The 125,187-nt window shown below is 55.4% G+C and overlaps 2 protein-coding genes, 2 long non-coding RNA genes and 2 other non-coding genes across 11 annotated transcripts; 4 read left to right on the top strand and 2 right to left on the bottom strand.

Moving 5' to 3' along the window:
* Nucleotides 1-20,200: 20,200 nt before the first annotated feature.
* On the bottom strand, nt 20,201-26,316 carry LOC144331604 (uncharacterized). The gene is made up of 2 exons (XR_013398899.1): nt 24,684-26,316; nt 20,201-24,020 (listed from the first exon to the last, which is right to left on the bottom strand). It is a non-coding gene; the product is annotated as an uncharacterized LOC144331604 (long non-coding RNA).
* On the top strand, nt 22,509-26,179 carry LOC114670340 (uncharacterized). The gene is made up of 2 exons (XR_003719828.2): nt 22,509-24,166; nt 24,585-26,179. It is a non-coding gene; the product is annotated as an uncharacterized LOC114670340 (long non-coding RNA).
* A 20,353-nt stretch (nt 26,317-46,669) lies between the features above and the next one.
* On the top strand, nt 46,670-123,641 carry LOC114670339 (uncharacterized). Of its 5 annotated transcripts, XM_077949327.1 has the most exons (6): nt 46,670-49,084; nt 51,010-55,567; nt 107,690-107,774; nt 108,255-108,318; nt 113,120-122,629; nt 122,698-123,641. In XM_077949327.1, exons 2-4 carry the CDS (start codon nt 54,640-54,642, stop codon nt 108,289-108,291), a joined length of 1,050 nt encoding a protein of 349 aa, XP_077805453.1. In that variant the 5' UTR covers nt 46,670-49,084; nt 51,010-54,639; the 3' UTR covers nt 108,292-108,318; nt 113,120-122,629; nt 122,698-123,641. The 5 variants fall into 5 exon arrangements, with proteins under 5 accessions (XP_077805453.1, XP_077805452.1, XP_077805450.1 ...); XM_077949326.1 differs by having other exon boundaries at nt 108,255-122,629; XM_077949324.1 differs by lacking the exons at nt 107,690-107,774; nt 108,255-108,318; nt 113,120-122,629; nt 122,698-123,641 and adding an exon at nt 67,565-78,211 and having other exon boundaries at nt 51,010-67,453.
* Nucleotides 60,901-65,049, bottom strand: LOC144331603 (uncharacterized). Of its 2 annotated transcripts, XR_013398898.1 has the most exons (4): nt 64,236-65,049; nt 62,318-62,381; nt 61,695-61,843; nt 60,901-61,453 (listed from the first exon to the last, which is right to left on the bottom strand). XR_013398898.1 is itself a non-coding variant. In XM_077949328.1 (3 exons), exons 1-3 carry the CDS (start codon nt 64,762-64,764, stop codon nt 61,786-61,788), a joined length of 651 nt encoding a protein of 216 aa, XP_077805454.1. In that variant the 5' UTR covers nt 64,765-65,049; the 3' UTR covers nt 60,901-61,785. The 2 variants fall into 2 exon arrangements, 1 of the variants encoding a protein (XP_077805454.1); XM_077949328.1 differs by having other exon boundaries at nt 60,901-61,843.
* Nucleotides 122,457-122,530, top strand: MIRLET7A-3 (microRNA let-7a-3). The gene has a single exon (NR_032354.1). It is a non-coding gene; the product is annotated as a microRNA let-7a-3 (primary transcript).
* MIRLET7B (microRNA let-7b) lies at nt 123,441-123,523 on the top strand. The gene has a single exon (NR_032355.1). It is a non-coding gene; the product is annotated as a microRNA let-7b (primary transcript).
* Nucleotides 123,642-125,187: the final 1,546 nt, after the last annotated feature.

Genomic DNA, 125,187 nt, shown 5'->3' with positions numbered 1-125,187 from the left:
CAGGACCATGAGTATGAACAGACGTCACACCCATGGTTTTGTTATGGTCCATGACAAAAGATGTAATGAAGGTTGCTGATCAGTTGCTGTGATGGTTAAGTGTCAACTTGATTGGATTGAAGGATGCAAAGTATTCTTTCTGGGTGTTGCCAGAGGAGATTAACATTTGAGTCAGTGGACAGAGGGGAGCACCCACCCTCAGGAAGACCCACCCACACTGTGGGTGGATACCATCCAATGGGCTGCCAATGCAGCTAGAAAAAGCAGACCCATGACCTGGGGTCCCTGGCTGGACCACACCATCTTCCTTCCCTGCAGGGGCCTAGGGAGGTTGGCACACAGACCTGGACTCCTTAGCCCCTCTCCACAGGGGTCCCCAGTTCAGCCTGAATGCACACAGGCCATCAGCAGGCAGTGGCCAGGGTGTGAGGGCGGGCTCCAACCCAGGCCCAGAAAATGGCTTCATAGCTGTAAGGCTATACAGCTGCGGAAGGCTTCGGGCAACCGCTCAGACTGAGTCCGATTCGAACCCCGGCCCTCTGTGTACACGCCGTGGGATTCGGGCAAGTCACTCCTCTCCAGGACACCTCAACCAAAGGTGTGAATGTCCACATCACCAGGAGGTTTAAGGAGGTAACACCATCTACCTAGCAGGGTGCTGGGGTCCTCCTCGGGAGCTGTGACAGCTGATCCTGGGTCCATGGTGAACAGAAAGTGGGTGTTGGGGGCAGAGTCTGGAGACGGGGACAGTGGGGCACCAGGCTCTGAAACCCCGAGCCTCAGCTTCCCCATCTGTGAAAGGGCACCCGGCACCTTGATCTTCGAGCACATGAAGCCCTAAGTGAGGGCCTGGCACACACTGAGTGTTCAGCTAAACCAGCGAGTCACACTAACTGTAGAGACCAGGGCATTGCCAGGGTTATTGGAGTTTGAACGCCGCATTTGCAGTGATCCCACCTGGGCTGGGGCTGATTGCTCTTCAGAGTTGCTGTGGCCAAAGGAGGGAGTAGATGGCACATAGGGGAGGCAGCCCAGCCGTCGCCCCCCTCAGGTGGGCACCCAGGGTCCCTGGGGGGGCGCTGGGTGGAGGGCATAGGTGAGACACCCTGTGGAAGTGGGCAGTAAGAAAGTCCAGGCCAAGGCCAGGGACAGGGCCTAGCCTCTGGGACAGTGGGGTCCTGCCCATGCACCCTATTTCCTGGCCCCCTGAGACCACAAAGAGCTGCAGCTCCCGAACCCTCCCCACTTTTCACGCACTCTGAGCTGCATTTCATATCACCCTGAGTGCGGCATCTTGGGCCACCCTTCAGCGCTCGAGGTGCCTTTGCCCTCCCTGCCTGGTGGGAAATGGGGACATGTAAGTCCCTGGCAAAAGCAGGGGTTGGGGCTTTTATAACACTTTTCAGGAACTGGAGCCAATATGGCAAAGATTTCGAGGGGTGGGAATCCTGACACAAATCAACATGCCTCAAACATACACATCAAACTAATTTCCTCGCCGGTTAACGTGGCTGAAATGTGGTCTTCTCATTGAGCCAGGCCAGGAGGAAATTGATCCGGATCTCAGGAGATTAAAACACGTGCAAGTCAAACTGAAAGCTCAGAGGGCGCTGGCTGGGCACTGAATTGAATGACGTTGCCTACAGCTGGTGCTGTAGTCGTAGGGCACCACGGACCACTGAGTTATTAAAACAGATATATTACTGCACAGAATCCATCCAGCAGGGCTGTTTCTGGTGATGGAAACTTTTTTTTGAGACTGAGTCTCACTCTGTCGTCTAGGCTGGAATGCAGTGGCGTGATCTCGGCTCATGGCAACTTCCGCCTCCCAGGTTCAACCAATTCTAGTGCCTCAGCCTCCTCACTAGCTGGGATTACAGGCACATGCCATCACACCCAGCTAATTTTTGTATTTTTAGTAGAGACGGGGTTTCACCATGTTGGCCAGCTGGTCTCAAACGCCTAACTTCAGGTGATCCACCTGCCTTGGCCTCCCAAAGTGCTGGGATTACAGGCATGAGCCACCACGCCCAGTCTTTCTCTGGGCTTTTAAAAGTTCCACCAGGTCCAGGAGCAGTGGCTCATGCCTGTACCCCCAGTACTTTAGGAGGCGGAGGCATGTGGATCACCTGAGGTCAGGAGTTTGAGACCAGCCTGGCCTATATGGTGAAACCCCATCTCTACTAAAAATACAAAAATTAGCCGGGCATGGTGGCGGGCACCTGTAATCCCAACTACTGCAGAGGCTGAGGCAGGAGAATTGCTTGAATCCGGGAGGCAGAGGTTGCCATGAGCCGAGATCATGCCACTGCACTCCAGCATGGGTGACACAGTGAGACTCTGTCTTTAAAAAACAAGATAAAATAAAAGCCCAGAGAAAGAGCTGCAGACTTAGGAGATGCTGAGATTTCCTCCACTCCCACCGGGACCTGCGGCACAGGCCAGGCAGGCATGGAAAAGGCCAGATGGGGGACACGCAAAGGGGCCTGCAGTTCCATCCCAGTGGGGAGAGCATGGGCAAGCTTCTAGCCTGTCGAGGCAGAATCCTCACTCATTTGGGCCAGGGGCTCATTCAACAGGACTGGTGGCAGCAGGAGAGGGAGGGGTGGCATCAACTATGTTCCCTGGGCAGGCCACGCTGGCCGGGCCCCAGGGACTTGGGGAGAAATCAGAGGTGGCTCTGCCTTCGAAGGAAGATGCCATAGACACTAACAAGAGCCCAGTGCCATGAGAGCCCCAAGGAAACATGCAGCAGACAGGGGTCTTCAGGGAGGGCTTCCTGGAGGAGGACAGCCATTACTGAGCCCTGAAGGGTGAGCCAGGCAGACAGTCCAAGAAACCGTCTTCCTGGCTGAGGGATAGCACTGAGGTGAGCGGAGCAAAGCCTGCGGAGCCACGCGTGGGGCCACACAGGCATCGGCTTCAAACCAGCGTTGGGTGAGTGGCCTTCTCCCAGAAGTTTCAGTCTTTTGCTCTAAAATGGCGTGACAGGGCCTGCCTTGCCCCCATAGGGCCCCTACAGGCACTTCTCTGGGGCTCCCAGGAGCACAGCCCCTACACCCACCCTCATCAAACCCACCCGCACTGAGCTCCAGCCCTGATTCCCACCACTCTTTGTCCCTAGTGACCCCTCATGCTCTCTTTAGGGCACAGTGCCTAGAGCACCCTCCTCCAACCTTCTCACCAGGAGACTCCTCTTCAGCCTACTGAGGTGGCTGACACCTCCTCCAAGGAGCCCTCCTGGTTGTTCAAGGTAACCTTAGATGCTCCCTTCCCTTGCCTCCACATGCTCTCTGCCTTCCCATCTCAGCCTGGACCCACTGCACGGTGCCTGTCTCTGTCTCTTCAGGCACAGCTTCCGGGAAGGTCTTGGGCCAGTGCTGTTGCACTCTACCTTCCCCCAACACCTCGAGTGCAGAGAGGTGCCTGAGGTACGTGTGGGAGACACACAAGCATGGCCACGGCTGCCATGGGCTACCCAGTGATGACCATTGAGAGGGCTTTTTTGGCAAATGTTGTTCTTGTTGCAATGATGATGGTGGTGGTGGTAGTGAAGGTGATGGTGGAGGTGATGGTAATGATGGTGATGATGGTAGTGGTGGTGGAGGTGGTGGTTATGATTGTGATGGAGGTGGTGCTGAAAGTAAGTGGGTTAATGGAGGAAGTGGTAGTGGTAGGTGTGGAGGTGATGGTAATGATGGTGGTGATGGTAATGATGGGGGTGATGGTGATGATGGTGGTGGTGGTGGAGGTGATGGTGATGGAGGTGATAGTGATAATGGTGGTGGTGATAATGGTAGTAAGTGGGTTAATGGTGGAGGAAGTGGTAGTGGTAGGGGTGGAGGTGATGGTAATGATGGTGGTGATGGTGATAATGGTAGTGGTGATGATGGTGGTGGCTGTGATGGTGATGATGATGGTGGTGGTGGTGGTGATGGTTATGATTGTAATGCAGGTGGTGATGGAGGTAAGGGGGTTGATGGTGGAGGAAGTGGTAATGGTGATGGTGATGGTGATGATGGTGATGGCGGTGGTGGTAGTGGAGGTGATGGTGGAGGTGATGGAGGTGATAATGATGATGGTGGAGATGGCATAAGTGGTGGTTATGATTGTGGTGGAAGTGGTGATGGAGGTAGGGGGCTTGATGGTGGAGAAAGTGGTAGTAGTGGTGGTGGAGGTGATGGTAGAGGTGATGTAATGATTATGATGACGGGGTGATGGTGGTGATGGTGGTGGTGGTTGTGATGGTTATGATTGTGATGGAGGTGGTCATGGAGGTAAGGGGGTTAATGGTGGAGAAACTGGTAGTGGTGGTGGTCATGGTGGTGGTGATGATGGTGGTGGAGGTGATGGCAGAGATGACGGTGATAATTGTGGTGATGGTGATGATGGTGGTGGTGGAGGTGACGGTGGAGGTGATGGTGATGATTGTGGTGATGGTGATGGTGGTGGAGGTGATAGTAATGATGGTGGTGGTGATGGTGATGACGGTGGTGATGGAGGTGATGGTGGAGGTGATAGTAATGATGGTGGTGGAGGTGATGGTGGTGGTGGTGGAGGTGGTGGTTATGATTGTGATGGAGGTGGTGATGGAGGTGGGGGGCTGATGGTGGAGAGAGTGATAGTAATGGTGGTGTTTTGTTGGTAGTGGTGCTGTTTTAGAGAATTAAAAAGAGGAAAATCTCTTCTCCACCCACTGGGTCCAGTTTGGAATCTGGACGTGCCCTCATCATGTTACAGTCTCTGGACATGAGCTGCCCTCTTGCCCATCAGTTTTCCATGGAAGTGATGGGGTGGGGGAGTGGGGTGCTAGGTGACCTCAGGGCACTCTTCTCAGTCCTGGAGTCCCAGGATCTCTTTTCTGTGGGGGGAGGGGAGAGGTCATTCTCTCCTTAGTGGGTAGAGTCAGGACCAGGGTTGCAGATCAACAGCTGGGCAGTAAAGGTGGGGGAGGTCAGCCTGTGCTCTCACGGCTGCCTGAGCCTGCAAGCCAGCAAGTGGCCTGTCCCGGGCTGGAGTCCACATGTCCCCTGCAAAGGATGGCCTGGCTCCCTGTAAGACGAGGACCCAGGGGCAGCTCTGAGGTGAGACTGGTGATATCCAGCGCCTCAGGGCACTGAAAGCTCCTTCCTGGGACCCCACCGACCCCATTTCCACCTCCTGACCAGACCCCGAACATCGAGCCTGAACGCGGGGCCTCCTGGTCCCAGGCTCCATCTGCACAATGGGGCAGTGACACCAGCGCTTCCTGAGAAAGCGGAGGTCTTTCCCCCAGGACCCCAGGATTCATGCAGCTCTTCATCCCCAGCCAGTCCCTGGCCTCTGACCCTTCGCCCTGTCCTTAACTTTGGTGTGGCCCTGGTTCCTCCGCCTCATTCCTGACAATGCCCAGCAGGCCCACCAGAGGGCACTCAAGGGCAGGGAAAGGACCTGGTCGGCGTCAGGCCTGGGCGCAGAAGCCGGGACTCCGCGGACAAGGGGAGTCTGTCCCACCCACCTGTGGGAGACACAGGGCCGGAGAGTGCGGGGTCTGGATTTCCAAAGATCCAGCTTCCAGGCCGCTGGGCCATATGATTCTGGCAAGTCCCTCCGTAGTACTGCCTGCCTGGGGGGCTTCAAGGAGGGCCCGGTAGGACCGGGGGACACTTGGCTGCACCCCTATCCCATGTTGGGAGACTGAGACCAGGTGGGGACATGACACCTGAGGCCCTTGCTGTCCCCATGAGAAGTCGGGTGAGTTTTTGAATCTGCAGTCCCCAGGGGGCTGAGGGGTCTGCAGGTCCCAGAAGCACCCCATTGGCCGCCCAGAACACACAGCACACCAAAGGGGCCAGGCCCAGCCCTGAGGTGGCAAGAGAGGAGGTGTGGACAGGCCCCGTTCTGTTCCTCCATCCCCCTGGGAGCACGCCGGGGCTGTTTCTCCTCAGCTTCCGTGAGTGGTGCGGCTGCGAACCTCAAGGTGCAAGTGTCTGGTGAGTCCCTGTGGCTGCTTCTCCCGACTTACACGCAGGAGGGAACCTGTTCATGCCACGGTGGCTCTGGCTTTCTCTCTGGTGTCCACAGTGGTTGCATCATTTCACCTTCCCACCCGCAAGCGTGTGCACAGGCTCCAATCTCTGCACGCCCTCCCCTGCTTCCTCCGGTTGGATGATTCTTCACTGCGGTTGCTGTCACAGCATCAGGGACAGTGAATCGGTACTGCACTGTGATCCGTTCCTTCTCATGGCTGATTCCCACCCTGTGCTCTTCCCCCACTGGGAGCTCATGCTCAGGAAGGAGAGGGCTCTGGAAGCCAGCCCTGCACTGTGAGTGGCCAGGGCGAGGGGGCGGTGGGTCGGCAGGCAGGGGCGAGCTCGGTGCATCAAGGAAGGTTCCAGAGCTCACTCATTCTGCAAGTGTCAACCAACAAGCAGCTCCCTGCGGGCCTTATGTGCCAGGCCTGTGCTGAGAGGCTCTGAAGATACCAAAATCAGCACCAAAGTGTAGCAGTTCCCCTCAGTCCATGAATTGCTAAATCAAGCTCAGAGTCTAGCAGGAGAGATAGACCAGTCGGCCAGACAGACAGACAGACCATCCTCCTCCGAGCTGGAAGGCGCCCGATGCAACAGGGAGCTCCAAAGACAGATCAGGGAGGGCTTTCCTGAAGCGGGGCCACTTGGCTGAGTCTGAGAGGTGAGGAGGGGATAGCTGGGCCCTGGGAACCACCTGCAGGCACAGGGTAAGTTCCATGTAAGGCCCCGGGGGTGACACTCGGGCCAAAAGGAGGTCAGCAGCAGGCAGGGCTGGGCCTGAGGCCTGGGACAGAGCTGAGTCCTGGCCTGTGGCAGTGGGGCCAGGGCAGGCACCAGGACCTCCAGGGTGCCCAGGCCCAGGGAGGGGCCTCCAGGCCATCCCAGTCCAGGGAGGGGAGCTCCAGGCCGCCCCCCTCCAAGGAGGGCTGCTTGACTCTGGACTCTGCTCCCTGCACTGACTCAGAGGGCCAGTTCCACTTTGTGGAGCTCAGTGGGGCCGCGCTCCTGGTCCACGGCCTGGTGGCTGACTGTGGTCTGTGCTGAGGAAGGGGAAGCCCGGGTCCCATGCTGCCTGCCCAGGACCTCTCTGCAGAGCCTTCCTCTTCTCTTGGCCCAGGTCTGGCATCAGGGGTGGGCTCCTGCAGTGGCCCCGCCCCTCCAGGGTGTTTCCAGGGCCAGGGAGACTGGCAAGCACACAGGCGCGTTGCGACGTGGTGTGCAGGCAATGGAGGGGCATGAGCCACGTGAGCAGACAGGGACTGGGGGAAAGCGTGCCTAGGGACCACAGGAGCTGAGCCCTGAGGGTTCAGGGGAGAGTGCCAGGAGCGGGAGTAGGCAGGAGAGGAGGAGCAGGAATGACTGAGGAGACCTCAGGACCCAGACAGGAGATCACAGCACAGTTCAGGGCCCATGTCTGGGGAGAGGGGACAGGAAAGGCTCTAAGGCGAGGATGGAGAGGCAGGCAGGACACGGGAGGCCCCTGGACTGAGACCCAGATGCAGCAGGCTTGAGGGACCTCAAGAGACGGAACTGCAGGCGGGGGCCCAGCCATGCAAAGGCCCTGCGGTGGGAGGGCTGAGGTGCCACCCACACAGCCCGAAGGCAAGAGCTGCAGGAGAGGGGAGAGATGAGGCAGAGATTTTCCCAGGGCCATCCCTCCCAACTCGACCCCTCTGCCACAGGGTCCCAGGGCCCTGCCGTTTTAAGGCTGAAAGAAACCAGTTTGACTCAAACTGGAGGCACCTCCTCTGGGAATCTGTGGCCTAAATCACAGCGCCTGGGCAGCGGGTTCACTCCAGGACACACTGGTCTTCTGAGTTCTGTCTTCCTGTGTAGCTAGGGGGATGGACGGCCCTGGCCCCGGGCCACTGCTCCCCGCCAGCGCATTGTCTGCCAGGCCAGCGGCGGAAGCAGCAGCTGCCGGGGCAGGCGGAGCCTGCTGGAGGAAGCCTGGGCCCCCCCAACCCCCGCCCTTCGCCCAGTCTCCACTTGCCCCACCCCCTCCACCGCTGGAACCTGGGGGGCAGAGGCTGGGCATGGAGACCCACCCTGCCTCCAGCACGGGTCCCCCAACCCCGGCCAGAACCCTCCCTGTCCTTCCACCCACCCAACTCAGCCCCGTCCCCTGCAGACTCTCAGGACCATCTGGTTATCCAGCTTGTGAGTGTGTGACCCACAGTTGCCCTGACTAGATGTCGGCCACCTCTCCGCCCAGAGGGAGGGGAGGAGAGAGAAGCCAAGGCCTAGTTTACAAGGGAAATGACTCCATGCCTGGCTGCCTACTCCTCCCCAAAGAAAAAGAATTCCACCACCAGCCCTGTGGGAATCTGGACCCCAGACCTCAGGTGCAGGGACTGGGGGGATGCAGAGGTCAGACCTGGGAACCCATAAGTGTCCCCTGGTCCCCACGGCAGCCTCCCTGGGCTGGGCCCTGAGCCTGACTCTACAGTCACCACCCTGTACCCCCTATCCCTCCCTAACCCCAACCCACGAGGCCAGGGTCACCAGACACTTCCCTCATCCTTTGAGGAAAGATGGTGAAACCTCAAGGTGGGAAACAGATTCCGTTGTCCACAGCTGAACGTGTATGATCCTGCTCAGGTGTGAAAACTGAGTCAGTTCAGTGCTCAGTGGCAACTGACGTTCACAGCATCCCTGTCGGGTGCCCACCTTAGACACCATCTGTCGAGGCAGGTGTCCTCTGGGGATTCTTGTTCCAGGCTGGCAGGCCTGCCAAGGCCCTTTAATGGGCCAAGCCCCTCTGGGTCACCCATGCCTGGGTCACTGCTTCTGCGGCCACTCCTGGACCTGCCACTTCTCGTCCCCACCCCTCACCAGGGCCCAGCTGTGTACCTGTACACGGCTCCCACGGGCTGAGTTCCCCCAGGTGGTGGGCACAGGCCAGCCCTGCCCAGCCCGCAGAGCCCACCCTGTCCTGTCCTGAGGGTCTGAGAGCCCTTTTAGCCTGGTCCCTTCCCTAAGGCCGGCAGCAGTACCCACCCAGGGGCCCTGGCTGTTTGTCTCCTCAGGGACACTGGAACGTAGACTCCTGTTGGCCAGGGATCTGGTTTCTAGAATCTTCTTTTGCTGTTTTCCTTCAAACATTAGCCACGCTTTTCTTTTTTTTTTTTTTTTGAGACGGAGTCTCACGCTGTTGCCCAGGCTGGAGTGCAGTGGCGCGATCTCGGCTCACTGCAAGCTCCGCCTCCCGGGTTCCCGCCATTCTCCTGCCTCAGCCTCCTGAGTAGCTGGGACTACAGGCGCCCACCACCGCACCCGGCTAATTTTTTTTTTGTATTTTTAGTAGAGACGGGGTTTCACTGTGGTCTCGATCTCCTGACCTTGTGATCCGCCCGCCTCGGCCTCCCAAAGTGCTGGGATTACAGGCTTGAGCCACCGCGCCCGGCCGCCACGCTTTTCAAAGTATACTTTAACCTCAGACCCTGGCCGGCATCTCCATCGTCCCTTGCTGGGTACTGCCCTCGACCATGCAGCTGCCTGGGGCTGGAGGAGGTACAACCTTGGGGAGAAAGTCACATCCCCCGCACCAGGCAAGGACAGCCAAGCCCATTGCCAGAAGAGTCACTGGATTCAAGTAAATAATCATGTTGGAATTGTGTGTTCAGTGTAAGCATCGGAAAGCCTGCTGTGCACCCTCCCCCCATAACCTTCTGTGGCTCCCCATCGCCTCCCTGCAGGCCTTGCTCTTCAGCACAGCACACTTGAGCCTCTGGGTCTTATTTCTCCCCTGTTCCCCTTCCTCAGGCACACATAGGAGTCCTTCCTCGTGCCTTTGCTCATGCGGTCCCCTCTGCCTGATCAGCACAGGCTCACAGGGACAGGTTCAAAGGACCTTCTAGACTCTTTGGCTTCAGAGGGGCTATCCACCCACCTGGCCAAACCGCTCCTCACAGCCACCTTTCCATCTGCTCTCCTCTGCCTTCCTTGCCTTGGCTAACCCGACTCAGCCTTCAGGTCTCACCGTCTCCCCCGGGCAGCCTCTCCCGACAGCCTCCACCAGCCCCCAGACTCCCACAGCCCCCAGGACAGAGGCCTGAGGTGCCATCTAGGGGCATTGTCCAATGAGAGGGGACAGCTCAGAGGCGGGGGATGTTCTGTATGCACTTCCAGCCTGCTGAGCTCAGAAGCCTGGGGGCCAGGCAGTCGGAGAAGCAGACAAGCAAATCATCAGCAGAAATAGAAACGACACGGACAGCTACCACCTGGCACCTGCCTTAGAAAATGCATTGAGCACAAAGGAAACAGACGTGCAGGCGGCCAGGCGACATTGACCCCGCGTGGAGTAGGGGGCAGGGATTCGAAGCCTAGGCTCGGGTGGGCGCGTCCCAGACACCTGCTGCCACGCTTCCTAGACAGTGAAATTCTCCATTGTGGGGTGGGGGCATCATCTTGTTGTAGAAACCAAGGAGCTCAAAGGAAGGAGCCAGGGGTCATCTTGTCTAGAAGGGATTTGGGGGTGCAACAAAGATGCCAGAGAACATGTATTTAAAAGTAGAAGTGAAAGATGAAGGGAAGGGAGAGAGAAGGTAGGTCTAAGTGGAGCCAGAGATGGGCCTACTGCTTTGGCTCCAAGTTTCCCAGCAACAGAGGCTGAAAGGGAAAGGGGCAGTTTACACAAATTACTATTCTAGGGGTACAATTAAAGGCACCACATCCTACTCCTGACGCTTCCCTTCCATGGTGGACTGGGGATGCCACAGGAAAAGAGCGTGTGGAATTCCTTCCCATCCTGTACACATTCAGAGCATCGCACTGTCCTGGGCTCTGGGGCTTCCAGGTCTAACAGCCCCTACTTGCCAGGCCCTCAGCCCGTACCTGTGACAGCCCCTGCTTCTTCCTCACAAGAGGCTGGGCACTTGAGGTCGGGGTCTCAGCTGTCACTCTTCTAACCCTATAAATAAGGAGGTGGAAGGAAAGAAGTCAGCCCTCCATGAGGATGTGGTGGTCCGTCTGCCCCTGTGATGCAGACGCTGGCTTTGTGCGGGGACCCCATTCCACAGCCCCACGTGTGTGCGCCTCTTTGACCAGACCTGTCCTCCCATCCAGGTGCCTCCTGGATGAGGGGCCTGTGCTGAGGGACTTGGTTTTGTGTCTGGTGGCTGCTTCTAGCACCCTCACCTCTGTCCTCACCCGACCACTGGCCAGCGGGGCTCCTGCCTCCCTGCAGGTCGGGCAGGTGCGGAGGGAGCACAGTCCTGAGCATCCAGTCGCTTCAGTCTGGTCAACCCCCAGCCCAGTGGCTCTGAAGGTGCCTGGAGAACCAATAGCTCAGGAACCCGCTGGGCAGACCAGGCCTCTCACATGGCTGTAAGAGAAAGTTCCTCCACCCCACCCCACCCCTCGACGTCCCCTGCCCCTTCCAACCTGGGCAGATGATGGCTCCATACAGGCCAAGCCTGGATGCAGGTGGATCAAGGCCGAAGACACAGGGTCCTCTGGAGTGAGCACAGATGGTGGCATTCGTTTGACCTACTATGGCCTCTAGAGCCCTGAGCCACATGGGCCAGAAGGTGCAAGAGTATCCAGAGAGACCAGAGAAGACTTGGCGCTTGCTCCAGTTACCCCAAAACATAGACGCTGACAACAGTCACTTTCTTATGCTCCATGTGTCATAGTGGGGTTTCTGTTCCCCCCAGTGGGGGCCTCGGCTGGAGGAAGCCCCAGGGCTGGGCTAGCATCAAGATTTCCTCACTTGGTATCAGCTGGGCTCCACCAGCCAGCACCCCTGGAGAGCCAGGCAGAAGCAGGGGCTTTCCCAGCCCAGTCCAGGGCTCACATGGCACCTCCACCACCCACTCACAGGGTGGTCCCAGGCCCAGCCGACCCAGGGGAGAAGCATTAGCACCGCCCTGGATGGGGCATGGTGAGACTCTAGGAGACGCGTCGGATGGGAGAGCCAGCACTTCTGAAGCATCCTCCACTCCTTCTGTAACAAGAAATCTGCCCTTTGCCCTGGCCACTTTGCCTGTCCCTCGCTGGAACATGCTGCAGCCACCAGGCTTGCATCTTCGGAGCCGCGCTGCCGCTTTTCTCTATGCCTTCCCAGACCCTCACTGCACCTGCTCCAGCCGGCCCAGAGGCCGACCCTGTGGGCACGTTCGCCAGCTCCCTGTGCTGGGACTTGCCCATGGCCTCTGCCAGTTCGAGGCGCTGGTAGGAAGCCTAAGGGTCCCTGCCACCAGCGGCTGCAGCTCCCTCCCCATTTGGCCACCAGCCCCAGAGAATGGCTCCTTCCCTCCTAGCTTTTCCTGAGCTGGGCCCACGCCTTTGTCCTGTTTTTAAACGCTCCTCAAGTGGCCCAAACTGAGGGGCCACACCGTCTGCTTCCCCGGGAGCCGAGAGGGCCACCAGCTGTCACTCGTGGGTCTCCGGCCAAGGGGCCGCGTAAGACTTCCACAGAGAAGAGCTGCTCTGAGATGGTCACTGCCCTTGCGCTGGCTCAGTGGGGACAGGGCTGCAGGCTCTAACTCCAGAAAGACTCGGCCCCAGCGGGGGAGCCGGCACCAACCAGACAGCTGAATCAACAGCCACCGCCATGGGTCCAGGCCCCCTGCAGCCTGGCTGTCCCACACGCCGGACTGGGGGCTGCTCAAGGCCAAGGGTGGGGCCGTACTCCTCAGTGGAGATGGCTGCAGCCCCCGACCCCGTTCCTCACCCTGGCTCCTGTGTCCCACAGTGCGGCCTCTCGGGTGCACAGCCTGGGCGAGGGATTGGCAGGTCCAGATGGCACATTCAGATCCTACATCCCCAGCCCAGCACAGCAAGGAATGTCAAAGGGGAAGGGGCAGTGGGGGGAGAAACGAGGGTTGGGGGTGCGCTTTGGGAGCCCTGAGAGTTGCCCTGAAGGCTTGAACCGCCCCCAGGGGCAGCAGGAGAGCCATTACCATGACCAGGCATGGTCCCCTTTTAGGAAAACTGCCCTGGTGGGTCGGGCGCAGTGGCTCATGCCTATGATCCCAGCACTTTGGGAGGCTGAGGCAGGCGGATCACAAGGTTAGGAGTTCGAGACCAGCCTGACCAGCATGGTGAAACCCTATCTATACTAAAAGTACAAAAAGTTAGTCAGGCATGGTGGCGTTCGCCTGTAGTCCCAGCTACTCGGGCGGCTGAGGCAGGAGAATTGCTTAAACACAGCAGGCGGAGGTAGCAGTGAGCCGAGATTGTGCCACCGCACTCCAGCCTGGGCAAGTGAGACTCCGTCTCACAAAAAAAAAGAAAAGAAAAGAAAAGAAAAAGAAAACTGCCGTGGTGGCCGCTGATGGAGAAATGGAGGGACAGAGGCCAGGGCCAGAGGCTCTCGCTGGGGCGTGGAGGGCTTCGGGACAACAGTGCAGCCCAAACAGAGTGGGCCTTGGCCAGAGGTGGACGGCGGTGGATGTTGAGGGTGGGGTGGGCACAGTGAGAGGCAGCCATACCAGCTGCTCCCGCAGGGCCAGGCCTGGTGGATGGTGTCATCCTCCCTCACATTCCTGGACCTCAGGGACACAACTTCCCCAGGCTCAAGCAGCTGAGTCATGGGTGTCCTCCCTTGAGGGGACCCGGCCATTGGCTTGGGTAGATTAGTTCTGATTTAACCCCAAAATAATGACTTAGTAGCTTTCCTAACTGCAGCCAGCTTTGTAGGGCCTGCGAGCTTTCAGGCCACCTCCCCTCCCAGATGCCCCCGAACTAGACCTGAGAAGACTGGCCCAGAGGAAGGCAAGGAAGACTCCACAGGGGTGACAGGGGCCCAGACACCCCCTATCTGCATCAGGACCCATGTAAGCAGAGCTCACCCTGTTGTTGCCCTGGGCACCATAGCCATCTGCCAAGGGACAGATACATGGTCCTTCCTAGTCCTCGGGCCTCAGGCCACCCACAGGGTAAACTCAGACCTTCTCCTGGGCCCCCATGGTGCCCCCACACCCCCACACCAAGCCGTCAGCGTGCTCGGAGCATGGCAGTGGGTTGTACCCCTCCAGCCCTTCTACCTGGGATGCCACGCACCTCTTCAGGGCCAGGGGAGTCCCCTCCTAGGGCTGCCGTCCCCAAGACCACCAGGGATGAGTCACTCTCACCCCAGGCCACCCAGGAAAGTTGACATCAGCCACATGTCTGCCCTCAGACTGGGAGGCCCCTGGAGCAGGGCCCCCATCCCATGTCTCTGTGAATCCCTCACCTTGGCCAATGGTGTGAACACCAACAGCCACAGCACTGAGACCTACCAGTGCTTTCCAGTTTCCTGGGCACCAGCTGTTCTTCGCAGCCTCTTCCATGCATGCTGGGAAGCAAGGTCTGTCATGACCCTAGGCACAGAAGGACAAGAAACAGAGAGGTTGAGTAAGCTGCCCGACGACACACAGCTGGAGTCAGCAGAGGCTGGAGGGGTGCTGGGTGGCCGGGCTCCCGGCACGAGGCATCCTACCCGAGGACACTAGATCGGCAGCTAACGGACCCTCGGCTGACCACGCAGGCCGGGCCTGGGCATGTCTGCAGCACAACCCCCTTGGGCCTTGTCACCTCTTCGCATCCCCTAGATCACAGGACAGCAAGGTGGTCACACCCAGATTGCCTGAGTGTGCATTCTTTCCTTCCATGGTCGGAATCCTGCCCACACAGGATGCACCTCCTGAGGTGCTCACTTACCAGGTTCTTGTTCATTCGAGTCATTCAGCAGAGGGGGCTGGGGAGAGGGGACACAAGATGGCATTGGGAGTGACAGCAAGACTGACTGCCTTGCCAGGCCCTCAGGCGCTGGCCTCCAAGGCCAAATCCCCCAGGAAAAGCCTAGACAGAGTGGAGCAGGAAACCGGGTCCCAGCCCAAGGCGCCCACTCCCTGCTGGCCAGGCCAAGCCTCCCACCTCCGGCCTCCCAGGTGCCACTCACTCATCCCTCAGACCAGTGTGCTGGGGTCATTCACTCCCCTTCCCAGGTTGGGGAGGCTCCATGAGATGTTGGTGGATGTGGGTTCAGTGGGCTGCGAGGCCTCCAGCCTCCCACCTGCCTGCCTTCATTGACTTCCAGGGATTCAGGACCTCAGATGCTAGGCCAGCGAGAGGCCACTGGGATTCCGCTCCCGGTCCAAAGGGTCTCTGGCCACCCTGGGCCTGGTCAAGTCCTCCCTCTATCTGGATCTGTTTCTCCATCACCAAAAGTTGACACTTGGGTTTAGTGGCTGACGGCCCTTCTGATTCTAACAGGAAGTGGCTCTGCGGGGTCCTGTCACGCACGCACTGCGCTGGGGGTCCAGGAAAGGGCTCCAGGAGTCGGACAGTGGGTGGGGGAGGATAGTCTGGCTGCAGAGCCCAAACATGCTTTGTGGAGGCCCAGCGGGCGGGTGAAGGGTGTCACAGCGATGGAGGTGCGAGGTGATAGATGAGAGAGGAAGTCCCAGCACGGGAACCCACGCAGGCAGCACTGGCATGGCATGGCTCTCCCACCCTCCATTCACAGGGTGGCCTCCCATCCTCCATTCTGATGGTGACATTGAAAATGAAATGCCAGGACCCCAGCACCTGTATGGTGCGGCCCTCCCATCCTCCATTCTTTTATCTTTTTATTTATTTATTTATTTATTTTGAGACAGAGTCTCACCCTGTTCCCCAGGTTGGAGTACAGTGGTATGATCTCGGCTCACTGCAACCTCTGCCTCCTGAGTTCAAGTGATTCTTCTACCTCATTCTCCCAAGTAGCTGGGATTACAGGCGCCCGCCACCATGCCCAGATAATTTTTGTGTTTTTAGGAGAGACGGGATTTCACCATATTGGCCAGGCTGGCCTCCAACTCCTGACCTCAGGTGATCCACCCACCTCAGCCTCCCAAAACGCTGGGATTATAGCCATGAGCCACCACGCCTGGCCCCCATCCTCCATTCTGATGGTGACATTGGAAATACCAGGACCCCAGGGGTTCAGGTGGCCAACCCAGCTTCCAGTCCACCCGTGTAGCCCCATGTGCTATGCCTTGGGTAGGTTGCCAGGGCTCTGAGCCTCTCCCTCCTTGTGTGAAAGCCCCTCTCCTAGATCCGGGCAGAGGGCATGCATGGCCTCTGGAAGTGGCCTGCCGGGCATAGGGGCTCAGTGAGCACAGGGCCTAGGCCTGCAGGCGAAGCCCAAGGAGGTGGTATGGCTCCACCTGGCTGCCCTGGGGACCCAAGGTGTGGGCGTGGGCACTGGCCCTCTGCCCCAGGAGAACGGCTGGGGGTCTGGCCATCTTGGCGCCTCCCCCCGCCCCCTCAGCCCTGTCCCCTGCACCTAGGGCCCTGCAGGGGCATCCCAAACTGGCACCTCATTCCCGTGAACTGGGCCCTTCTCTTCAGTTTCCCTCAGTTAGGAAGCCAGGTCCCAACTTTTTTTTTTTTTTTTTTTTTTTTTTGAGACAGAGTCTGGCTCTGTCAGCCAGGCTGGAGTGCAGTGGCACGATCTCAGCTCATTGCAACCTCCATCCCCTGAGCTCAAGCAATTCTCTTGCCTCAGCCTCCCAAGTAGCTGGGATTACATATGTGTGCCACCACGCCCAGATAATTTTTGTATATTTAGTAGAGACAGGGTTTGACCATGTTGGCCAGGCTGGTCTAGAACTCCTGACCTCAAGTAATCTGCCTGCCTCGGCCTCCCAAAGCGTGGGATTTCAGGCGTGAACCACCGTGCCCAGCTGCCAGGTCCCATTTTAGTGACCACCCCCCACACCCCAAAGAATAATACGCCTCGCCCTTCCCCACCCACTCCTCCCCTCCTACAGCCTGAAGCCCCAGGTGACTGTTGACTGGAGGGGAGGGGACACTGTCCACTGGAAGTCTGACTTCAAACCTCTCCAGCCCCTGCTTCCTTTAGACCCTGCCCCCTGAAACTGACAACCCAGCTATGAAGTGGCAGTCATGACCATCCCTCTCTTGTGTGTGGGAGGGGTGAAGATTCAATGAAATATCACAAGTGACACTCTCACCCAGGGCTCCCAGAAAGGGTGGCCCCAGCCCTACGACACCCATTGCCCCCGGGAGCTCACGGCTTTGAGGGTGGCCCTGGGGCTGCCTCGGCTCTGGACTGGGCCGCCATGTGTCAGTGCAGCCACTAGGGGGCAGCAGAGGGGAGCCGTTCCGCTCTCAGGAGCTGGAGCCTGTGCTTCCTGCAAGGAGGGGGGACAAGGAGGCCCACGGGGTCACTCGAGGCCAGCAGAGGAGTCCGGACTCTGATCCCAGCTCCACTGCTGCCTCCCGCATGCCTCGAGCCAGCCAGCCCGGCCCTCTGTGCACGCAGGGCGTGCTGCCCCGGACCAGCCATCTCCAACCCGGAGATTCAGCTGCAGCCCTGGAGTACATGAGGCCCTCCTGCGCGCCTCCTGTCTGCAGATGGGGAAATTGAGGCCCAGCCAGGGCAGGGGATTGGCCGACGTTTCGCAACAAATTCGAGTCAGAAATAGGCCCAGCTGGGCCTGCTGGCGCCGAGGCCCACTCAGGACACTGCTGGCCAACACAGGCCCCAGCACAGTCCCAGTCTCACCCACAGCGGGGTCCTGCCAGCCCCCTCCGCCCTCCCCTGGGGGAGGTGACCCTCCTCCACCTCCCAGAGCCCACGTAAGTCCGCAGGAGGCCCCCCTGGGCAGGGCGCCAGGTGCCGAGTGGCTGCCTCCGACTCAGAGGCTGCTGTGCAAGGATGTTTCCAGTTCTCCGGGTCCTTCCTTTCACCTGGGAGGTCCAGGGCTGCCGGGCCATGCTGGTTCCTGTGGCCCTAGGGCCCGCCCAGCACAGGGCCTGGCAGGGAGGGGGGAAACGTGGGTGAGGGAAGTGACTCACCCTTTGAGACACTTCCCTACTCAGTTCCTGCCTCTCAGCAGCTTCTACCAGGCAGGTCACACCTGCAGGGGGGGCCCGGCAGCGCTAGGAGAGACAAGGGGTGGGAGTGCCACCTTTTCATGGGGCCAAGAGAGGCACTGAGAGGGACACTGGGTGGACAGCCCCAGGGGCCTCCTTGCTCGGCCACCTGGCATCTCCCCCTGGTACCAGCATAGGAGGGCCGGTGGCCTGAGTGCTCTGCTCTGTGCCCGGAAAAGACTCATGTTCCAGGAAAAAGCTGCTTGGCAGGTCGGAGCAAGCTCATGGTGCTGTTCCCAGACCCGATGCGAGGCGTGTGGAGGGAGGCCTGCCCTTGCCCCCAGGGCCGCGGGCGAGAACAGACGTTGATTCCTGCTATGACCACGGGCACGGCCTCTGTTTCTCCGCGTGTGCATGGGGGCGGCGTGTTCTCAGGGCAGGGGCCTCTAAGGAACAGAGCGAGGCCGCAGGCCCAGGCTGAGGCCTGCACCCCCTCGGCCGGGAGATGAGTAAATGTCTGGGTCCCCCAGCCACGCCAGAGTGAGGCTGCCAAGCATCCGGCCTGAAGTCCGGCTCCCACTCTCAGCCTGCCCGGCCCCTGTGCGGTGGCGTCGGGCAGCAGGGCAGGGAGGCCGCGGCAGCCATCTTCCCAGGGAGCTGGGGCCTGGCCAGCAGCGCTTCCCAGTGGCCTCCTCCTGCGCTCCGAGCTGCATTACCTCATCGGGAAGCCATTCCAGAAAGGAGCTGCGGAGCCCCTGGGAGTGGGAGTGGGGAGAGCTGCGTCAGCGCCCTCCTGGCAGCCTCGGTGCCAGACGAGGGCAGGCATCACGCCTCCGGGTGTCTGCCTGCTGAGCGACTGCTGGGAGAGCAGCTGGCTTTTGTCAGCATTTCGGGGTGACCGGGCCGGGCTGCAGCAGGCAGGTGGCGTGGCACGGCCCGTGGCCGGCCAGCTACCAGGTGGGCAAAGGATCTGTTTCAAGAGCCAGAACCAAATAGCCAGGCATGAAGGGAGCCAGGTGCACACTCAGTGGCAGAGACTAAGCCCTGACCCCACAGTCCCAGGCCTCAGTTTCCCCTCAGGCCAGCCCTCTTCGCCCCAGCACCTGTCCTCTGCCTCCTATAGCCACAAAGAGCACCAGACACGAGTGAGCAGGTGACTACACTCCCTGCTGCCCACTGGTGTAAGCCAGAGGCCCTGCCACCTGCAGCCAGCCTCCAGAGGCCTTTCTGGATCACAGGGTCAGGGCTGAGAGGGGTGGAGGCGGCAGGGGCAGCTGAGGTGCTGGGGAGGGAGGACGAGCTTCCTGCCTGTGGAGGAGACAAGGGCTGCTCCCAACCCTGCTCTGCCCAGTTTGGATTCCAGAAACACCTCTTGGTGCCTCAGTTTTCTCATCTGCAGAGTGTGTGTGTGTGTGTGTGTGTGTGTGTGTGTGTGTGTGTGTGTGTGTGTGTTTTGTAGATAGGGTCTTTCTCTGTCACCCAGGCTGGAGTGCTGTGGTGAGATCATGGCTCACTGCAACCTCTACCTCCTGGGCTCAAGCAATCCTCCCCGCTCAGTCTCTCGAGTAGCTGGGCCCACAGGTGCACACCACCATGCCTGGCTAATTTTTGTTTGTTGGTTCGTTTTTGTAGAGACGGGATCTCCCCGTGTTGCCCAGACTGGTCTCAAATTCCTCAGCTCAAGCGATCCACCTGCCTCAGCCTCCCAAAGTGCTGGGATCACAGGCGTGAGCCACTGCGCCCAGCCCAGCTTTCTCATCTATAAAATGGGTTGATAATACCCACCCCAGATAATGCTTGAAAGGACTCATGAAACCACATAGGAGGCACAGGCAGACAGGCACTTGTGGGGGTCCATGAGTGAGCCTCAGTGCCAGCTCTCCCAGGTCATCCTCCAGTCTTCATACTGTCTGGGCCAGAGGAGTCTTCCTAAAACAGAGGACTGTGTGGAACACTTCTCCACTGAGAAGCCCCTTGCCGCAAGTCAGTGACACTGTCCTCCAGCCCCACCCGACTGTACATGTGCCCAAGCTCATCATACCCTTTCCCAAACCCTGTCCATCAGGAAAACTCCTACTCACCCCGCAAAACTCCATGTGAGATGCCCACTCTCCCATCTAAAATGCCTCACAGGATTGCTCTAAGAACCAAAGAAGAACATACATGTGTGAACGCATGGGCATGGTTGCCAAGTGTGGGGCATCACACTCATGACTGTCCCCATTACTTATTAGAGCAACCATTAACCAAGAATGCAGCAGTGGGCAGGAAGTATTACTGGGGATAGGAATTAGCAGGAAGTTTTTCTGGCTGGAACTTAAGCCCAACCTTGGCAGAAGGTAGAATTTTCAGAGAGGAAAGGAGGAAATTGGAGGCTAGTGTGGCAGTGTTAAATACGGCTGCAAAGTCCTTGGTCCTTCTCCCATTGAAGGGTGGGCGCTATGGCCTCTCCTCTTGAATCCAGGTGGGCTTGTGACTACTTCAACCAAGACAATGTGGCAGAAGTATTGCTGGGTAATTTCCAAGGCTCACTCATAAAAGGCCATATGGCTTATAACTTGGAGTCCTAAGTTGCCATCTAAGAAGGAAGTTCAAAAGCCTGAGACCTCCATGCTGTGAGGAAGCCCAAGCACCATGAGGAGTCACATGGGGGTGCGCTGGTTGACAGTTCCAGCCTTCTGGCCAGCCCAGCCCAGGCACCAGCCATGCGAATGCAGAAGCCATCTTGGAAGTGGATCTGCCAGCGGCAGGTGTCCCGGCCCCCAGCCAGTTGAGTTGTCTCAGGTGGGCCACTGAACCACACGGAGTAGAGTGGAGTTGTCCCTACTGTGCCCTTTCAGGTCAGAATTCCTAAGCCTAATAAAGTGGCTGTAGTTTTAGTTCCTGTTTTGGGTCTGTTAAGGATAAGGATAAGAAAGGAGATAATTATGCAGCACTAATTAACTAGAACAGGTGAGAAGATCAGAACTTCCTGGTACTTAAAGCCAGCCACACAACCCCTCGAAGTAAGATTGTCTTAACCTGGAAGTCAGTCCCAAGAACAGGTTCTCCCCAGTGTTCTCTGCATTCCCCAGCCCAACCTGGCCCATAAGCAGTGCTTGGGGCATGTGAGTTGCTGGAGCACTCCCGAGCCGCTCCCAGCACGTGGAAGGAGCCTCCCCTCCTCTCAGAGGCCTTTGCAGCTTGGATGACTGTGGACCCAGAAGCTCTGGGGAGTTATCCAGGTTATGTGTGGCATGAGGATCCCTCTGTGCCGCAGCTTCTCTACCCATGGAATACGGCACAAAACTCATAATCTCTCTGATCCCTCTCGGCTCCCACCCCACCTTCCTGAAGGCCTTGTTCATTCTCATGTGTGTCTCCCCCACATCCTCTTACCCACATGACTCTGCCTGCCATGAAAGCAGGAGTCATGACTACAGTCTCACGGTTGAATGTTCTAGGCTGGAGGATGGATGCCACACCACTGGTGTTTTCTGAATGAATCAATGAGTCAGTCAATAAATGGAGTGAATGAATGAACAAAAGAAAGAACTCTTTCTATACTTACTTGATCCATTAATGTCCCCCCATACAATAAGGATTCCCTTATAGCAGCCCTAGGAGTCTACCCTTGCATGCCTCACATGATGGGGAACTCACCACCTTTCAATATAGCCTATTTCCTGTTGGGGCAACTCTGGTCAGAGAGTATTTCCCTGAGCTGACCTCATCCCTGGCCCCTCCCCAGGAGAGTGGCTGGGGGAAGGAGTGAGGGGGTGGCAGAGGAAGGAGCCTTCAGTCCCCGGGGTTCGCAGAGCTTGTGTTTGGTGAGTGCTGAGAGCAGGTGGAGGGACTCCAGAGCTCCAGAAACCCCTTGGCTCTCTCTGTGCTGGGCCCAGCTGAAGTTCCAGGGCGGGCGGGGGCAAGGCAACGAGTCCTGCTCCGCCTAGGGCCCAGCTGGGGTAGGGCCAGCGCACCAGGAGGTCCACAGAGACAGAGAAAGCAACCGGGCGGGAGTGGAGCTGGGGCAGGACAGGTGGTCTGTGCTGTTTCCATGGTTCCGGTGCCTCTGCCTGCCTCACTGGCCTGGGAAAAACAAGCCGGGCACTGAGCAAACAGCGCCTGTGACCGCCCCGGACAAAGGCTGGGCTGTTTAGGCAACCGGGCGGCCAAATGGGCCTCCCTGGCGGAACATCGGTTTAGACTAGGCCCGTCAGGGCTGAGCTGCCAGGCCCCACAGCCTGTCCCTTGGGTCTTGGGGAACAAGCTGGGGCTGGTGGTGGGGACAGGGAGTTGAGGGGAGAGGCTGGGAGGGCCCGGGCAGGCACTACCCCAGTTCTGCCCTCTGGGCACGCAGTTCCCTTGCCCAGCCATTCAGGAGAATGAAGACAGCAGAATCTCAGTGGATAAAGGAATAGGGTTTCTCTGTCCGGCCACAGTGACTGGGGCTCAGCAGCATCATATCCCGTAGGCCTTCCACCCTCCCAAGGGGCACCCCCAAAGAGTGACCAGTCCTGGGCCCACGTGTGAAGGATATTTTTGCTGCTGCTGTGGGCAGATGCTGTCTTTGGCCCCAAGCCAGGCAAACCCAGAATGCCAGAGTGCAGTGCAGGAGGCGGCCCTCCCCGGGGGAGGAATGGGGCTGGGGACAAAAGCCCTCCACAGGGGCAACTCGGAGGCCTGCCCTCCCAGCTCAGGCTCCTGAGACAGAGCCCAGGGCCAGGCGGTGCTGGCTCCACTAGCAGAGTGCCCTGGACTGGGGCACTCACATGAATCTTTGCTTCAGGACCGGCTTCTGGGGAGACCCAGAGCAGGACAGGAGCTCACAGAGAGGCCTCTGTGGGTGCGTGGGTTACAATGGCGTCTGCGGTCCTGGAACTCAGAGGCAGAGGAGGCGGGACCCTGTCATCCCAATCATTGTGACTCAGCAGCGTGGGAAGCCGAGGGGCACTGAGGCTAGAAGGACCCAGAGCTGAGGGACACTGGGCAGGCCTGCTGGAGAGAGGCTCTGATTTTAAGGAGAAAGGAGATAAGGATGGGGCCCAGGGCAAGGGGTGCTGTCTACAGAGCAGCTCCCAGGCCTGCAGAAGCTCCCTTGTCTGTGTCCCTGTGGGCTCCCTGGCAGTGGCATTCCCAGCCCCTCTCCCCGTGCCACTTCCCCACTTGGGGCTGGACCACCCGACCACGCAGGGGAGCTCGTGGGGTCTCAGCCCCATAGCCCAGAGCCCAGGGGCAGGCAGCAGCATGCTCTGATGACCGGCAGCCACATGGGCCCCCGAAAGCTGCCTCCGAGGCAAGCTCGCACCAGCAGGAAGTCAGGGCCGCCCTGGAGTCAACACTGGGGACTGAGGGGAAGGACACGGGTGGGCAGGGGCAGCACTTGGACCCTGTGCGTGCCTGACCCTGTGCAAGCTCTGCAGCTGGAAGGGACCAGAGCTGGCCTGAGTTGGGCAGAATGGGCTGGACCTTACGCTAAGGATCGATGGGGCTGACCCAGGGAAGCCAGGACCTTCGGGCCAACCCTGAAGGGACCACAGCTGAGGACTGTGTGCCCTGGAGGGAGTTCCAAGACGGGGGTGTGTAGGGGCAGGGAACCCACAGGCAGGCACTGCATCAGGGTCTCCCTCCTGTCCCATGGCCCCCAGGTGTCCTGCGGCCCCACACAGCCTCCTTCTGGGGGTCTGGGTGGCTGCACCTTCCACGGCGCCAGCCAGGCCTTGTGCCCATCTCCACTCCCTTGCCCTCACCTGTCCTGACCCACCACACCTTGGCGGCCTCCTCTCGGGGCTTCCTGGACTCCGCCGCGCTGCACCCACCTCCGCCCTCATCACCCAGGAGGCCTTCCCCAGCCTGGCCCGACTCAGGCTCCATAGCCTTTCACCACCCTCCTGGCTGCTGGCAGTGAAATTCACAGGAGCTCCCTCCGGGGCAAGGGTGCCTCCGCCTCCTCCATGGCAGCATCCCCAGCCCTGCACGGGGCCCTCAGCGAACACATGGGCTGAATAAATGAGTGACTGTATGAGGGACGAATGAACACATGAATGAGAGAATGGCACTGGGGGTCCGTGAACAGCTTTGTTGCATTGAAGACGGTGAAGGATTTTCATCCCGGTCCAAGCTCGGAGGCCTCTCTAGAAACCGTCCCTTCCAGCTCCATGAGGGGTGAACTCTGAGCTCAGAGGCCATGGGGCGAAGTGCAGAAAATGGCTTTGAACTCTGGGAGGAGGAAGGAAGCCACCCTCCAGAAAGGAGTAAGAACCGCCCTGGAACATTCCCAAGAAAGGTCGCTGGGGGGCAGACCTGAGTGGCTACGCGGACCCGGCGGACCCGGCGGACCCAGATCCCCCGCAGGGCAGCCCCTGGTGAGTCAGGGCCTGAGTCAGCGCCCTCCGCGTTCCCAGAGGCCCCGCCAGGACCTGCAGCCCTGGGCGCCCCAGCAGCCCGGCCCTGCTCAGCGCAGCTCTGGGTTGGAACTTGCACTTTCCAGTAACTCGGACCTCCCCCCGGCTGCCTTCCCAGGCGCCACCGGGCCCAGCAGATCGTCACCGTCCAGGTGCAGGGTGGGGGTGTGTGAAAGTCAGGCCCGGGACCCGGGCAAGTCGCTGCCGTGCCCGCTGGCTTCCCGGGGGACATCCTTCACCTTTGTGAGCCCAAACCCTCTGTGCTGCGGTTCCAACCCCCCTCCACATTCCCGCCTGCTCCTCCGGGCCTGCCCGTTCCCTCTGCCTTCCTGGGAACCTCCCTCTATCTCCGCATCTTCCGCCGCTCCCTTCCCTGCAGCAGCCAGCGGGCTCCGACTCTCGCTCTTCAGCGAACACCGCCCTTGGCGCCACGCCCACCTCCACCCGCGGCCACCTTCCCTCCCTCCCACCGCCGGACCTTCAAGACAGGATCTACCCCGGGCGGCCCCCAGCACGGGTCTCAGCCCCCTCCAGACTGGGGTTCTCGCCACCCTGCACTGAAATGGCGGCAGCCAGCTCCCTCCTGCCGCAGCCGGTGGCAGCCAGCTCCGGGCCTGGCTGGCCCCGCCCACCCTGTGTCTCGCGTGGCACCCACTGCGCTGTTCCTGTCCCGCCTGTCTTATCGTGACCTCACCCGGCTCCAGACTCTCACATGTTTACGCCTTCAGCCCTGCCCAGCCCTGGACCCCAAGTCCCCTCCAGTATTTCTTTTTCCTTTCTTTTTTTTTTTTTTTCTTTTTTTTTTTTTGAGAGAGTTTCGCTCTTGTCGCCCAGGCTGGAGTGCAGTGGCGCGATCTCTGCTCACCGCAACCTCCGTCTCCCCAGTTCAAGCGATTCTCCTGCCTCAGCCTCCCAAGTAGCTGGGATTACAGGCCTGTGCTACCACGCTTGGCTAATTTTGTATTTTTTACGGGGTTTCAGCATGTTGGTCAGGCTGGTCTCGAACTCCTGACCTCAAGTGAACCATCCGCCTTAGCCTCCCAAAGTACTGGGATTACAGGCGTGAGCCACTGCGCCTGGCCATCCCCTCCAATATTTCTGAGGCCACCTGCCCAAAGGGGGGTTGGGTGGAGAGGACGGGGCCAGCAGCAGCAGGCCTGGGCCAGGAGACAGGCACACACCTCCGCGGTCTCTGGCTTGTCTATGTCCACACAGCGGAAAGACCTCCAACCCCCAGCCACCTGCAGCAGCCCCACATCTCCACTGGGTCACCCTGTTGAGATCAAGAATGCCTCCTCCAATGTCCCAACCCATGAGGGCTTCTTGGAGCTGAGCCAGGGCACCCGCCACTTCTGGATGGGGGTTCCTCATGACTTCTGACCTCTGTCTCGCTGGTTGGCAAGAGAAGACTGGACTCCTTCTGCAGGCCTCAGGGCAGAGGCAGATGTCAGCCCCCAGGGATGTCACTGCCAGAGCCCCAGATGCCCCAAGCCACCCGGACCCCCCCTCCCCCTTGCAGTATCTCTGCTACAATAAAATGTACACAGATCTGAACCCTCTCACCTGGGCGACTGCCAATGTCCCCTACGGCCCTACACCCCGCCCCCAGGAGCCCAGGGGATCTTTCTTTTTAAAGATATTCAGACCTCACAGATAAGTCTGCCCTGGCCAGCCGCTCCCCAGTTCCCAGGCCCTATCCTGACAATGGCCACCACTTCAGAGCAGCTGAAACCTGCTGTGAGTGAAAAATGAGAAGCTGTTGTTTTAATTTTACTTTCTCTGATTACTAATGAGGTTATTTCTTCTCTGCATAAAAACTTCATTCGTGTTTAATTGGATTTTTGTCTTTTTGTTAATGTATAGGACCTCCTTTTGTTCTTACATATATTATGAATTCAAACTCTTGTAGATAAAGATTAATGTTTAGAGGCAAAATCATGGTTCTCATACAAAATAAAAATTGAACACACCTAAGATTTTATTTAACTCATTAATAAGGGAACCAGTAAGATGTTAAAACCAGTTCAAAGGAGAATCGGAAGGACAGCTGTGTAGGCAACGAGGAAAGCCGAAACAGATTTGCTTATTGGTGCAAAGTGCTTAATATCGTAGAGGGCAATAAAGTGTACTGTTTGGGATTATCTTTTCCATGCGACAGAATTCAATTCAATCTCTATGGAGCAAAATTCATTTGCATTCTATGGGCTGGATCATTGGCCTTATAATTGGTTTTCTATAAGTTAACTTCTCCCCTGACAGAGCTGTAAAATAGCTTAGTCCATAGCATAGCAGTTGAAGAAGGACCCCATGGAATCAGATCATTCCCAGCGGGGTCACTAGACAGATACCACTCAGCCACTCAGCACACCACTGAAAGGACACCCCCCGTAAACCCATTTCCAAGCCTATGACATTTTTTTCCTCTATGTCACTTACCTTTTCACTTCGCTATATTTTGTCATGAAGTGATGTTATCATTAACCAATGGTTTCATCTGTGATTTGTGTTTTCTGTACCTTGTTGAAGGCATCTTCGCAACCCATATAGAAACACACTCAATTTTTTGCAAGTTGACTTAAAGTATTGCTTTTTGCACGGGTGCGGTGGCTCATGCCTATAATCCCAGCACTTTGGGAGGCTAAGGCAGGCGGATCACCTGAAGTCGGGAGTTTGAGACCAGCCTGGCCAACAAGGTGAAACCCTGTCTCTACTAAAAATATAAAATTTAGCCAGGCATGGTGGTAGGCGCCTGTAATCCCAACTACTCAGGAGGCTGAGTTAGGAGAATTGCTGGAACCCGGGAGGCAGAGGTTGCAGTGAGCTGAGATTGCACCACTGCACTCCAGCCTGACGACACAGTGTGACTCCGTGTCAAAAAAAAAAAAAAAAAAAGGAAAAAAACAAAGAGAAAAAAGTATTGCTTTTCTTATGTTTTTGTTTTGTTTTGTTTTGTTTTGAAGTGGAGTCAACTAGGCTGGAGTGCAGTGGTATGGTCTCGGCTCACTGCAGCCTCTGCCTCCCAGGTTCCAGTGATTCTCCTGCCACAGCCTCCTGAGTAGCTGGGATTACAGATGCCTGCCACCACGCCTGGCCAATTTTTGTATTTTTAGTAGAGACAGAGTTTCACTGTGTTGGCAAGGCTGGTCTCAAACTCCAGACCTCAGGTGATCCGCCTCAGCCTCCTAAAGTGCTGGCATTACAGGCATGAGCCACTGCACCCGGCCTAATTCCTGTGTACATTTTATAATCTAGTAGGGCAAGTTCTCACCATCTAGTTCTTCTTCTGCTTTCCCCGGCTATTCTTGGACATTTCCATTCCCACATGAATTACAGAATCAGCTTGTCACAGAAATCCCATCTTTTTTTTTTTTTTTTTTTTTTTTTTTAACATATTCCTTGAGAGATTTCGTGTCAGGCTTCTTGTATGTTTTAGCATTACCATAAATGGGAGATTTAAGTTTTGTTACATCTTCTAACTTGCAATTGCTGGTAAACAGGAACACTGCTTATGACTGATGAGGATCTGATGTCAATCTGATGAATTTTCTCTAGAAGCAGTAGCTTTTATTTATTAGTAGATTTATGATTTTTTTTTTTTTTTACTAGTAGCTTTAGATTTCTTTTCTCTCTTTCCTAGATGTTCTGAAATTCCATTATGAGGTACCTTCTAGTGGAATGTTGAGATTTTAATTTTTGTTCTTTCATTTGTCCTACTTGGCATTCACTGATCTCTTCCAATCTGAGGGACTCACCTCTTCCTTCAGTTCTAGGGGATTCGTGTGTAATATATCACTAAATATTAATTATCTTTCCTTCTCACTAATGTCTACTCTTGGGCCTCTGATTAGATAAACGAGGCAGCCTCTGAATTTGCACTCCCTCTTTTTTAGGAAGCTACTTGCTGTTATGTCATAATTCCCCTTTATTGGACAAGTCATTTTTTTTTATCTTCCAAACCTTTCAAAATTTTTCCTTAGCCCTTGACTTTTAGAAATTTGACTGTGGGCCGGGCGCGGTGGCTCAAGCCTGTAATCCCAGCACTTTGGGAGGCCGAGACGGGTGGATCATGAGGTCAGGAGATCGAGACCATCCTGGCTAACACAGTGAAACCCCGTCTCTACTAAAAAATACAAAAAACTAGCCGGCCGAGGTGGCGGGCACCTGTAGTCCCAGCTACTCGGGAGGCTGAGGCAGGAGAATGGCGTGAACCCGGGAGGCGGAGCTTGCAGTGAGCCGAGATCTGGCCACTGCACTCCAGCCTGGGTGACAGAGCAAGACTCCGTCTCAAAAAAAAAAAAAAAAAAAAAAGAAATTTGACTGTGGGCCGGGCGCGGTGGCTCAAGCCTGTAATCCCAGCACTTTGGGAGGCCGAGACGGGTGGATCACGAGGTCAGGAGATCGAGACCATCCTGGCTAACACAGTGAAACCCCGTCTCTACTAAAAAAATACAAAAAAATAGCCGGGTGAGGTGGTGGGCGCCTGTAGTCCCAGCTACTCGGGAGGCTGAGGCAGGAGAATGGCGTGAACCCGGGAGGCGGAGCTTGCAGTGAGCTGAGATCCGGCCACTGCACTCCAGCCTGGGCGACAGAGCGAGACTCCGTCTCAAAAAAAAAAAAAAAAAAAAAGAAATTTGACTGTGATTGGCCTAGGAGTGATTTTACTTGTGTTTACTCTGCTTGGGGTTTGTTGAGCTTTTTGGATCTGCAAGTTAATGCTTTCCATTAATACTGAGAAGTTTTCAACCATTATTTCCTCAAATTTATTCTGCCCCTATGTCTCTCTCTTCTCCTTCTGGGACTCCAACTACATGTATTTGTGGTGCTTGGTACTGTCCAAGAGGACACTGACATTCTTTTCTTTTTTCTCCTTTTTTTTTTTTTTCGAGACAGAGTCTCACTGTCACCCAGACTGAAGTGCAGTAGCGTAATCTTGGCTCACTGCAACCTCCATCTCCTGAGTTCAAGCAATTCTCCTGCCTCAGCCTCCCAAGTAGCTGGGATTACAGGCACCTGCCACCACACTTGGCTAATTTATATATATATATATATTTTTTTTGTTTGTTTGTTTGTTTGTTTGTTTGTTTGTTTGAGACGGAGTCTCGCTCTGTCACCCAGGCTGGAGTGCAGTGGCGCGATCTCGGCTCACTGCAAGCTCCGCCTCCTGGGTTCACGCCATTCTCCTGCCTCAGCCTCCCGAGTAGCTGGGACTACAGGTGCCCGCCACCTCGCCGGGCTAATTTTTTTGTATTTTTTTTTAGTAAAGACGGGGTTTCACTGTGTTAGCCAGGATGGTCTCGATCTCCTGACCTCGTGATCCACCCGTCTCGGCCTCCCAAAGTGCTGGGATTACAGGCTTGAGCCACCGCACCCGGCCTAGTTTTTATATTTTTAGTAGAGATGGGGTTTCACCATATTGGCCAGGCTGGACTCGAACTCCTGACTTCAGGTGGCCCACCCGCCTTGGCCTCCCAAAGTGAGGCATGAGCCACCATGCCCAGCCTTTTTACTCCAATTCTATTTCCCTCTTTTCTTCGAGTTAAATATTTTCTGCTGATGTGTCTTCAAGTTTACTGGTCCTTTGTTTTTCTGCCATCTCCAGAACTGGAGCCCATCTAATGAATTTTTTAAATTTCGTTATTGTCCTTTTCAGCTCTAGAATTCTCACTGATGTGTCCATTTGTCTGTGCAAATTCTCTCTTCACTCATTGGTATCATATTTTCCTTTAATTCCTTGAACATATTTTCCTATGAACCTATTTTTCTTTAATTCTTCAAACATATTTATAACAGGTACTTTGAAGTCTGTAACTGCTAAATCTAAATTCTGGGCCCAGAGATTACAACTGTTAGCTTCTTTATGAAACACATTTTCCTGTTTCTTCATCTAGTAATTTTCCGTTGAAAACTGGGTATTGTAGCTAATATATCATAGCAGCTTTGGAATCAGGAGTGGAATCAGGGAAAACCAGCCAGGGCCAGAGCACTCCAGGAATGACAGGTATGGCAGGGTAGACAACTGAACCATCCCAGAGTTCATCAGAGCTTTCACCCTGCCACTTTCCCTGTCCAGACAGTTTCCCTCACTATTCTCCTCCCCAAATTTGTCTCATTGTGCTAGACTTGGCTTAAGAATCACCCCCTGGCCGGGCGCGGTGGCTCAAGCCTGTAATCCCAGCACTTTGGGAGGCCGAGATGGGCGGATCACGAGGTCAGGAGATCGAGACCATCCTGGCTAACACGGTGAAACCCCGTCTCTACTAAAAAATACAAAAAAAACTAGCCGGGCGAGGTGGCGGGCGCCTGTAGTCCCAGCTACTCGGGAGGCTGAGGCAGGAGAATGGCGTAAACCCGGGAGGCGGAGCTTGCAGTGAGCCGAGATCGCGCCACTGCACTCCAGCCTGGGTGACAGAGCCAGACTCCGTCTCAAAAAAAAAAAAAAGAATCACCCCCTTAGGGAAGTCTTTCCAATGACCCTGACCAGGTTAGGACCCCTTATCAAACACATTTATAAGTACTTTCTACAACTGCATCAATTATGAACTTGTTTGTATAGTTTCTTCTTTAATGTCTATCTCCTGCACTACACTGGAAAGGAAATGAGAGCTAGGACAGGCTGTATGTTGTTACCACATGCCTGAGGCACAGAGGAGCTCAATAAATATTTGTTTAATGAATTAATGTTGCCCACTTTGCCTTGAGGACATTTTCAGAATTTGCTGTCTCACCAGCAAATGTAAGAATGTTACATTTTCAGAATTTGCTGTCTCACCAGCAACACATAAGTATGTTCATTCCCTGAACACTTACTGGTACTTATAATTTTTTATAAGTATTTTTAATGATCTTTTTATAAGTTTTTCCAATCTAATAGCTGAAAATTTTATCTTAGTCTAATTTGGATCCTTTGAAATTGAACATTTTTCACAGTTATATTGGCAATTTGAAGTTTCTCTTCTGTAAATCTCCTTCCCATATCCTTTGCAAATATTTTGTCCTATTTACTTACAAAGAGACTTTCATATGTTACTGATAAGGTCTGGTGCTGTGTCCCCACCCAGATCTCATCTTGAATTGTAATCCGAAGTATAATCCCCATGTGGTGGGGGGAGGAATCTGGTGGGAGGTGATTGGATCATGGGGGTGGTTCCCCTGTGCTGTTCTCATGATACTGAGTGAGTTCTCACGAGATCTGATGGTTTTATAAAGGGCTCTTTTCCCTTCACTCTGCACTTCTCTCTCCCGCTGCATTATGAAGGAGGTCTCTGCTTCCGGTTTGTCTTCAGTTATGATTGTAAGTTTCCCGAGGCCTCCCCAGTCATGTGGAACTTGAGTCAATTAAACCTCTTTCCTTTATAAATTACCTAGTCTTGGGCGGTCTCAGTGGCTCACGCCTATAATCCCAGCACTTTGGGAGGCCGAGGCGGGTGGATCAGTTGAGTTCAAGAGTTTGAGACCAGCGTGGCCAACATGGCAAAACCCTGTCTCTACTTAAAAAATGCAAAAATTAGCTGGGCGTGGTGGCATGTGCCTGTAATCCCAGCTACTCGGGAGACTGAGGCAGGAGAATCACTTGAACCTGGGAGGCGGAGTTTGCAGTGAGCCGAGATCACACCACTGCACTCCCGCCTGGGCAAAAAGTGAGACTCCATCTCAAACAAATAAATAGATAAAGAATATATTACATAGCTTTGGGTATTTCTTTATAGCAGTGTGGAAACGGACGAATACAGTTATGTCAGAAGTATTTTGTCCAGCACATAGTTTTTCTCAGTTTGTTGTTTGCCTTTGCACTCTGCTTATACTGTTTCCTACCAACATGGAAACAAAACCGTATATATGTTCTCCATTCTTTTCTTTGTGGCCCTGATCTGAGTCTCCCTGCTTAGGAAGATATTGTTCAACCTCAAAATTAGGTAAATATGTATGTATACTTCATCCTAGTGTATTTATGGTTTCATTTTTTTAAACCTTAAGATTCTTTTTTTAAAATTTTTGTTATTACCTTAAGATTCTTAACCCATCTCAAATTTATTTTGGTACAAGAAGAGAGACATGGATCTAATTTCATTTCATCTTTCTCAATGGTTGCCTGTTGCTCCATCCATCCCTTATTTAAAAAAAAAAAATGTGTACCCAAACAAGCACTTATTATAAGTATAATAAGTGTTATGGAGAAATAATACAGGGTGATGTGGTGGGAGTGTAACTCTGGATCTGTGCCATCTAATATGGTAGCCACTAGCCACGTGTTACTATTTAAATATAAATGCAGGCTGTGAGTGAGGCGGTGGCTCACACCTGCAATCCCAACACTTTGGGAGGCCAAGGTAGGTGAATCATTTGAGGTCAGGAGTTCAAGACCAGCCTGGCCAACATGGTGAAACCTCATCTCTACTAAAAATACAAAAATTAGCTGAGCGGTAGTGGTGCACACCTGTAATCCCAGCCAGTTGGGAAGTTGAGGCAGGAGAATCACTTGAGCCTGGGAGGCAGAGGTTGCAGTGAGCCAAGATCATGCCATTGCACTCCAGTCTGGGCAACAGAGTGAGACCCTGTCTCAAAAATAAATAAATATAAATGCAAATTAATTAAAATTAAATGAAATTCCAAATTCAGCTCCTGGGTCACACGAGCCACCTTTCAAGTGTTCAACAGTCCCACGTGTCTGGCAGCTGCCTCACTGGAAAGTCCAGTTGCGGAACATTTCAAGCATCACAGAAAGGTCTGTTGGACAGTGCTGCTCTGATTTGGCCAATGCCCGCTGCCTTGTACTAGAATGTAAGCACAGAATAATAGAGTCGATATCTGTCTAATTTTACTTTCTGTCTCTAGAAAGTAGCATAGAGACCAGCACAGAAGCAGACAGTAATCAAGTTTACAGAAAGAAGGCAGGAAGGAAGAGAGAGAGGAAGAGAGAGACGGGAGAGATGGAGAAGGAGGAGAAGAAAGGAGGAAGGGAAGGAAGGAGGGAGAGGAAGGGAAGGGAAGGAAGGGAAAGAGGGAGGGAAGGAGGGAGGGAGGGAGGGAGGAAGGAAGGAAGGAAGGAAGGAAGGAAGGAAGGAAGGAAGGAAGGAAGGAAGGAAGGAAAGGAAGAAAAGGAGGAGGGAGGGAATAAGGGAGAAAGGAAGCTCCCAGCCCATCCACACGGAGCAGTTTGCAGTTTGGGACCTCAGGCCTGACAAACAGAAGTACAGAGTACAGGTCAAAACAGCCTGGGTGTAGAGGGAGGGAGAGTCCAGGATCCTTGTGTTTACTAAGCACTTACTATGTGCCCGGCACCATCCTAATTCCTAATTCCCTGCAGTTTCCACTTTACACCCTACGGTTGTTATCTGATTTCACAGAGAAGGAAACTGAGGCCGGAGAGGTGAATCAGCTTGTCTAGGCACACAGGACCAGGAGTAGCGAGCCAGGGTCAAGCCAGGCAGGCGGCTCCAGGGTTGGTTCCTTCCCCTCATACCACTGAGGTCAAAGGTGGGAGGATGCTGTGAAACAGGAGCCGAGTGTCCACACTCCCTTCCTTCTCTCCTGGGCCCAGAAACCTCTAAGACTTTTTCAATACCCTCCAGCCAGCCCCCACCAGCTCTGGCAGCTGCCCACTGAGCCAGCCCCTCTGCCCAAGGCCCCACCCTAGGGCGGTGGCAGCCAAGGGGGCAGGTCACACTGCTGCCAGCTGGAGCCCAGGCGGCCGATCCATGCAGGAGCCCTGTCCGTGATGTCAGTACCACCAAAGCATCCTCATTAACTGCCCCCTGGGTGACACAGCCCAGCTTTTCTGGGTGGGATGGGTGGGGGACTCACCGAGACCCAGGTGTTCGCAAGAAGCCAGGATGGAAAGTATGACTCGATCCTTCCCAAACGTGGGATGGCTTTTCCATTGCTAATATCCGAGGGATCCGGTGAAGTAATGGAAAGATCGAGAAGGCAGGAGACTGGTTCTCACTCTGGCCCATCCTGACTTTAGACCAGAACCCCAGAGCCTCAGTCTCCCCTTCTGTCCACCAGAAACCAGGGTCCTGTCCAGCTCCGACTCTCCAAGGTGCCCATGTGTCAGTGAGGTTGACAGCACCGCAGTCACCCTGGGACTGCAGCCTTTAAAGCTTTTGTTTGTTTTGCAAACATGTCTTTGAGAGTGAAGATCCATCCATCGTGACATAAATTTCATTTCAGAAGTTATATTTTACTAGTAGGAGTACAAAGGACTCAAGAATTCAGAACTGGATTTCCCTCCCCAGCCACCCTCAGGATGTCCCAGCCTTGCCCCTGGAGCAGCCAGACTTCCCGCAAAATGAGGACTTGGAAGCTGTGCCGTGGCCGCCAGAACTGACTGTATCAGGCTTGCTTCCTCTCCACCCACCCTGGGAGGTTGGTACTGTTTTTATTCCCATTTTACAGCGATTCTACCTCCCTGCCAGCATTAGACCAACCCTTCACCATTACTTCCTCTAGGAAGCCATCCCTTACTCCCAAGTCTGAGCCAAGCCCCTTCCCAGGTGTCCTCCAGACCCTGAAGTGCACTATCCAGCATGTCCTGCCACATCGAGGCTTCCTCTCCCCTCCTGGTTTTGTCTACTCTGAGAGCAGCAGCCCTGGCATGTAGGCCCAGCTGCCACTCAGTCAGCCCCTGATAGGTGCACCCCATATGCCTCCTGCCCTGATGTTAGGGGACCATGGCAAGGACCTGATGCCATGAAGCTCACAGGCCTCCAACTTTTGGGGCCAGAATCAAACTGCCCACTCCTTGTGCAACCAGCTGCTCCTTAAAGGTGATCAAATCTTGGGACTGAGAAATTTGTGGCCTCCCAACCTACAACTCTTCAAGAGTTCAAGGCAGGCTGTTTGTTTGTTTTTTGTTTGTTTGTTTTGTTTTTTGGTTTTTGTTTTCCCTCAACTCACCCACTTCCCACAATCTCATTTTTCCACCCTGACTTTTCCTTTAGCTGGACTGACTTCTTCTATATTTTATTTGAATGTTGGTGTTTCTAGTCCTGCTGGCTACCCACGAGGCAGAATGTCTATAAATGCAAAGAAATAGGACAGTTTGCCCGAGGAAGGGATTTCTTTAAAGTGAATTCTGAGTGTCTTTCCTCTTTCGGAATGTTCCTTCTCCCTAAGGGCTCCCTCCTCTGGAATGCTCCCTCTCCCTGGAGTGTTCCCTTTCTCTGGAGTGCTCCCTCTTCCTGGAGTGCTCCCTTTTCCTGCAGTGCTCCCTCTCTCTGCACTGCTCCCTCTCCCTGAGGGTGTCCTCTCCCTGCAGTGCACCCTGAACCCTCTCCCTGTAGTGTTCTCTCTCCCTGAGTACTCCCGCTCCCTGAGTGCACCCTCTCCCTGAGTGCTCCCTCTCCTTGCAGTGCACCCTGCACCCTCTTGCTCCCTCTCCCTGGAGTGTTCTCTCTCCCTGAGTACTCCGTCTCCCTGAGTGCACCCTCTCCCTGCAGTGCTCCCTCTCCCTTGGGTTCTCCCTCTCCTTTGGGTGCTCCCTCTCCCTTGAGTGCTCCCTCTCCCTTGAGTGCTCCCTCTCCCTGCAGTGCACCCTGCACCCTCTTGCTCCCTCTCCCTGGAGTGTTCTCTCTCTGAGTGCTCCTGCTCCCTGAGTGCATCTTCTCCCTGTAGTGCTCCCTCTGCCTGCAACTTTCTGCCCAAAGCGCTCTCCACATTCTTCTCCTGATGAGAAGCTGCTCATCTTCCTTGAGGCTCAACTCAGGCGGCCACCTCCCAGGAAGGCTTCCTGGACTCCTCCATTGCCTTCTCTGTTGTCCCACGCACCATGCCCACCCCCTCATGCTTCCGTTCTCACCGCATTCACCATCTGTGTCCTTATCTTCCCTCCCCACCTCTCCTGCCTCTAGCCAGGCTCTCAGCCCCCAAATGGCAGACCAGTGTCTCAAGCCTTTGGGGAGGCAGGGGTCTGTCCCAGTGCTTAGCCCAAAGGAGGCCTCCGTGAGTCAGCTGCTGAAAGCCAATAATCCCAGGCACCTTGGCTGGGAAGGATCCAGCCCTGTACGCCATCCCCATCCTTGAAAGACTGATCTTATTCATGCATATCTGGGGAACCCGGAAGCATGCTTAGAGGTCTCTACAACCTCCTCTTTTAGCTCTGGGGAAACCGAGGCCCAGACAGGGAGCATCTTGCCCAAGGTCACCTTCTCTGAACCTCTTCCTCCTGTCCTGAGCCCTTGCCATGGCAGAGCTGAGCTCCCCAGCACCTTAGCAGAAATGAACCTGTGTGCGTGCCCCCCCCACACTGGTGTGCGTGTGCACATGCGCAGGGACCCTCACAGCCACTGCCTCCGCAACATAGGCAGGCAGCGCTCACAGACCCCTAATCAGGTGAGGATACCGAATCTCTGGAGGACAAGTGACGGGTCGACAGTCAGCTGCGGGGCTGGGACATCAGACTCTGGGTTGTGGTTCTGTCGCCTATCACAAATGTGCCCAATCCAAATTTACAGAAGGTGCAGGAATCGCCTGGGCAAGCACAGGTGCATAAAAATCAGCTTCAGGTGCCTACCTGGCACATGTGCTTTTTCTGTCTTGTCTGTTTAGACCATGTCTAAGCAGTTGGGGACAGGTGCCACAGGACCCGCATGTGGGCCTGGCGCCTTTCAGGGCTCACTTAGGCACATTGTAGTTTAGCAGCTCTTGGTGAGGTCCCTGTCCTTTCTCTATGCACATCCACTTGCGGCCCCAGAAGACCCTGTAGACAAGCTGTTGTCCCTGTGACAGGGAACCCCAGTGGCAGGGACTGCGGCACAGCCCAGGAAAACAGGACCATGCAGTTTTTACAAGGGACATTGGTAAAAGGTTGATGACAGATGTTATTTTCCAGGAAAAAGTCAAGACGCTGAATTGAAAGTTCACCCTGGGCTGTGGGGAAGAATTTGCCCCAAGCGGAGAGAGGAGGCGAGAGAGCCCCTCTCCATGCAGCAGGGCTGTCCCTGGGTTTGGACGGTTATTGGGGGCGGCCTTTATTTCCTTACTGATCATTTATAGCATCTTTAAAAGTCAACCTAATAAAATAAAAATAAGACGGGCAGGAAGGAGGGAGAGGCAGTCACCTACAAGAGTCTAAAATCTTTTGGACCTGGTCACAAAGAGACGCTCTCCAGGAGGGTCGCCAGGGCCGCAGGGTCCGGGGCTAGGCCCGGGATCCAGCTAAGCCCTGGCCAACATGCGGACACATGTACACACCCGGACACACCCGCACACACCCGCACACGCACGCGCCCGTGGGCCGCGCCCCGCCGCGCCGGGGCCCGCATTGGCATTCCGCGCCGTTCCCAGCCCGCGGCGCCGCGCGGGGACAGTGGCGCATTGTTCCCCGGACACGCCGGGCGGCGCAGCGCCCTCGGGGCTTGGCGCGGCCCCGCCGCGATTTGCATGCGCTCCAGTCACAAAGGTTCAAGGTCAGGAGCGCCGGGCGGCCCAGCCCCGCCCGGCCCAGGAGCTATTCTTCGCCCTGGCGGCGGGAATTCCTTGCCGCCCGCGCCCGGGACGCCCCTGCGCGTGAATGGCCGAGCGCCGCCACCGTCTGAGGCGCTTTGTGTCTCGGCCCGGCCAGCTGGGCCCGCGAGGGACGTGCCAGCTCGGCCGGCGGCGCCCCCGCGCCAGCGCCCCTCGCCCATGCTAATCAGCCTGGCAGCGCGTCTGGGCGGGCGGCCCGGTCCGGCCTGGGAGCCCCTCACGTTCCCTGCCGGGAGTCCCCTCCTGCCAGGCCCCCTCCCCTAGCTTCCCCTACTGCCAGGAGACCCCACTTACTCTGCCAGGGGCTCCCCACGACCCTAGCTGTCAGGTGCCTCCACCCGATTCCACCTCCACGCCCCCCGCCAGAAGGCCCCCTCTCCAGCTGCCCTGAGTGCCCTCTGCCCGGCCAGAAGCGCGGGTGCACCTTGCAGGAATGGCTGATGGGGAGCCTGGGGCCTACGACCCTTCTGGGACTCTGACACGACTCTCTGTGGGGCCTGCGGTCATCTTCTCTCAGCCTCAATTTCCCCTGAACAATGAGGCAGGTTGCCCTTCATGATCTCCAGAGGCACGTCCAGAGCTGGGGTCTCCCAGCAGATGCAGGTAAGGTAGTGGTAAAGATGGCATTCCCCCAGCTCCCGCCTGCTCTGCCATTATCCAGTCTGCTGGCCTGTGGACAGTCACCCTGAGCCCTGAGTCTGGGTCACCGTCTCCAGAGACGTCTTGAGGACTAACAGAGCTGAGCGTTCCACGTTGGGACGGCCCTCAGAGCGTGCTGCCCTTATCATCTTCCCACAAGGTAGCCCTGCTCAGGCAATATTATGATTCACCCACTAGACTGGGAGCCTCGAGTGGGCAGGAACTTCTGTATTCCCACAGCACAGTGGCACCCGGGACGCACTGAATGACCTCACAGTTGGATAGGTGAATGCCCCCCAGTGTGGGTCACTCTGTGCAATGGTGGATGGGGACAGGCCACCGCATTTGGCATTTCCAGTACTTGGAAAGAGGCTCAGAGCCTTTCTTGGGAGGCGGGAGCAAGCTTCTCCTGGGAGATCCCCACTGGGTGTTTGGGCTCCATTGTCCAACAGGAACGTCCCCACCCGCAAGCCTCTGGGGAAGCAAGGAAGTTGTCCTTCTGCAGAAAGCTGTGTGCAGGCACACACAGTGCCTGGCCAGGATGCCCATCACGAGGTCCAGAAACTGGAGCTGCAGACCTGGGGCCTCCGGCATGAGGCTGCCAAGGACCCACAGCTTCATGTAGCATCTGTCCTCCTGGCACGTTTGAAGCCAGCGGCCCCACCAGATACCAGAGACAGCCCCCAGTGTTGGGGGCATCATGCTCGAGGATGCATTTCCCCAGAGCACAAGAACCTGGGCCCTGTAGACAAGCAGCCCCAGCCAAGTCTCAGGCCCAAGAAAGAGGGACAAGGTGAGGTGGTGAAATGGGCACCAGAGGAGGGAAGCCAACCTCAGACAGACCCTCAGACAGCAGAAAATCTAGCCTGGGGGTTCGAAGCCTTTCCCCAGCCCTCTCCCATTTCCCTCCAAACCTTAAATATGAAGTAGACATAATTACACGTACCTCGCTGCTCTAAGAATCACTCAGGGCCAGATGCAGTAGATCATGTCCGTAATCCCAGCACTTTGGGAGACTACGGGGGGCGGATCACTTGAGCTCAGGACTTCCAGACCAGCCTGGGCAACATTAGTGTGATACCTTGTCTCCACAAAATAATAATAATAATAAGGCCGGGTGCAGTGACTTATGCCTGTAATCCCAGAACTTTGGGAGGCCAAGGCGGGCAGATCACTTGAGGTCAGGATTTTGAGACCAGCCTGGCCAACATGGTGAAATCCCATCTCTACTAAAAACACAAAATTAGCCTGGTGTGGTGGCGCATGCCTATAGTCCCAGCTACTGAGGAGGCTGAGGACGGAGGATTGCTTGGGCCCAAGAGGTCAAGGCTGCCGTGAGCCATGATCACACCACTGCACTCAGCCTGAACAAGACCCTGTCTCAAAATAAAGAATCACTTAGAAGCCTGGATGTTACCCTCCCTAGCACTGTGTTGCTAGCATCAGTTTCATATGCGTCCCTAACCCCGTCCCTGCTTAGCTGGCTGGATACCACTCCCAGCTCTTTTCCAGCCACCCCAGCTTTGTCCTGCACATGGTACTCTCCTGCCCACGGAACGCCCTCTCAGCCTGCTGCTTGCCAATGAGCTCATCCTGCAAGGCTTGGTTCAGATACCACCTCCTCCAGGAAGCTGCCCCTGATCCTTTCCTCCTCCCTTTTCCCACCTGCCTAGGTTTTTGATGCCATGATAAGGAATTTGGCTGCAGATCCTAGGGCAGTAGGGAGCCACTGCAGGCTCTAAACAGGGAGCAGTGACCCAGCGACTCTCCGTGGTGGCCTCTGCAGGCAGCATGCAGACAGGGGTGCTCAGACATCCGGAATTCACAGGCTGGTCAAATTTCAAAGGAGTATTGCAGACCTACGGAAGATTGCCAACTTTCTATTTTTCCTATGTTGGGGCCTTTAGAAAAATAATTACAATTTCCCTTTTTGAGAGAATATCTTTAAACCAAAAAAAAAAAAAAAAGTAAGAAGACAATCTCAGGACAAAGGCCCTTCCTTTGTGCTGGATAAACAGAGCCTTTGGAAAACTTGACACATGGTCCTCACATTTGATGGTTGGAAAACAGCTAGCGGTGGTATCCGGCCTAACAGTTGGAACTGTGATCAGGGCTGGGCCTCCATATGGGTGGGGCCTCCTCTCGGCATCCCTTCCTGCCCCAGACCACAGGTTTCCTGAACCCCCCTAGACCAGGTGGGTTTCCTGGCTGGTCCCCTGGCTGCGCTCAGGCCCTCTAACCTGGCGGTTCTCAGAGGTCAACTCAGATGAGTATCGAGCTGGCCAGTGTGACGAGTGCCCACCACGGGGAGGCCCCTGGGGCAGTCTGCAGCTCCAGCACTCATGGATCACTGCAGCCTCAACCTCCTGGGCCCAAGCAACCCTGACTTCAAGACACGAGGATGCTTATGAGAATAGAGAGGAGGGGACAAGGCACAGATGCCCTCTGTCCCCACAGTGTGAGGCAAGGAGCAAACATGTGTGTGCGCAGGAGCCTGGGGCCACCCATGGTGGAGGGAATGCCTGATGCATGACCAGCCTGAGTGGAGAGTCCACACTGAGCCTTGTGGATTGTTCTAGAAGGAGATTCATCGTCCCTTCCAAGGGCAGGCTGTACTGTGGATGTTCTGCTGATGAGACAGTGGGTACCATCAGTAATTAGCATTGAAATCCTGTGCTCAGCCTCAGAGCTGGGAGGCCCAGGGTGACTACTGAGGACAGCCCAGCATTGAAGACAGGCCTGAAGATGATTAGGGGCAGGGTTACACTGCTAACACCTGCTCTATTAGGTGACGTTAATTTGTAATCTTGTTTCCAGCTTTCCTTTGCCTTTTAATCCTTCTTTGTCAAGAACAAATTTCAAGCTATCCTGTTTCCCAATGATCACATTCGAAACGGGAGGTCTGGATTAATCTCTGACCAGCATTGGCCCATGTATCAGTGCTCAGCCGCTTGCTTTAACCAGGCTGTGTTGTCCTAGGCTTGCTCCTACAAATATGATGTGACTCGGCCGGGCGTGGTGGCTCAAGCCTGTAATCCCAGCACTTTGGGAGGCCGAGACGGACGGATCATGAGGTCAGGAGATCGAGACCATCCTGGATAACCCAGTGAAACCCCGTCTCTACTAAAAAATACAAAAAAAAAAATTAGCCGGGCGAGGTGGCGGGCGCCTGTAGTCTCAGCTACGCGGGAGGCTGAGGCAGGAGAATGGCGTGAACCCGGGAGGCGGAGCTTGCAGTGAGCTGAGATCCGGCCACTGTACTCCAGCCTGGGCGACAGAGCCAGACTCCGTCTCAAAAAAAAAAAAAAAAAAAATATGATGTGACTCAGCACTCATGTCAGGCCCTGGGCTAGGCACCAAGGACGCTCAAGACACAGTCCTTAGCCGGGCACAGTGGCTCACGCCTGTAATCCCAGCACTTTGGGAGGCCAAGGGGGATGGATCACCTGAGGTCAGGAATTCGAGACCAGCCTGACCAACATGGAGAAATCCTGTCTCCACTAAAAATACAAAATTAGCCAGATGTGGTGGCGCATGCCTGTAATCCCAGCTTCTCCGGGAGGCTCAGGCAAAGAATCACTTGAATCCAGGAGGTAGAGATTGCAGTGAGCCGAGATTGCTCCGTTGCACTCCAACTTGGGCAACAAGAACGAAACTCTGTCTCAGACAAACAAACAAACAAACAAAAAACAGTCCTTGCTGTCTTGTAACCAGAGGCAGGAATAGCCTATGTCTCAGGAGTGGCTTGTCATGGCCAAGGGATCCATCCTGGAAAGCTTCCCGGAGGAGGCGGTAGCTGAGTGGAGCCTTGCACAGGGTAAGTGCTCACTAGTGTCAGCTACTGTTGTTATTCCCAGCAGGAGTAAGAGGGGAGAAGCTCTGATCACCATGCAAGTGGGAAGAGCATCTCCTTCAGAGGGAACAGCATTCGAGAAAAGGCAAGGAGTTCTCGCCCAGCCAAGTGGGGGTGGGGCGGGGAGTTGGTGGTCAGCGATGGGGAAGTGGGGGGAGGTGAAGAGGCTGGAAAGAGAAGCAGGGGGCCAACCCTGCTTTGGTTCTTAAAACAAAAGGGTTTTTTTTTTCTTTTTTTTTTTAGGTGGGGACAGGAGTTGTGCACATTTGGGAAACCGCTCTGGCAGCGGCCCAGCCCCGGGGGAGGAGGCTGCAGTTAGGGAGGCCACTATTTGGGCAAGGGGAAGTGTGGCCATGGGGAGGGGAGGAGCCCAGGCTGAATTACAGGGGAGGTTTTAGGAAGGACAGCCAGGACTTGTACATCTGCTGGCCCCAGGGCCCTGGCTCATGCTCAGAATGGACAGATGCGGAAGGGGTGCCCCAGGTCAGCCTTGGTGTGGGGCTGAGGCCCTGTGCAACTGGGCTTAGTGGGGTGGCCACTGGAATATCCTGCAAGACACCCCGATGCTGCTGTGACGGAGGGACCTGATGGTGGGAGGCTGCAGGGGGATCCTGGTAGTGGCTGCTTCATACGGGCGTCCTGTTTCCCAGCAAAGATGGATCAAGGACTATGGAGCCCGCAATTGTGGGGCTGCCCTCCACACCAGAGTGAAGAGCCAGAGGGGCCTGGTGGAAATGTGCAGGGCATGTCACACCCACACCTAAGGAAAGGGCCCAGTCCTACAGCACCAGCAACCAAGCAGTTAAAAGTATTCTGTGGCTCCCAGGGTCACAGAGTGGAGCCTTCCCCAGAGTCAGGAGCCTGGATTCAGGGTCATTGTCCCTGCAGAGCTCAGAGCCCAGATTCTCCCTGCCCCACCTCACTCTCTTTGGGATTGATTGCTCAGCAAAGACAAAAAGACGGCGGTCCTCCATGGACCAAAGCCCCTGAGCCAGGGCCCATCCCCCAACAGTGGTGTTCCTGCTATAACAGGTCCCTCCCGGGTAGGATGAGACACCTCTGTGTAAAAAAACACGTCCACACACACTCCCGCGATATTGATGCAAAAACAATCTGTTCGCTCTTCCTAGAGTACTGACCGGTAATACTATATTCAAAAGCCTTTAAAAAAGCAAATCCTCAGTGAAGTTACAATTATTCTCCTGGGAGTACACCAAGGGAATTATTAGAGATGTATGACAAAGATGTTCATAGCAGCAGGTTTGTAAATCACCTAGACAGCCAATCATCAAGAGTGAGGTAAAGAAGTTACATATGGGACATCTGAACAACGGATTCTTCTGCAGTCATTTAAGTGTGATCTAGAAATATTTAAAGAGGAGGTGAGTGGTTTGCTGCATATTAGTGAAAGTGCAGAGAGTAAAACGTGACATATGACCACGGTGATTTCAAATATGTATTACAAAAAGACAAGAAAGGCTGGACAAATATCCACCTGAATGTCAGCTGTGTTTCTCTGAGCTGGACTTCTATCTATTTGTTATGGTCTCAGAGATGCTTTCCCATGTTTGCAAATTTGCAGATGATGAACATATATCATCTATGTTTGCAAAAGGAATCAGTCGTGTGTGTGTGTATATGTGTGTGTGTGTGTATCTCAATGGCACAGAAATAAAAGGCCAAGTTAAAGATGCATAATGACTCACTGCTTCCCCAAAGCAAGTTTTCTCTCTCCCAGCTTGGAAATTATTACGGAAAATGCCAGATGTGTGAGGCCTGGCTTGGACCCTGTTTGTCCAGAGCTGGGCTCCCCAGAAGGGCCATCCCCAACCACCTAGGCACGGTCACCTAGGAGGAGCTGGTTACGTGTGCAGGCCTTGTTCCATGCAACCATTCTTGGGACCAGAATCTAAGAAATATCTTTTTTTTTTCCCCTCCAGAAATGTCTTTGTGTGTATGTAGCAAAACATACATAACAAAATTTACCATTTACCATTTCAGTAGCATTAAATAGATCCACATTGCTGGACAACCATCACCATGATCTGTCTCCACAACTTTTTCATCATCCCAGACTGAAACTCCATACCTATTAAATAATAACCCCTCGGTCTGGCCGGGCGCGGTGGCTCAAGCCTGTAATCCCAGCACTTTGGGAGGCCGAGGCGGGCGGATCACAAGGTCAGGAGATCGAGACCACAGTGAAACCCCGTCTCTACTAAAAATACAAAAAATTAGCCGGGCGCGGTGGCGGGCGCCTGTAGTCCCAGCTACTCAGGAGGCTGAGGCAGGAGAATGGCGGGAACCCGGGAGGCGGAGCTTGCAGTGAGCCGAGATCGCGCCACTGCACTCCAGCCTGGGCAACAGCGTGAGACTCCGTCTCAAAAAAAAAAAAAAAAAAAAAAAATAACCCCTCGGTCTCTACTCTCCCCAGTGCCCAATAAGAACTGCTTTACTTCTGACTCTGTGAATTTGACTACTCTCGGGACGTCGTACAGGTGGAATCGTACACTACGTGCCCTTTCGTGTCTGGCTTACTTCACTGCGCATCATGTTTTCAAGGTTTATCCACGTCATATCATGTGTCACAACTTCATTCCTTTTGAAAGCTGCGTAATATCCCATTATATATAATAATTATAAATATTATATATATAATATATCACCTTTTCTTTCTCCATTCATCTACCTGTGGACACTGGGGCTGTTTCTACCTTTTGTCTATTATGCATAATGCTGCTTCTTTTTTGTACCAAAAGTGTACAAATATGTGTTAGTGTTCCTGTCTTCAATTATGGGGGTATATACTTAGGAGTGGAATTGCTGGGTCCTGTAGTAGCTCTGTGTTTACGTTTTTGAGGAACTCTCATACTGTTTTCCACAGCAGGTGCACAATTTTACATTCACATTCCCACTAACAAAGCTAACATTTCCACCAACAGGGCTCATTTTTACATCTTTTGTAAAGACGAGTTCTCACTAAGTTGTCCAGGCTGATCTCCAGCTTGGTTTTTTTGTTTGTTTGTTTGTTTTTTTAGAGTTTCACTCTTATTGCCCAAGATGGAGTGTAATGGCACAATCTCGGCTCACTGCAACCTCTACCTCCCGAGTTTAAGCAATTCTTCTGCCTCAGCCTTCCGAGTAGCTGGGATTACAGGCGCCTGCCACCACGCCTGGCTAATTTTTGTATTTTTAGTAGAGACAGGGTTTCTCCATGTTGGCCTGGCTAGTCTCAAACTCCCGACCTCAGGTAGTCCGCCTGCCTCAGCCTTGGTCTTGAGCTCTTGAGCTCAAGCAATCCTCCTGCCTTGGCTTCTTAAAGTGTTGGAATTACAGGGGTGAACCACCACGCCCACCAGGAGTTCTTTATATATTCTGCCAATGAGAGATATTTTTTGTATATACAGTACTGGAGTTTAAACCAATTGTTAAAATACTAATTCATTACTTTTTAAATTTGGAAAACATAAAAAGGGAGGCACAAGAAGCATTCGTGTTTATATGCTTTGACTCAGCAGTTCCACATCTAGGGATTGGATATGCACAGATTTAGCTGCAAGAATGTTTATTGTAAAAGAAAGAAGTAAGGAAGAGATGAAACGGGAAACAACATCAATATCCAATAATCTCACATGGGTTAAATAGAATACAGCCCCGCTGTGTATGATCACAAACAATGCTGTGAATGAACACTAAATGATGTGTGACATTTAGAATATAGCCACGGTTACAAAGACAAAGTTGCAAAGCAATATTTAGAGCATGATCCATTTTTTTTGTCTCAACAAATGCATAATTGCGTAAAAAGAAAGAATGTCAAATGTTAACAATGGTGATCTCGTGTGAGGGAATCTCAGGGTACTTTTTTTCTTTGTATTTTTTTACCAGTTTTCCAAATTTCATGCAATAAGCCACAAGCGTATATACAATGTTATCCCGATTATGTAAATATCTACATATTTAGATAAAAAGATACTCCAGGCCAATATTTTGCTTGGTGACTAGGAAAGGTTTCTCCTTTTCTTTCTTTGTACTCGCCTAGGTTTTACAAATTCTCCACCGTCTGGTGGTTTTACCTCGTTTAGGGAGGGGAAAAATATAGGAAAAGTTGTTAAACTTTAAAGTGGAGATCCAATTTGCGCGAAAGCTCGGAATCAGCCCCGCGGCCAGCAGCCGCACGGAGGAACCGCCCAGACCCCGCCCCGGCCCAGCTAGGCCCCGCCCCACAGCTACGGCCAGCCTAGCCTTACGCTGAGCTTTCTGAGCGGGCCGCGCAGAGGCCCCGCCCAGGCCCCGCCCGCTCGACAGCCACGCAACATCCGCACAGCCCGCGGCCTGGGATCTAGGAGACGGTCACCCAGAGGCCCCGCCCTTGGCGCGTAGAGGCCCGGCCCCAGACTTGGCCCCGCCCCCTCAGCTGCGGCGCTACGTCAGCACGGCCCGCCGCACCCTCGCTTGGGCTTCCGGAACAGGCCGCGCCAAGGCCCCGCCCCGCGGCCGCACCAGGCCTCGCCCCTTTGGCTACGGCACTGCGTCCTCGCCGCACGTCGCGCCCTCGTCCTGGCTTCCGGGACGGGACGGAAGAGCGGGCGGGACCTTCCAGTACAAGGCGCCGCGGCTTCCGCCCGGGAGGGTCGCTGATCCCAAACGAGGTTGTGCGCGCTTCCTGCGATGGTGTTTTGCTGTCCCCGTTCAGCCCCAGGTGCGCGGGACGTAGAAGCCAGACAGCCGGGAGGCGGAGATGAAAGGGGCCGCGCGTGCCAGGCCCTGCTGCAGCCCCCGAGAGGTCGGAGGCGCGGAGCCAGGGCTGACCCTGTGCGCACTGGGTCGGGGGCCATCCCGCGTCTCAGCCTGCGCTGGACGCACCACCCGGGCAGAAAAGTGACATCAGAACCTTAGGCTCCGTTGTCAACCACGGTTACTGATGTCACCCGTTTGCACAGGGAGGAAGGTGTGACCTAGGGAGGCGTCCTCCTGTCCTAGTCAGGGTCTGCTCTGGGTGGGAGGGATTGTAGGACCCCCTCTCTACTGGCTGTCACAGCCTAAGCTGGTGAACTGTTTCTAGCTAGAGTGCCTCTTCGGTGAAGTCTAAAGCCACGAGATGACAACGGCAGCTGCCGTGTATTGAAAAGCACGTGCCAGGCCATCCTGGACTTACCGGTAAATGTGTTATCTCAGTAATCCTGGCAGCTGTATTAACGTGCATGCCAGCCCCTTTCACAGATGAGGGGCTGAGGTCAGAGAAGCAGCTTGCCAGAGTCCCTGGAGGGCAAAGGGGCACAGCCTAGATTTGGACCCAGATCTCTGATTCTGAATCTCAGCGGTTAGCCTGTGCGCGGACCCGGCATCCTGTGATAATAGTTTCCCTTCAATAGGTGTAGCTGCCTGTCAGCTCCGTTGGTTACCTTAGCTCACTGCTGCCTCCTCGAGTTGGAAGACCCGCTTACCCATAGCTAAGCCCCTCTCCCAACTCTGAAGGTGCTCAGCATCCCTGAGCTTGACCCAAGTTCCCTGGAAATTCCCACCCACCTGTTACCCCAGATCTCCCAATACTCTGCCTCCCTTTGCTTGAGGTGGGAAAGGATGCCCTCTGCCCAGGATCTGAATGGCCGGTGTGCAGCGCCAAGCCTGCTGGGCCTATGGTGGCAGGGCTGCAAGTGCACGACAGAACACACCCAGGGTGCTCACACAGTGCCAAGCCAGCCCCCAGGGTGCTGAGGCTGCCCTGCCTCTCCCCTCTGTACCCCGCCCTCCCTTGTAATGCAGAGGCCGAAAGTCTTGGCTTTCCGGGTAGGTAGATGCTGGACGTCAGCAGCAGACAGGGCACCCCAGCACAATGAGCCCGCAGCAGTCCAGACTTTCTAGCCTCCAAGTGTACCTCAGAGCGGAAGCTGCGCATTTGATTTTTTTTTTTGGCTCCATATTAAAGAACAAAGCATGGGAACTGGACAGGCCCCTCTGTAAACAGAAAACACATGTTTTCTGAGAGAATGGGCACTTCCTCTCCTGGTTTCATCTCCCATGGACAGAGGTCTCCTTAGGCCTGCTGACTTCAAGACCAGGGAGGCTGCAGACAGAAGGCTGAGAGGAGGTGATTCGTCTTTGCTCAACTCGCCTTCTTGAATGGGGGCAAAGACAAGTGCTAGAGGTCTGCTTGGCAGTGGGGTGTGGTCTGAGGAGGGAGGCCCCTCAGAGACCGGAACAGGAAGTGGGGGTCTGGACCATTTGTGTCCTCCAAGCACACTGCAATCATTTAGGGTTCTACCCGAACTAGCTCCAGGTGAACGTGTGTTCTTTGGAGCCTGCTAGCCACAAATGGGCAGAGACCTCTAACTCAGATGAGAAGCCTGTGTCTGCAAAGAACGGGCATTCTGGGACTGAGTACCCACTGCTGTGTGGCCTTGGGCAAGTTTCTTAACCTCTCTGGGCCTCACATTTCTCATCTGTAAAAGCAGGATAACAGTAGTTATTTAGGATTAAATAAGATCATGGAAAATGCCCCATTGGACACATAACTAGGAGCTAATTAATAAGTGAGCAAAATCAAATATTGTCTCTGTTTCAATGCTGAGCTATTGTAGAGTGGCCCAAGAATCCTCTACAGACTCCCGGGGTGCCCGTACTCCAAAGAGCACCTCCTCTTCCCCTGCCTTCTGTTGAGCACAGCCACTCCCAGGCGGCTGTGACACCTTTCTGGAAGCAGCCATCTTGCGGACAGATCATCCCTTTGAATCTCCCCGGCAGCCTGAACTTTGTCCTTGAGGGGAGATTTGATTTGGGGAAATCATCAGACATCCTTTAAGACAAGTCTGCTGAATGGATGCTCAGAAGCCAAGCCAGGGCCTCCTGTCCGGTTCAGTCTGGCCTCATGCGCTGAAGGCAGTATACAAAGGATCTGGACTGGATCATCGCCACTGGTTTTGGTGGGTGTGAGCAACGTGTCCGTGTGTGTGTGCGTGTGTGTGTATGAAAACAGAGATATTCACACACACTCCTAAGCTCAGTGGACGAACCAAACCAAAGCCTGCCTAATGAACATGAGGCTGCCTTTCATCTCTCAGCCCACAACTTGATTTTCATGGAAATTTCTCTGTGTGGGAAAATTACAAGCATTTCTGAATACAGGCAAGTGTGTGAGAGTGCGGCAGCATGTTGTCCTGGAATACTGGGATTTAGAGGTTGGGTTCCCCCAGTCTGTTCCTAACCAGCTGTGTGGCCTCTGGCTCCTTTCTTCACCCCCTAGCCCTTGGTTTCCGCATCTTAAGTGCTCCAGGAGGGAAACACACAGGCTGTGCCCACATGCGTGGGCATTCACAGCACGTGCTGGTGACATTGCTTATTAAAACATTGTAAACATTAATTGGCAGTCACAAAGTTCTAGTCACAATAGCAGACATTTTTAAAAATCAGAAACAGGCCAGGCACAGTGGCTCACGCCTGTAATCTCAGCACTTTGGGAGGCCGAGGTGGATCACTTGAGCCTGGGAGGCGGAGGTTGCAGTGAGCCAACCTTGCACCACTGCACTCCAGCCTGGGTGACAGTGAGACCCTGTCTGAAAAAACAAACAAAGAAACAACAGAAACAGTTCAATTGTCCATCGGTAGATGAGTGGGTAAACAAATATCAATAGGCGTATGATAAAATATCACAAAGCAGCAGTAAAAAGGAATGAGCCATTGATAGACGCAACAACATAGATATCAGGATCCCGAGCAAGAGTTCATACACCATGAGTTTTAAATTTTTTTTTTTTTTTTTTTTTTGAGACGGAGTCTCGCTCTGTCACCCGGGCTGGAGTGCAATGGCCGGATCTCAGCTCACTGCAAGCTCCGCCTCCCGGGTTCATGCCATTCTCCTGCCTCAGCCTCCCGAGTAGCTGGGACTACAGGCGCCCGCCACCTCGCCCAGCTAGCTTTTTGTATTTTTTAGTAGAGACGGGGTTTCACCGTGTTAGCCAGGATGGTCTCGATCTCCTGACCTTGTGATCCGCCCGTCTCAGCCTCCCAAAGTGCTGGGATTACAGGCTTGAGCCACCGCGCCTGGCTGAGTTTTAAATTTTTTTTAAAAATAAATTAAAAGTGATCTACAGTGGTTGGATTCAGATTGCTGGCTGCCAGGGAGTCAGAGACTGCCTGCAAGGGGCTCTAGGGAGCGTTTTGTGGGGATAGATATTTCTTTCTTGATCTCGGATATGTAACACGGTGCATACGTTTGTCAAAACTCATCAAACAGTAGAGGTGAAAGGGATTTTGCTGCATGGAACTTAGACTTCAATAAGGTGGATTTCAAAAATTAACTGGTATTTATATTTTATTTTTCAAATCTTGTAGAAAATAATAGACATAAAATGCTCACAACATATTCAACAAAGACTGTAAAATAACCTATAGTATGATCTAATGATTGTATATACATGAATATTTGTATTTATAACTTACGGTCCATTCATATAGATATGTGTACGCACACACACACATATGTATGCGTGCGCACATATGCACACATACAGTTTGGAAAATATAGCAGAAGGACTTTCAAACAAATGAACTCAGTAATTACCTCATGGGTAATTGTTTTCTTTTTAGTTTTCAATTCTAAATATTCTCTTAGTTTTTTCTTAATTCTAAATATCCTTTTAGGGGTGGTTTTTTTTTTTTTTTTTTTTACTTTTCTGTAATGAGCACTTTTTTTGTGGAAGAGGAGTCCTTTTTGCTTGCTATATTTTTCTTCTTTGTTAATTGACAATTGTATATATTCAGGGGTATGTTATGTATATGATAACACTTTTCTTTTTATAAACAAAGAAGAACACACATATCTCTTTTTTTTTTTTTTTCTTTTTTCCAGCTGCAGCAGGCCAGAGACATGAGACATGGGGCTGGGCCCCAGGACAGGGTGGTGAGGACATCCCGGTTCCCACGAAAAGCAACCGCCTGGCAAGGCTGGAGCAGACAAAGAGGGAGTGAGGGGGTGTGGCTCACTCCCCAAGTTTTTTGGCTCAGCTTCAGTGCTGGGTCATTCTTGGGGACTGCTATACCCACTGGGCACTGCAGAACTTCTGGTGCTTGTGGCAAAGGGGAGTCAGGAGGAGCCCTGTCCCTGGACCAGACCTTCCTGTTTGGGGTACTGGGACCCAGTGGCCCTGTGCACCTTTCCTGAAGCTTCTGGGCCCCCAGTGATCGAATGCAGTGGGCTGGGGAGTCACAGACTGTGCTTCCTGCCTTCATCCTCCGTTCCAGGTTCCTGTGCATTCGTGGGCCCATCCACCTGGCTGGGCTTGGCTAGGCTGTGACCTTCTCTGAGGACAGGGCTCTGCCTGCATTTGGAGCTGCTGGGACCTCAGTGTCACCCCCCACTCTCGCCAGCTGGCCTCACAAAGGTGCCCAGGAGGAGACCTGATTGCCGGCTCCTTTCCCCTCCCTGGCTGAGCAGATTCTACAACAGCCTGTGGAAATTAAAATAAGAGCCTAAAACTGTCAAAAAAAATTTTTTAACCAAGTCACAAATGGGAAAGCTGAGGCGGCAGCAGGTTAAGGACACGTTGTGATGTAGCGTTCTCTCCCGGTGCTTTCGTACTGTAAACATCACAGTCCACGGTCCCTGTGAACAGGCAGCCACAGAGACGGTTTAGAGTTGCCGGGGGAAGGCTGCATCCAAAGTGTGGCCAGCTCAGAACTATTCCACCACATGGGGGGTCATTAGTTCTGCTCAGTTCTGTGGGGCCTCACTAGTGTTTCCATTTAAAAATAAGTCAAGGTAAAAGAAAAAGTTTTAAAATCTAACAGTCATGTATCTATTTCTGTAATTGTAAAGAAATACACTGTCCTGTGACGGCTGGAGGCTCTGGAGCAGAGGACCTAGGAGACAATGTTTTCTTTTTCCTTTTTTTTTTTTCCTGAATTTTCCAAACCATCTATAACAGTGTGTATTGCTTTTATAATGGGAGGAGATAAAATAGACTTATATTAAAAATAAAGTGCACCTGAGCCTACATGTCACATGTGATAATCAAAGGCACTTTCTATTTATCAAATACCTGGTTCATGCCGCATCTCATGCTAGGCCCTCCCAGCATGCTGGCTCCTCAGAACCCCCTGCAGGTGGGAGCTGGCAGCCAGGTCCCTGAGGCAGCACTCGGCACCCACGTAGCAGAGCCAAGGCTGGACAGGGATGACTCCAACTCCCAGGATTGTATTATGCTTATAACGACTTCCTGCCTGTTTGTATTTAAGACAAGGTCTCTCACTGTAGCCTTGACCTCCCGGGCTTGAGCAGTCCTCCCACCTCAGCCTCTGGAGTAGCTGGGAGTTACAGGTGCACACCACCATGCTTGGCTAATTTTTGTATATTTTGCAGAGACAGGGTTTCACTGTGTTGCCCAGGCTGGTCTGGAATTCCTGGGCTCGTGTGATCCACCAGCCTCAGCCTCCCAAAGTGCCAGGATTATAGGCGTGAGCCACAACACCCAGCCCCTGTCTCTTAAAGGTGAACATTTTCCCTAAATACAATGATGTTCAGTTCAAGTATTTGTATCTCACTTACATAGAATATGGAATTATTTCTGTAAACAGAATTTAGTAAAAAATATAAAAATCAGCCAGGTGTGTTGGCTTACGCCTGTAATCCCAGCACTTTAGGAGGCCAAGGTGGGCAGATCACAAGGTCAGGAGATAGAGACCACCCTGGCCAACATGGTGAAACCCTGACTCTACTAAAAATATAAAAATTAACTGGGCATGGTGGTGTGCACCTGTAGTCCCAGCTACTTGGGACGCTGAGGCAGGAGAATCGCTTGAACCTGGGAGGCGGAGGTTGCAGTGAACCAAGATCGCGCCACTGCGTCACTGCACTCCATCCTGGTGACAGAGTGAGACTCTGTCTTAAAATATATATATATATAAAACTCATAGATTTTTACCTTATTTTACCTTATGACACTGTTGACCAACAGCCAAAGTCAGGATCGGTTATGTAACTCTCAGAGCCCAGAACAAAATGAAAATATGGGTTCCCTTGTTCAAGAATGACTGAGAATTTTAAGATCGGGGACAGCCAAACATTGAGTGTGGGGCCCTTCTGCACACGGACCCTCTACCACGGGGTAGGCCACAAGGCCCACAAAGTCAGCCCTGGACAAGTTATTGATGGTGTATGATAGAACTAAGGTGACAGTTCCCTTTGAGACACACTCTAATCATCAGTGACCACCAGTCAGAAAACAAATGGGCTTAAGCTGCAGGAAGACGAGCCGTTTCCAAGGCATTTTCCAATCTGAAAAATAGCGGTCGCAGCTCAGGAATGGAGTTCCCGGTGAGGACGCAGCGGGAGACACAGCCAGGCTTCCCTCCCCAGGAGAGGGCCAGGCCCTGCATAGGAGCTTTCGTGAAAAACCAGGGAGGCTGCAGATTCTCTGGAAATATCAACACACTGGTGCCACACCTCGATAGAGCTTCCGTCACTCTGCCGTGGAGCGCGCGAGGCGGACTGTCCCAGGCCTTGGGGAGAAATCATGACAGCTGATGCCAGTGCTTGTTACTAGGAAAACACAGTAAGAACCTTCATCCCTAAATGTTTATACCTACTATGTACTCACAAAAATTTTAAAAAAGGATTTACCATGAAAATGTAAAGTATCTCAATCTTTATCTTGATCATACGTTGAACTGATAATATTTTGGATATATTGGTTTAAATAAAATATATTAATTTAAAAAAAAAAGAAAAGGAAAACTTCATCCTGCTGCCTCTGGGAAAGGATCTTAGGTTCATTGGCAGGTAAACGTTCCCCCAAAGGAGGTCCGCTATGAATGCTGGAAACGAACCGTCAGCTGACAAGCATCTGCAGCTCTGAAAACAAGGGCTCCACGCATTGTCCCCGCCAGTGCCCCACCAGCCCACCCCCATCACCTCTATGTCCTCAGCCCCACATCAGGTTCTGGAAGTTTCCAGGGGAGTGGGCAGTACCCTCAGGGACTCTTGGGGTGAGGCCTCTTCCATGAATCACATGTGGAAGCCCGGGACCAACCTCAGAGAGGATCATGTCTGAGAAGTCGTCTGAGGGGAAAATATCCACTTAAGAGAGTGGTTCTCCAGGCCTTTGGGGACAAAGGACAAATATTCCTCCCACCCCAATCCCCAACAGGCTCCTTGTTCATTTTTCTTTAAAAAACAAGAAAACAAATCCCCATTCTCCCCAGCCTGAAACAGTGCTCTGGAGGAGCTGCCCTGGCCCCGAGTGTCTTCTCCATAAACACGTCCGGCGAGGAAGGACGGACAACGGCCTCAGGCCCAGCTGGCACCCAGAAGATCTATGCCTCCCAGCGCCTCCAGGGCCCTTGCAGTCTCGAGAGATGTGGCTTGGCCACTTTTGCAGATTCCCAGGCCTGGGGCCACTCAGTTGCCTCCCCCAGCCCAGGTGTCTCCACAGGACCCTGGCCTCGGAGAGTCTGAAGCCAGGCAGGGAGAAGAGGGTAGAAAATGGTGGTGCTGGGGAGCTGGGCTGTGGGAGTTGGGCTGTGGGAGCTGGGCCAGGCCAGCAAATCATTCCCGAAGGTGGAGAACTGCCGGCTGAGGGCACCGTGGGCCTGGGTCCAGGGCCCAGCGTGGAACCTCTTCTTCTGGAGCACCAGGGGTCACAACAGCATGGGCCTGGGTCCAGGGCCCAGCGTGGAACCCCTTCTCCTGGAGCACCAGGGGTCACAACAGTCCCTCTACTCCACGATCACGGGTGACCCACGGCCGGGTGCTTTCGGGACGAGACAAAGACAGCGTGTTCCTCCAAGCCCCTGCCTGCCGCTCCGTCACTGGGGCCATGGTCTGCGTGCCAACAACCTTTTAGGAAGCATCTTGTGCCCACCCTCACCACCCCGCAAAAAACCTGTGTCCAAAACACTTGGCAGTGGGCTTCAAACACTCAGGTGCCCCGAGGAGGCGCCGGGAGATGAGCCCAGAGCGCTGACTGGCGAAGGCCCCAGCAGGACTGGGCCGTGGGACTTGCTTGTTTACCTCTTAAGAGAAAAACACAACGAAAAAAGCTTCTGGGTAGAATTGGAAGTTCTGGGGCTCTCGGCGCCTCGGCCTCCGCGCCGTTCTCTTCCTCCCCTCCCCGGCCTGCTTTTCCTCCTTCTTTCCCTCTTTGTTGCCAACCTCAGAGCCGCGGCTGAAACCCAGCCCAGCGTCCGCGAAGCCCGGAAACTTCCAGCTCCGCGACTGTGCAGAAAGTTGGGGGGCGCGGCCGGGGTGACAGCAGCATCTCGGGAGCGGCCGCGGCGGCCACCCGGGACCTCGGCCTCCCGCGCCTCCCGCTGCCCCAGCCGCGCCCGGGGACCTCGGGCAGCCCGCGGGCCGGACGTGAACTTGACCGTCGCTGTGCCCGCCTGGACCGCGGCGCGCTCGGGACGATCTGGTAAGCGCTACCCCTCCCGCCCTCGCCCTGCGGCGCTGGGGTCCGGGTCGGGGTCCGTGGCTCGACCACGAGGGCGTGTCCGGGGCGGCGGGCGCCAGGGCTCCTCGGCCGCTGCACGGGAGCGCACGGCTGAGCCCGCGGCCCGGCCCGGTGAAGTCAGCCCCCAGCCTTCCAAACAAAGACTCGGAAAGTTGGGAAGGGAATCGTTCCCGACATTTTCCTTCCCCTCGGGCTCTGGGTTGCGGCCATCAGGGCTCCTAAAAGGGAAAGGAGAGCTCTCTGGTTTTCTCCTGGTGTTTTCTTCCCTGCGCTTTGCCCCCCACCTTTGGCTGGAGGGAAGGAGGAGGGGGCATGGACGCCCCTCGGGTCCTCAGGTGTTGACCCTCCAAGGTCAAGCTACCCAGGGACACCACAGGAGGTGAGGGCCTGTGGGATGAGGGACCCCCGACAGCACAAGGAGGCAAGCCCCTCATGGCTGCAATGCTTGGGTCCTGGGGCTCAGATGGAAGTTGCTCCTGATCTCCCCCACCGTCCGTACCATTCTGAGTGACTTCTCTTAGCCGTCCTGGGTGACCCTTCTGAGCAAGACACCCTGGTCACCAACTGTCCTGTTGGCTCTGCTTGAGGCAACCACAGTGCCAAGTGAGCCTGGCAGGTGCTGGGTCACAGGACAGCCATGGATAGGGCCTGGGGAGGAGAAGAAGCCGGGGCCCTGTAGGGTCTGTTCCTTGGGGAGCAGGTGGGGGAACTCTGCTGCCGCCCCAATTCCTGCCTGCGACAGGCCCAGCCCATACCTCCAGCTAGCTTCTCTGCATGCCCCTCTGTCTGCCTGAGACAAGGCCTCTGTCCCCGTGAGGGTTCTGATCCCTGGGGGGCACTCCTGGGGTAGAAACCTACCCCGCCAGTGGGCGGTGGCAAAGCCCTGGAAACTCACAGAGCTGTCCTGGGCCTGGGCCTCCACAAGCCTCCCATTTTGATCAGGTGCCCCCAACCACAGCAGGGACCACCTATCAAGTCTTGCTACCCGCGGTGGCCAGGTCCTCAGCCTTCCAGAGACCATTGCTAACTTGCCTCCATCCCCGGGTGCCTACGCTCCCAAAGTCCTCCTTAGGGGAGCACCCAAGCCAAGAGGGCTGGCCAACCAGAGCCTGAGCGGGTCACCACACCGTGTCCCTGGCCTCTCCGGCAGGGCTGTCGCAGGGCAGCCTGCAGGCGTCAGCTGGGGCACAGAAGGGGTTTGCAGTGATGGCAGGGGACGGAGTGCTCAGTCAGCTCCAGCCTGTTGCTACCATGAGGATAAGGGCTGGGGCTGTCGGAGTTTCTGACTTGGGAAGAAATCCAGATTTGTACATGAAATGTCCAAAATTCGAACACATTGCAGGACAGAGGAAACACTGTCGGGTTGAACCCATGCCCCCACCCCAAGTTTGCAACTCCTGTGTACGCCTGAACTGGTTAGTGTTCAAAGGAAGGCAGATTTCTTAGTGACCCTGGCCCCAGCCCGAGATTTGAGCAGGAGGCCCCGTGGATCTGGGGAGCAGGGAGGCAGGAGAGTTTGTATCTTACAGATCCAGCACCATGGGGAGGGTCGGCCTCCACAGGCATGAGCTGTCCAGGTAACTAACCCTTGCTTGAGCCCATTTAAAGTTAAAATCTCCCTGAAATGAGGAACCTGACCTGCTCCATCCCCAAACCCTTTGGGGGAGCTTTTATGTCCATTCAATCAGGGTATAATGAAGGAAAGACAGGATGCAGAGAGTGAACCTGAACTTGGACTTTCTTCATGTCCCAGGCAGTGGAGCCGCAGCATGTCGAAAAGCCTGGGCTTATAGGGCAGTTCTGCACTGAGGCAGACCTGCCTCCGCCTGCCAGTGCTACCTCATTCTAGCTGGGTAACCTCACCTCTCTAGGCCTCAGTTTCCTCATTCATAAAAGGAGCTTAATAAGAGCCGGCAGAACTCACACCTGTAACCCCAGCACTTTCGGAGGCCAAGGCAGACAGATCATGAGGTCAGGAGTTCGAGACCAGCCTGGCCAACATGGTGAAACCCCGTCTCTACTAAAACTACAACAATTAGCCAGGTGTGGTGGCACACACCTGTAGTCCCAGCTACTCTGAAGCCTGAGGCAGGAGAATCGCTTGAACCCGGGAGGCGGAGGTTGCAGTGAGCCGAGGTTGTGCCACTGCACTCCAGCCTGGGTGACAGAGCAAGACTCTGTCTAAAAAAAAAAAAAAAAAAAAAAAGAGTAAAAAAAGAGTTCTATCTCAGTTGCATTGTTGGGAGAATGGTGACAATCCCTGTGAACATGGAGCACTCCGCTAGCACACGGCAGGCACTCAGCATCAGTGGCTGCTGGCTTCTCTCACACATCACCTGCTTCTGGGCAGCTCAGGAATTTCTCTCCTGCATCTCATGTCAACTTTGCATCGCTTGCCTCACCACCTTCTGGTGCTTGTTTCCATACCCTAAAGGAAACAGTCACTGAATACCTCCCCCACACCTATACTCCTGTATGGAGTACTAGGCACAGAGAGGTAAGATGACAAGGTCCTGCCTTAGAAGCTGCCAGATGCCCTGTGCAGTGACACCCTCAGGTGAGCTTCTCTAGGCTAATGCCAGAGAAGGTGTTTCCTGTGCAGCCTTTGTTGAATGCCTCCAGAGACAGGCAGCTCACCACCTATCTGGCAGTGTGGCTGTAGAAGCTGTAGGACAGGGTCACCCAGGCATCCTTGAGCCTTAACTGGTAGAAAGAGATGCAGGGCAGGTCCACAGACAGTGCCCCTGAGTCAGAGGCACCTGGTTTTACTGGAGAAAACACCTACCTCATAAGAAATTTCTGAAAATTTGGTGAGGTGTACAGAAAGGTTTCAGTCTCCAGAAAAAGCACTGCAAATGCTCATGCATGTTTTTACAGAACAGAGCCCTGTTTCCTCTTTTTGCCGACAGCCCATTTAGCAATGCCAGGGCTGTGCTGGTGACCACACCCACTTCCTAACAAGGCAGCCACTGTCCCAGGGGACAGCCAATATATGCTTTGATTTTCCGAGGTTAGTGTCCTTGGGCCCCTGATTTTGGAAAGCCTGGACAAAATATAAGGAGTCACTGCATGGAAAATAAACCTACTCCAGAAGGCTGGCTGCTGTATTCAGGAAACTGGAGAGAAAGGTCAAGGTGTTCTGAGGCCCAGGGTTCCTCGCCAGGATCGGCTATAGAGTTTGCAGGACCCGGGTAAGGTGAGAATGTGGCGCCCTGGTTTGAAAATGCCTGAGAGTTACAAGATGGTGACGATGGTGCGCATTAAAATGAGCTTGGGGCCCTTCCGAGTGCAGGGCCTTCCTAAGCTCAGGGCCCCGTGCAGTGGTACGGGTCACAAACCCACAAAGCCAGCCCTGCCCCTCACACGTGTTCGTGCCACATGCTGAGGCCCAGGGAGGGACCAAAGGCAGCTTCAGTGAAGGAATACAACTCCTCGTCTTTGCCATTCTTTTTTTTTTTTTTTTTTTTTTTGCCATCATTGATGTTCCACGCTAATTTTAGAACACTTTGAGTCCTCACAAAAGAAAAACATTTTTCAATCACCTATGAAACCACACTCAGAGATAGCCACTGGAAAGGTCTCACCCAGCTTCTGCCAAAACTTTTTTTTTTTTTTTTTTTTTTTTTTTTTTGAGATGGAGTCTCGTTCTGTCGCCCAGACTGGAGTGCAGTGGTGCAATCTCGGCTCACTGCAACCTCTCCTTCCTGGGTTCAAGCGAGTCTCCTGACTCAGTCTCCCAGGTGGCTGGGACTACAGGCACCCACCACCACGCCTGGCTAATTTTGGTATTTTTAGTAGAGATGGGGTTTCACTATGTTGACCAGACTAGTCTCGAATTCCTGACCTCAGGTGATCCACCTGCCTCAGCTTTCCACAGTGCTGGGATTACAGATGTGAGCCACTGCACCTAGTCTGTCAAAACATATTTTAAGCAAAATTAGCATCTTATTAGGTGTATCATTTTATCTTCTGCTTGTTTCATTAATACTTTATCACAGTATTTTCCTAAGTCAGAAGATACAGTCCTGCAAATGAATTTTGATGACTATTTAGCATTCCACTGGACAGAAGTCCTTAACTAACCCCTTATTATCAGGCCGTTGGGTTCTTCTCAGTTATTTCCAGTTTTCCCCATTATAGGCAACACTTCTAGAACATTTGTCTGCACTTTTCTGATTACCTCCAGCTTTAGTGGTGGGACTCCCAGTTAAGTCATTAGGGGTGACATTTTGGCTCCAGAACCCTCTTGGGGTGGTCTCTGAAAAATCCCCTTGCCCAAGTACCTCAGCCCCCATGCCTCATGCAGTGATGATCCCACACCACAGCCCTGGCATCTTTCTTTCTTTTTTTTTTTTTTTTTGAGATAGAGTCTTACTGTCATCCAGGGCTGGAGTGCAGTGGCACTACCTCAGCTCACTGCAACCTCTGCCTCCTGGGTTCAAGTGATTCTCCTGCCTCAGCCTCCGAAGTAGCTGGGACTGCAGGCACGTGCCACCACGCCCGGCTAATTTTTTGTATTTTTAGTAGAGACACAGTTTTACCATGTTAGCCAGGATAGTCTCGATCTCCTGACCTTGTGATCTATCCACCTCTGCCTCCCAAAGTGCTGGGATTACAGGCATGAGCCACCGCACCCGGCCCTGACTTTCAAGAGAAAAACCTGACTTTTCCCACAACTGACTTGACTGGCAGCGTAGGCAAAGACTCGAAGTGAGTCTGGAGCGCTGACTGCCTGCCCTGCACTGGCTGTGTTGATCTCCATCTGTGAGGTGCTACCTTCATCCCCAGGTACAGACAAGGACCCCAGGCTCAATGGGCTGAGGCACTGGCCCAGGGAAACTCCCTGCCGCCCTTATTGTGAGGAGGACACATTTGTGACTCTGAAGCAGAAAAGACCCTTTGTCCTGCCAAACCATGGGCTGGATTCGGGGGTCCACATGTGGCTGCTCGGGTGGCCTGACCACTGAGCCTGTCAGGCCGGGGTTGGGAGGAGGACGCTAGCCTGGTGCCTGCTCACAGGGAGCACTCAACAAACAGCAGCAGGAGGAAGAGGAGAGGACGGGGCAGCAGCAGCAGGAGGGGAGGCTCTGCGGGCATCTCCCAGCTGGCGAAGGCCCCTGAGAGCAGGGATCAGGTTTGCGGCCCCAGGGCCAGCCCAGCAGGGGAGCAAGGTGTGTGAACACATCGACGAGGGCTGTGTCCTTCTTCCCCTTCACAGGCAGCTGGGCATGTCCGGGCCAGAGGGGAGGGCCTGTTAGTTTCCTGTGGCAGCCAGGTAACAACTTCTGGCTGACTTAGAGGCTTAAGCAACACACATTTATTACCTTACAGTCAAGGGGGTCAGATGTCTGAGGTGGGGCTCCCAGGGCTAAAATCCAGGTGTTGGCAGGGCTAGTTCCTCCTGGAACTCCACGGGAAAAATCCATACCTTGCCTTTTCTGGCCTCTGGCGGCACCTGCTCCTTGGCTCCTCCTCCCTTCTTCCATCTTTAAAGCCAGCAGCGTCCCCTCGTTCTGTCTCTGACCACAGCAGGGAAGGAGTCTCTGCTTTTAAGGTTTCGTGTGACTAGACTGGGTGCACGTGGCTAATCCAGGCTACCCTCCCACTGCAGATTTTTAACTCAATCACACACCTGCAAAGTCCCTTTGGTCTAGTGCGGTAACACTTTCCCAGGTTCCAGGGATTAGGGCTCGGACATCTTGGGGACATTATTCTGCCCAGCAAAGGTGGTATCAGGGAGTCTGAGCATCTGAACCTCCCCAGGGGACTGAAGGAATGCCTGCAGTGTCCTCTTCCTCGTCCTCAGCAGCTGTGAGTCCAGAACAGAGGCCATCTACAAGGTCACACCTGGAGAGATCCAGGGAAACTGAGGTCACAGAGGTCTTGCCCAGGACGCCAGGCCAAGTCCTGTGTTGTCTTCCACAGATGCCCTCCTTCCCCACCACCCTGTAGTGCACTGGCCAGGGGGTGGCAGCGTTTTGGCCTGGAGGGACACCAGCCTGAGGACTCTGGGCCTAGGGGGAAGGCGGGAGGGACTGTCATCTATTGGGTGACTTCCCCACACCAGGGTCCGCTTTACGGAGGTTACCTTTTCACCCCCCAAGTCCCATGGGAAGTGCAGATTTGTTTCCTCAGTGCAGATTTGTTTCCTCATCTCATAGGTAAGGAAGTTGAGGCCCTCAAAGGGGCAGTGGCTTGTCCGTGGAGAAGAGTCTGGTCCTCCCAAGGAGCCTGTGACTGGTGGAGAAGCGGGTGTGAATGGGCTGTCCTATGAGCAGGAGGGTGGGTGTGCGGTGATGTCGGCGTGGTCCCTGTGGAGCCCTGTGCACAGGCCTGTGCATCCGCTGACAGGCAGCCGAGAAGACCTGCAGTCACATCGCTGATGGTAAAGCTGTAGCAACAGGCTCAGAGAGGTGTGTTAGTTTTCCCAGAGACACACAGCTCTCTGGAAGAGTGCCATCCTCTGAGCTCCTTTGCCTGGTGTTTTGCATCCCTTGCCCCATGGGCACATGTAGGAGCAGAGTTCCTTGGGGTTCGATCTGTGGGGTGGTTTCTGAGGGGGACTGTGTCATCCATTGTGGAACAGATTTAGCTGCCTCTCTGTATAACATTTTTGCCTGACGTGAATTCTCTCCCTTGACTGGGGGCCAGCACAGTGCATAGTAGGGTAGTTAAGAGCCCTGGGTTTGGGCTGAGTACAGTAGCTCATACCTGTAATTCCAGCACACTGGGAGGCCGAGGCAGGAAGACATGAGCCCAGGAGTTTGAGACCAACCTGAGCAACAAAGGTTAAACAAAAAAGAAATTAGCTGGGCGTGGTGGCACATGCCTGTAGTCCCAGCTACTTGGGTGGCTGAGGCAGGAGGATAACTTGAGCCTGAGAGGTTGAGGCTGCAGTGAGCTATGATCATGCCACTGCACTCCAGCAGGGGCAACAGAGCAAGACCCCATCTCAAAAAAAAAGAAAAGAAAAGCCTTGGGACGGGAGCTGGGTTGCTCTTAAATCCCAGGGCCCCCACTTTGGTGTGATCTCAGGTATGCTCCTGACCGCTCTGTGCCCGAGTTCTCCCAGCTGTAAAGGGGGGTGATAATAATGCTGCCCAGACCCCAGAGGACACCGAGGAGGCTCTTGCTGGGCAACTGGTCCTGCCCCAGAGCCCTTCCACTCCACGCACCCCTGCGTACACTCAAGGGCAGATGGGCCTCCCACAACCAAGCCAGGCCTGGTGGCCCTAGGACACTCTTGGTCACAAGATTTCAGATTATTTTCTCAGCAAATTTCTGACCACTGTCCTGGGGCCTCAGCAGGGGCAGAGCTGCATGGTCCTGGGTCTATCTGGACTGGTTCTGGCTCCAACTTCAGCCCACCACAAGGACAAGGGTTCTGGGAACTCAGGCAGGCTCTCTGCCAACCAGGAGCCACTCTTGCTCGCCTGGACCCCACGGGGCAGGAATAGTGGGCATTCATATCATTCCCATTTTGCAGCCAGGCAGACCGAGACCCAGAGAGGCCAGATAACCTGCCTCAGGTCACACAGTTGGCAAAGGATAGGGCCAAACCTTGGTGATGGCCAGACTCTAAATCCAGGGCCACTTCTTGCCTTAGGAATATAGTCTTCCCTGGCACTCACTTAGCCAAGAATCTTTCTAGAAGGGGGGCAGGCCTTCCTGCCCCGTTCCCGGAACAGGCCGGCTGCTTTCAGGGCCAGAAGAGCCATGGAACAGCCCTTTGGAGGAGGAGGCTTGTGAGAATGTGTAGGGGTCGCAGAGCCTCCCCAGGCAGGGCAGCACTGCAGCTTGCATGTGGCAGGGGTGTGGGGTGAAGCTGTGCAGGGCAAAGGACAAGTCAGTCGCCACTGGAAGTGCCCCACTCGGTGGCCTCGGTGTGTCTCTTTCCCCAGCACTGGCATGGCACATTTTGACCTGAGCAATGGTGAGCTGCCCGGAATATGAACAGGAGGAAGAGAACCTTCCCCAGGCAGCATGTGAGGCTGGGGTGGCACTCGACACAGGATGGCAGCAAAGGGCATGCCGCCCTCCAGGCCGAGGGTCTCGGGAGCCTCCCTTCCCAGCCCCTGCTGTGGCCTCTCCCTCAGGCCTGGCATGGGAGGAGTTAAGCAGCCGCGGGCACCTTGGCACATTACGCTGCCCAGAGTGTCCGGCTCCCCACCCCCACTGCTTTTCTTCCTTTTTGCCTTTTTCCTTCTTAATTAATCATACGCTGCTGCCCAATTTAAATATGGAAATGCCCAGGCCGAGGCGATGCAATTATTCATGAGGGCCGGGCGGCTGTCCGGGGCTCTCAGGCTGTGGGGAGTACCGTGGCATCGCCTCGGTTCTGATGTGTGTGAAATTATGTGCACAAAAGGCGCCTCCTTATCTGGGTGTGTGAACTAAATAAATAAATAAGGGCTTTTGTTTGTTTGCCGGCTCCTGCACATGGCTGCTGGGACTCAAGCGCTCATGTTGTCTGCGCCTCTGTGGGACTCGGGAGACAGGAGGCAGGGGAGGCCCCCGCAGGCCGGCCTGGGGCTGGGGGCTGGGGACCGGGGGCCGGCCACCAGGCACCTGGGGCCCTCTCCCTCCCCTGGCACCACCCTCACCCCGCAGCTACCCCCCCAATACACACCCTCGCCGGAAAGTTCGCCCTGCCCGGGCTGGGCTCCCAGGCAGCCTGGCACGGTGCCAGGCTCGCCGCCGAGCTCGGGCAGCAGGGTGGGGCGAACGCAGAGCACGGAGGACGGGGCCGGGCGACCTGGGCACCAGCAGGACCTGAGGCCAGGAGCCGGGGGCCCAGAAGGTGAGGGCACACCAAGTGGGCGCAGGGTGGGAGCTCTGCGGGCAGCAGGCCCTGCGGCCGGGCCCAGGAGCAGGCCTCGTGGGGGTGGGGCGTTGGAGCGGAGGCTGACAGAGGAGGCAGGCACAAAGGAGGGCAGTGCCAGGCAGCTGCGGCCGACGCGGGCATCGCTGCCTGCCTGCCCCCAGCCGGCCTCCCTGCCGGCTGGGGCTGGCCTGGGCTCCGAGCAGAGGACGCGTGTGCAGGGGGCCAGGCAGGAGCGGCAGATACCGAGCCGAGCCGTGGCCACAGGGCCAGCCGCGCGCAGTCGGAGGAAGGGCCGGAGCGAGGCGGGGCCCGAGGCTGTCAAGGAGAAAAACATCCCAAGGCCTGCAAATTGCTGCTCTCAGCTTTTTTCCCCCCTCCTCCTGCTTCGGGGGTGGTGGGGGGGGGCGAAAAAAAAGCAGCGCTTCCTCTGGAGGCGGATGCAAAAAGGATGCAGAATTTTAACCATCTCCTGCACCGGCCCTCCTTCCTGAGCAGGGTTTGGGCCCTGGCCTGGCGCCGAGGCACCCTGGGAAGGGAAAGGCCAGAGCAGCCGATACCGGTTCTGGGGGACGCCGGAAAGCCCAGCCTCTTCTGCACCTCCATCCAGAACGGGGGGCCCCGCAGCACCTGCAGCAGGGGTGGAGGATGGGAGGCGGAAGGGGCCTGGTGCCTTCGGAGGCTGCACCTCACGGTACCAGTCACTACCCAGGGCAGCAGGCCTGTTTGCTGGCCTCCTCTTGGTGTTAAACTTGGTGTCCAAGTCCCTGATTGGAGACCCCAGCCCTGTGCTGGGTGGGGGTCTTGGGGCCCCCTGACTTGGGGGCCCACTGACTTGGGGCCTTCAACCACACTGGCATCCCAGGCCTTCCTCTTGACTAATTTCTGTTTTAAAAATAATGTGGAACGTTTTCTGGCATCTGGTGAGGACTTCACACACTGTACATTCAAGGCAGGACTTAAGGAATGAGTTCACAAGGTATCTGGTCACTGGACAAATGGCGGGCAAGCCCCCTGTGCTCCTCACTGGGTGAGACTCAGGGGCATGGGTTCAGGCAAGGGATCTCAGAGGGATGGTCTGGGCCCACATGCCCACAAGGCACAGAGCCTAAGGTCCATGAAATGTTTTCATTTTAATTTCTTTTAAAATCATAAGAAAAAAAAACGACTATAAAAATAATGAATATATGATAATGAATTCGACCTGGTTATATTAGTCTTTAATCTGATGCAGTCATAAAATAGAATTTTTAGTATTCCTGGAGGAAGGGAACCAGGAAGCCGAAAGTGCCCCGGCCCATGAAAGGCAGGTGTGGCCTGGGTTGGTCCTGTCTGTCCCAGGACAAAGGGTCGGATGTCTGGGTCCAGGGGTGGGGTTAGGATCATCTGGGTGCCCTGTGAATCTGGCCTCCATGAAGGCTAGCAGGGACAGGTTGCTCCAGCCTGCGGCGGACAGGAGCCAGGGCTGTGTGTGTCTGTACGTGTCCATGTATGTGCATGTGGGTGTGCAGGCATACTCGTGTGCATGCCAGTGTTTGACAAAGGATTCCCAGACACCTGCGTGTATAAGTCCCAATTCTCAAAACAGGGGAATGCAAGGCCAGGGTCAGGAGACAGTGTGGCTTTGAGGGCCTTGTATTCCTGACAATGATGGGTGGGGAGTGCCATTGTCTCCCTAGGAGAAGGCAGCCTTCAAGGTCCCAGTGCCCCCAAACCCATGAGCTCACACAAAACAACGCGAGCCACAAATGCAAGCCACATCTGTAATTTAACATCTTCTAATAGCCACATTTTTGGAAAGTGAAAATAAGCAGGTGAGATTCACTTTAGTACTAAAATTCATTTTAATCTAACATAAATTTCCAAAATCCTATTTCAATGTGTTGCTTGTATGAAACTGTGAATGGGATATTTTGCCATTTTTTCCATATTCGATTTGGCCTCTCCCCATTTCAATGGCTCAGTTGCTGCATGTGGAGAAGGGGCTGCCATGGCAGGCATGCAGGTTTAGTAGGTCCCTGTGCCCCCCACTTCCCCACCCAGAGTAGGGGAGACTGGTTTTCTGCTTCTTTTTTTGCCGGTGGCCCTTCCTGGCCAGGGAAAGGGATGCTTCCACTGGTTCATCGGCCCCCAGCAACCCTGAGAGCTAAAAGAATGGATGTTGGGGCCGCAGGTTCCAGAATGAGGGGGGCTGCTGGAAAGGGTTCTTCAGCTGTGCTCCCAGACGCCAGGGGACGACACAAAGGGCTGACTTCAGACTCACAATAGTGGGGCGGTTAGTCACAGTGCCAGGGCAGCGGGCAGGCAGACAGAGCCCCCTGTGTCTGCGCCTGGTCGGGCTGGGCCCTGCAGCCCCCATTTCCCCAGCTGGCTTCCCACCCCACCCCTGCCCGCTCCCCACATTAACCCCCTGCCGCCTGCTGCCTACCTGGCAGCCTGGCCGGAGCTCCCTTGGCCAGGCTCTGGTTTCCACCAGCCACCCTGGCCAGAGGCGTGCTCCTTCTAGAAGCCGGGCTCAAGCCTGCATGATTTCACGGGCCTGTCTCAGGAAGCAGGCGTTGGAACAGCTCCGTCACCGTGGCTGGGCAGCGTCCATGCAGCCTGAGAAAGGAGGTTTTCATATTAGTTAGAGGCTCCCCACTTAAAGATTTCATCAGCATTTGCAAGTATTCGCCATTCAAGGACTGTGCATTTCTGGAAACAATGAAAAGCCAAAACTGTGAAAAATTAAGGAGTGGCCCTGAAGCTGGTGTCTGTAACTGCACATTTTAAAGTGAACAGACTGATATAAATATTTCAATCCTGTGCCTAGATAGATGGATAAGATAAAATAAATTAGTCATGTTCTGGCCCAGTCTGGAGACTATCTGAAAGCAAGACAAATGTCAGCATTTGCTGTTTAGGGTTACAATTAAAATCTCTCCTAGATTGAGCTTCTAGAGCCTCAGGGATGGAATTCGCTGTTTTGCCGCGATTTGACATTAAATTATTGACCGATGGGGAGGAGGGTAACTTCCCCTGAAAAGGTATAAAATGAAGTTGTCAGTCTCTCTTTTTAATTAAAAAAAAATCTCTGCAAAGATTCTGCATTCTGGCTTTTCTTTGCTAAATTAAAGTGGCATGTGTTTTTATTTTAGAAGGCAGAGATGTTTTGCTGTGCCCGGTGTGAGGAAGCAAAGGAAAAGAAAGATCTTTTGAAAATGTGTGCATCTACTTGCAGCTTAGAAATTCCAAGTGCCAGACATTTTTCTTGGAGGAAATAAATGTCTCAATTTATTAATCTTACCTGTTGATTATGTTCTGGAATGATTTATTTCATAATTTAATCCTTGTCTAGAACTGAGGCCATCTTTGGAAAGTAAAAGATCTAGGTCTCGTTGGTCCAGGAGACATTGTGGCCTTCTATTAAAATCATTGACTGCCAGGATCAGGGCCCAGGCGGCTCTCGGACGGAACCGGTCTGTGCTAGGCAGCCCAGCCCACTCGGCCTTCAAAAAACAAGGGATGGGAGACATATGCTCTGCTCACATCATTTTGTTTTGATTTATTTTAAACTGCTTAAGATGATTTTAGCACAAAGAGTGGTGTATCTCACTTGCATTCTGAGAGCCACTGGATTTTCAAGCTAGAGTACAATTTTTTTTTTAATCCAAATTTAGAAATTGCCTTTTAGAGTAGACAACAGCATGCTAGTTTGCCTTTTAACTCACTTTTAAAGAAAGATACTTAAGATCAAGTACATTGAATTTGGAGATTGGTCCCCCTCCGTTATTAGGGGCTGGAAATGGCCCAGTTTTCAAAAATAAGGTCAGAAAAGGGGTGTTTCTGGCCTAAGAGTTCTTCCAGGCTGGGCTCGTACCACAGAGATTCTTCCACACACATGTCCTGAGTTCTCGTCCTATACATAATTTTTTCTTCCAAGGAGGAGTGTGACATTCAGTTCCAATGTCATCGTGTGGAAAAGAGTCCCTGCCTGGCTGAGAAACTGTCACAGGCAGCCGGGCCACCTCCCAGCATGACCCACAAGCCCGATGGTGCCCCTCGAGTGGTTTAGGGACCCGCACAAATACCATTCTTTTAAAGCAAGCCAACACATTCTTCATGAATTACAGTTCCACCCTGGCTGCTGGTACTACCTCTAATAGTGGAAAAAAATTTAAAAGATTGGGGACAACAGGAAACACATTGGATCCCCAAGGGAAACGGCCTGGAAGCTACAGTAGGGACATGGGTGACCCAAGGGCTCTGGTCAAGTCCTGGGGCTGTTCCCTTTATTCCTCCAAGCCTCAGCTCCCCGGATTTAAAGTGAGAACAGCACCCAGCCCAGCCCACTGTCAAGGGCTGTTGCAGGAATATGACAACAGCCACCAATATTTGCATAGCAGAGATGCCCAGTTTCATTTTCTATTTGAAAGTTTCTCTGAAGGGGGATGTGCTAGAGACACAAGAACAACTGCTACCATCTTAATAACTTTTCTGGCAATACACGACGATGGTTGTTTATATTAATCTCATAACTATTAACAATAATTCATTTCATTCTCATAATGAATTATATCTATTTGACTTATAATATATATAATCATATCAGTAATATAGTCCTTTTCTGATCATGAAAGCAACATATGCTCACTATAGAAAATTTGGAAAATACAGAAAAATGCACATAAGGGAAAAATTATTCATCCTTTCTCCCACGCAGAGACAAGCTCTGGTCACATTTTCCTGTGTTTCCTTCCAGGCTCTGCTCTCTGCCGAGCAGCTTTCATCAATTCTCCTAGCATCTATTTTCAGATAACTCCATGGGCTTTTGTGATTGGTCCCTCCTTGTCACCTTGGCCTTTCTGGTCCTCAGTGGCAGTTCTTTCTCTCTGACTGCCTTCTTCAGGAGGGCCTGGCTCAGGGTCTGGGTGTTCAGGGAGAAGACCTCGTGCTCCACGGCACCCAGCCTCCTTGTCCTGCCGTGCTGGGAGCCCTGTTGCGGCAGTCCAGACACACGGCCAGCACAGCCCCACGGCAAAGCCAGGCCTGCAGGTGGGCTCAGGGCGTCAGGGAGCCGGAGCGAGTGGTATGAAACCCATTATCTCGCAGGGCCCGAGCTGTGGAGGTGAGCACGCTAGGTCTTCCCGTGCAGGAGAGGGCTGGGAGGTGGGAAGATGCAGGCAGGCCGTCCCCGACAGAAAACCCAGGAACACTGCAGCATGGATTGCGGGGAGCAGGGGAGAGCGTATAAAAAGCAGCTTCGATGCTTGAATTCTCAGCAAAGAAAGATGCTCGGGCCAAATCAAACAAACCACTTCTTAGACATGCAAAGTTTCATCGGAACTGTTAGGATAACGTTTCCAAGGTGTTCAGCTTTATGGCCCTGACTTACACCCGCTGCGTGGTTGGGGGTTAGTGCCAAGTGGTTTGGTAGGCAGAAATCCACCAGAACTTCAGTGCAAGGGCACAGTCCCCCAATACCATGTCACAGTCATGCACGTGCCTTGGCCGACCCCACAAGTCCATCAGGAAAAAGTTCCACAGAACCAGGCCTCTGGAGGGGGAACCACACAGACCTCCCTATTGCCTTCTGAGTAACTGATCCAAAGGCATTTCTAGAATAGCCGGGTACATTCGTGATAGGAGAAATGAAGTCTATGGGGTCTACCTTAACCCCCTTAGAATAATGCAGTGGCCTCAACGTCTTAACAATAGATCATTCGAGATTTATTAATAACCCAAGTTGCAGACAAACTTCACAGGCGAGATCATAGGTTGCAGTGTTCATTACAGTATAGACATATTAGGGGGACATGACAGTAAATTATCCCATAGCGAAATAATGGAACATTGTGTCACCCTTAAAACGGTGTTGACATTTTGGGAGACCAAGGTGGGTGGATCACTTGAGGTCAGGAGTCCGAGACCAGTCTGACCAACATGGTGAAACCCTGTCTCTATTAGAAATACAAAAATTAGCTGGGTGTGGTGGCTTATGCCTGTAATCCCAGCTAGTCAGGAGGCTGAGGCAGGAAAATTGCTTGAACTTGGGAGGCGGAGGTTGCAGTGAGCCGAGATCACACCATTGCACTCCAGCCTGGGTGACAAGAGTGAAATTCCATCTCAATAAATAAATAAATAAATAATAAAATGGTGTTGACAAAAAGTTTGGAATGGCATGGGTGTGTATGGGATACATTACCTTCCTACAGTATATACATATGTAGGATATGTCTGTGTATGCATATGTGTGCTGAACAATAGTTGGGAGGGAATTACAACAGAATATTATTTCTGGATCATGGCATGTAGGTGAATTTTCCTTTTTTTGTGTATACTTAACTCATATTTTTTATTTACTACTGAAATTATCTGTATCTCAAATATCTATCTTTATATTTTATTCTTAAGTTGCACATAATTTACGCTTTCCTGTGCCTTCCTTAAACACGTGGCATTTTTATAATCAGGGAAAAACTATTTTTAAAGACTCATTATAGAAAGATAGACAAACAGAGACAAATGGCATGTTTTCTTTCAGTCATTGGGGATGGATGATACACGTAGCAGAAGTATTCGTTAGACCAACAAATAGGAATAGTAAGTCAATATTGTTCTTTCTTTCATAAAAGATTTATATGTTGGTAGCTTATTAATCAAATACTACGTGAGTTTTCTAAGCAAACACATATACTTGTACACCAGGGCAGAAGAATCTCAATTAAGATTTTGTGTGGACTCCAGAAGTGTTTTTGTTCCCTAAACAATAGCATTAAGAAGGGAGGAAAAAGGCCCGACATCTTCTTGGATCCTTGGTTGGATGACAATCCTCCGGTGGTGAGACGTGGGGCCTGATTTTCAGTTTGAGTTTTCTGCTTCCCTTGTTTGGTTTTTTAAAGATAATTTAAAAGATTCTGAAAGTTTATTACTGGAGAAGTCCATAGATCCTGAATTTATAGTGTCAGATTAATAAATTGTGGTCTTTGAGTGGGAATCTTAGTGGTTTATTTAGACTCATCAGTTGCCTTATTATTTTTCTAAAAGAAAGAAAACATTTATTTTTTTTAAGCTTGTATTGCCCTGAAAATATTTCTCTGCACTCTTAGGTCACCCGTCTATTCACGACAGGAGCACATCGCTTGTGTTACGAGACTAGAATTTTCTTCCTTAACCATAATGTGCCAGGATTTTGTTATATGGAAAAATCTGTCCATGTTTCCAACTAATATTTCTTAGCCTTCAGGCAAGTGCGACTTGCTTCCCTGTAAAATGAATTCCCAGGACCTACGGTATCGGGACAGGCAGAATTCTTTAAAATGCAGGGCCCGGGGCGACCCCACCACGTCCCGGTTGGCTCCGGACGGTCCCGGGCTGCCCGCCGGCCGCACAGCCCCCTCTCCCGAGCCCGGCCGGCCGGAGCCTCAGTTTCCCCGTCAGAGCGGGGCGGAGGCGAGGCTGGGGGCGCCCGGGCGGCGGGGACGCGGCTGACTCGGCCAGGCGCACCCGTCTGGGAGGTCGCGCGGGCCCGGGAGCCTCCAGCAGCCCGCCCGGGCCTCCAGGGCGCGACCCCCTAATCCGCTTTAGTCAATATATTGTGAGCTCCGCTCGGGCAAAGTAAACAGGCGCCGAACAAAGCGGCGGCCGCCGCCGGCGACTCCTGACCCCGGGGTCGCGCCCTTTGTTCGCCCTCAATAGGGCAGCCCCGCCGCCCGGCCCGCGGCTAATTGGGGCGCGTGCCGTCGCCTCTGCCCGGACGCGCCCTCGGACGCAGGCCCCGGACCCGCCCGCCGACTCCGACCCGACCCGGGCCTCGGACCCCGGCTCGAACCCTCGTCCCTGCCGAGGCGGACCGCGGGCCCAGACTCCGACTCCAAGCCTCCTTTCGAACCCGGGGGACCCACCGGGACCCGCCCCGCCCCGCCCCGCTGCAGACCGAACTTCCCGCCCGCCGCGGACCCGGAGCCTCAGGCCTGGTGCCGGACTCGGCCCTGCCTCGCGTGCCAGCCCTGGGGCTGCCTGGAGGAGGCGCACCGAGGCCTCCCCGTCTTCAGAGCCGCGGCGGGCCTAGGTCCTGTGCCCCGCCAGGCCCGGAGCTGGCCGGCTGAGACTGGCCCGCGCCTCCCGCCCCGGGGCCGGGTGCTCCTGGTCTGCGCAAGGTCCCCACGCACTCCCGCGGCCACGTGGGTGCCTGTCGCCTGGAGCGGGGTTGGGGGACGCCGCAGCGACACTGCTCCCCGGGTCCCGGGGCTCGTGGTCCGCCTGTGCAGGCCCCGTAAGGACCTCAGACAGCCGGGATGCAGAGGAGACGTGTATTAGTTCTTGTTTTCCTTTTTCTGCTCTTTATTTCTGTTAGGAAGCCTGTCACACGGGAAAAAAAAAAAGACGCTCCATCTATGCGAACCCCACTCCCCTGGTGAGGGGAAGATGGAACCCTTCAGACCCTCAGCACGTGGGCCCCCTCCCCCCCACAACTTCTTTTTCCTCCACATCATAACCTTTCCAGCACCTGGGAACGGTTCTAGGCCAGAGGAGGATGCTAACGCCATGAATGCATCCGTTGACACGAAATTCAGGCCTTGACCATTTTACCTCTTTCTTCGTTTTTTCCTCAAATGTTGGACAAGGTTATAATTTTTATCCTAAGAAGCTTTTGAGACTTAGCACTTGTAATTTTCGTAAGGGTTCTGTTTGATTTTTAAGAAGGTACTTTCTTTTGTAATTAGGTGCAAAAAGGAAAGAAGAGAAAGAAGAGAAAGCCTTTGCCTCCCAAGACTAGTGGAATGGCTTCCAGTTCCTGGCCCGGCCAGGCAAGGAAGGCCCTCTGCCTGATTCTCACTGATTTCAGTTTTGTTCATCAGCTGTAAATATTGCCAGACTTTGCCAGGAAGACTTTTTTTTTTTTTTTTGAGCTTGTTGATTGCACGGTGGAATATTCTAATGTGGAATTTGGCTTTGGGAAGACTTGGTGGTCAGGAGTTGTTGGCTATGCCCTGCTGTTGTGAGGATGGAACTGAGTAGGGGTCCTGCCGTGGGCCATGAGTTGGGGGAGGCAGGTGTGGCCATCACCTCGGTGTGCGGTGCAAATCTCCACCTGGGAAGGAAAGCCCCTGGGAGGCATGCCTTATAATTCTTGCCTTTCATAGAACGACTGCCAAATAGCCCGGTGCCTCTTTACCCGCCTGCCTCATTTCCGTGCATTTCTCCCAAAGCCACCACTTCTCCATAGCCTTTCTCCTTTCTGAGGAGCAATAATCCAATCTGATCAGCGAAACTTTGCCTCCGTGGAATGCTGATGCCCAGGCTGGGGACCCCGCCACCCCTCTCTCAGCAGTGCTTGCAGACATGAGATGGTGAGGGTTCTCCCAGGCTGTCCTCAACACTGATTGGCCTTTGATATTGAGACCATGGGGCAGGTGCCTGCCAGGTTCACAGAGGGCTGTAAGCAGGGATGAAGCTTGAGTGGGGCTTGGAACCACTCCGGGTGCCTGGCCAGGGAGGCTCTGGTTGCAGGGGCTGGCAGCCTGGCAGACGAGGACAGAGGATGGGGTTATTATGATCCTTCAGCTCAGGCAAAGCAGCTTTGTGACAAGGACTCTGGTGGGGCTGTTGTGTCTGTGATTTTATACCCAAGGTCTATTCGCCCCAGTCTAGTTTTAGGGGCTGATCAGAATGCACCTGGCAGGGAAAGGTGGGCACCTCGGACGATGGAAGCCACTGCAGGGGAGATGGGGGGAGAGTTCCCAAAGCCGGACCAGCTTAAGGCAGTTCTGGGACCTAAATATCAATGGGGCTCTGTTTTGCATGGAAACTGTTCATAAAATAAGCCTATGTGTGTATGAGTGTGAAGGGGTGGATGGTGATGTTTTCCTTAAAAAAACAAAAATGACAAAAGTGCGTGTGTGTACACAGCAGTCAGGGTCCCAAGTCTGTGTAGTATCAGGCCTAGTCACCACTCCATTCACCTGGGCCTCAGTTTCCCCAGTCTTGAAAGACCTAAGAGAGTTCTCGTTCTGTCTGCCACACGGGCCAGGAGAGTCATGTGAGGCGAGGTGAGAACACGTGTAAATGATGAAGTGCTTGCTCTGCACACGTGAGGTGCTGTCCTTACTACCTTAGGAAAAACCCTCTACTCGGAGGCTGCTGTTTTAGGACTCAAATGGTTAGTGATTCACATGGTGCCGGGCACTTACTAAGTGATCAGGGTGATTTTGTTGACTTGAACCGTGGTGTCAAAACCCTCTGCACTGGCTATAAGAAAGAGGTGGGCTGAGCACAGTGAGAAATGGAGTTGAAACAGAGAGCACTGCAGGCCTCTGAAGGCCTTTGAACATGACAGCAAGATGGCCCCCACTTTGGGGGATTGGAGTGGACGGTTTGGAGATCCCCCTGGGATATACGCCTCAGAGCCCTACGTGTTTCTCCCGGGGTCCAAGCCTGTCATCTGTAGTCCTCCACTGCTCTGCCCAGCTTGGACTGCATAAGCGTCTACTGGGCCCAAACCCCAGCCCAGTCCACACACTTGGGCCGTCTCTCCTGGGGGACGGGACTGTGCGGCCTCCAGAGCTGCCTGGCAGGGGGCACACCTTCTCGGTGCCCTGGTGCCGCACTGTGCCACGCTCCCAAGACCGGCTTGCTTATGCTTTGTCCTGATGATGATGAATGAGGTCAGCCTGGCTTACCATTCACAAAATAATTCTTTATTGCAGAGAAAGCTTTTCTCTATCTGAGATCTGCCCTTGTTATCTACAGCAGTTATGCTTTCCCTGGCTTTTGGTGTTTGTGTACGTGTAATGAGGAAGGGAGTGACCCAGGGAGAACGCAGGTAGGGCCTGCTCCTTCCTCTGGGCGAGGGACGTTCCACCAGGCCCTCGATCAGCCCCCAGGCCGTAAAGGCAACAGAACATTTATCGCTACACACACGCCTATGTCTACACATTTATGCACACGAATACATATGTGTACACACACACATATCCCAGGATACTGTCCTCGTGGAGCTAACATTTGATATTCTAAGTATTAAAGTTTGAGGCACCAACAGGCTGTCTTAAAAGGCTCATTCAGCCTGTCTGCCTTGGAGCTATTTTATTTATAATTCTTCTTGTCACGTCAAAGAACTCTGTGTTTCTTGCAGACTGTGTTCGGTGGTTGAGTGTTTGGTTTTTGGCTACAGCCGGTTACTTTTTCCGAATCTGTAGGTCCAGGTGTGCGTTGACAAGGTTTTTCCCAACTCGAGAAGTTTCTCAGGGAGCCTTGGAGTCCTTCTATAAATTTCCGGCATTCTGTGTGTGAGAGACTTCCAGTTTTGGAGAAGTCGAGAGAGTGAGGGAAGGAGCGTGCGGTTCTGGGTCCGCTGCCTCCTCTCAGACAGAAAGTCAACGGGCAAGGAGCGCTTGGGAAGCAGCATCTTGCAGTATATTTAGAATGCGGAGTTGAAAAATTGATGGATAAGATATTAGCGAAGATGCAAACCTTTGATGATATTCAAAAACCCCTGCCTGTGTGCATCATTGAAAACCAAGCAAAATAGGAGTGAAAATACCTATCCACATCTCAGGTTACTTTGAAATCAATTTTAAAAATATATATTCATCATGTAAATATTATATAGACATTTATTTTCAAGGTCAGTGTCCCTTCTTGTCTGGGTGCTTACATTACCACCTTTTTGGGAGTTAAAAAAATGAACTTCCATGTTCTTTTAAAATTAGGAACTATACCAGAAGTTGCCCTATAAAATAACAAGAAACAAAAAAGCACTGGTTTTCTTCGTTTTTTTTTTTTTTTTTTTTTTTTGCAGCAATTAAATATTGTCTTGTAGTGATAAGTTTAGTTAAAACACTTCTTTTCTTTCTGTAGAAAGGGTTCCTATGAAAAATCTGACCTTAACCTTGAAGTTAGCCAGATCTAAAAGCTAGGATACTTGGACATAGTCAGGAAAATGAAACTGTTTTTATATATAAATTAGTCACCTGTGTTGTGTGAAGTCACATTTGATTTTTTAAAAATAAAATGGGAGTCTCTCAATAAATAAGACCAGTGTGGTCAAATTCCAAACAACTTGTAATTGACAGTCCCCCAAAACCAAATCCCAATTTCAGTATGAGTTCCATTTGTGGGCAGCTTAAGTTTGTTGTAGTAATTTTAAAGAAGTAATCTGTGAAATCTTGATTTTAGTAAAAATTCCTGCAGTCCCTTGCAACTTAACAACCAACTATTTGACTTCGAAATCAGTTTTTTTCTCCTTTCTTTTCTTTTTCTGTTTATTCTAGAGGAATTTACCTAGCCTACTGAAGATCTGTACGATAAAATTATAAGTAGCACATAAACTTTTTAGAAAAATGTTAATTTCCCAATTTCTGATCATTCAATTTTAGAAATTATAGACGTGATCGACTAAAATTAATTCAGCACTCACTTCTTGAATGGTAATTTTTATTTTTAAAAAATTTAGTTTGGTGCCTTTTCTCATTCCTCATTTAAAGTCAAGAATCTGGCTTTGGCATTTGATAGATGCGTATATAATCAGAGATACTGGCCCGTCATCCTTAATACATATTTTCAGATTTTTGTTGTTACTTCTTTGGAATGGTAATTCCTCATTCCTAAGGGGAAATTTTTCATACTAGCATGTGTTTATTAATATTATGTACAATATATTCTTATATGATTGAACACACGCCTGTCGTAGACTTCTAGTTGTTTTATGCGGTCCTTTTAATTGAAAAGTAATAATTAACCCTTTAAGAATGCTTTCGGGGTCGTTAGACTTCTTTTTGAGATACATACGCAGGCGCCGCAACATGAAACATGAATGTGGAGACTTCCAAAGCACGTTAAAGGCGGCAAAGCGCTGCTTACACAGGTTAAGAACCAGACATGTGATTGCACGCGTGTGGAGCTGGCACCATCAAAGCACGATGTGCATGACTCACAGACACAGGCACACTTAAGTATGTTCTTTACATTGAAAAGGAAAGGAAAGAAGATAGAAAAAAATGGTGCCAGCATGCTGGGCTTTTTTGGTTTGCTGTTTTGGGGTGGGGTGCACTAGTGCAGTGTCCGGCGTATGCTTTTGTCCTTAAACAGGCTTGTTCCCTGGTCAGAGTTTCATTATTGTTGCTGGTAAACAAATGCCAAGTTTGACAAAAAACAGTGAAATAAAGCAAAAGATTTTGAAAAATGCTTCATCATGTCAGAAGGAAAGAATCCTTTTCACGGGTGCCTGCTCACATTTCCTCGTCCAGCCTGAGATCCTATTGACTTTGAATTATCTTTTGCTGTTTTATTTCTATGAAAATTATAAACGCATGTTTGTCCAAGGCGGATTGATGCTTAGAGGTTGCGTATAAATAACCGAGAGTGAAAATAAACCCATCATGCAGTAAGAGCGTATGTTATTATGAAACAGGCCTATCAAAATGGACTCTCAAACCTGCAAACTACTTTGAAACAAAGGCAAAAGAAAAAAAAATCATAAGCCTGGTTTGCCTTTATCCAGAGTCCCCAAAGCTGCTGAGCAACTCCTCAAAAGGCACATTGTCTAGGATGATCGAAGTGGCATCTTATCCAGGAGCCACGGAAAACTTGCAATCTCAAGTTTATTGGGCTGGCTTTAAAAACATAATTATTCTTGGATGTGCAACTAAGTGTTCAGAACCCGAGTGAAAACGTGATTTTTCACTCACACTCGTTGTCCTTGCTTTAATTAGATTAAATGCATCTGTTTACTAAGTCCTCCTAACGTCTTGGATACCGAAAAATTTAAACTATTAAATGTCGATCGGTTGAGAAAAAAGAAACTAAACCGAAGCACCCCCCTCAGCCTTCTGAGGCTGGACTGTGGGCTAGGGGCTGGCGGAGAAAGCAAGGCAGCAGGAAGTTGCCGGCTCCATTCCCATTAGGCAGATCTGGGGAGAAATCAGGAAAAAAATAACTGTATAAAGCTGATACTGTAAACATCCTAGTACAGCAACAGCCTTCCTAGAGCTTATTTTCAAACATCTGACCTCAGGCATGGCTGTGGCCCACAGGCAAAAACCAAGTTTTTCTTCCTGGAAACTTGTCCATCATAGTGCTCAACGACAATGTAAATTTTCCAGGTTTTCTTGTTGATAATTTGAGCATACTTTAAAAAATATTATTTACTTTGAATAATATGATAGCAAATAGACAAAAACAAGCTAACCTGAATATTACCCAGTGGAATTACCTGAGTGCTATGATTTTTGCTGAATAAAGCAGCATTTGATTTCTGCATTTGCAACCAAATTATATGTAAATCCTTGCCAAGTACAGGGGGACATTTTTTTAAAAAAGTGTGTGTTCTTGAATATTGTTCTGACTTACCTGATTTCTTGCTTTACCAAATAAAAACTGTAAGTGGAAAAAAGGCATTAAATTAACTTATTACGGTGTGAGAGCAAGAAAAAAAAAAATCAGTTAATAAAAAGAAGGTTAGCAAGCCAGTATGATTATACAATGATTTCAGGTGAAAATTACAAAGCTAATATCCTGGCATTTAGTCACTGCGTTCAGTAATGATATAGTTGTCAAATCTGTATTTGTGCCAATGGAACAAAAGTTGTAAGTGGCATAATAGAAGATAATCTCTTTTTCTTTGTGGCTTTTTAAATTCAATGTTTTAATCCACCCATTTAATCACAAAACATATATCACATTAGTTATAATATTTATAGTGTTTAGGAACGTGATTATAAATAGATTATAGTGTGGTTGTTGGATGCGGTCTTTTTTTTCCTTTTTTCCCTTGAACGTGTATCTCCGAGGTATGCATCATTTCTAGAGATTGCCCTTGAGAACAGTTTTATTGAGAATAGTAACCATATATTTATGTTCAGAATCCCCATTTGGTCGTTACCGGGTGTGCTCATGATTTTGGAAAAACAAGATTCCATATTAAAAGGCCTGGTGCTTATGATGTTTAGATCTCTGCATTCATCTCAGTTTCTAAAGCATTTTTGTTCTTCTGGAGTCCCTAAACTTGCTAAACCACAAAATATCTGTAGTATGTTTTTTTAAAGTAGTTGAACCATACAGTAACGATGGGGTACAGGAGGAGTTTATAGAGCAGTTAGTGGTTGAGTTCTGCCTTGGTGTGGCCGGGTTAGGAGGGGCTACAGGGGCATATGTGGAGCTTTGGGCACTGCTGGGCACAGACTCATCCTGTGGGAATGTGTGCTTTTACCCCACACTTCCTATCTGGGGCTGAAATTTTTAATAGTGAAGAAAGAAAATTATAAAGCACAGTGCTAGACAGGATTGATTTCCCCTGCTGTATTGCTAGAAGGTAGACACTGCATGTCTGAGACTCAGGCTGCGGAGAGAGCAGTGCCCTTTTCTGGGGAAGCACAGAGCTCCTGAGCTTCCAGTTCTGGGCCCCACAGCCCTTGGAGCTGGGGGGTGAGGGGGAGACACAAGACCTTCCTCAGGAAAAGAGGGCGACCCACGCGATAGTGAAGCCACCAGGCAGCTGTGGAAAGGGAAAGTCGGTCCGGATTCCAATGAAAAGATTAATTGGAAAACATTTCTACTCCATTTTCTAAAACTGAGTTTTCCCATAGCAAAAAATAAATAAATAAAGCTATCCCTAGAATTCCTTCAGCTTCTAGAAAGAAGATGCTAGACTAAGATTCCAGTCCCCACCGCCCCAACTCCCAGGAAAGCAACTGGGAAGGTTTCTTAACATACCCTGAGTTCTTCCTTCCCTCACCCAAAATTTTCTGTGTCATGGGGTGGAGGCAGTGGTGTGTATATCAGGGTGGCTGGCACAATTCACAGCCACAATCATGGGGGTCTAGGGAGCTGTGGAAGGCAGCTCAGTGGGCAGCGAGGCCCTGGCAGAGTTGCCCGGCTGCCCCAGCCCAGCGTTGCCCTCCTGGGCAGTCTAATCCAACGTGAAATGAAGTTTCCTGGGAAGCAGGGCACACGAGGAACTTTTGAATTTACCAATGGCATAAAAAGTATATATATTTTTATGACAACGGGCAAGTTTCAATTGGTTGGCAGAAATGGCGAGATGTGACGTCAAGGGACACTGGTTAGAATGCCAAGGCCGGCGGCGGGGGGTTGGGGGGAGACAAGCACAGAGAGACATTGGGATGGGACCCGGGAGGCCTTGTTTCTCTCGGGCCCTGGCCGCCAACGGGCCGTCGCAGGCGTCTGGGGACAGCCAGCTCCATGCGGCTCTGAGCCAGGGCATGCTTGGGCAGGGGGACCGGGTCTGCGAATAGTGACTCTGTGTCCGAATAGTGACTCTGTGTCCGCGTGCGTCCCCGAGAGCCGGAGGCCCAGTCCGGCCCCTCTGCGGTTTGGGAACCACTCGGGCGCCTCTCTGGAGCGGGCGGGAAAAGACGCCGCGGCCTCCTTGGCATTCTAACCCGTGTCCGGACCCTAGAGGCCAGCCGGTCCCGACCACCCGGAGGGCCTGGGAAGGAATCGTGTGGCCCGGGGCCAGCAGTGTCGCCATCGGGCTCCGAGAGAGCAAAGCTGCGGCCTTGAACTTCTCCCCACAGCTCCTGTGCCCTGAGTCGGGGAAGCAGGAAGTTGTTTCCACTGGGAAGGAAGAGAGCGCGCTCGGAGCTGGGCAGCGGCTCCGGGCACCGCGTCCCCGCCCATCCCACGCCTCCCGGGGCACCGTGAACAACCCCCCAACCCAACTCCTCCAGGCACCTTGCGCGCCCCTCTTACATCTCCCGGCACTGTGCGCTGACCCCTGCCTCCGCAGGCCGGCTCCCGTGTGCCGAGTCCCGACTCCCACCCCTCTGGACACCCCTCGCTCCGAGGAGCCCGCAGTGTCCTGGAAGCCACCGCGGGGTCGCCCATGCGCGAACTCCGCCCTGGGGGAAGCCCGCTGCCACTGTCGGCCCCGAGCGCTGTCCCGGGGCCGCGTCGAGAGGTCCGCAGCGCACACTGTTCCCCGCGGGGACGAGCCTGGAGAGCCTGGCCGCTGTCCGCGACGCGCTCGGGGCTGCGGGCACCAGGCTGCGGGGATTGCAGGGACCGTCGGTCAGCCACGGGTCCCCGAGCCGGGCCCGAGCGTGCGCGCGCGTCCCGCTGCCCGCAATCATGGCAGCCGGCGCCTTGGAGCGCAGCCGCCGAGCGCGCCCCAGCAGCCGCCTCGGTGCCAGGGCGGCAGGGGCGGGCCGGGCCGGGCGCTCGCGCCCGCCCGCCTTGGCAGCGTGGGCCCCGGGGCGCGAAACGGAAAGCCGCTGGGTCCCCGCGGCGCGGTGCCCCTGCCCGGGGCGGGCGGCGGGAGGGGCTGCGGGGCGGGGACGCGCTGGCAAGGAGCGCCCGGGGCGGCGTGCCCGCGGGGACGCGCACGCGGGGCTGCGGGGCGAGGCGCGGGGCCCGGGCGGCGAATCCGCTGCTCGCGCCGCCTGCCCCGCCCGCGCGCGCCGTCCCGGGGTAGGGGGCGGTGGAGGGGGGAACCCAGGAGGGGCGGCGCCCGGTCCTCACCCGCAGCGGGCACGGCGGGGGCCGCGGGCGGCCTCGTTGGTATTCCGGGCGCGGTTGCAGCCCCGATCTCCCCTCAGAACAGGGGTGCCCGGGCGCGCGGGCACGGCCGCCGCTCTCGGGCGGTCTCCGTGGGCTGCGGGGCCCGCAGGCGCCTTGCTTTCCCCGTCCCCTCCTCCCTGGGTCCCCAGTACTCCCTCCCCCGCTCCGATCCGGCGGCGAAGGGGTGGGCAGGGAAACGCGCTCTCTGGGACAGGTGCCAACTCCGAGACAAAAGACATAAAATAGGCGGCAACGGGGGAAGCGCGGCCGGCGCGCTCGGGCGGGGACGGCGCCGCCGCGGGGGCCGCATCCTCGGTGCCGACCCGGGAAAGTTTGGGAAGTCGCCGCGGCGGCTTCGCAGCGGCGGGGGACGCGCGGCCCGGGTCGCCCTCCGCGCCGCGCTAGCCCTCTCCGCGCCGCTGCTGAATAATTCATGGCGCGGCCGCCGGCCATTAGCATGCACCGGGCGCGCGGCGCGTCTGTGCCAAGCCGCCGCCGCATTCGGCGCCCGGGCAGCGCGAGACGAGCGGCCGCGCGGCGGCCGGGCCCACGCTGTCCCCGCGCTCGCCTGCCCGGTGGCGCCCATTGTGCCCCGACCCGCCCCGCGGGGCTGTCCCCAAGCCCGCCTGCATCCCGCCGCCCGCCCGACGGCCCGGCTCTGCAAGTCCTGGCCCGCGACGCCCGCCCGGGAATGCACGTGAACTTGGAGAAAGTCGCGGGGCGCGCCGGCCGGGCTCTCCGCGGCAGGGCGTGGGCGTCCCCGGGACGGCGCACTTTCGTTTTCGTCTGGGACAAAGGTCCCGTGCGGCGCGCGGACGCCGTGACCGGGTCCTGCGGGCCACTCTCTGGCGCAGTCGGGTCGCTAAGCGCAGGAAAGCCGGAGCCCGAAGGCAAGGACCGACGCGGCGCGGGGCCGGTGAAGCGGGGCCTGGGCCGTGCGCTTCGCCAGCGGCCGTCCAGAGCAGTCCCACCCTGCGGAGTTGCGGGAACTGGCCCCGCTCTGTCGTCCGCCGCTTCAACGCGTGAAGAGGGTGAGCATTTGGAACCCAGGACTCAGACCGCTAGCTGAGGGCCTGTGCCGCTCTGGGCACGCGAGCGCGGCGCCGGCGGCGGCCAGGCGCGGTCCTCCCGCAAGGGCAGGGCTGTCGACCTGTGCGCCCCAGGTCACGATCCGGGTTCACGGCTACTCCCGAGGACGGTAAGTGCATTTCTCACTTTCGCTACTTAGTATTTAAATATTAATGAGGAGATCACTAAGAGGGACACTTCCGTAGGGCAGGCCTTCCACAGACCAGGGAACGCACCGAGGAGGTTGCTCTTGAACCTGAAGCCGCACCAGCTTGCGAAAACTCCACTCGGCATTAATCTGGATCTTGGAATTTGTGAAGCACAGCTTCTAATCTCAGGTGTGCAGGCTATTTGCCAGAGAGAATCTTGTTGAACACGTAAAATAAGCGTTAGCAGACATCTTAAACACAATGGGAAGAAAAAAGAAAACATCTGTTTTTAGAATTTATTTTTATTATTTTTTTTTGTTAGATGTGTTTGGAAAGGTTATTGGGAAGCTACACCTCTTTCCTGGAAAATTGAAATATTCCATTTAATTTCTAAACCCACACTGCTGATTTTTTCCTCCTGGTCAGACACTTGGGGAGAGCTGATTCAAGGGGGGATCCTCGGTTCGGCGTTGGCGGCATTTGGGCCGGTTCAGTGAAAGGCCCTTGTGTGGAAGCTGCTGTTTATAGTGGTGTAAAACGAAAAACAACTCATAACTTTTTGTAATAAATGCCCCTTTATAGGTGCCTCACACACAGGCCCAGCCAGTGGCCCTGGGGAGTTTGTGAGGAGCAAGAAAGGGGTGAAGGAATGCTTGCTTGCTATGATTATAGGGTTTCAAGGTAACATGGAGATTAATTTTTTCGTAGTTGTGTTTCAAAAGCCAAGGCAGCCTGCAGGGCAGCAATAGCTTCATTTTATTTTAGTTCATTGGTTCCAGCTCTTTGGGGTTTAAAATATGTTTGTCCGTGTGTACGGAGCTGGGGTTAAAATGAAACCCCAAACAGTGGGGGATTGAGCCTGCTTTTTAATATGATTGTGCCACAGGTGCAATATCCCCCCTGCCCTCCCCACCTTACTGAGGTGGTTTGGATAACCTTGCTGGGTGCTTTCACCACAAAATAATGGGGGGCCTGTTTCCATAACACCCCAGGGCTATGAGCTGGCTCTTGGAGGCTGTGTTTCTGGGAACATGGACAGAGGCCTGGGTAGTCCAGGCTTGCCTCACGCCTCCCTCCCCCTCAGCTGCCTAGTGCCCTCCCCAAGAACCCCACGGACTGAGGGGACCATTTCAGTCAGGTCCAGCCAGCCACGGCCGGAGGTGGGAAGTTTACCTCTGTGCTGGAGGAACTAACCTTGGCCGTCTTTTTTGTTGGGCTGCCTCCCGCACTGCCCCGTCGCCCCATTTTGAGTTTTTATTTATGACTTTATGAGACGCAGTTAGCAGACGTGAAACCTGGGGTGGGACATTCTGGGGCGATCTCAGAATCGGGGTGCAGCTGCGGAAGGCATGCCATGATAGCCGGGAGCTTCTGCTTGGCATGGCGTTGGCAGTGACGAGGTTGGTAATTAGAAGAAGCTCAAGTTCCACCGGGGCCTTGCCTATAAAATGCTGGAGACGTTTACCCGGAGGCCACAGCAGACGGAACATAGCACGGAGGACAGGAATGGTGTGGTGCTCTGCTGAGGCTGCAGGGCGTCCCTCTGGATTAAAACAGATCCTGAAACAAGCGGCATCCAGCTCCCCTGCTCGACAGGCCAGACCCGGGGCGAGCCAGGCAAAGGCCTGAGCGTTGGAGGAGGCAGTCTCCAGGGCCGCTGAGTGAGGGCTGCTATTCGTCAAAGCTCCAGAGCCCCGTCTCCTGCCACACAGTGTGCCCCTGGCCCATGAAATGGGATGAGGTCAAGATTCTGCAGCCAACAGTTGGGGCCAGCGCTGGGCACAGAGGCCCCGTCGAGGCCCCGTCCTGCCTTTGTCCATGTTCCTTTGAGCCAGCTCAACCTGACAGAGTCTCAGGGTCCCACCAGGGTCTTCCCAGTGGTGGTGGAATCTCCCATCCCGGCACAATTCATTTTTGAGGGCACACACACACAAGAGAAGGCTCTGAAAATGAAACTGGCACTTGTCTGTTTTTTAAATCACTTCTGGATTTAACATCAAGAATGTGGAAAGCAGGGGGCGAGGGCCACATGCACTATGGTGTGGGCTGGTGGAAGGATGGGCCCTGGTTTTTCTGGTTTTGTTTTAAACCAGGGCCTACCCCAGGATAGTCCCTCACCTGTGCTGGGGCCTCACCAGGCTCCAGCCCCTCCTGGGTGAGAAGGGTCTCCAGGGTGCTGGTGGGGATGAGCTGGGCTCCACTTGGGCAGTGCCCCTCCGCCATGGTGAGGTCTCATGCCTGAGCAGGTGCAGGCTAGCAGTTTGCCTTGCTCCACAGGAACAGCATGGTGCTTTGCAGCAGGGTTACCTTTTATGTGGTTTGCACCTGGCTGGGTCAGGCTGTCTGTGTGAACATTTCTTACTCCCTCCGACCCCTTAAAGGGCACTGGGGCCTGTCCCAGCCCAGCATGGATGGGGCGTGACTGGAAGGCAGACTGGAAGGCAGACCCAGGAGGAACTGGGAAGAGCTCTGCCCACCCAGATCACCCAGATGGGCACCCTGCCTGGGCAGGTGCTGCCTCGTGTCCGGTGCAATGTCCTCTCGTGCAGTGTAGACGCATGCCTGTGCTGAAGGGTGGCCTCTAGGAAGGGAGGGGTCCTTCTAGGCCAGGCAAGAAACACCATAAAGCCACCGTGCTTCCTTGGGGTGTTGGGTTTTGAGGGTTCTTTGCACGTTTGGGGAGAGAGGAGAATGCTCTTGCCGAAATCACAGCAAGCTGGAGTCGGCACCCTGGGCTTCAGTCTGCCCCTGCCTCTGCCTGGGTGACCGTGGCACATTTGAGTTCCTCCCTGAGCCTGGATTCTGAGCTCTGAAGCGGGAAGAGTGTTAACCCACCTCAGAGACCTCAGACATTATTTCCATAAAGCACCATTCCAGGCACGTTGTCGGGGAGGGGCGGGACATAAATGGCTACTGCTATTGTCACTTATTGTTGTCAACAATAATCACTGTTTTTGCTTAATATTTATTTTATTTACCACTACTATTATTTTATATATTGTATGATGTTATATTCTAAGTAACAGATAACCCAACTTCAGTCTCACCAGAAAATGAACCAAGAAGTTTACTCTCCCGACCCCACAAGTGGGAGCAAAAGTGGACCTTGATGGTATCTCTCGGGTGGACTGGCAGGAGCTCACAGAGCCCGCACTTTCCTCATCACAGGGACTTGGTGTGAATGTGGCTTCCAGATGCATCTTGCACCTCACCTTGGGTACACAAGATGAGACCAGGGTCTCCTTGGGGACCTGGGAAGTGCTGACGGAGGAGGCACCCCTTCCCAGGGGCAGGATGGAAAGCACACGTGGGTGCTGGCCTTGGGTCTGACCTTTGTTCTCCCACTCACTTCAGGGGCAGGAAAGAACGGGGTAGGACGTCCTGGTGCAGAGTCCCAGAGCGGCCACACCAGCCACCAGCGTCCTCGCTGGAAATGCAGATGGTGATTTGGTGGGAGGATTTCACCACTCTGACGAGCTAATTGTTCTTTGGCCTGGTACATTAACCAAAATGCTTGCTTTGGAGTTTTCCCTCCTAGCTGGTCGTTCAGGAAGACCCAGCAAGATCGTCCTTGCTGAAAACATCTTGTCGGAATAAGAGAGAGCCCTAAATGGCATTGGTCATGGTTTCTGATGTTATAGAACTGAGCAGAGAGAAAAAGCAACAATTGTCTCCAAGCAGAGACAATGGATCTTTCATATGAAATATTTATTTTCAGAGCTGCCCAGTGTTCCCTGGGCTGGGACAGTCTGTGGAGCTCGAGCGTCCGGGAATGGCAGGCCCTAAACGTGTAGTTGGAGACAGAGATTTAGAGAGAAAAAAGGAAGTCTCCTGACCCGTGGTTCTTGAACAATTTCAGTGGGCATGTCTGGCTTTCTTTGTTGAGTGGAGGCTAAGCTTGCACGAGTTAATTTTGTTTTCTTCCATGATTTCTTTTTAAAAGCCGCAGGGCTTCACTTGTGAGTGCTAGAACGATGGCCAGGTTTGGGACCGTGGGCCGGATGGGGCCTCCCTCGGCCAGACCCAGTTGGCCTTAGCCGGCTGGGTCACAAAATGGAAGTGTGAGGAAAAATAGAGCCCAGAAGAGGAAGGGTCTGTCCCCAAAGGGCTAAGGGAGAGGCCATCGAGAGGGCGATTTGGGCCAATATTTGTGGTTTACCAGTGTCTACTCCTCCCCAAATTCCATTCTCAGATGAACCTGGGAGTGGCCCGTAGGTTGTGGGAGAGTCCAGCCTGACTTGGGGAAGCCACGCACAAGCAAACACCCTTCTGGGCTAGAAAGGGTGTTTTTGTAACTCTGACAAATGTGGCCCAGAGTTAGGGCTCCGTGAATATTTTCTGAATTGATAGAATGAAGAGGCCTACACACGAGCCATCCCTCGGCCCCTTCTCCGAGGTGCGGGAGGAGCTGCCCCGGGGAAGCCAGGCCAGAGCCCAGGCTCGCCTTAGCAGATATGGGAGGAGTGGGTCGTGCTGGGGCTGTAGTGAAGCATTCCTGTGGTGCCAGGGGAGCGCTGGGAAGGCTGAGGTGGCCCATCGGCCGGGGACACCCAGCGCATTAGGGGGACCTGTCTGGACAGCCCAGCGAGGCCTTGAAGGAGGACAGATGAGGGAGTGGCCCTGATCAGGTGGGGGACCAGGGTCACCCAAGCAGTGTTCTTGGCCAAGTATAATATTTGGCTTCAGAAATGAGGGGTTTTTTTTTTTTTGGTCAATCGGCTGTCACATGTTTTATTTTGCTTTCAATGCCAGAGCTTCTCAGTTTGGCCCCTGTAGCCCTTTACGTCAGCTCTCTTTCCAGGTGTCCAGGAGCCTCTGATGCTATAGGCAGAATTGGTATAATGGAAATCATGAAAAAGAATGAAATCTTGTGACAATGGGCAAAAAAAAAAAAAAAAAAAAAAAAACCAGGTGTCTAGTCACTTTTTTTGTGCATGGTGGGAGGCAGTTTGAAAGTAAAACGAAAATTGGGGATGGGAAGCTTCTTGGTGGGGTCTGGACTGGGGAGTCTCATCTTTCTGACCACCCAGGAGCCTGTGTGGAGAGAGTGGCTGGGCCCACTGTCCAGCCAGCGCCGAGAGGATTTCTGAGTAGAGATGTGACCGCAGGGTCACCGATTAGTGTCGTAAAATAAGACCGGTGGTTGTGGTTACTAAATGTGTGCATGAGATCTACGTGGTAAAAAGGCCAAACAATTTTTTTTTTAAGCAGTGATAGAATTTTCCCTCCAGATTTAAAAAGAATCATCCCTGATGCTTTTGGTTTTCTAAAAGCAGGGCTTTTTTTTTTTTTTTTTGCCTGTGGAACGCCCTTTCCTTAATTCTGGCATTTCAGATGGCAGGAAGAGCATTTAGCTGAAATATTTACCTGCTGATTTGGGGCTCTTAAATTTAGAATCCCCTTTCATGTGTTTAAGAGAGATATTTACATTCAAATCAGCCTTTTATAATTACATTTTAAATTATAATAAAATGATGGTGCCGGCGCTCCAGTTTTCCATGTATTTTAACTGTAAGAGAAGCTGTCGTGAATTGAATGGGGGCTGCCCATCACCCAGAGCCCCCCCCCCCCACCCACCGTGTGGGTTCTGGCCTGCAGGGCACACGTGTGTCCTGAGCATGGTGGCTGCATGGGTGTTACCTGTGGGGCCCTCCCTCCACTGCCAGGAGAAGGGCCTGACGGGGATTCTGGCCCCACACAGTGCGATGGTTGCCCGACTTCACCACCTGCAGCTCCATCTGAGAAGGTCCTGATACGGGCTGGGGTCCAGGCCCACTGCCTTCGTGTCCTGAGCCCCACAGTGGCCTGCAGGCCTGCTTTGGAAGCCATTATCTCCTGGGCGGCCAGCCGGGCACAGCAGTGGACGTTTCTGGTCGAAGCGGTTCCGCGGGTAGGGGGATGGTCATCTCCTCCTGCAACTGTAACCCAGGCCCTGCCTCCCCTGCCATGCTCCTGTGGGTCCCACTGTTGCCATCTCGTCCTCAGTGGCTTCCCGATGTTGCTTGCTGGCAGAACAGGCCCCGCACCGTGGAGCATGGGGGACCCTTCCCCTCCCAGGGCCAGACTCTTGGCAGCCAGGCCAAGCCGCTGCTGGAATGGAATTCCCGGCGTTCCTGTTGGGGCGCATGGCATCAGAGTCCTACCTGCTTTGTCTCTGGCATCAGCTGGCGAGCCAGTCACGTGGCCGTGTGCGTGAGACCAGAGCCCAGGACTGAGGGCTCCTCCCGGGCAGCTTCCTCCTCGCTCACTCACCGCCACCCCCTTTCTTTTGGCTTTCAGCAGGACCAGCTCTGAGCAGGCGTAAAACAGTGAAAACAGAATCCAGGCAGCGGGGAGCTCCTGTCCACTGTGGCAGGCTCTCACAGTCCACTCGGGCTCTCGCGGTCCACCTAGACCACCCTTTACCTCGAGTCCTTATGGACAGAAAGGCCCTGATGTGTCCCGTACACCCAGGAGTCAGGCCCAGAACAAGGCAATGATCACTCCATGCCATTCCCTCTGGTGCAGAGCTGGCCCTGCCTGCCCCTAGACGGCCATGCGGTGGGTGGCACCGCTTCCTGGGGAACCCCTTCCCACACTTCCAGCCTTATTGCTCACTCACACAAGGACACCCCAGTGGTCACTGCTGCAGCTCCCGGTCACATAGAGGGTGAGAAGGGAGAGCTGGACAAACAGGTGACCCAGCAGACCCAGCCTGATGCCCGCAGGAGAGAGCAATGGGGTCTGATATTTTGTCTCCAAATGAAAGAGCCACAGTGAAACCCCAGGCCTGCCAACCCCAGTTGTAGGGCCAGAGAACGGGGATGTTTCCCTGAGGTAGTGGCAAGGTTTGATTTTGGTGAAAGGCAAGGATTTGTGAGGGTCTGAGAGGGGAGGGTGATGGGCCTGGACTCCACCCCGACGCCCTGTCCATCGCAGCTGCCTGGCCACTCTCGGACCCCTTGGCGTCGAGTGCTGACTGGGTGCGTGCATGGGGCTTGGGGCTCTGTGCATGTTAATTCTGCCACTCCAGCAGCCCTGAGTGGGAGGAGCCATTACCCCCTTTCTATAGATGGGGAAACTGAGGCAGGCTTGCTCATGGTGAAGTGGCCAGTCGGACACAGGGCCAGATTCAAACCTGCAGCCTGGGTCCCCGGCTACAACAGCGCCAGCCTCCGCAGGCGTTAGAAGGGGGCTCACTGCCAGGGCCCCGGCCAGGGCAGCTTTCAGGGTGGGGTCTCTGGCCTCACCCTGGAGAAACGGGCAGGGCGCTGGCTGCCTCCTGCTGAGCCTGGCGTGGGAACAATGTGGCCTCTATCCCTGGAGTGAGCCAGGCTGCCCGGACGCCCAGCCCCTCAGAGCAGCCCGGTCAGGCAGGCGCCCACAGCATGGCGCCCAGGCCACGCTGCCCGTCCACAGGGTGCGGGCGCCTTGGCCAGGCCCAGGCGGCCGCTCCCCATGTGCTCCCTGGCTGGCCACTGAGTGGCCAGACGCCGGCTTCCTCCTCCCTCTCCCGCCCGGCCAGCCTCCTCCTTTTTGGTGGTGGGTTTGGGGGCCCGGCCCACCCGCCACTGCCACGTCTGCCATCCTCCCGCACCCACGAGCATCTTTCAAAAATTCCCGGTGGGCGGGGCCGAGCTGCAGCGGCCGCCTCTGCCCCCCCTCCCCGGGCAGCCAGTGCCAGATGAGAGCAGGAGACAAAAGTAGCATTTTCCTCGTACTCCGGGGCTGGCAGCAGGGCCTTCCCCCAGCACCACATGGCTCCTGGCAGCCCTGCCCCCTGTGCCGGGGTGGCCGAGGCCCAGCCGGGCCCACTGGACCGAGGGACGGTGACAGCCAGAGACCGGGGGCCCACAGGCCCGCGGCCGGGGCTGGCACCGGGCAGCCGGCTGGCCGGCAGGACCTGCCCTCCTCCCCCGCCCGGGTGACCGGCCGGGCCCATGGACGTCATTTTCACTTCCTGGCTTTGGAGAAGGCGCCTCCATCCTCCGGCACCTCGGGTAAGTCACCTTCTTTCCTTCTGTCGTGAAGACGAGCCGAGGGTGCTGCCATCTTGTGCCCCGGTGCCTGTTACGTGTCCTCCCTCTAATTGGTTCTCCAAACTCGGAATTCTATTTCAGAGCCCTCCATCTTCCGTGCAGGAAGCCCTGCCAAAAACTGCAGGGAAAATGCAGAAGCCAAGCCCATTTACTTTCAAGATCCAAAGCTACAGGCTTTAGAAATCACAATAAAAATGAATGTTTATTATTTCACAGTAGCTATGTCTTCCATTATAATGGGAACAAATGCTTTGGGAGTATTAATAGCCATGGCCTACTCCTGCCTGCCTGGTTGTGGCAGTTTGTGTGTGGGGTCTCATTGTGATTATTATTATTATTGTCTTAATTTTTGGTGGCACCAGGAGTGGCAAAGGGAAAACCACCAGGACCGTCCACGGCTCCTCCCAGCAAACTCATCGGCAGGCAGGGCCAGGCCAGCACCCGGGAGGGAGGACTTTGCATCTAGAAACAGAGGCCCTTTTATTTTGTCCGGCATCTTTAATGCTACCATGTCCACAGTTTAGGGATCTAGTTCTTTCTCCCTTTCGTTTTATTTTTTGGAAAAAAAAAAAAGAAAGAAAGCTCCTTTTGGCTCTCAGCTCAGCGTGGGGAAAAATATTTTAGGTTGTTTTGGGCTTTGTTTTTGAGCACTTATTTCAACTTGGGGGTTCCGCCTGAAAGTGCTGTGCCTGTCTTGTCACCGCCCTGCCCACAGACTGCATGTGGGGTGCGCTTGGACACTGTCCACTACACGGCCCCTTGGGGGTGTCCTGAGTGGCCTCATGGGCTGCCCGTGTCCTGGATCCCACCCCAGTTCCTCACCTGCAGAGCTGTTGAGGGGAGACACCCAGGTCGTCCAGGGCCTGAAACGTGGCCGGCAGGGCTGGAAGTCCCTCAAAGGCCTTTGAGTCCCCCCGCCTTGCCACTGCTGTCCCGGAGTTGGGTTCAGTGGCTGCCTGGGTGTCCCTTTTGGTCCCTGGCCCTCCAGAAGTGCTGACCCTTTTGATTCAGAGGTGGGCTTTGCAGAGCGCAGCCCATGCCCACCTCCACGCTCTGGCAGGCTGACAAAAGCGTCCTGGGATGTGGCCTGGTTTCCCACCCTTGAGGGGAGCCAGGGTCTTGATTTATAGAAAATGGAAGAATCAGACCCGGAAAGTTCTAAACAGCACTGAGAGGAAAACTCCCATGGAAATCCATCTTTGTTTTCCCAGTTCGGAGGCGCGTGGGCCCTGCGTGCGCGGGCCTCGGTCTGAGCGGCCGGCCTCGGCAGACAGCACCAAATCTGTAAACGGAGCTCAGCTCACGCGAGGACTCTCGGCGGCTGCTTTTGTTCGTAGATGAGCCAGCAGTCGATACTGGAGGGTCTGGGGCTGCAGAAACAGGCATATATAGCAGAGATAATTAAAACATTTCATGATTGTGACAGCCACATTCTGCTGCTGCAAGCTGGAGAATTCATGCCACCCAAATATTTAGCAAGCATCAAATAAAACACTGGTGGCAAAATAAAAGTAATAGAAAAAAAAAAAAAAAACAGCGCGTAATATATTTCAAAGGCAAGAGTCAAGGAGATAGGGAATGGGCCGGGGGGAAAGTGGGGAGAGTTCAGCATTTTAAAAGAATTTCCGTGTTTAACAGCTGGACACTCATTTTTTTTTTTTTTTGGTATAATTAATGTAGGCAAATAGACCCTTAATCCTAAATCCTGGAATGAAAGATGGTCAAATTTCCTGATCATTAATTTATCGTTTTTGTTTTTTGTTTTTTTGGACAGGGTAGGGGGCAAGTAGCAGAAAAATCAATTAATTCACATAAGGAAACATTTTCGTTCTAAATTAATATTGCCACTGCAGTTACATTTATCTAGTATTTTTAACATGTATGGATAACACACTTTCCTGTGTATACCTTGGATACCTGGGACCATTGTATGTGATCAACTATCATCTTAGTTTTTTAGCTTGGCTAACACTTGACCCCTCCCTGCCACCTCAAAATCAGTAAAATGCTGTGGATTCTGCTTTTTAAAAAATCAGGCTAAAATCTCAGCATTCTCCATGGCTCCCAGTGCTTCTCGGCAGTTTTTTTTTTTTTTTTTTTTGAAGAAAGTACCACGCAAAGCACTTTTCACATCATCGCTTCTATATAAATTCCACTATAGACTGAAATTATACATTCTCGCAGCACAGATGGGCTGGTCTGTCATTACGGCTGCTGGGTACTTGTTGGAACACACAGCATATTTCAATTGTGGAGTCGACAATTTCGAAGAACTGGGGTCAAAATAAACAAGTTGCATTTGTGTATAGAAACAGACTTATTCAATGATCTTCTCATCCCCCTGGAAAGTTCGGCAGAGGAACAATCATCACCTTCATTAAACTTTAATTTAATTTTTGGTCTTCATCTTTTAAGACCCCACGTGCCCTGTGTGAAAGACCCATCAATGTTTTAACTAATTACCCATTTTTCTCTTGTGCTGCAACGTCAGCAGCGGGACACAAGATTTAAATTCAAACTCCTGGGTGTGGCTTTTAATATCTTTTGGCTGCAATTTTAACATCTTAATAATTTTATTATCTTTCTAATCTCTATAGGGAAGGTGTTAAATTTCTAACTGTTCTGTGTTGAGTTGCATATTATTTTGAGGCCTTTATGAAAAATCAGATGATGAATATTTAGGATGGTCTAAAGACACATTTAAATCCAAACACCATCCACAAAAAATCCAGCAGGTAAAATACGTAAAGTAGCCATAAACTTTAAAAAAAAAAAATTATCTCACCTAGATAGCGAAGTGCAGAATTTATTGGTTTGTATCAACCTCCTTGAGGGCAGAGCAGTTTTTACAGCCACAGTAATTTGCAAATGATGATAACTGTTTATTTTGCAAATATGCTCATATTATGATGTAATCAGTGGAGGCTTCTTTCTTTTCCCATATGTATAACTGTTTGCCTCTGTGTTTCTAAATTCTGAATTCAGGCTCTGCAGTTTCTCACCGGCTGAGACCACGTTCCCACGTTCCTGCCTCAGTGGCAGTGGCCGGGAGGAGGGAAGGGCGCACCCCCCTGTATTCCCTCCTGTGAGCTCCAGCCGCCACATCCATTTGTTCACAGAAGTACTTTGTTGTGGCTTATTTATTTGAAGGGATGGACCTGTTGGCGGAGATGTTAGCAAATAATAGGAAAAGTAAAAGTTGATGAAATTCGCCAGAGCTGCTTGGGAGCCAGCTCTGCTGTCTGGTAGTTTTAACGACGTCATCCCTTCCAATTCTGGTCTTTTAGCCTATTGACTTCCGCCCTCGTAGCAAGAGGAATATGGCCCTGGTCTGGGCGCTCTAAAAGATAAGGCAAAGTGAAACAGCCGCAGCTTTTGGGTCTCAGAGCCTCTTAGCAGCGGTGGGCGTGGCCATGGTGGTAATAGTAGCAATAGCACTCTGCTGCTCTTCACAGGCGCCCGCTGGGTGCGGTGGCTCCTGCATTCAGAAAAGCACCAACTCTGGGACCCAAGGTCTGGGTTCAGATTGAGTCGTCTTTGTTTCCGGGCCATGTTGATCGGGGGCAAGTCATTTCACCTCTCCAGCTTCATTTCCTTATCTGTAAAATGGAGGCAGTAAATGTCAACTTTCTGAACATATGGAAAGCTGGGTTCATGGTGAGCACCCCATAAATGCTATTGCTTCCTTGCCTGATTTCTGAGGCTCAGACTGTGCCTGCAAGGGGGCATTTTTATCACCTCCATTCCACCAGGGGAGGCAGCGAACCTCGGAGGGGCTAAGTGGGTTCCCCGAGGTTCAACCAGCTGATAAGGGTTTGGCCAGGACTTGAACCCAGCCCTGCCATCCTCCAAAGCCCATGTGCTGCCATAGCATTCACTGACGGGTGTTGCTGTACCTGTGCGTGTGGGGCCCCGGGTGTGGACAGCATGCCTGTACACAGAGGGGTGTGTGTGTAACGTTTGCACATGTGCACAGGTGTCCTCTTGTTTCTCCATTGCGTGAGGTTCCTGGTAGGTCGGCAGTTTCCAAAGAGGTGAACTGGTGTTTGGAGGTGCATTTGTTTGAGTGGGCCGTACAGTCCTCAGACCGCCCCTGGGGATGACTGGGCCTTGGGCTCTCCACTGCCCCAGGGATGCCTGTGTGAAGAAGGGTGTTTCTCCCCAGCCCAGGGCTAGCCAAAGCCGGCAGTGGGTGGACTGGGTATCCAGGCGTGGGCTTCTCGTAGGTGCTCAGCACTGCTGAGGGAGGCCCTGGCTGAGTGGCCTGCATGCTGGGCCTTGGCCAGACGCGCTGCTGCCTCCTTATGTGGACAGGCGGTTCTGGGCGCCGGCCATTTGCAGACTGGGAGGAGTGGATGTGAGGCCTGCAGGCCCTGGAGAGGAAATGGCGGCGTGGGCAGGCCCAGAACAGGACCGGGAAGGCGGGCCGAGGGAGGGAGCGGCCTGGAAGGCCTCTGTCGGCCGGTCAGCGTGGTAGCGGCCTTTCTCCAAGAAGCGGCCAGCTGGCCAGGCCTTCCCGGGCAGGTCTGTGTGTCTGCCCACATGCACACACGTGTAGCTGCGTGCCAGGGCACAGGGAGGTTTAGCAGCCTTATTTCCTAACAGGGAACATAGCAGGGCCTGGGGTTTGATGAGGCGGTGTAAACGCCCAGCACACCTTCAGACAAAAGAGACCGTGATAAAAACGATTCTTACTACAAGGCCCCGGCTTCTGTCTTTAAAATGGGGCTTCCAGCCTCTGCCTCAGTAGACGGCTGGAGGTACCACATGAGACCCTGGTCTGGGGAGCCCCTGGTCTGTGGAGACACTGGTTCGTTGGTGTTTCCCTTGCCGTGGCCTATAAGACGGGACAGGAGGCCCGGGCTCTGCAGTGGGCTCGTCTCAGCCCATTTCAAACCCTACCCACCGGCTTCCCAAGACCTTAACAGGATGGTATTACCCGGCACTCGCCCAGATGCCAGGGTGGCGCCGGGTGAGTGGCAGTTTCAGGTGGTCCTGGAGAAGGGTCCCGGCATCAGCTGATATGAGTCTCTGGGTTCCGGAGCTTCAAGGCGGGCTGGATTCAGGGTGTGGGCTGGGCCAGCCGTTCCGGCAAAACCCCAGAAGGAATCCACAGGAGGCGGGGACCGGGAAGGCAGCTGGGTTGCGCCAGTGCCTGTAAGGGAACCTCTGGCCCCATTTCCTGGGAGCCTGACCCCGCCCTAGGATTCCTGGAGTGGGTGTGCCCACGCTTCCGGCCCAGACGCGGGTGGAGGGATCCCACCCTGCCAGGCCTCCCGCCTGCGCGGCTTCTTTCAACTCGACGGGAGGACTCCTCCTGGGCCTGGTGCTTCGAGGTCCAGACAGCAGACGCTGGCGCCTGTGACCCCACAGCGAACGCCCTTCAGAGTCCGCGTGGCCGCATTTGGAAGCCTGGGCGGCGTGGAGACGGTGCCCTCAGCTCGAGATAGTAAGTTGCTCAATGCCTGCACCTGTGGAGACGCTCAGCACCTGGTGGGTGGGCCGCAGGGGGCTCGGGCCTCCATATTGGGTCTCCAGCACCAGGGGTGAGGTCTGTCCTGTGACGGACTCAAATGACTCAAACCCACTGGGCTCGGCCCGAGGTATCCGCGCTATGGAAGCAGCTTGCAAATGGGCTCTCCTGGGGCCAAGCAATGTGGCAGGCCACGCCGGCCCGCGGCGGCCACAGCCTCGGCCAGGTGCTGTGGAGGAAAAGATGAGGCCGCTGTGGCCGGGATGACGGGTGCCAGCAGGGCAGGAGCAGTGGGGAACTCTGGGTGGTAGAAATCCCCTGCCTTGGTCCAGGGGAGAAAGCTGGGGGCCACATTCGGCACCCCCAGGTCAGTGTTGGAGCTTGTTGGATGTTAGACTCAGCCCCACAGGGCAAGGGGTATTGAGCTTTGTTGAGCACCTACTAAGTGCCAGACCCCAGGCCAGGTGCTTTCCGTCCATTTTTATAAACATCCATTTTTAAATTTAATCTGCCAATTCTATTTCACTGCCACATCCATTTGGAGCCAGCATGTAGCAGTGCTGTTCTCAGGCCAGAATACGGAGTAAACAGGACAGACAGGGTCCCTGTCTGCGTGGAAGTTCCAGTCTCGTGACGTGTGGGTGCTAACGGTTTTCTATATGAGGAGGCCAAGGTTCAGGGAGCCTGAGGGATCTCCCCAGAGTCACGGGGCCAGCAGGTACCAGAGCCTTCTCCCTAACCCAGGTCCTCCCCACAACTGTGCCTGCACAGAACCACACAGGATCCCTGTTTATCTTCAGATCTTCAGCCTCTCTTGGATGCTAGTCTTGTCCGGTTCTCTCCAGATACCCAGCACTAGGAAGGACCATTCCGTCGGCTTGGAGTTCTTCTGCCCCAGGGAAAGCCGGAATTGTCCTGGGGGCATGGGTCACTCTGGCTCTGAGGCCCTGAGACCATTATGGCTGGGTGGCCATTGCGCTAGCATTCAGAGCGTGATGGTTTGGGCTGTACGGGGCTCCAGGGCACCCTGCCACTCGGGCTCTGTGCCCAGGCTGGTGTGCTGGCAGGTGCGAGACTGCACGCAGTGTGGCAGCAGGCGGTGGGAAGGAGGGAGCTGCGGTCGTCCTTGTTCTTGGTGTTCCTACGGCCCAGAGGTGGGAACCATATGAGACTGTACACCCAGACGCCATGTGCCAGACCAGGATGGGCTCACAAGACACCAGCCCTGCATGGGCAGATGGGGACCACGTCAGGTCAGGGGGCACAAGAACCTTCTGGAGACCCCACCCCATCCGTCAGCATGGTTCACACTCCTGGATGACCAGTCATCTCTGAGCGCTGTGGCACTCGTGGCCCTGAGTCCACGGCTCTTCTCGTGTTTCAGAGCAGTTCTGAGCTCACTTCATTCTGCAGAGCACTGGCTCAGAGAGGTTATGGAACCCGTCATGTGCCAGACCCCAGGATGGCCACGGGAAGAGGCCCGAGAATGCCATTGAGTGATGGGATCCAGCAGACCTGGTGGAGCACTGGGACCTTGGCCAGAGGGGCTGGAGCCCTAGACCCACATTCTAAGCCCTGCACTGCCTGCGCCTGGCCCACAGGCATGGCGGCCTCACTGAGAGGCAGGCTGCGTGTCCTCAGCAAACACAGGCACCAAACGGAGACCAGTCAGAGGCCAGTACCAGGTGGGGCTGAGAAGTTAGCTTGGAGCATCCTAGGAAGCCAGGAAGCCTTCCTGAGGTGGCAGCTCTGCAGCCCCCGGCTCCTTCCCAAAGCTGACCTCCAAGTGCAGCTGCAGGGCCCCTGCGTCCAGCCCTTGGGCCTGCCACATCCCAGGGCCCCACTGCCAGGCACCGCCCCGTGCCGGCCCTGTACAGGCCACATCTGCTGCAGCAGCCATGCCAGAGCTCCGCCTCCCGGGCTCCGTCCCCATGGAAACCACGGTGTGGGGGGGCGGGCTCCTGCTGCATTTGGCCCGCTGACTGGTTTCCATTAGAGCCGGCCTGCTTTCCTTGAGCTCTGCCCCTGCAGTTCAAGGCTTCCCCTGGGGGTTTCTTCCCACATTTACTGAGCACCAGCCGTTCCGTGCCAGGGAACCCAGCGGTCTGGGCCCTGCCCACCCTGGCCGACACCCACCAGCAGTGCCTGATGCCCAGCACCGTGGCTGCTCCCCTGTCCTTTCTTATTGAAGGCCAGCTGCGGCTGGGCCCTGGTGTTGTGGACTCAGCCCTGGATCTGAGTCAGGGCACTGGGCTCTCATCCTGGCTGGGCAGTAGAATCACTGGTGGGCCCTTGAATAAGCCCCTTCCTCTCTCTGAGCCTCAGTTTACCTATCTGTAAAATGAGAGCCTCTGTCTATGTCTTGAGTTCCTTGCAGTGCCGAGAAAGAAAGACAAAGAGAAAATGAAGCCACAGTACGCTGGTGTGCCGGGATCTCAGAACTGGGATTTTTGTTTGCTTTCAAAGAGGGTTTTATTTGAGGGAAGGAGTCATGGAATTTGACCAGAGGTGATTGTTTGAGGGGCCAAGAGCTAGCCAGAGCCCACGGACACTCAGCATGGAAGGCGCAGCCAGAAGCCCGGGCAGCGGTACCCACTAGCCCGCCTTGGCATCTGCTTAGCACCCAGTGACCTGTCTGTGAACACAGTGAGTGGAGGCAGGAAGCGTGCCTGCGCCGGAATCCAGAGGGCTCTGGAAAACTCCCCAAGAGGTTTCCGGAGGTCAGAAATGTGGGCAGAAAATGAGATCCAGCTTTTAAAAACCTGGCCGACTCATCCCCAGGGAGCCTAGGGAAGCCTGGGAAGGTGCCTCCACCACCACGTGGCTGAGTTGCAAGAAGAGCTCGCCGGGCCGGACCTGGGGGTGCCGGGCTGTTAGGGTCAGCAGCAAGGTGGCCCCAGCCCAGACTACGTCCCGGTGGTGTCTTCCTCCCCCGGCTCCTGGGAGTTGGGAGGCTCCAGCGGGGAGGTGATGATGGCGCTGGGGCCTTTTGCCTGGCCTGCCAGTGGCCAGCTTGGCTCTCCCCACGGGACCTCGCAGCTCCTGCTGCCTGGGGTGGTGGTGCGTGTTGGCCTCCCCTGGGCCCTGTGGGTGCTGGCGCTGGCCTGGGAACACGTTTCCAGCTCACAGACGAACAAAGCCTGGGAGGCGGGGGACCTTCTTGGCAGCAGGGAGTGAATGGCCCAGTGGGGTGAGCAACTTGCTTAGCCTCCCCCCAGCCTCAGTATCGTCATCTGTAAAATGGGGCTAGTAACCCTGACCTCCTGGTTAGGGTGAGAGTTCGACGAGACGAGAAGCGGGATCAGAGCTGGATAAATGGCAGGAGACAGCATCGGAACTGTGCCCACCCGGCATCCTTGTCATGAGCAAGAGCGACCACATGTCCCAGAGAGCCCAGCTCCATGATGGGAGAACAGGGCCAGGCTGACGGTGATCAGGCCCACCTGGAGTGGCTGCTGGCAGGCTCCAGGGTGACAGCCACCGTGCCCTGGTGGCTCAGGTAGCCTGAAAGTTGTCGTTTCTTCTTCCTCCATCTCAGCCAAGAGGCTGAGTCAATTCCCCACTCAGCTTCTGCCCCTGCCTCCTGCCCGAGGCCACCCGGCTTTGCTGACTGGTCCCAGTGATAGGGGACATTGTCACTGTGGCTCAAAGGGCAGGCTTGGTGGCATTTTCAGTTTTCTGTCCTGGGAAGGAATGAAACCTTGGTTCGAGTGACCGCATCTGGGTGGCCACAGCCTTTGCATCCCCTGCCTTTGCGTACCCCACCCCACCCTCCCGATAAAAGTAGGCCGAGGACATCAGCACAGAGCGGCTGCCGCGGTCCTGGCCAGGGCTTGATTTAGACATTCGGGGAGGCTGGGATAATGTAGGAAATGAAGGAAATTTCCCCAGGGAAAAGGGAAGAGAAGACAGAGGAGCTTAAGTGCCCACATGATTATTAAGCGTGGTTGGTGATTTACGGCCGGGCAGGCGGCTCCTGGTGGCTCCCTGCCCCCTCCCTCCCAGTGCCCTGTACCCTGGAGAGTGGCCATGGGGAAGATGGAGGCCACCAGGTGGGCCCAGCACCAGAGCTCCGCCTTAATCTCCTGGTTCTAGGCTCTTGGCAGTTCCTGGGCAGGTGGCACAGCACAGGGGACACAGCTCCTCCATGTGCTGGGCACTGACATCTGTCATCACGGCCACCTCACAGAACCCTGAAGGATCACCGGCCCTCTCTTACAGGCTAGGAAGTCCAGGTGTGAGAGGTCAAGCCTCGTGTGGCCCTCTAAACGGTGGAGCCTGAGCCAGTCTGGCCACCGGCCCAAACCCTAGGCCTTTCTACCACGGCCACGTTCAGCGGCCTTGGGTGGGAAGGGCTGGAGAGACCCTTGTCCCTCCTTAGAACAAGGGATGCAGGTGGAGTGGCAGTGGTGGTGGTCGCAAAGCAGGCCTCTGCCCATCCTGCCCTGTCTCCTGCCTTTCAGGGTGCCTGTCCTTCTCCTGGCGGAATTCCAGTCTCCTCTTCAGGGGACTCTTGAGACCCTCAACAGCCAGCCCTGACCCCCTCCATGGCCCCATCCTTGACCTCTCTAAACTATGGCCTAGTGTCACCTCCTCCTGGAAGCCCTCCCTGCTCTCCACTCACCCATTGCCCTGCTGTGGGCCCTGGGACCTAGTCATTGCCTGTCTGGGGACAGGGAAGTGTTCCTCTGGGAAACATTTTATGAGTGAATGAATCAGAAGAGAAAGCCATGACCTGCCTACCTGTGCTCAGTGCCACATCAGAAGCCACCAAGGTGTGGCATTGCCCCGGCAAGTTTATTTTTCCACGTCCACTAAGTAAGTTCCCCTTCAGGACTGATCCGAGAGGTTGTGAAGCCACACGTCATCAAAAACAGCATCTTTGCACTCAGTAGGCAGGCTGGTACAGCCTGTGGTGGGGGACCATTCCGCCAGCTGTGGGGTAAGGACGGCTGTGTGCGTCAGGCTACAGGGAAGCCGAGGTTACTGCTTGGGGGTTTCACTGGGGAACATTAACAAACAGAGGTGGCCCAGAAGGGTCATGGAGCCTTTTCTTCCTAGACTGCTGGGTATGGAAGGCAGGGACCCATTGACCCGTCAGGTGTCACTGGTGGGTGGTGATGCATTCTGTTAATTTAGGTCAGAGAATTTAGGTTCAGTTTACAGATTTCCTGCACAGTCCCTCGTCTGCATCATTGCTCACGAACATCCTCTTCCTCCAGGAAGCCCTCACACGCTGCTGGGCCCTCTCTCCTGGCCGCTTTTGGCAGCTGGGTCCTTGGCCAATCTGGTCCCTCCGGAAGGAACCGTCGCAGTCACCGTGGCCTTGTCTTTCCACGTTCCACCTTCTCAGGTGCAATGAACAAGGATGTAGATGCCACACACCCTCCTGGGGCCTGGCATCTTTGCCCAGAGGATCAGAGGCAGCTCGGGGAAGGCCTTTCAAGTGCGTGTTGGGGAGCTCACGGCTGGCCAGCGAGCAGGGCCTGGGTCCCACTCAGCTGTGGGATCTTGGACCAGCCCCTCCCCGGCTCTGAACCCCAGCTTCCCGCAATCTCTCTGACCCCCACTTCTGACAGATGATGGATCTCTAGAGGGTTCTGAGGGTCCAGGTGTGGAATGGCTGCCTCAGGCATGGAAACATTCCCGGGCTTCAACCCAGGATCCCACTTGGAGGACAGAAGAGAGATTTATTGCAGAGATGTTCATGCCTCTTTAAATGTGGAAAGCTCGACACACCAGCTGTGCTCCTGGGGTTGGGCGTTTGAACTGAGGGGTTGTGATAACGACCTGCTGGACTCTCGTGTGGCCGTTCACAATGAGAGAAGCCTCTGTGGGCGGGTGGAGGCAGCCCACGTCCACACGCACACGGGAGCCCCTGCGAGCCAGGGTGCCGAGTGCCGGGCCTGGCATGGGGTTGTCAGTGTTTGCTGCAGCGTTCTCTCTCTCAGTTTTCCAGAACTTTGTTGAATGAGCACCCATTCCTTTTGCAATGTGCAAAAAATGTTTAAGTTACAAAACTTATCATCTGGCCAGAGTGACACTAACCTGGCTAAATTATCGCAACATGTTCTCCCCCAAAAGAGAGACATTTGCAAATGCTCAGGAGGTCATGGGGCGGCAGCACCCATCTGCCAGGCACATTTTCTTTCCTCCATTTAAAAGGAGCAGAGCCGACTGAAGGGGAAGGAAGGGGTGTTCTGAAGATTTGGGCGCACAGGGGTGCTGCAAGGCCGCCTTCCCCCACATCTGGCATGGTTGATGAGAGCAACTTTGCTGCTGCTTCTGGGGCAGAATCCGTCCTTGTATAGCCTTGGGCGCGTGGTTAGAATGCTGCGAGTGTGATGTCTGGAAATAATACCTGTAAAGAAAGCAGGACTCAGTTCTCTCATCTAGAACCAGTGGCCTGTCGTTTTGCCATTACAGATACTAGCAGTGTTTGTGACAAACCCTCGTCAAACAGAAGCTCCCGGTGGGTGTGTGAATGGCCACGTGTCTGGCCGTGGCTTGCTTTTCCAGAACCAACTTGGTGGTTAGCAGTCGTTGCCAGCTGCCTCGTGTGAGCACCCACTGTGTGCCAGGCAAGCCGCTGGGAATTTCACGTCTGTTCATTTTCTCTTTCCTGTGGCGTCAGATCACAGAGTAGGTGTAAATAGTTGCCTTTAGGATACAAAGCTGGGGCTCAGAGAGGAGAGGCCGGCTTCTTGAAGACTGAAGAGCCTAGAAGATTCTGTGCAACCTGTGTGTGGCCCGAGAGCCCGTGCTTCTCCCAGGGGTGACAGCTCCACCACTAGATGCCATGTCCTTGGAGATTTGAACTCCCCCTGTGCCCTGACCCCACTAGCTGCCGTAGTAGCTGTCAGACGTCCCGACTGGAGCCATTTTGGCCCAAGAGAAGTGGCTGAGATGAGGATACAGCCCTGGTTTGTGCAAACTCAGGGACACTAGGGGACATGACTGCCTGCAACTTTGCCATGTGTTTTTGACCTCTGCCGACTGCAGGGTGTTTTTTTTGTTTTTTGTTTTGTTTTTTTTTTTTTTTTTTTTTTGAGACGGAGTCTCGCTCTGTCGCCCAAGCTGGAGTGCAGTGGCGCGATCCTGGCTCACTGCAAGCTCCGCCTCCTGGGTTCACGCCATTCTCCTGCCCCAGCCTCCCGAGTAGCTGGGACTACAGGCGCCCGCCACTGCGCCCGGCTCATTTTTTGTATTTTTAGTAGAGATGGGGTTTCACCGTGGTCTCGATCTCCTGACCTTGTGATCCCCCCGCCTCGGCCTCCCAAAGTGCTGGGATTACAGGCGTGAGCCACCGCGCCCGGCCTATTTTGTTTTGTTTTGTTTTTGAGACAGTCTCACTCTGTCGCCCAGGCTGGAATGTGGTGGCGTGATCTTGGCTCACTGTTACGGCTGCCTCCCAGGTTCAAGCAATTCTCCTGCCTCAGCGTCCTGAGTAGTTGGGATTACAGACATGCACCACCACGCCCGGCTAATTTTTATATTTTTAGTAGGGATGCGGTCGAACTCCCGACCTCAGGTGATACGCCCACCTTGGCCTCCCAAAGTGCTGGGATTATAGGCGTGAATCACTGTGCCTGGCCTGCTTGGGGTTCTTTGGAGGCCTTGGGCGTCTGACAGCGTTACCCAGGGCCGGATTTCAATCCTTTCCACAGCATCTTCACACATCAATTGAGGGGCGCTTGGTGTAACTGACCTGTGCATGGAGGATGTTTCTCCTACATGTGACCTTGGAGAGGAACCAAGTTCAGTGCTGAAGATAAGATGAGACTGAGTCCCTGGCTAGTCCTGGCCCCCGGACCTAGGCCCTGCAGCTTGGCCAACGTCGGGGTTCCTGCAGGGTGCTCAGAGCCTCCTGGGCTGCCTCCAGAAGTGTCTGCTCAGGTCCTGCTGGCCACATTTATTGCCACATCTCCCAGCCAGCCCCTGCAACCTCCTCCCAGGCCCCTCCTACCACAGGCCCAGACTACAGCTGGCAGTCAGTTGTACGAAAAGAGGCGGGGGAGGAATTTCTCCAGGCACTGGAGCCTGGAGTGACGTCTCCCATGTACTCAAAGCCCCCTGGGGGATTAGCAGCGGGTGCTGCCGTCCACTGAGTCCCACCATGCCCAGGCAAGGAACATTGTCTCTGACGTATGTGTAAATCCAAGAAGGTGGGTGTCATTGTCCCCATCTTACAGACAGGGAGACTGGGTCCCAGAAAGGCAAAGAAGCTTGTTCAGGGTGACCGGGGGCAGAGCTGAGATGGGAACAGACCCTGCGGATGGACCTAGGGGTGCTTGTGGGCAGGGGCAGGGAGGGGGCAGGGATGGGACTGGGGATCAGCCTCTGGGGCATTTTTCCCAGCCCAGTGTTGACTCTAACAGGTTTAGCACCAGCCTCAGTGGGCCACGATCTGTGAAAATGGCCTAAGCTGGCCCTGTGCTGCAAGTAAGCACACCTTGGGGTGTGGGCTCAGAGGGGGGACAGCCTTGGGAGGCTCAGGCAGCCCCCAGGGAGCAGGGCATTTTCAGATTTTTAAAAGTCTCCGTGGGCAGGTAATGCAGCATTTGTCCAACTCAAGAACCCAGTGACGAAAACCAGGCAGAGAGGAAGGGAGGTTGCTGGGGTGAGTGGTGGTGGGCAGACTGCGGGAGCTGGTGCTGCTCGATGGGGCTCCTGTGTCTCCAAGGGGGGGAGCTGAAGCTCCCAGGACCACACCTGCCCCAAAGCTGGTGCCCACTCACCTGTGAGGTTAGAAATCCCACACACCTCTGGCACATCCAGGGCAGACGGGAGGTGGGCTGTAGGGCTGCCCACTGTCTCTCTCCACTTGCCACTGGGGGAACGGGCTTGTCCCATCTCCCCTCCCCTCCCTTGGCTCCTGTAAGCTGGAAGTCTGACGTCTGATGCTAATCTGGGTTTGAGATACATTAAATTAGGCTAGCTACAAAAAAGTAGGCCTCTGCGGCTGGGCCTGCCCGGGTGGCAGCCCTGTGAACCTGAGCAGGGCATGCCATGCCAGCCCCCATGCTGTTTGGGGAGCTCCAGTCTGTGGTACTTTTCCTGGGGGGCCCCAGAACTCCTGTCCTGTCTGCTCCAGGTGAGGGCATTGGGGTGACGCCAGCCCAGGGTAGCAGGTGAGGGTGGGTCACGTGGGATTCCTTAACCAGCTTGCAGGGGGGCATCTCCGTGGGTGGCAGGCAGGGGGACCCAGGGTTATTAGAGTGGATATCAGGGCACGCAGGGCCCCAGGGTGGGGGCTTTTATTTTGGCCCAGGCTGCTGGTGGGAGAGTGGAGAGGGAGCCCCAGCCATCCCGATGATGGGCTCTGTGGCCTCAGCGCAGCCTCCTAAGGGTTAGGACAGCATATGCAGCACAGTGCCTCCTGCAGGCTCTGTCCAAGAGGCAGGAGCAGTGGGCCTGCACCAACTTCCCCTTGCTGTCTACCACCTGCAGCTTCTGTGGGACCCCGGACCCCTCCCAGCCCTCAGTGGGCATGGAGATTGTCACCGTGGACCTGTTCCCATTTTCAGAGATGGGCTGATTGTGGCACAGCCTCTGTGGGATGGGAAGAGGGTCGGGGTGGGGGTGCTGGCTGCAGGCTCTGCCCAGCGTGTGGCCAAGCACATCTGTGGGATGCCACCAGCAGGTCTCCCAGCCTCGGAAGCCTCATGAAACCAACTCGAGGCCGGGAGTGTTGCTGAGAAGACGCCCCCTTAGCTCGTTAGCGGTGACCGGGGCGACTCCTGGCCCTACCCCGTCCCTGACCCAGCACCACTTACTCTCAGCTGTCAAAGAGGAGAGTTGCCCCAGTCCTCAGGTGACACGGTTTCAGGGCGGCCACACTAGGCCACCCAGCCGGCCAAGCATTCTTGCAACCCGGGGTCCATAGGAGCTGGGAAGCCTGGGTCTGGGGAGGGTTCCAGGAAGCGTGAGAGAGAAAACAGTCGCCGGGGGCCTCAGTGCCCGAGGTGTGCAGCCGTACAGGGCTGTGCAGCGCCCTCCTGCCTCAGGACCTGGACCCTACCTTCCTCCTACCCCCACTCAGGGCTCAGCACCCCACCTGAGTCTGGCCTGAGGCCCAGCAGAACCCCAGCCATGGTGCATCAGACTTGGCCTGGGTTTGCCCTCAAATCCTCACCAATGGCAAGTGGTGCCCGCCTGCCAGCCTGAGTTGAGGCAGGATGGGGAGGGTACGGAGCGGGCCTCTGGGTCACCCCAGGCGAATGCCAGCTGCTGGGCCTTGGTGTTCTCCTGCAGTCAGTCTTAGGGTGTCTCCCTCCGTGGCTCACAGTGACCACTTGAGTCACCTCTTGGGAAAGAACCAAAGTCCTATTTGGACCTTGTAAGTCCCAGATATTGGGTATCATTCCAGGAGTGATGGGGGATAAGTGGGGCACTTCCCAGCATCCCGGGTGCCAGGCACTATGTGCCGTACCCAGGGACAAAGCCACATAAGACATGGTCCCTGCTGTGGAGCTACCAGGCCTGGGGAGATGTGGGCATTGCAAGTATCTGTGAGCTGATTTCAAGGGACCCCCAGTTTACTGCTAGAGCTAGGGAGATCCCTGACTCAGGAGGGCTCCCTGGAGGAGGTGACCTAAAGAATGGATAGGAATGGGGCCTTTGATGGTGGGAGAACACTCCAGCCCTCGGAACAGTGGGTGCCAAGGCAGGGCTGAGCGAGGGGGGCAGGGGCTTCTTTGAGCACTGAGGTGGAGAGACGGCGCTCCGCTGTGAGCCAGCACCCTGAGCCCCACTGGCCCCTCCTCTGCGGACCCTAGAGGACACCCAGGTCCACAGTTGGCTGTGCAAGAGCCAGTGGGTGGGGTTTGCTTTTGGGCGTGCGCATCAGGCAGGAGCAGAGGCAAAGACAGAGGCCGTCCTCACAGCCCTTTGCCTCCCAGGAAAGTTCATCTCAGGGCTCGCTGGGTTGGGCCCACCTGCAGGAGGTTGTGAAGGATCCTTGAGGGGTGGAGGGAGGGGCCACCTTCACTCCCTCCCCAGTCTTCAGCCACCAGACCTCCTGAAGTGACTTCCTGGTCTCCTTGTGTCTTGCAGAACGTGGCCCCGTCCCAGAGCACCACCCGAGACATCAGGAGCACATCGCGGGCTTGGGAAGACCCTCCGGGACCTCACGGCCCAGGTAGCTGCATCTTTCCCCTCAGCCTGGGCGGGAAGGGACTCACTCCAGTCACAGGCAGCCTGGAGATGGGTGATCTGGCGGAGAAGGGGAAACCCCGGCACCAGCCCGGCTCCCAGGCCTACCTTGCAGCCCGGTCTGCCCTGCCCAGGATCCTCGAGGAGCTCAGCCTGACCCTGACAGCTAGAAGAGACCCCACTCCAGGCCTGGGAGTGAGGGATTAGAACAAAGGGTCCCTGGCCTACTATGTGACCACTGCCCGCAGCCCTGCCCAATGGGACAGGGATCCCCCCACTGCCTCCTCACCATCCAGATGGCCTGGGGGCACCCAAAGCTTCAGGCAGCCCCTGGGCTGGGCCCAGGCCTCATGGCGGTCTCAGGGCAGGCAGGGCCAGAGCCGACAGGGAACAGATGAGGGAAGAGTGCCGCACACACCCGGGGGTTCCACCATAAGGCTTCCTCAGCGTTTCTCTTTCCTTCCAGGTCTTCCACCGTTGGCCACCTCCCCAGTGACGCCTGAAGCTCAAGGGACTGTGTCTATCCTCAGGTGAGTACAGTTTGTGAACGTTGATGAAAATCGAGGCTCCCCAGACCTCTCCCTCCTGGCTCCACCCTCCGCCGGGCGTGCCTAAAACTGGACACACACACACACACCATGCATGTGTACTGCACCAGCCCCAGAGCTCTGGGGGCCAAGGAGCCAGGCAGGTGCTTGCTGCACATTGGCATGGGCTCAGCTGGGGCTGGCCTGGCCTCCACCCTCCTCGCCCCTACCAGCCTCTTTCTGCAGCTGAGGAACCGGGGCTCCAAGAAGCCAGATTTGGTCCAGGTCTGGCCCTGTTTTTTGGGCTCCCTCCTGCCTGAGTTGGGTGCCGCTTCTGTTTGCAAGGATCCAGCTGTCTCAAGGGCCCTGGGAGGGGAGGCCAAGGGCAGCCTAGGGGACCAGTGACTATGGGGCAATTTGCAGTATCTGCTGGGGGCTCAGCAGGTAAGATGTCCCCTGCCTGCTGCTGTCTGTCATGGCTGTCTTGAGGCCATGGCCGGGGACGGGCCTGTCATGCTGGGAACTGCTCAGAGGCTGCAGCCAGCCTGGGGCCCCTCGCCCTGGCGAGCCAGCCCCCGAGTGCAGACTGTCGCCGATGATTCTTTCCTCCTGGGGCATCCGTGCGGCCATGTGGGTTGGGCAGGACTGGCATTCTCCCCTCCCTGCTGTTGCCATGGCCAGGGGCAGGCCCCCCTCCCGAGGCTGTGCGGAGAGGACCCCAGGCCGCTGCATGTCAGCAGAGCAGCCGGCGTCTGGCCCGGACCCCTCTGCCATCTGGGGCCCGGCGTGTTTACAGGTCGGCCTTGCCCGCCAGACTCTGCAGACGCTGCTGCCCCGGGGCCTTTGTGTCTGCATGCAGGGCTGGGCCACCAGCCGAGCAGAGACTGGGGAGGGACACAGGTGGGGAGTGGGGGGAGGCCCCTGGGGGAATCAGGGAGGAGGGGCAGGACAGAGGAGAAAGAGGATAGAGGGTAACAGAGGAAGGAGAACAGCGTGGGGGCAGGAGAGGGGCAGGGACTGGGGAAGAGGAGACACAGGGCAGGGCAGGCAGCCCTTGGAACTGCAGGGCTGTCACAGGGATACCAGCCTGGGGGAGCAGCTGACCCCAGGTATCTGATGGGGACCTAGTGGGTCTTGGCCAAGGTGATCTGGTCCATGGAGCCGGGGTTTTCTGGCACCCACCATAAGCCCAGGCCTGCCCGTGGGACCTCATCCCACCTGCACCCAGCCCTCCCTGTATACACAGCTGGCCACCATCTAATGTAATCCCCCTGACATCCCATGGGCAGCAGTGGTGGCCTCCAGGTTCCAAATGAAACAGACCCCACAGGCGTGTCCCTCACACAGGATTGGGCATGGAATGTGCCCTTCCCTGAGTCTCTGACTCCCAAGCCTGGACAGACAGGTCCAGGGAGGCTGGGAGGGTGTGCCCCCTGGATTATAGGGCCTGGAGTGGAGGAGAAGAGGCCTGCAGAGGAGAGTGGACAGTCCAGGGCTGGGACCAGCACCCCAATATGCATGACCCGTGGAAGATGAGGCTGGGTGCACACAGTAGGTGCTTACTCAGTGCTCATCAGATGCCAGATGCTGGCGTAATCACCACAGGGGTCACACACCCTCTGTTAGGACCACCAGCAAGACAGGGCTACCGTCCCACACTGTTCTTGCAGAGACGGAGCCTGGGGACCAGGAGCCTGGGTGCTGGGGTGCTGACTTGGACTGGGGGAGCCATTGAAGGTCCGTGGGGACAGGGACTCCCTCAGCAGCGTTTGTTTTTTAGCTAAGTCAAAACTGCTTCCCTTGGAGTCCTTGGCCCAGGACGGGGAAACCTCAGCCAGGCAGGTCCCTCGGCCTTGCCTGCCTCTCATGGGCTGTTCAGGCCTCACACTCAGGAGGTGGCATCCTGCTGGCCACACCGTGGCAGTAGCCCAGTGCCTCACCCACACTTGGTGGCAGACAACAGGAGCCACAGCCCCAACCAGAGCCGGCGGCCACATGGCCCCCTTGATCCCCGGCACTGGCTGGTTTTCTGAAGGAACTTGGTCCTTTTCTGGGTACCCTGGGTTCTGGCTGATGGAGAGGCCGCCCCATCCTTCAGGAATGGGTGCAGATGTGAGATAGGTGATGGCCTGTCACTCCATGGCAGAGCCATGCTGAGAAGCCACATCAGCCGGCTCCAAGACTGCCTAGTGGACCTGGTATCCACAGCCTGAGAATGGGCCCCGGCGGACCATGATGTGACCTCAGCAGCCTCTGCAGACGGTGGAGTGGCACTTTCTCTTCTCCCCAGAGGCTGAAGGGCGTGAGCCACGGCCCCAGGTTGCCTCTGCATGCAGGTCGAGGGGATAGAAGTTTGTTTTCATGTCAAATATCCAGATGCCTTTTTTTTTTTTAGATGGAGTCTCGCTCTGTCACCCAGGCTGAAGTGCAGTGGCATGATCTCAGCTTACTGCAAGCTTCGCCTCCCGGGTTCAAGTGATTCTCCTGCCTCAGCCTCCCAAGTAGCTGGGACTACAGGCGCCCGCCACCACGCCTGGCTAATTTTTTTGTATTTTTAGTAGGGACAGGGTTTCACTGTTAGCCAGGATGGTCTTGATCTCCTGACCTTGTGATCCACCCTCCTCGGCCTCCCAAAATGCTGGGATGACAGGCGTGAGCCACCACGTCCAGCAACCCAGATGCCTTTTTTAATTTTTTAAAATGTTTTTATTTTTTATTTTTTTGGAGACAGGAGTCTCACTCTGTTGCCCAGGCTGGAGTGCCTTGGTACGATCTTGGATCACTGCAACCTCTGCCTCCCAGGTTCAAGTGATTATCCTGCCTCAGCCTCCAGAGTAGCTGGGATTACAGGTGCCTGCCCCACACCAGGCTAATTTTTGTATTTCTAGTAGAGACGGGATTTCACCGTGTTGGCCAGACTGGTCTCGAGCTCCTGGCCTCAGCTGGTCTGCCCGCCTCAGCCTGAAGTGCTGGGATTACAGGTGTGAGCCGCTGCACCCGGCTCCAGATGCCTTTTTATACTCAGACAGAAGCAAGCAAGCCCTTACAACGGCCCTGCATTTGATCTTTCAGTCCCGCTGAAAATAGAGATGCTTCCTGACTTGCAGTGGGGTTTGTCCTGAGAAACCCGCTGTAAATCGAAAATATTGTAAGTCAAAAAAGCATTTAATACACCTAACTACCAAACATCATAGCCTAGCCCAGCCTCCCTGAAACGTGCTCAGAACACTTATGTTAGCCTCCATTTGGGCAAAATCATCTAACACAGAGCCTATTGATGATAAAGTGTTGAAGATCTCCTGTTATTTATTCAACACTGTACTGAAGTGTGGTTGGTTTCTATTGAATTCATATCCCTCCGGGTTGAGAAATCTTAAGTTGGACCCTGGTAAGTCGGGGCTGTCTTTATGGACAGAATGCAGAGTGATTTTGTCACTCGGCACCTCCCTGTTGGCTCTGAGCAGCGCTCTCTGGCTGGGAGAAACTTCGGTGAGCATGAGGTTGAGCCCTCACTGTGACGAGGGATGCGACATGGTGCAAGGACAACCACCTGCAACAGCATCTGGGTGAAACACCTTCTTGATTCGGTTCAGATTTGTTAGGAGTTCCTGTGGGCCAAGCCCTGAGCCAGTCACGTGGAGTCATCCCTCTTCCTGATATCCCTGCTGAGTGTCCCTCACCTGAGGCTCCAAGAGCCTGGGACTTGCCCCGGCCACCAGGCTGGCATACAGCAGAGCAGGGCTCTGGCCCCAAGCTGCCCCACAGTAGAAGCACCTCTGGGTTCCATGAACATAGTCTCGCCAAGGCGTGGGGCCGCCAGATCCCTCAGGGGCAGGGAGGGGCTGAGGTCTGGGGTCTGGGCCGAGCCTTCCGAAGTCTGACTGTGTGGTGGGGACAGGCCCTGCCACTCAGGCCCTTGCCGGGATGGTGTCGGAGTGGGCCAAACCCCAGCCCTAGTGCTCCTGGCAGTGCCCAAGGCTGCTGCCTCCTTAGCTCTAGCTTCCCTCCCTGGCCTGGTTGGTTGGGCACCTGGCCTCAGGCATGGCCCATGCTGGGGGCTTTGTTCACCACACAGTAGCGAGCTGAAAGCACTGCCATGTCCAGCTCTGGGAAGGAGCAGGCTCCCAGTTCATCCCGCAGCTTCGTGTCGCTGCTCCAGCTGTCCCAGGTACGACGTGCCCTTCTCCAAAAACACCTCGCCCACCCAGCCAGGCTGGCCTCGAGAACTGGGGAGCCAGAGGCCCCTGGCTGTCTCTGAAAAAGGAAAACGGGCCTCCTGATGGGGGCTTCCTGGGCTCACCCAACACAGAAGGACCTAGTGCCTGTGCGCAGGCAGGTAAACATCTTTGGGTCCCCGTTCCCTCATCCCTGAAACATGGGGAGCACAGTTGCTCCTGCACTGGCTGTGGCTGTGGGGGAAGGAACAGCCACTCCATTCCTGCATTTGATCAGGTTACGCGTGGACTGAGTGAGTCACCAGGTGTGAGGGGCTTCAGTGGGTGCCTGGCGTGTCACAGTGGCAAAGCATTCACATTGGCCAGGTCCCCAGCTGGGAGGATGTGCCCAGGAGCCTGCGGTATGCAGCTGGTCTAGCCCCACCGTGGAGCAGCCACATGTGGGAGAGGCCCCGGGAACAGGCGAGGTGGCTGTACCGTTCACCCCCAGAGAGTCGTCAGGGCACCTGGGGACACGGTGATGGGGACAGTAGCACCTGCCCTTGATGCTGCACTGTGTCACCCAGGCAACCCCCACCCCGTGAGCACCATGCGGGCTTCCCTCATTTCATTCTTGTTTTTTGATGCAGGCCCTGCCCATGGCTCCAGATCGGCGGTCCCCGTCAGAGGCCTGGGCTGAGTCCTCAGGTGTGTGAGTAACATTGTCCCCTGACCCCGTGGCCCTGTGAGCACCCTGCTGCCGGTCACAGCTCGGCTGCCCTGGGCCTTGGCCTCCCTGTCTGTGCAGTGGGATTGGTGGCGATCACAGGCTTCTGCCCTGCACAGGCCAGGAGGGAGTGCCACATGGCTGCACCCCCAGCCCGGGAGCAGCCTCGCTGCTGGACCTCTGGCTGGATCTTTGGGTTCTCAATAAGACCTGGTGAAGAGACATGGAGACCACTGCTGGGTAGGGGCAGGAAGGCATCCCTGTGGCACCCTGGGGCCGTCCGTCTGTCGGATCTGGGGGTGCTGCCTGCCAGGCTCTACTCTGCCTCCAGCGAGTGTTTGTTGGGGGCAGTGGGGCCTGTGCCTCTTGTCCAGAGGAGGCCAGAGAAGGGGACACAAGACGGGAGTGGATAGACGGTCACCAGACAGATGAGCAGGATGGGGCTCGGAGCTTGTTTGGGAAGTGGCTGGTGCTGAGCTTGGCTGGGGCAGGGCTCCAGGAGGGGCCGAGTGGGCCCCACCTCCCACCCTTGTTGGCAGGGCCCCAAAAATTCCAGGCTGTGGGGTGGGTGCTGTGGAAGGTGGAGGGGGGAGCAGCTTCCCATCCCTGGAGCAGGTTCCCTAGTGTTCCCATGGCAGCTGCTTCATGGCACAGTGGTCCCTGGAGTTCAGGCCAGGCCCTCGAGCCGCCTGTCTGGGGACCACTCCAACCTCGGCTAAATGAGGAGCAGCCCTCCCTGGGTCTGGGGGCAAAGGAAGGTTTTGAATCCGGGAGCCCAGGCTCAGTAGGCCCTTGCCACCTCCCCCAGAGGTCGTGCCTCAGGCTAGGCCACCTGGGCTGCAAGATGGGAGGGCATCGGTGCCCCAGGCAGGCCCCAGTCCCCCGGGGCCACTGCAAGACCCTTAGACGGGACGACAAGGTCTCTAGAAGCCCCGGCCACTGGGAGCCTGGGTGGAAGAAGGTTCCAGAAAAGGCCCACCTGCCTATCTCTGGGCCCACGCACGGGGCGGGCACTGTGCTTCTTTTCCAGTGGCTCCTCCTCCTCCCGGCCCCATAGCCGCTCCCGCCCGCGGCGGCCTTTGTCTTCCAAGCGCTCTGCAAAATGGCCGCCCGGCCTGCCGCCATTTTGTAGCTGAGGTGGCCGCGGCCTTGGAGAGGCCTGGGAGGGAGGGCGGCCATGGCCCGCCTGCCTGCCCTTGGCGGCCTGGACAGAGCCCAGCACCGGCCCCCGCCCATTCTGGCCTTGGCCGTGTCTGACCCAGGCTTGGCACCAGCCAGCCCTTGGCAAGGCAGGCTGGGAGTCCTGGCCCCTCACCCAGCCCTGCCGGCCCCTTGCCACCCTGAGGCGGTCCTGCCGAGCAGACAGAGAAGCCTTGAGCCAGAGCCGGGCCGGTGCAGCCTCGCTGGCAGGGGAGCCCTGGGCCGAGGGCAGTGCAGGCAGTTGTGGGGCCCCATGGGCTCCCCGCACCTCTTCAGGGGCGATGCCTTCAGGCCTTGACCGCTTCACCTATCGCGCTTCTGGCCTGGCCTGGCCGGGAGTGGGTGTCTCAGTGGCCAGCCCAGCTTCTGACTTAGAGATGGGCACCGCCAACCTCAGGAAGAGGGCAGGGCCGCACTCTGGCCAGGATTCTCCTGTGGTGGGGCCAGCCAAGGTCTGTGACACACAGGAGTGGAGGACCTGTTCCCTCCTGGGTACCTGCACAGCCCCCACTTTCCTGCAGGCCCCATCCCCACAACCTCAGCCATTCCAGACAGCATCTCCCTCCTCACTGGAGCCCCTCGGCCTCTCCCGAGCCTCTGAGCTTGCTTCCTGCCCCATGCACCTGCCCTTCCAGCACCCAGAGGATCCCAAGTGGCACATTTCCGAAGGGACGGTCTCCAGGAAACCCCTGGGGGCCGGGGGGCTGCAGATCAGCATCAGGGAGACACTGGGTGTGGGCTGTGGAGGACAATTGTGCCCCTGGCCTGGCCAGGCCAGGAGGGGGCAGGTGGGCCCTGTGGGAGCCCTGTGAGGTTGGCCACACATGGGTTCCTGCAGTCTCTGCAACAAGGTCCCCTGGAGGGCAGTGCGCCTCCTAGAAGTTGGGAGAAATCTCCAGGCGAAGCAGGGAATGGTGTTTGATAAGTGTGTGCATTTTCTAGGGGTCAACGCAGGTCCTATGGGTGGCGTGGGGTGGTGCCGGGTGGACCCCACGGTGGCCTGTGTTCTCTACATGGCCGTGGGTCGGTTCCTTGCTGGAGGAGACCCTACCCCAGACACCTGCCAGGCACCCAGCCAAGCCCTTGAGGCCTGGGAAGGTCTCTGGACACCACCCTACACCCCGCCCAGACTCCTCTCCCTGTGGTTCCTGGACAGAACATTCCGTCACCACAAAGCGAAGTTTGCCCAGGCCCTGCCCTCGCCCCGGGGAAACCCAGCCGGGCATGGGAAGGAAGAATTCTGCCCGCCTGCCCGCTCAGACCAGAGTTGCCCCACATGCCAGGCCAGGCCTGCAGCTTCCTGGGGCACACGGAGCCCCAGGCTTCCCGGCAGGAAAAGCCCCCCCGCCGCAGAAGGGCTGGTCCCTGGTGGGGAGTTGCTGCTGGGTGGGGTGACCGCAGGGCGGGGTTCAGGCTGGGGTATTTTTAATGATGTGGTTGCATCTGGTCACCGCCCCCCGCCACCCCCGATTCTTTCCTACTCTCCCCACCTTGTGACCCAGACTGTGACTTGAATTAAGAATGTTTTCAGATAAGTACACGCCTTTGAGGTTAAAAGTATGCCTAATGATTAAACACCAGACAGAGGTCCCCACAGGAGAAGAGCGGGCTCCGCATTCCTGCTTTTCCCCTTTGGACTCCAAGTGAGCCTGTTTGCGTAACCCTGGAGCATTAACGAGCAGCTCCGCCGGATTCTCCCCACATCCCGGGGGCTGGCGTCCTGACCCATCCTACAGAGGAGGCAGCTGAGGCCCAGAGGGGTTCACCTGCCCCATCCCAGGCCCATCACTGAGGGAGACAGAGCAGGTCAGAACCAGGCCTGGAAGCCCCCAGGCCTGTGCCCCATGGATGCAGGTGCGTCTGCAGAGCACGGTCCTCCCCTGCCAGTGCCAGCCCTCAGGTGTCTCGGGTGCTGCGTTACTTTTGTGAGCTTCCACGCTCACACCTGTGGCCACAACGCTGGAGGCTGCTGGACCTCTGACCCTGTTCTAGGTGCAGGACATGTGGCCACAGCAGGCCTGGCCCCTGCCCCAGGGAGTGGACGTTCCCTGAGCCTGCCCCCCACCCCCACTGAGAGCTTAGTGGCTGTGAGAAAACAGGAAAGCAGGAAGCTAGACAGGGCACAGACCCCTGACGGTGGAGACCCTGACCCGGAGCATGTGGGTGTCAGTTTTGGGGAAGCCAGACAGGGAGGGTGCTAGCAGGAGGGCCAGTGAGGGGACCTTGGCACCCCAGACAGCCCTGGAAGAAAGGCAGGCCTGGGGTCCGGGCCATGCTCCATCCTGGGGCCACTCCTTTCCCACCTGCGTGAGGTGTGCAGGGCCAGGGGAGGAGCCTGGATCTGAGGAGTGCAGTTCCAGTCGTGGCTTTGCCACGGCCACCTCGTGGCATGCTGTTGGGGACCATGAGACTGTGGGCGGCCTAGTTGTATTGCAGCCTGAGGCCAGAGGAGAGGTTAGTAACCCTTACCCGTCCCATCTTGATTTAAGTTGGTATTTTTAGATCATGGACCCTTCTGCATTGATTTTTTAAAATTTTGCAATAAGATATTTCTGCTGATGGCTGGGTTTTTGGTCCTTTTAACATGCCTCCCACACCTCGCCCTGGTCCCCGCCCTGCCGCGGCCAAGCCAGAGCCGCAGGCTGCCCGGTGCGCGTCTCGTTAGCTTTCTGGGCCGTGTTTGCAGGAGGCCCGCCTCCCGTCCGAGCCCCCGGACGCCACCCCTCCCCGTCTTTTTCCCAGACCCCATTGTTGGCACGGCTTGCTGAGCAGAGACACTGGCTGCTTTATGGGGAGAAACCCAATCAGGGTGGCGGGGGTGTGCTCCTTGGGGGGTGTCCGGCTCCCAGTGGCCCTGAGCCAAGCCCGAGGTGACTTCAGGGTGACACCGTCTGTCTGCCTCACTTGCTCCAGACATCCGCCCGGCCCTGAAATGGCCACCTGCCCACTGAGGCCTCCGCACACCTGTCCTGGCTGGCCTGGCCCCTCCCCTGCCTGGGCTTGCCGGGCACCCTGCCCACGGGCAGACACCGTGGGGCCGGGGCAGCGCCCGGGAGGTGGCAGCTGGCAGATGGCAGAGCGCCTGCCGACTGCTCACTCCCCGTCAGCTCTGCTCAGGGAGCGCCGTTCACGCTGCGTGGTCCGCCCAGCCCTCATCCAGGCTGGCTGGGAAGGGTCTCTCTGGTCTTTGTCAGGAAGCCTCCTGCGAAAGGGGAGATTCCTGCTGTCTCCCCAGGCCTGAGCCCCATGCTCACCCCCAGGGCTGCCGGGCAGGTGGGCCTGGAGATCACCCTCGCGCACACCCCACAATGCACACAACTGGGGCCTTCTCCCCACCGGCTCAGAAATGGCTCCATGAGTGGGTCACGACACGGAAACATCAGTCTTTCCCCACCCCGTCCTCAAGAAAGTCCTGGTTGTCGGCTGGAGTTCTCCTGTGCAAATCCTCCTGTGGTGGGGGTGGAGCCCACTAAGGTCACAGCGTCTGCTTCCTGGTCCTGTAGAACACAGCAGTGTAGGGTGTGCAGGAAACGTGTCCAGACACCCTCCTCAGAGTCCCCCAGAGCGGGCACTACCACATTGAGGCTTCCTGACCACCGCAGGCCTGGGTGGTCCAGATGTGAGTCCTAGAGCCTTGGGGGCAGAGCCGGGACTCCCCGGGGAACACAGGGCCCTCTGGGGAAAGGAGCGGGAAAAAGGAGGGTGGTCGTGCCTGGCAGAGGGACAGGCCAGGGCAATGCTGGGAGCGGAGGCCTGCGTGGGGCACTCGCTGCTCTGGAAGGCTGGAGGGGGAGCCAGGGCCGCGGGCGCGCTGGGGAGGGGCAGAGGCAGTAGAGAGGGCGTCAGCAGGGGTGGATGGCCTGGCTGGCTGCGAGTGCGGGCAGGGCTGGTGCTCAGGGAGGAGGAGGGAAAGGCACCTCCCAACCGGTGTCCCCACAGGCCCCTCAATAGCCTGGTGGGTGACTCTCCTTGTCCCCAGCAGGGCTGTCCTTGCTCGAGGTCACATAGTACAGGGCTGCGGGGAACCAGAGTATGTCTGCTCCCATCCAGCATCTTGAGCTCAGCCCTGGGGACCCACATCCCTTCCTGCCTGGATGCACAACTCTGGCCTTTGCACCCCGTGCCTGTCCTGCAAGGGCACTCCGGCCAGAATGGGCTGGAGTGAAGTGAAGTTTTGATTCACTGGACAAGCTGTTGCCGAAGCCCTGCAGCCCAGACTGGATCCTGTGGGCCCCTCTGGGGGGTTTCCGCTCGTGGGAGGACGCCAAGCCTTCCTTGGCCCTGGGTCCCAGGGGAAGCCGCAGCCCCTGTGGACCCTCAGCATCCTCCTCAGTGCAGTGGGGGTTTAATCCCTCCCTACAGGGTCCAGCCACCTGCTGACAGGCCAGGCGCCCGGGAAAGTGGCACCAGGCTGTCCCCCTGTGCATCCTCTGGCCCTCCTCTGGGCCGTAGACATCCAGGCACCAGCCTGGCAGGGCACAGGCTTCCCAGCAGGGGAACGTGACCACTGACCACTCAAGGACAGGCCTGGGTCTTGGTCGCCTCTGATCTGGCATTGTCCAACACAGGGCTGGCCACGGAGGCCATTCCATTCAGGCCGTTGCAGGGGTGGGTGAGCCACTAGCTAGAGACAGGCCAGGCTGGAGTGTCGGTTCTGGTGCGGGATGTCTGGGCAAGGCCCAAGGTCACAAAGGGGTTCAGGGCTGGGCGAGGCCACATCTCTTCTAGAGCTGACACTTGTCACTTTTGTTTTTAAAACCAGACAGATCAAGAAGGGGCGCTGACCTGGAGCCCTTGCCTGTGGCTGGCTGTCCTCGCAGTGAGCTGGGCCTCCTGCCGTCCTGGCTCTGGAGGTAGGAGGAGCCATAGGAGGTCTGATAGGGAGGGAGGGCCATCGTCTGAACCAGGCCACTCCTGGTCCTCTCCAGGCCCCACACTCAGGCACAGAGGTCCTTAGATGGGGACCTGATGGTCTCATGGCCAAACCTTTGCCCAGGCTGTGGCCTCCCCCGAAGCCATGTCTCTTCTTGTCTTCCCGCCACCCTTCCAGCAAGCTCCCCCGGTTGGCCCACCTCATCCGCCCCCTGTGCACTTGGGGCATGGTGACCTTTGACTCTGGTGGTGCACCCCTCAGGCTGGACAGGGCCTGAAGGAGCTGTGGTTCGTTGCAGGGTGTCTGAGTGGAAGAGGTGCCCTCAGCCTCACTTCCACACCCTGAAGACTCTCTGGGCCTGGGCTCTGTTACGTGCACTGCCTGTCTGCAGGGCCCAGCCTGCCTCAAGTGCTCCCTGGGGACAGAAGCCTTGCGGTAGCCCCTCCTGTCACCTAGCCACCGGTCATCCTGGAATGCAGCCCTAATGCCCTGAGGCTACCTGCCGTCGCCCAAGATGACTCAAGATGCCACCTGGGTAAGTCTAACCCAGAACAAGAAAGGCCAAATAAGGGAAACTGAGTCATATCTGCTTCTCCCAGGCAGGGCTAGGGGCCCAGGGAGAGGGCACTTGTGGTGACGACCAGGGTGGACTAGGGGCCTGTCTGCTTTTCTCTGTCGCCACACCTTATAGAGCCAGTCCTGTGGGCTGGGGCCCCCCATGGTGGGCACTGCAGGCTCTGGGGGGCTGAAGTCCTGGCTTGGGGGACCTGTGGGGGCCGGGCTGGGGCCATTGGAATCTGTGTGGTGGTCCCCACCTGCACTCCAGCTCCGATGGCTGGTGGCGGGGGCCCTGGCAGCTGACCCCTTGCCTCAGTGGAGAGACCACGGCCCACGAGGGCATGAGACCTGCCCAGAGCGTAGCCCAAAGGCCGGCCTGGATTCCCACAGCTCCACCTGCTGGGCCGTCCTGCGCCACCCCGCTTTTAGCCTGCTGGGACCATGGGTCAGAACCCAGTAGGTGTGAGGGGACCCAGCCAGCCAGAGACTAAGTCAGGAGCCCAGAGCGCATGCTTAGGGTGCAGCCCACCCCACAGCCTTCCCCAAGGCATTTCCCAGGGGTGCAGATGGGGGCAGATGCGGGGACATTCAAGGTGGACCACCTGACTGGGAGCTGGTGATGAGGTGAGCGACAGCCTGAGTCAGCCTGAGCTCAGTGGAGCTGGGATGGCCTTGATCTTCCCACTCTGGCCACTCACCACAGCTGGGAGGGTCCAAGGAGACCCTCAGCCACTGTCCCTTCAGCCCCCGCCCCACCCTGGCTGGCTCTGCCCGGACAGTCCTTAGGGACATCTTGGTCCTGCCCACCAGTCAGGGGATCCAGAATTGGGGCAGGGGAACAGGACCCCCAGACCCTCTCATACAGCTTTTGTTCTGAGGCCTTGAGGGAACATGGGGTTTTCGAGACCCCAGGGCAGATGATGCCCGGACAGAGGAGGGTCAGGCTGCATTGGGGCCCTCCCAGTCCCCACGCCTGGGTGAGTCAGCATCTCAGTCTCCAGTTCTGGGTGGGTGGCGCCAGGTGTGAGCCTCAGTGGTCTCCTTGCTGGCTGAGGACCTGGGATTTGCTGCAGATGCCCCTCGGGAGGGAGTAGGACACAGTGCCCAGAGAGCAAGCAGACCCCCTCCCCGACCAATTTCTGAGAGCAAAGGCACCTAGAGCCAGAGACTCAGCACCCCCGAGCCTCAGTTTCCCCCACTACGAAGTGGGATCCAGCCAGAGACTCAGCACCCCTGAGCCTCAGTTTCCCCCACTATGAAGTGGGATCCAGCCAGAGCCTCAGCACCCCCGAGCCTCAGTTTCCCCCACTACGAAGTGGGATCCAGCCAGAGCCTCAGCACCCCCGAGCCTCAGTTTCCCCACTACGAAGTGGGATTCATTATCTCAGCCTCACCAGGGCTGTGAGGATTAAATGGTCCAGCTCAGCCTGGTGCCTGCCTGGAGTAGGCGGCCTGCTCAGGATGGGCTGTGGAAGGAGGGCTTGGGTAGACCTTCCAAGTCCAGTTGGGCACGGGGAGCTGAGAGCTGGCGCGCCGTTTAACTTGGCAGGAAGCAGAACATTTGGACTTCACTCTGCTGCCCCCCTTGGCTGTGTGACATCTGGGTCACGTTGCCTCTCTGGGCCTCGGTCTCCTCACCTGTAAGAGGAGTTGACAGTCGTGCCTGCCTCCTCAGCTTTTCCCCAGGCTCCCCCAGGAAGGTGGTAGCCACAGTTAGCATTTGTTGAGGCTGACCCTGCCCCAGGCCCAGGATAGGCGGGGCTCAGGGAGGCCCATCTCTTGCCACGTTCCCCTGCTAGGGGAACCCCGAGACCCCCCTCAGTGCTGTCCTCATGCCACACTCTGTCCCAGCCCTGTGAGCCCCAAGCTAGGGCAGTGAGTGTGCCAGCCCCCGTAGGGACAGGCACTGGACCCTGGGTGGCCCGGAGGGTCTGTGCTTCCCCCTCCAGCTGCTCTCCCCAAGAGGCCACTTCCTTCAAGGAAGGAAAGAACCATGTCCCGCCACCTCCTATAGCATGGTCAGCTCAGGCCAGCCTGCATAGCAGGGCCAAAGCCGGAGTCCCTGGGGAGGGATGCCTGCCTGCCCAGTGGGAGGAGACAGCACGCCCCGGGGGCTGCTGCTCAGCCAGCCTGGGGGCCCCGAGTGCTGCTTCTGGCGGCCTGTGCGGGGAGGGAGGGCCAAGCAGGGTGGGCATTCGCACGCCCGTGGCTTGCTGGCCTTTGATAGATGACAGCCCTCCTCTTAGGGTCTCCAGTGCGGAGTTCCTTGGGGACATTACGGCCACTCCTGTCCAGATGAGAGGGGGCCGGCTGCCTGTGACAGCGTCACAAAATGCCACTGGGGCTTTCCCTCCCTCCTTCCTTCTCTCTTTCTCGTCCCTCTCTGGTTGGTGGTTTCCTGCAGGCTCCTGTCCCTGCTGGTGCTGGCCACGGTGTCCCCACTCCCAGAGGTTGGGTGTCCCAGTCCCCTGCACCCACCGCACCTGCCCGCCAGAATCCCTGTGCCCTTGGTTCCTGTGGCTTACCAAGCCCCGAGCCCTGTTCCCCTCAGCCCTCTTTCCTCCCCTGCTCCAGGAGGTGCCTCTGGAAGCCATGGAGTCCCATCGGCACCAAGACCGACTGCCCTTTGGGGTGAGGTAGTAGGTTGTATAGTTTGGGGCTCTGCCCTGCTATGGGATAACTATACAATCTACTGTCTTTCCTGAAGTGGCTGTAATATCTGCGGTGGACAGAGCATCTGGAACCCTGGCTGGGAGGGGCAGGGGCAGGTTTGGGGGCAGGCTTGGCAGCAGGCGGGGGCAGGTTTGGGGGCAGGCTTGGCAGCAGGCGGGGGCAGGTTTGGGGGCAGGCTTGGCAGCAGGCGGGGGCAGGGGCTCCCTGCACTAAGAAGTTTGACAGGCCTAGGTTCCTCTTGCCTTGTGACCTTGGACAGGCCCCGATCTCTCTGGGCCGGTTTCCTCCTCTGTAAAATGGAGGCAGATGAGGAAGGAAGGAGAGCATCCAAGGCAGAGGAGAGCTGAGCCAACCCCACCCTCTGCCCCAGCCACACTGAGAGCAGCGATGCATGCGGCTGTTTGTCCGACCTCTGTCTCCCAACACCAGCCCCATCAGACACAGGCTCATGGGTGACCCTGAACAGGAGACTGGGCCATACCCTCCGCTGAGCACCAGAAGGCACCACGGGGCCAGGGGTGGCTGAGACATGCGGAGGTCACGGGGCCATGAGTGTTGGCCTTGCCCACCACCCCAGGTGCCCAGCATGTGCCCCAGCCTGGCCAGCTCAGTGGCAGGGCCTCTGCCTGTGGAGGAAGGGAGGCCGAGGCACCTTTCCCGAGCAGGAAGTAAGAGGAACAGCTCTGCACACACTGGGCCCCACATGGGCACAACCTGAAGGCAGACGGCAGCTCCTCTGTACCTGGGGAAACTGAGGCCCAGAGAGCCGGGGCTTCCTGAGACCAGCCAGTAGCAGCTGCCCGTTCCTGGGGTGCCATCTCCCCATCCCTCCTGCCCTGCGCCTGCCCAGCCCTCCTGCTCCGGTGACTGAGGACCGCTGGGCAGGGGCTGGTGTTGGGCGGGGGTGGCGGGCCCTCCCGCAGTGTAAGGCCGGGCCTGGCGGGGTGAGGTAGTAGGTTGTGTGGTTTCAGGGCAGTGATGTTGCCCCTCAGAAGATAACTATACAACCTACTGCCTTCCCTGAGGAGCCCAGTGACACGACCCCACGGGAGGGCTGCCCCCAACGTCGGTGACCTACAGGGGGCCTGAGCCGAAGATGGGCGGGCATCTGGGGCCTAGAGTCAATAAAGCTGTTCTGACCGTGAACTTGGAACTGGCCCCTTTCATTCTGGAAGCCCAGGGACTGGGCTCTGGGGGGCATCTGCTGCGGGACAGTGTGGAGGCCCCCGGCCATGAGCTGTTCGAGGTCATCAGGCTTGTCTGCTCGTGCCTCTCAGCACCTCCAGAGTCCTCAGCTGGCTCCATGCTGCACCCTGGGCTCAGGATGCCAGGCCCAGGCCATTCTCTGCCCTCTTATGCTGCCTTTGAGCCAGGCAGGCTGAGCACCAGGACCCAAGCCCAGTGGAGAGGTCCCCACGGGGCAGCCACCAAGGCCCCAGGTCCGCAGCTCAGAGCACTGCCAAGGCCTGGCTCCCGAGGCCACCTCAGTGCCTTAAGTGCCTTGACCAAAGCCTGGACATGCCTGTCCTTCCGTCCTCCCTCAGGACAGTTTCCAGGGCACCCGTAATTCCTCTGACTGACTGCCATCCCAAATGTGCACCTATTCTCCTGGGAGGCCTCATGCCCCTGTGCCAGCAGCTGCCATAGGCTGGTCTCAGCAGTCCCACCCTGGGCATGCAGGGTGGGCTTGTCCATGCCTGCACCAGCACTGAGAGTGCCTGGAGGGGAGGTGCTGACACAACTGGGCCCACACCTCCCCCACCCAAATGCCCATCCTCGCCCCTCCTATTGACCCAGGCCACGATCTTGGCCCAGATTCCCCCCTGTGCCCTCCTGACCTCCCTTGGTTCTGCAGGCAACCACAGCCCTGCATGGCCACATCTGGACAGACCAGCACCCCCTACCCTGACACCCATCTGTGCCAGTTCTTCATGGCAAGCACCTCAGAGCCCAGGCCTGCCTACCCTCCCAGAGCTGCTGCCACACTGTGGACCAAGGGCAAAGGGAATGTGGAGGAGGGGCCCAAGGGCAGGGAGGGCTTCCTAAAGCAGGGGCCATCTGAGTTGGGTCTTGACAGCATAGGAGTTTGCAGCTGGAGACGAGTGACCTGCCCCGTGGTCCCTTCTCCCATCATCCTCTAGGGCCAGAGTGAGTGACCTGCCCCGTGGTCCCTTCTCCCATCATCCTCTGGGGCCAGAGTGAGTGACACATGGGCACTGTCCAGCTCCCCTTCTTCACCCCATAATCAGTCTGCAGCCACGTCTGGTCACTTCTGTCCTGTGAACACCATTTCCATACCTCCCCACTCCCACTGCCTCAGAGTCTCAGGGCAACCCCCTCTGTCTCCGGAGCAGATCTCTGCCGACACCCTCGCCTGCGCTGCTTCCCAGCACCCCTCCCTCATGCCTGTGCTCACCTCCACCAGGACTCTCTCCTGCTCACCACGGCTCCCCCACCCCTCAGTCCACGGCTCAGACCCACCTCTGGCCACCGTAGTCCCTGTCTGTGTCTGAGCAGACTGTGAACCGTAGCCTCTCCTCCCAGCCCCCATACTGTGTAGTTGGAGCAGGGTTTGGCCCTGCAGAGCTCAAGGCCTGGTCGGGGAGCTGCCAGGGACACACAGTGGCCACGTGTTGGGGTCAGCATCACAGTGGAGCAGCCCAAGGGCTGGGGAACCCTAAGGATCC

Source organism: Macaca mulatta, chromosome 10, assembly GCF_049350105.2.
Source record: "Macaca mulatta isolate MMU2019108-1 chromosome 10, T2T-MMU8v2.0, whole genome shotgun sequence".
Lineage (NCBI taxonomy): Eukaryota > Metazoa > Chordata > Mammalia > Primates > Cercopithecidae > Macaca > Macaca mulatta.
This window is presented reverse-complemented; position numbering and strand designations above follow the sequence as displayed.

What these genes read in the sequence shown, in the direction of transcription:
- LOC114670339 (XM_077949324.1), top strand. Translation starts at nt 54,640, where the DNA reads ATGGTGGTGCTGGGGAGCTGGGCTGTGGGAGTTGGGCTGTGGGAGCTG.
- LOC144331603 (XM_077949328.1), bottom strand. Translation starts at nt 64,764, where the DNA reads ATGTTTTTCTCCTTGACAGCCTCGGGCCCCGCCTCGCTCCGGCCCTTC. An exon ending in GGGCGAACTTTCCGGCGAGG is followed by an intron (nt 62,382 to 64,235) that starts GTGTGTATTGGG and finishes TTTGTTGCTCAG; the next exon opens with GTTGGTCTCAAACTCCTGGG. An exon ending in CCAGTGTGCTGGAATTACAG is followed by an intron (nt 61,844 to 62,317) that starts GTATGAGCTACT and finishes CTTCTCCACCAG; the next exon opens with TCACAGGCTCCTTGGGAGGA.